The 121,896-nt window shown below is 41.2% G+C and overlaps 2 protein-coding genes across 5 annotated transcripts in view; both read left to right on the top strand.

The window, feature by feature from the left end:
- Window positions 1-2,285: 2,285 nt before the first annotated feature.
- On the top strand, window positions 2,286-90,934 carry PLCXD3 (phosphatidylinositol specific phospholipase C X domain containing 3). The gene is made up of 3 exons (XM_005508031.3): window positions 2,286-2,469; window positions 60,157-60,865; window positions 84,480-90,934. Exons 1-3 carry the CDS (start codon window positions 2,367-2,369, stop codon window positions 84,634-84,636), a joined length of 969 nt encoding a protein of 322 aa, XP_005508088.3. The 5' UTR covers window positions 2,286-2,366; the 3' UTR covers window positions 84,637-90,934.
- A 27,295-nt stretch (window positions 90,935-118,229) lies between these two features.
- The window catches only part of C6 (complement C6), a 24,072-nt gene continuing 20,405 nt past the window's right edge, over window positions 118,230-121,896 (top strand). Inside the window, exons 1-4 of one of the 4 annotated variants that reach the window (XM_013368854.3) lie at window positions 118,258-118,346; window positions 118,498-118,589; window positions 119,842-119,999; window positions 120,780-120,936. In XM_013368854.3, the coding sequence (XP_013224308.2) occupies window positions 119,842-119,999; window positions 120,780-120,936 (315 nt within the window). In that variant the 5' untranslated portion in view covers window positions 118,258-118,346; window positions 118,498-118,589. Of the gene's footprint in view, window positions 118,590-119,711; window positions 120,000-120,779; window positions 120,937-121,896 lie in introns of all 4 variants that reach the window. The other 3 variants (XM_065047614.1, XM_013368856.3, XM_013368852.3) reach the window with 3 other exon arrangements.

Here is a 121,896-nt window from a genome sequence, read left to right as displayed (position 1 = left end):
AACAGCTCCCTTTCCTATCCCACTTCCCTCCGAAGTATTTAAGCTTGTGTTGGCACAAGTTCATAGAGACTCAATGACACATTTTAAGCCTTCTGTTTTAGCAGTTAGAGTGCATTAGAAAGAAAGGCAAACCTCCTCAAACACTATTAGTATGAGACATGTTAGAGGGGACTGGTTTTTACAAAGCAGAGTATCCATGGTTTAAAAATCTAGACTGTGAAGAATCTTACTTTGGGCATTAAGAAGATAAAAGAACTGCAATTACTTGTGGAAGCGAAGGTCAGTAAGTTTCTAGTCAGCACAGAGAGGGATGTTTACAGTTTTCCACTAAAGCAGAAAGCAGTACTGAGAGACCTGGACTGACATCAGTTAGTTTAGGCATTAGTATACGTAAGAATACATTTTGAAATGACAGGAGCTTCCATGTATTGGTTTTATTTTGTTCCGAGCTACACCCAAAGTTTCAGAGACTGGAAGAGGACAACAACAATATTAAAAACATGTTTAACTTTTCAATAAGCTATATACTTCAGTTGTATTTCAGAAAAGATAGAACACATAGTGGAACGGATGAAAATTCAGCAGTGGTTTTCCAGGTAACCAGTGAAATCCATTAACAACTTTGGCACTTAAACTGATTTGATCCAATCATGCTGATAGAAACATTCTTTACTCCTTACTTGGATGCTCTTCAGAAATCTTGATTTTATTTTTTACTACAATTTCTTCCTGTCCTTTGAAGATAACGTAAAGTAACATCTTCCATCTTCAGGTCATAAGTGGGTTTTATCTTTGTATCCAAAATGTGGATATTTATTTTTTTTCCCCATGTTTACTAATACGAGGGATTTTGGAAAGGGCTGATTAGCATACTAATAGGCAGGAAGTAATGCTGCAAAAATGAAACCCATCTCACTGACTGTTTGCTTACTTCTCCCCTTTCATCTTGTACTACTTGATCCAGATTCAATATCTCCCCAAGGTCATCTGTTCACATTTCCCCAGTCATTTCCCACCTTAAGAGCTATTTCTATTGCAAAAAGTGAGTCAGCAAAATTTCCTTTATTTAGATACCTCAGAAATATTCACTCATTTTCCAATAAATTGTTATTTTATTTTGTGGGTGAAGAAAGAGCTTGTCTTCATACTTGCTCTGGAAACTTGGACAGAATGAGAAAAAAAAGTTATTAGTAATTGTTTCCTGCAACTTTATTTCCAAAGCCAAGAGTTGTAGAAGGTGTTGAGTGAGAACATAAGCTACAGGCCCACAGCTGACCCTGCTAGCGGTTCAAGGTGAACTGACAACTGAACTTGGCTTGGATGTAGCTCTCTCTAGGCGCTGTTTTTGACACATCTACCAGGTGAACTCCCACACGCATATCAACAGATCTGATAAAAAATAAACAGTCATACTGAAGTCAAAAGATCTGGCTTGTTATAACTGTTCAAGATTGCTCACAGAGCTTTATCAGTTTCATTCATTCATTGATCTGGAGGGAGCAACATAAATGTTTTGTTAATGCCAACATTTAAGATGCTTCTCCAAAGACAGCTGGGAATGAGAATGGAAGATATTACTTTGGATCATCCTCAAAGGACAATAAAAATTATTGCCAAAAATCTTCAGAGTGTTCAAGTAAGGAGGATTTTTTTTTTTTTTTTTAACGTGATAACCTATTGCAAAAGGAGAAATTTGAATCAGAGACAGACAAGCCTGACACAGGAATCAGATGCCAGACCTGCCCAGGTCTCGGTGGAGAAGGCATTTAAGCAACTACTGGCCAAGGTCAGGGAGGTTATTGCGAAGTCTCAGGGCGAGGCAGGGAAGCAGAAACCAGCCAGTGCCCCTAAACGCCATCCCGGGAGCAGGTGCCTCGTCGGCCACAGCTCAGTGGCCGTGGCCGAGCCTGGGGAGGGCTCTGCTGCCTCAACCCGCTCCAGGGAGGCGGTGATGGGGTCGAACCGGCTGGCTGGAGGGGGGCTTGCTGGCGGCTGCGAGGAGCCCATGCAGATGTGGCTCCTGCCCAGGGCCTGGCCGTGACCCTGCTCTCTCCCTCAAGTCCCCTGTGCTATTTAGGTCGGGTTCGCCCCGCCGAGCGCCCCGGGCTGTGCCGCCGGTGCTGCCGTCTGGCCCCGCCAGCACTCACCGCTGACAGGAGAGAGGGCAGCAGCAGCGGGGACCCCGGCCGCCGTACCCCGCGGGGTCTCACAGGAGCCGGCCCCGCGCCGCAGGGAGGCGGCTGGGGCAGAGCCCGGGCTCGGCGGGGCGGGGGAAGTGGCGCTGGGCGGTACCGGGCGGGCGGGGCCGGGCCAGGCGGGCTGGAGCGAGCGGCGGCGGCGGGAGAGCGGCAGGGCACGGCGGCGGCATGGCTTCGTCGCAAGGCAAGAACGAGCTGCGGTTCGCCGACTGGATGGCAGCGCTGCCCGGCAGCATCCACCGCACCCCGCTCACCAACCTGGCCATCCCAGGTAGGTGCCCCATCTCCCCTTCCCGCGGGCCGGGATGCGCCGGCGGGGCGGAGAGCGGAGCAATTAGCGCCTTTCACTTCGTGCCGCGCAGGAAGGCAGCGCGCCCGGGGCTGCGCTGCTGTGGCTCCTTTCTTGAGATACCCAGTCGTGCTCCCGTCCGCTGCCTCCCATCCGAGCGAGCGGGGCAGGTGCACGGAGGGGTGTCTGCAGGACACGGTGCTGCGGCCCCGAACTGAGACGAACTTGGAGGCGATGGCTGTCAGAGTGCACAGGCGGGATCTGTTATTTGTGTGGAAAAGCAGCTTGTTTCTATACTGCTTTATTGGCGTAACAAGCCGTTTACTGGACCTCATCTACGAGCAAAATGCCGTGTATTGCCTGTTTCCTCGTTAACGCGTGTGGCCAGCTTAGTTCTGAAGGTCTGAGCTGGGGGGTTGGGGGGGATGCGGGGCTGCCGGCTGTCGTAAGGGCAGTCAGACCGCTCCACTGTACGACTTCATTTCTTGTTGCCTTCAGAAATCATGCGATCTCAACAGAAGTGTAAATAAGATGAGAAATGGCAGGTCATGGTGCTTCGACTTATGAACTCTTTCCTGCACCTTCCACATTTCTTTTTTTGTAAGATATTAGCTATAACTGTAGACTTATGCAAAATACTACTAGAATCCAAGCCAGTAATTGGTTTGGATTGATTCATGGTTTAAGGGAGAATCTAATTTTGCAAGACCTCTTTATCAGCATCCTGTCCCCTCTGAGATGTCAAATAGGAATGAGGTTTCAGAGATACTGAAGCTGTAATGTCTCTTAAGCTCCTTATGAGAAATGTTGACTTCCTGCAAGTTTTATGGAGCAACTGCTCATTGCTACAGCAATTTTTGTAACACTAGGAAAAAATATTTTAAGATAATGTAATTGCAGCATCTGTTCAGTAGAATATGTTTTCTATAGTTTTGTTTAAGCACCTTTTAAAATGATATGTCTTCTAGTTTTTTATAGCATACACAAGCTATGTCTAGTATTTTACTTGCTACACTGGTTTTTGCCATTGATTGAATATATCTTGTATAAAATTGTACCACTTCAAGGCATAGGAATCTAGCATCTGCAACTGTTATGTCAAATAATGTTGGAGCTGTAAAAGCTTTTGGTGTTAATAACTTTTCATTAACTCACAAGTTGTGGAATGGTCTTGCAGAATATTGGCTATGTTGAGAAATGAGTCTGCAATTCAGTGGGCCGTTACAGGTTAAATGTATTGTTTTTATAGACTTTCTCAGTTTCAAGGAGATCAGGGGTGGTTCAGATGAGATACTAGAAAAAATTCTTCACGGAAAGGATTGTTGGGCGTTGGAACAGACTGCCCAGGGAAGCAGTGGAGTCACCATCCCTGGAGGTGTTTAAAAGGCATTTAGACGAGGTTCTTAGGGACATGGTTTAATGTTAAAGTTATGTTATAGTTGGACTTGATGATCCTGAAGATCTCTTACAACCAGAATGATTCTATGATCAAACTTACTTGCTTCCAGATGTAAGAAATTGCCTTTGATATGCATCACCTTTAACAGGCTTCCTTGACTGTAGTATCACGAGGCTGTTCGTGATGCATCTATCTCACTGAGATCTCTCAGTCACTTTCTCATAGCCTCTTTGTGAAGTACAGGACAGGTTTTCACAGTGGGTGAGTTTTTTTTCAGAGGTTTGGCAGTAATAATATAAACTTTCACACTTTGATAACATGTTTAAATTAAAAAAAAAACAAAAACAAAAACACCCCACAAAACCCAAAACTATCCCCCGCCCCCAACCAAACAACAAACAAAACCCAATAAACCAAGCCTACTGTGGACTGTAAGAGCTGGGTGCAGCATTGAGCAGTGGGCATGTTCTGCAGCCTGGCAGTCCAGAGACTGACCCCTTGCATTGGCAGAATGGCTTGGCTCATGAACAGCCATGCACACAGTCTTGCTTTTCATGTAATTGACAGCAAAACTTTTATGACTTGAGTGGCATAGTGTTAACACCTTTGAAATTTGCCATTCTGTTATTTTAAATTGACACAGACCTTACCAGCCCATCTCACTTTTAAAATGACCACTTTGGCAAATAGAACCATATCGGGAGGGGGGCAATATATTTCATATAAATTTGTCCATTAGGGAGCCGAACACACAGGCTGTAGGTATTGCTGCAGTTTAAAAATTATCTTTTAACAGTAAATTTATTATTATATTCAAGATACAATGTGGAAATATATAATCTTAGTACAAAGGCGAGCATGGGATTGTTTCAGTCCTTTAAGAAGAAATGACATTTGAGGCATTCATAATGTTTATTTGGAAGTTTCCTTTCACAGGACCACACTTGAACGTTAATGTTATGTGTGTGTAATAGCTATTAACATATAATCACTATTCAGGTGGTTAATACAAGGAATATGTAGAATCCAAAACCTTGTATGCCAAATTTTTATAGTTTTAATTTGTGAATTTTTAACTGTTTTAGAAAATTAACATTTATTTACTAATATATTCATAGAATTAGTGCTATATTTTTGAAATAGGGGTTTTGTTCACTTTTTTTTTTCCTTACCAAAATAAATTAACAGTACATTTTAAATTTTTTTTTAGTAAGATGTAAGCTTCCCTTGCAGCAGTAGGAATACTGATTTTGACCTTAATTCAGCAGGATAGAATTCAGTTCTGGAGCTAGAATAATGGTCCAATGCTAATGTTGAAAAAAACAAACTATTAGCTTGAAAATGTTAGAATGAATTTTCTAAATGAATGTATAATCACTTATTCAATACAGAGGATTTTCCAGTACACTAGGGGAAAAATGTTGTTTTATGAGAAATCATCAGTACGTTTCTCATTGTTTACAAGGAGTGTTTGGAAATGAGATGATGCACTGTGTGTTTGCACAGACATGTGTATAATATTTAACTGCTGCAAAGAGATGCACAAAACCCATGGTATTCTATCTTTATCATGTTTAAACAATACTGCTGAACGTATGTTATGTTCATACTATGTTTAAAAATATGTTTGATCACACTTCTTTTGGTTGTTGTTTCCTTTTTAATTGGCTAGTTGTTAAGCTTATGCAGGCACAAACTTACACTATTTATCAGCACTTATGCGTCCATAGTAAGTTCTGGGTTTTGTTTGTATTCCAGTAAATTCATTTATTCATTTCATTCTATGCAGTTCCGGCCACGTACTTTTGTTTTCCTGAGACCAGGAATCCCGTAGATGAAGCAGAGATCTTTAGTATACCTTGAGCCAGCTTTGTCAATCAGAAACTTTTCCATTTGGATTTCTTCCAAATACAAGAATAACGCATTATACCATGATGTTTTCTTCTTCCATTGTGCTGTCTGTGTTCTGTTGCACTGCAAATGGCAGTTTTTCCTCAAGTGAAGTATAACAGTAGCAAATAATAGTATACACTATTTGGAAATAACGTAATTGCTTAGCTTCCAGAAAATACCATGCATATTTAATCTTCTATTGCTATGACAATTAGAACAATGAAAGGATATATTCTTAGCATTTCAGCCCAAGGTGTATGTCTCCCAGTGCTTGTAAACTGCCTGTTATGTTAAAAGATCTGCCTGGCTGAGCTCACAACAGTCTGGCTAAGAAAAAGGTGGGGGATTGTGGATTATTTTTGTTTTTTTTGTGGGGGGGTGTCTTTTGGTAGTTGGTAAAGTGCAGTTTTATTCAACACCTGTGCCTCTTTGACCATGACAAGAAATAGGTTTTTTGCAGGTAATGCACGTTTATAGAACAGAAATCCATGTGCCCCCAAGTTGAGGCTAGAAGGTGAGATACAGAGAATCTATATGTTCTGCTGTGTTAATGCCCTCTTAATCTATGTTGAGGATATGAATCATGTGCAATGCAGTAAAATAGAAATCAGTAGGCATAATTTCCTTATGAACTGACCCACTTACTTATTGATTAACTTAATCTTACTGATAATCTGTAAATATGTATCTAGTTTTAGATCAGCGTGAGTTTTTGTACAAATAATATGTGTAATACATGTTGCTTTTTCCCCTGGTGCAAATATTCCAAGTGTCTGAGAAGTCTGTAAGAATTACTTGTGATGGAGAAAAGTATTTTCCTTCTCAAGTAACTAATCCCTCCACTAAAATTGGTGATAGCCTGAGATATGCTATATGAGCAATCCTGTTGTCGGCTAGGGATATCTGTCCTTCATATAGTGTAGATAAAATATTCTGAATGAATTTGAGACCCAAAATATCCCTTGAGTGGATAATTTTGAGATATAGGACTCTTCAGCCTTTCATTTCGTAGGAAGATTTTCTACTTTCTTTGAGCAGATGAAGCCTTTGGCCTCAGCATGTGCTCTTGCCACTGGAGGATTCACTGTGAGCAATACAATTCTAAGTGCAAACTATTTTCACAGTGATACCATATTGGTAGCCATATTTGCTTAATGTAGTTCCTTAAGACAAACGCACAGGACGTGACTGGCTTCTTTTGTTTCTCAGATGAGATATTTTTTTTTTAATTTTTTATTTGTGTTTTAACCTATGAAGTTTATCCATCAGCCAGAAAATTATTACTAGGCACAGCAGACATAAAGTTGACTCGTTTTAAATAAGAATCTGTTGGCTGGTGGATTTTTTTTTTTTTTCTTTTATGCTACAGATCTTTAGAAAGAGGGTTTGAGACTTGGAATTTGTATTTCCCACTATCCCACCTTCATAACACTTTCAAAAGAAAGAGCAAGACCTCATAGAGAATTAGTTTACAAAGAAGAGAAGGTGTGTGTCAGTGTTAAACCTGTATTAGGAGATGGGAGGTCATACATGGAGACTTGGGAAAAGCATTCATATTATTTTAGCTGGAATATTTTAGCCATTTTGTGAACTACAGCACTGCTGAGTTGACATAACAGCTCTGTTTCAAACGATATTTTAAATTCTTGGCTTCTGTTTAATACCTTGCAAATGTTCAAGTGATTACTTCTTGGATGGACACTTCTCATTCTCAGCCCCACAGGGAAATTCTTTCATACTAAAAATGGCTAGAAATACTTCCTTGTTGGTTACATAGATATATAGCATTTTGACTGTTTAAATGTTATTAGGGAGCTTCTTAATTTTGAGTTTGAGTAGCTGATAAATTGCACGTTCTTAGAGTGAAGAGTGGTTATATATGGGAAGTGCTTGGGACCTGTTTCATCCTTGGCTGTCCACCAGCGGTCAACAGAGTACCTGAGTATGACTCGGTACAAAAAAAGCTCTGCCTGGAACTGACAATGCGGGTAACTTAGAAGTAAACCTATAATGTACATTACCCACTTAGCTTTTGACATGCATATAAGGATCTGGAAGAAGTGTTTCTTTCTTTCTTTCCAGTGCACCCTGTACTCTATTTGAGTGTTTTTCTACCCAAAATAAGTACTTCATGCTTTATTTTGTGTTCAGAAAATGAATAAAGTAACTGACTTTCCTTACTTTTTTAGGATAGCTGTATTCTTCCTTATTGATGATCTGCTTTTTACATCACTTTTATTCATAAAACAGTCTCTCACTCGCCCTGCACATGATACTGTGTTATTTTCAAGCATTTAGAAATATTTCTGTGTGATGCAGTTTCCTCTGGCATTCACCATTATTTTCCCTTGCCGTGACGTGTTTCTAGCATGCACAGAATGAAGCTGTTCGGTTCGTCATACTGCCATAAAAAAACAGTTCAAGCCCTTCAGTTACTTGCCCATCTGCTACAAAAACTACCCTAAAACTGCTTTTGCTTGGTTTCCCAACAGGAGCTATTTATTCAGTCCAGCAATCTCTGTCCCCTCTGTCTCCTGCGGCTCGGTTCCAGCAGAGCTGGTTTCCTCCCTGACCTGCGTCGCATCCCATCACCACGGCAGCTGCGGCCGAGGGAACGGCTTCATCACCATCTGGAATTATTCCTCTCTTTCCACCTCATTGATTTGCTCTTTCAGTTTCATCTCTTTGCTACAAAACTTCATACAAAACTTCTTACAATCTTTAGCTTCCTGTTTGGTGTGCATTTTATGTTTGGTGACTTTCTGTGCTTCTTCCTGTAATGCAACTTGTATTGTGTCTTTTACACAAAATGATACTTGCTTTGAAGGTGCTCAGACAGACTCAACAGTGCACATAATAAAAAATGCAGATGCTAAGTAGACAGAGTTTTGGAGACTATAACTTTAAGCCCCCTAAGAGGGCTATGCGATCTCTTCTGATGCTGTGCACAGACATATGAAATAAAATTTTACCTACTTAATTAGAAACTGATTGTATGTCTTTAATAAATATTTCTCAGATTTAGTAAACAGATTTGTGTTTAACAAATTTACCCTTCAAAGAGCAGCTAGTTCCAGGGAGAATAACCTCCATACCCACCTTGTCTATTTTTCCAAAGTAGGTACAAGTTATAGATTCACAAATTATAATTTGCGAAGAGATCTGCTTGTGCAGTCCTTACAGTAAAGGCCATGGGGCACTGCAAAGAATATAATTTGGAAGAAAGATGGTTCAAAATCTAGAAAGTTTGGATTTTAATCTAAACTTCTGCAAAGTTGAATGGTTTTTCATTTGACCTACTGTAGCATACCTTAGTTTGATCTTATATTTTCCATTGTCATGAAAAGCTGTATTATATCAGCTAGTAACTATACAGAAGTACTGGGGCAAATCAATATAAGCAAGTGCAATGAAACATTTCTTTTCCCTTCTCAGGTAGCCTGCCAGAAATGGGAATCTCTAGTGATTTCCTCTGTGGGATTTCAGTGATGAATAGCTTATATACTTATTTTCATGTATTTATACTTCTGATAGAAAACTGTACTGGTACTGCATATGTTTGCACAGCTAGACCACTTGAGGTCATATTTCACATTTCTACAGAAAGGGTTCAGTTTCCTGATTGTGTGTAGATAGCCAGCACAGAAATAGTTTGTGCTAAGAAGTGGTTGGCTAATCTGGAGTTCTGATTTTTTATCTTTTTTTTCCTACCATTGACTACATGGAAGAACAGCTTAACCAGAAGAATATAAATTGCAGTCTATAATACCAGTAGTAACTCCTTCTTAAATTGTAATCTGTCCAAAATGTTTGAGGCAAGTCTGAGGATATTTTCTTGTAGAATAGTGCCTGGTAGATGGGGGTTAAATGGTGAAAGATGCTGAATGCTGCCAGCTCCCTTGGAACCTGAAGGTCCTCAGTCTTCCATCATCTCTGATCCAAGTACCCCAACAGAAACTTCACTGTGTGGTGTTCCTACTGTAGCAAAATGTCATAACCCCCTAGAAGTTGTTTTTGTGGAGGTCTGTTTTAGAAATACCTCACAGTTTTCACCATGATCTAATTTAAAGCAAATAATTTGATCAGTTTTCAGAGGCTTTGCCATCTTTTAGAACATTTCTGTTCATGTTAAATAAAGTTTAATCTTTGCTTCATCTAATCCCTTGTCTGGTTAGCTTGCATACCTAATGCTTAGGTACTTTATCGTAGTGTTTCAACCGCGAAATAAAATATTGCAGAATAGCTAGTAAAAGAAGAAGATAGGGGAGAAAAAAAAAATATTTCCTTAGTTGTGGTTCCAGGCTTTGCTCAGTTGTGTGTGACACTTTGGATGTTTCAGGTGGTTGGATATATATGGTGTGGGCTAGTGCTGTGAAGGCAAAAACCTTTCTTGGAAGTTTATTGGATTATAAATTTTGCTTGTGATTTTAAAAAAGCCAGGAAAAATGGCTCTGAACTAACCTGGCCTTTAAATAAATTTTACAGCTTTTTTCCCACCCCCCCAAAAAAACAAAACCCAGTTAGATGAACAGTATACTATGCTTTACCTTGTTGTGCCATCATCCATGATGTATTCATGTTTTGGTAGAATTATTATTTATTTATTTTTTTAATATTATTAAACATCTGGCTTGTATTTACACTTCGGCAGCCATGCAGCTTGGTTTTATAACTATGAAAGCTTGCTAAACTGGGACTTACGTGAGAATTAGAAAAATGTATGGTGTATGAGTTATGTGCAGTGCTGTGCAAACTCACAGACCCATAGAATCACAGAATGTCCTGAGTTGGAAGGGACCCACAAGGATCATTGAGTCCAACTCCTGTCCCTACACAGGACAACCCCACAGTTCACTCCATGTGCCTGAGGGTGTTGTTCAGTCTCTTCTTGAACAGTGTCAGGCTTGGGGCCATGACACCTCCCTGGGGAGCCAGTTCCAGTGCTCCACCACCCTCTGGGGGTAGAGCCTCTTCCTAATGTCCAACCTAAACCTCCCCTGGCACATCTTCCTGCCATTCCTTTGGGTTCTGTTGTTGGTCACTAAAGAGAAGAGATCAGCTCCTGTTCCTCCTCATCCCCTTGTGAGGAAGCTGTAGCTGCCATGAGGTCTCCTCTCAGTCTCCTCCAGGCTGAACAAATCCAGTGACTTGGGCCTGATGCACCTAGGACACGGGTGGCCCTCTTGGCTGCCAGGACATACTGTTTGCTCATGTTCAACTTGCCGTTGACCAGAACCGCCAGATCCTCCGTGGAGCTGCTTTCTAGCATCTCTTCCCACAGTCTGTTGACTGAGGGCCTCAAAGTGTATTAGTTTGTCATTTTTTATAGAATCATACTTGTTGAAAGAGACCCTCAGGATCATCGAGTCAAAAAATAACCTAACTCTAGCACTAAACCACAACCCTAAGAACCTTGTCTAAATGCCTTCAGGGATGATGACTCCACCACTTCCCTGGGCAGCCTGCTTCAATGCCTGACAACCCTTTCCATGAAGAATTTTTTCCTAATATCCAGTCTAAACCTCCCCTGGAACAACCTGAGGCCATTTCCTCTTGTCTTATGACTTGCTACCTGGGAGAAGAGACCAACACCCTCCATGCTTCAACCTCCTTTCAGGTAGCTGTAGACAGTGATAAGGTCTCCCCTCAGCCTCCTGTTCTCCAGGCTAAACAGCCCCAGCTCCCTTAGCCACTCCTCATCAAACTGGTGCTCCAGGCCCCTCAGCAGTTTCGTCACCCTTCTCTGCACTCTCTCTAGCACCTCAGTGTCCTTCTTATGGTGAGGGGCTCAAAAGTGAACCCAGGATTCAAGTCAATCAACAGCCCCAGGTCCTTTTCAGCCACTCTTGCCCAAACCTGTGGTACTGCCTGGGGTTGTTGTGATCCAGGTGCAGAACACAACACGTGGCCTTGTTAAACCTCATACAACTGGCCTCAGCCCAATGATCCAGTCAGTCCAGATCCCTCTGTATGGCCTTCCTGCCCCCCAGCAGATCAACACTCTGTTATCTGTAAATTTACTGAGGGTGCGCTCAATCCCCTCATCCAGATAAATGATAAAGAGATTAAACAGAGCTGGGCCCAATACTGAGCCCTGGGGAACACCACTTGTGACCGGCCACCAACTGGGTTTGGCTCTGTTCACCACAACTCTTTGGACCCGGCCCTCCAGCCAGTTCTTTATCCATCACAGAGCACACACAGCCAGAACATGAGCTTCCAGCTTCTCCAGGAGAATGCTGTGAGATACGGTGTCAAAGGCCTTACTGAAGTCTACATCCACAGCCTTTCCTTGATCTACTAGGTGGGTCACCTTTTTGCAGAAGGAGATCAGGTTGGTCAAACAGGACCTGCCTTTCAGAAACCCATGCTGACTGGGTCTGATTGCATGGGTTTCTTGTATGTGCCGTGTAGTGTCACTCAGTATGATATGCGCCATGACCTTAACTGGCACCGAGGTCAGACTGACAGGTCTGTAGCTTCCTGGATTCTCCTGCTGACCCTTCTTGTAGATGGGTGTCATGTTAGCCAGCTTCCAGTCAACTGGGACCTCCCTAGTTAGCCAGGACTGCTGGCAGATAATAGAAAGCGGCTTAGTGATCGCCTCTGCCAGCTCTCTCTGCATCCTTGGATGTATCCCATCTCACCCCATAGGCTTGTGGGTGTCCAAGAGGTGTAGCAGGTCACTAACCATTTACCCTGGGATTATTGTGTTTTCATTCTGCTTCCCAACCTCTGCTCAGGCTCAGAGGCTTGGGTACCTGGAACACAACTGTTCTGGCTATTAAAGACTGAAGCAAGGAAGGCATTTAGTACCTCAGGCTTTCCCTTATCTTTTGTCACTATGTTCCCTCCTGCATCCATCAGGGGATGGAGATTCTCCTCAGGCCTCTTTTTGTTGCTGATATATTTATAGAAACATTTATTGTCTTTAACAGTGGTAACCAGGTCAGCTCTATTTGGGCTTTGGCCATTCTAATTTTCTCCCTGCATAAACTTCACAGAATTCTTGTTTTCCTCTTGAGTAGCATGCCCCTCCTTTCAAATGTTATAAATTCTCTTTTTATTCCTAGGTTCAAGCCAAAGCTCTCTATTCAGCCTGGCTGGCCTTCTTCCATCTTGGTTCGCCTTCTGGCACATGGGGACAGCCTGCTCCTTGTGCGCCTAAGATTCCTTTCTTGAAGAGAGACCAGCCTTCCTGAATTCCTTTGTCCTTCAGTACTGTCTCCCATGAGACTCTGCCAACCAGCCTTCTAAACAGATCAGAGTCTGCCCTTCGGAAGTCCAAAGTAGCAGTTCTGCTGACCACCCTTCTAACTTCTCCAAGAACAGAAAACTCAGTCATTTCTTGATCACTATAACCAAGGTGGCCTCCAACCAACAGGTTGCCCACAAGTCCTTCTCTATTTACAAACAACAGATCCAGTGGGGCTCCTTCCCTATTAGGCTCACTAACCAGCTGTGTCAGGAACTTGTCTTCCATGCACTCCAGGAGCCTCCTAGACTGCTTCCTCTCTGTTGTGTTGTATTTCCAGCAGACATCTGGTAGGTTGAAGTCCCCCATAAGAACAAAGGCTAGTGATCAGCAGACTTCTCTCAGCTACTTGCAAGATATTTCATCTGCCTCTTCATCCCGGTTGGGTGGTCTGTAACAGACCTCCACCAGGATGTCCACCTTGTTGCCCTTCCCCTACATTCTCACCCATAGACACGCAACCTTATCATCACCCTAATTAAACTCCAGACAATCAAAATGCTCCCTAATATACATCACTACCCCGCCTCCTCTGCTTCCTTGCCTGTCCCTTCTGAAGAGTTTATAGCCAGCTTATGCAGCACTCCAGTTATGAGAGTCATCTTGCCATGTTTCTGTGATGGCAATTATATTGTAGTTTTTCTGCCTCACAATGGCTTCTCCTGTTTGTTGCCCATGCTGGGTGCATTTGTATAGATGCACTTCAGATAGACCATTGATTCCGCCACCTTTTTCTGGTGAGAAGCCATAATTCCTCTGTGGCCATCTTCAAGTGTTTCAATGGTTTCTAACACAGCAATAGCCCTTGTATTTCTCTTACTGCATGGCTCTCCATCCCCAACCTCCATTGGGATGGCAAACCAAAGGGCCTTGCTAGCACAACCCTCAAATGCTGGCATGTAACTCTTAGGTATGTTTCTGCCACATGTCGTTTCCTCCCCTCCACCCTCCAAATCTATTTTAAAGCCCTCTCAATGAGCCCTACTAACTCCTGCCCCAGGATCCTTTTCCCCTTGTGAGACAGGTGTGTTGTATTTATTGCTAGCAGGCCAGGTGCCATGTAAGCCAACCCATGATCAAAAAACCCAAAATTCTGCCAGTGACACCAGTCCCTCAGCCAGGTATTGATTTGGTGGGTCTTTCTGCATCTTTCCTTGTGGAGGGGTTTTGATAAAGATTTGTTGCTGAATTAGTCAGGCTCAAAGGAATCTCAAGGCCTCTTAGAGAAGCTGAGAACAGAATCTGCTGTGAGAGAGAGGGGCGTTCCTTAATCACCAGGGTCCTGCCATGGCGTGAATCATCGGACGTATCATCAGTGAGACTCCAGCGCATGGACGGCCCACGATACTCATTTAGCGAATCCATGCTTGGAGCGTGGACGCGTGATTAGAATATAGTTACGTATATAAGGAGACTTGTTTCTGTAATAAATGGCTTTAGCGTGATTCACATTGAATTGACTTGTTTTGCTGAGTCCTTATCTCGTTCCTACATTTCCTCATCATACCCTGCAGCTCTGGGGACAGATGAGAACACTACTTGTGCTCCTGTTCCCTTGACCATGCGTCCCAAGGCCATGAAGTCTCTCTTGATTGTCTTTAGTTTTCTTTTTTTCAGTTTCATCACTGCCTACCTTAAAAATGACTAGGGGGTAATAGTCTGAGGGTCCAACCAGGGCAGGAATTTTTTTTTTTTAATGTTTTTAACCCTGATCCCAGGGAGGCAGCAGACTTCCCTAAGAAGTGGGTCAGGCCTGCATACAGGGCCTTCTGTTCCCTTTAGAAGGGAGTCTCCTATGACCACAACCTGCCTTTTTTTCTTAGTGGGAACTGTTTTGATGGAGAGTGCTGGGTGACTCATCCTCTGTGGCACCTCCAACTTAGTTGAACCACCTCCCTCAGTGTTGTTGTTTGGTTTCATTTGCAAGGGCTCATACCTGTTTTGCAAGAGAAAAGGATTTTGCTAAATCCTTTTGTTAAAACTTTGTATTCTTCAAAAATACATGCTTAAAATTAAGTCTGGATGTTCACACCAAAGCCAAATGACATGTTTGTACATATTCTGAACCAGTGCATGACTGGAATTCTCTTCTGATGTTTCTCTCAGAGGCCTGCCATTAAAGGTTAGAAGAGAAATGGAGAAGTTTTAGTAATTTTCATTATTTGTGAAGCTGCTGTATCATCTCAAGAAAGCTGTTAGAAAACTATACTGTGTTTTCTTCTTTGTAGACAAGGGCTGGTAGTCTCCAGAAGACCGCTGATACTGGGACTGGCTTTGCTCTTAGGAGGAGAACTGGGCTGTGGAACAGTTCACTGACCCCTAGGCAGTGCTTTGGGAGAAAGGCTGTGTTCAACTGCAAAACTCACACAAGCTTTTGGTGGAGTGCTACTTTCCAGAGATGTGAGTGCCACCCAGAAGCTGCTTTTGTCAGCAGATAAGTTTGTCTAGGTGCTGATTCTAGTTACTAGCAGAGCAATCCCAGCGTTTGCTATTTTAGACTTAGTCTTATTTCTTTCTGTTGAAGCTCTTAAATTTTGCAAGACTGTTCTAATAATGTAGCTCCTGTTTACAAATAGCGTCTCAGAAGCCATACAAGTTGGTGAGGTGACCTTCCTCATATATAATACATCCACATGCATGTTCCCATCCTTTGATCTAAAAGCATGGTTCTCTTGCATTGATTCCCTCCGATTTGAAGTGTCTGATTTGACATCTCAAAATTGGCTTAGCTATTTATGATGGACATATCAGGAGATCACTTTGGAGTTACTGCAGAAGGCATCTGCCTGTTGCTTTTTGCTTTTTCATTGCTGGAAGGCAATAAGGACTACAGTGGTCATCTGTTTTACACTGCAGTAGTAGTGAATCATTACTCAAATAGCTGAGGTGAGCTTGGTATGGATAAAGGGGTTTTTGAACAGTTCCCAGTTATCCTCAGCCACAAAAGTGAAGAGAGGAATGTTGAATGGAAGTTCTCCTGGAGATCTAACTCAGGCATTATCTATATCCATCTCTGAATTCTCTCTGCACTAAAAAACGTGCTTTTTGGGAGCTGCATCATTGGATCTCCAGAACCTCATCTCAGCAGGTGTGCACTGGAATTAGCTGTGCTCATTGCCTGTGTATAATAGGCCTCATAGTATACCACAGGAGTCAGCAGTGCATTTTTTTCTTGTCAAAAAAACCCATATTTAAATTCAGGATGACTTAGGACATTTAAGTATGTGAGTCCAAGTCTGGACTTTTCTGTTTCAGGTAGTGTTTGTGGTTTGGCTTTTTAAATGCTACAACTTTCCACACAGTCAGTATAGTTCTCTCACCATCTCCAGGGCTGAAGTGGAGGCTTGACCAATGGCATAGATATCCTCAGTGTTAATGAACTGTAATCTTCACAGCATTGCTGTGTTGGAGTCCTGGCTTACCCTGCTTCTGATGCAAAATTGACAGCCTTTACGTTTTCCAGTAGGAGAGGTTTTCTTGGAAGAGTCCTATCTGGGATGGGAACAGAGAGCACACGTATTTTGACCTTCTACTCATGCTTTAGGGCTTATCTAGTAGTGCAGGCATTTGCTGTGAGAGGAAGCTGGACTTCTGCCATTAGCCAAGTGTTATTTAGTGCATGGGCCTAGTGAGTGTTTTGAGAAACATTTTCTAAGTTGACAATAAATAAGTAGAAATCAAGCCAGCTTCAGTAATTTTTGGATGTAGCTGTCTTACAGGGGAAACAAGCCAAGGGACACTGTGAAGGATTTGAATGCTGCGTGTACAGATGAATACTGTTGCTTCTAGTGTGAAAGAAGCAGGAATCCCTTTAGAAATCACATCTGGAATATGAAGAAAACTGCGATTTCTAAAGTCAGTTTTAATGAACTGCCTATCAGTGATGCAGGCTCTGCTGTTTGGAGATGATGTGAGTATGAACTGATAAAACTAGATATTGGCTTGTTTGGGAGCTTGGGGTGGTGCGTTGGTGGAGAAATGGTTTGCTTTTTTGCCATTAGGTATTTGGCCCTGTCACATCCTCCTGCTCTGCAGGCATCAGAACAAGTTAGTTGACTGGTTTGATCCACCTTAGGGTTTAGGTTTGTAGCTGTGTAGTAGTGTGCTTCTTACACCACACCATTATTAGTTTCCTTTGAGGCTGCACCCTTTACAAAAGCAGGGGTAATCTCTGTTATTGCAAAGTGACTTCAGTTTTGCAGGAAAGCCGTGTTGATACGTGGACAAATAAATGCAATGAGGATTAAAGTGAGCGAGGACTGTGTGGTGTGGGAGATGCAAGGGCAGACATCTAAGGCCAGGCTGAGAAGTGCTATACTGAAGGAGATCATAATCTCATGAAGGAGGCATAATCTCTGGCCTGTGTCAGGGAGGGTCTTAAGGATGAGGTGAGAATAAAGGGATATTCTCCCCCAACATACCCCTTTACTCTCTGGTCTGTGTATTTCTTGTGCCAAAAGGTTGCATCCAGATTGTTATATTGTATAGACGCTGGTGAAATGCTTTTGCAGAGGTATTAAAGAGAGATCTGTATCTCTTAGGCTGTAAATGATGGATTAGAGAATTTCCCTATGCCCTGTGGTTGCTGGAGAGTGCAAGGTTTCTGTGGCCATGGAGAAAGGGGACAAGGAGGTTTGTGACACTGTGGGTCAGGGATGAGAGAACTTGACTGGGACTAGAGAGGACTGAGACCAGCCTGAGCCTCTGCTTCTGGGACTGCTTAGATTTTTGTCACTGTAAGGATACTGGATAGAGCAACACAACCTGTGCTGGGGGCAGCGGCTGCAGCCTGAACACCTCCTTCCCAGACAAGCATGGACGGTGGTCTCGTTTGTGGTCCCATGGGGCCTATGAGTCTCACCTGCTGCTGCAGAGACTTAGGGGGATGGCTGGAGGATGTCCTCTTTGTTCTCCCAATCCTCAGTAGTTCCTGGCTATTTACAGTCCTTATAAATCAACTTTTCTCTGATCTAGAGGAAGAATATATCCTTCTGAATCACATGCATTGTGACACCTACCCTAGAGGAACTAACATTTGTGGTGGCCCCTTGCCAGCCCAGTCTACTTCTCAGGTAAGCCCTCAGGCAACAATAAGCCACAGGTGTAATTTTCACAACTGGAATTTATATTTCTTTGGCATTGTTTCCACAGATGTGCCACAAGAGATAAGGTTTCTTAATCTTAAAAGCATCTTTCTAAGCTGTGAATCAGCTTAAATTTTATCAAGAAGAGGGGAGGTGATAGTGTTTTGTTCACATAGGTGTTTTCATATTTTGAATGGTGTTCAAAAGCACCAACAGAGAAACTTGATGTCTTGAAAGCAACTGCCCTGAGTCAAATGAGAGGTAATGCCTTTTCCTTTCAGAATGGCTATTGTCTACAAGAGCATGCTGTTCCTGCAACACAGAAGCCAAGAAGCTAAACACAATCCCTTTTATAACCTGTTTTTCTTCAGGTGTCATTTCAACTCAGTTTTAAATGTGGGATACAGGCCAAAACTACTTTGTTAGAGAACACATAAAGCCAGTAGAAATGTGGAGACGTATTCTTCTAACATGGCAGTTGTGTTTAAAAGAAAGTGGAGAGAGGCTGGCAATCATGTCTCTCTATCTTAGAGAGTAATTTGTGAGCACTGTTTTAATCTAGATGGTAAAATAGTGTGTTTCCAAAACTCCCACCAATTTATGGACAAACCAGGGAAGACTCAGGAGAGAGGGAAGGAAATATTATGCTTGAAATAAGCTTTTTGCCTGAGTTAAGCCCAGTTCACAGTGATGTTAGGGATTTTTTTGTTTGTTTGGTTTGATTTGGGGTGTTTTATTGGATAACAAAATTCACTACCTGTGGGGAAAAATTCTGACATTAGCCTGACTGGTTCTGGTTTCCCACTGCCTTCTGCCATGTTTAAATGCAGATCTGTATGAAGTGTCTCTAAGTTGGAGCAGTGACTTTGTATTTTTATTTTGGTGCAGTATATGTTATAGAACTGAGTCTATCTTGGTTAGCTCTTGATGGATAAATTGCTTTGAGCAGCTAAAGAAAGCAATGCTGATTAGATGATGGACTTAAATATGGCCCTGTAAATACCCAATGCAACTCATTTGTCAGGAAGATGAGTACAAGCCTAGGCTGCTTTCAGTCTTTAAGTGAAACACTATAAATAGCTACAGGAAAGAAAAAATAACCAGTCTTCAAAGTGAAAAAATCAAAAGCTTTACAATTCAGCCTTACCCAGAAATTCCATTGTCTTTGATTATGACCTAAATATAAATTAGGGAACAACTAGAGAAAAGCAGTATTTGGGATTTTACCTATTGCATTTTGAAGCCAACTGACAGACACACTGTGATGACTAAGAGTACTAGATCACACCCTTAGTTTGTTATTGTAGCAAGTTAAGGAGCATGCAGAAGTGGAAGAAATAGCATGCAATCTAATATTTTTTGAGACGGTGCACTGTTGAAATACCACTAGGTAGTATTTTGGTTTTGGTCTGCATTATAATGATATGGGAGCCAGCTGGCCTTTCACAGACTTACTGCTTTTTATTGTAAAACGAAGAAAATATATGAGGCTTTGAAATGCATTAACATTTATTTATAATAATCTGTTATAATGTCTAGGCAGGAGTATTTCCAAAATAATCTAGCTTATATTCAAAGTCTTAACATATATTTTAAGATGTTCATATCATTGAAGACTGGAGAACTCTTGGGACAGGTACAGGTTATAATTTTTTGGGTGTTGTTTCCCAGTCCAAAAGTAGTGATCTGTTCCTGGAATTATTGTGGATTTGACATACACATAGAAACTGAAAATATTCTCAAAGAAAGGGCTTTAAAATATCTATGGTGTATGCGAAGTCACTTGTAGTTGTTTCAAGACAGCGGTATTGGTCTGTTTTCTGAAGCCCTGAAACACAAGTCTCTTCGTATTTCTTTTGAACACTTCTTACAAAAGACCAATCTTCTTGCTGTAGTCTCTGATCTTGCCTGGATTTTTGTGCGATGATACTAATTGCGGGACATTTTGAAAATGAGTAATTTAAATAATATGAGGAACAAGGGGAGAACAAAAAAGCAGCTGTCTGAAACATGGCATGGATTTGTGTATTAAATTAAAGGTAAAGATTTATGAATATTTTTCATGTCTGAACTGGGTGCTGAGCAGAGCAGTAGATCTGGAGGTCTTTCAGACATCACAGTGAAAATGACCAGACTGGGTGACTTCGATATTAGCCCAGCCAAAGTGCGCAGCAGACAAAGGAAGCATCTCAGTGTCAATGTGCAAAAACGCTCATGATTGGTGGTATGGCTGATCCAGGGCAGTCTTCCAATTTCTGACTTTGGCTGATGATTCCAGAGGGAGGTGTGAGTTCACATTCAGTAGAGTGAACTTAGAGCCACAGACATGCATTTAAAGCTTGTTAAAAGGAACAGTCAGGGCATTGAAAATGTGTGCATCTTGGAACCATCTCCATAGCTGCTGTACTAAAAGCAGATTGTAAAGGAGTCATATTCTGTATTATGACAGGATGTTTTCCTCATTTCATGGACCAGAAAACTTAATGTGTTGCTTAAAATGAGGGAGGCTGAGGTAGAATTAGGAAATGAACCTGAGTTTTATAGATCTTAATTTAGTGACAGCCTTTGAACCACGCTGTTTCCTAAACAGTAGTGTAGTTTAGAATTGATGTGTTCTTCTCTGACAGTGAATTACAGTGTGTTACAGCGGAGGGCAAAGAAGGTACCCAAAGCTTATCGTGACAGCAGACTTACTAGGTTTTGATGTCTTCTATGTGATAGCTGTGTGTTTTGCAGCTTGTTATACTAGTGAGGAAAAGAAACTTTTCCCACAGGAAAGCAACAAAAGTTCATTAGTCTTCAGAGGGTGTGATTGCATATAGAGCCTCTGAGGTGGTCTCTGAAGAGAAGGACCAGTCAGAGGCCAGACCAGATCATAAGTAATTGGTTGCAGCTCCCCTCAGGTTAGAGGGTGAGCACCAGGAGATGAAGTTTCTGGCCTCATCTGAAGAGCAAAAAAAGCGTTACAGCAGGTTCAGCTAAATGGGAGGTTTGCAAGGTTTGCAGAGGAAGAGATGGTTAGTTAGCAGTAAGTTCTGAGTTACATTACGGGTGGCATATGCCATCCGTCAGAGTGACATGCAAACACTGCCTTGCTGTTTTGCTGGGTGTTTCCTGGTGCCATCCGGCAGCACTTCCTCCCCTTTCAGCAGGTGAACCATAGCCAGCTGGTTTTATCTGCATCCTTCAGTCACCCATGCAGAGAACCAGAGTTTGGTTTGTTTCCTGAAGTGAAGATCATTGTTGTGGTTTAACTCAAGCTGACAACTAAGCATCACACAGCCCCTCACTTACTCACTGCCCCTGGTGGGACAGGGCAGTGAATTGGAAGAGTAAAAGTGAGAAAACTCATGGGTTGAGATAAAGACAGTTTAATAGGTAAAGCAAAAGCCATGAATGCAAGCAAAGCGAAACAGATTCATTCACTACTTCCCATGGTCAGGCAGGTGTTCAGCCATCTTCAGGAAAGCTGAGGTCCATCATGTGGAACAGTTAATTGGGAAGACAAATTCCATCACTCTGAATGTCCCCCCTTTCTTCATTTTCCTCCTGCTTGATATACTGAGCATGATGTCATATGCTATGGAATATCCCTCTGGTCAGTTGGGGTCAGCTGTCCCAGCTGTGCTTCCTCCCACCTTCTTGTGTACCCCCAGCCCCCTCACTGGTGGGGTGGTGTGAGGAGCAGAAAAGGCTGTGACTCTGTGTAAGCACTGCTCAGCAGTAACTAAAACATCCCTGTATTATCAACACTGTTTTCAGCACAAATCCAAACCATGGCCCTGCACCAGCTACTGTTTAGAAAATTAATTCTATCCCAACCAAAACCAGCATGGTTACATATTGTCATAGTCTTTAGTAAATGTTAATGGGAAGTGGGAGAAAGTTTGAGCACTCGGAAGCCTCCTCTAATACTGTCTGGAACCACGAAGGCACCCATAATTTTGTCCATTCACACAAAAAGATGCAAGAGGGAGAGAATATAGCAAGTTAAAGAGGATATATATACCCTGAGGGCTGGAGGGATGGGGACAAGCCATCTAGGTTGCTACCCTAAATCCCTGCTTGTGGATTAGGGTGTGGGTGCTGCCAGATAGTGCTGTATGTCATTGCACAGTGTTGTCTCAGAAAGAATCTAGAGCACAGCCCAGGAGTAGTTTGCTGAATGATTTGTCTTCTAAGACTTGAGGAAAAGTGAAGGAAAATGTATGCTCAGAAAGAGTGGGCATAGGTATTACACTGCTATTAAGAAAATAACTGAAATTTACACTAATAAAAACCACATTTTACTGGTAAATAGAAGGATATACTCCAGCACTTCATCAGCTGCTCACTTCCTTTGTGGTCTCTGAAAAGGCTACTTTACTACTGTTGTTTTTATGTATTTTCTGCAAATATGTATCACTGTGATATTCCTTTCTAATAATTTTTTTCCTTAGGATGTCTGTTTGAAAAGAGCTGTCTATATACCATTGCAGCCCAGGCCTTTCTTTAAAAAATGTGAAAGTGAAAGAATTTGCTGTGGAGAAATGTAAGTAAATGATAACCACTCAGGAAAAATGTTTCTGCAAGCTCCCACAGAACAGGGCTGTGTTCTGACGATTTGGTTCTGAGATCAAGCTATTTTGCAGCATTGAAATATTCCATGAGTGCCAAGCTAGGATATTTAAAGTGAAAACTGTGGATGGAAGAATATTTTTTTAGAGCTACCAAATTTAAATCAGGATATGGAATTGCTGAGGGCCTAAAATGACGTTTGCTAGTAGCTTGTGCCTGCTGTTACCTGCCACTTGCTGCTCTCCTTGACAGTGAATTATGTTGACTTTACACAAATAAGCTGATAGAAGTCGTTGGCAAAACCACAGGTTAAAACTTGTTTACTGTTGTCCTGTTGTAGTTGATACTTGTTTAAAAAAAAAATTGAAAAAGCTTGGTAGTTGTGTTTCCATCCAATCGATCTGAATGGCTTTCAGGTGAAGATAGCACTGAATTGGTAAAGTTGGGTTCTGGGCAGGGTGTTTATGCACTGCTGCAATGGTTGAGTTCTGTTTCATTTAATGTTTTTAATTAATAACCTAGGTGAGAACAAGCTTATTATGGAAATATGTGAGTAATAACAATTGGAAGAATCACATGAGGAAAACAGGAGCCCATATTGCATCATGGTGAAATGAAATTCATTTGGATAAAAATAATCTAATAGGTTTGGGCCGAAATGCAGGATTATTCAAAAGGTAGTTGTTTTTTCAGAAGAGGAATTTAAAACACAGTAATTCTGGAAGAGACCTAGAGTGTAGCAGCGGCTGTGATTTTGACATACAAGGCAGCAGGGAAAAAATTGCCACTGCAGGTTTCAGCAGCATGCTCAGAAGCGTGTAGCATAGAGATGGTATCTGGTGTGGCCACAAATGCGGTATGGTATTCATCGTTACTGGAAATACAGACAGAAATGGAAGTGAAGTGACAAAGCCCTTTGAGATAGTATGTCAGTGTGAGAAGCAGTGAAGCACCTGGGTGCAACTTTGGAAATGGAGCTGAGATTAGCATGCAGTGACAGAAACAGGAAAAATGGTATTGATAGTGGATTATTTCTTCATCATTCCAATAAAAGAAATGAGGTATGATCCTGTTGTGCTCCTTTAAACATGTATTGGAAAAACTGCTTTTCTGTAAAACAGGGAGTTACCACGTTACCAGCTGAGTGTCCTGGTGGAGCTGTGCTCCATGATCACAGTTGTCTGGTTGTCTAAGAAAAGGGTATTGCTGTATAATATGTCAGAGTAGGATTTCAAAGCCTCCAGAAGAGAAAATATTGAGGAATAGCATACTTCAGCCAAAGGCAGGAGGGGCAAGCTGGTGAGACCAGCAGAAGAGGCTGCAATCTTTGCTGCTGCTCTGCATTTCAGTCTCAGTATCCTTGGGGGTCAGTTGAAGATGATGTCCCGTAAATTATTCCATGAGCTACCCTTTTAAAGCTTTTCATGACACATTTTGTTCTGACACTAGAAATTAAGAAATCCTGAGGAGACCATTTGCTACATCACAACCATGAAGAAGGTTGATGTTAGAGACCCTGTGAGATTCATATTTTTGATGGAACTGTCTCTTCCTACAGAGTATGAAAATGTTTCTGAGGCTGATTAAAGAATATGAGCAATGTTTTTTCAGGATGGCTCTCTGGTAGGAACATAACTATCACAGCATGCTCTGGGGGTAGTCAAGAAGTGAAATATAAATGTCATTTTTACTCCATATATATTCAACTTGGAATTAAACTGTGCATTTTTACCCATGAGACTGCTAGCACAACTGATAGATTGAGAAGTGAAATCTGCTAAAGCGAGATTAGAATTCTTTACAGAAAAAACACTCCATCTCAGCACAAGGTTTCAGGGTTGCTGTAGAGTCTATTGAATTGAATTATTCTGTGGCTTGAACTGATTTCTTCCTCTGTGCTATGCAACAGCCCAACATAAATAACCATTACCTATTGTGATCTGAAAGGTCTTTAAAAAGACCTTGCTCTGAAATCCCCTAAGACTGTCATTGTCTATTTTCCAATGAATTCTGTATTATCAGAAAAAGTAACAGATGCTTTTCTTCATTAGCAGTTGACAAAAACTAACAAAAAATGAATGCTTTATTTAGAATGGAAAAACGGGCATTTTCTCATTTTATTTTTGATCAAAAAGTTTTAATTCAGTCATGACCCCATTCAGATGTATTAATTCAGTAATGGGAAGATATATCAAACCCAGAGGATTTATTTCAAACCTAAATGCTATGTTTGAAGCACCATGTGCTTGTACTGCCATCTCCCCATTGTCCTGCTCTCCAGAAGGGATTGTGTGCAGTTGTAGGGAAGAGCAAAAACAGGGGCAAACAGATCTGCTACCTCCCCTGTGTACTCTTGCAGTTTACAGCTACTAAAAATGGCCTAAAAACTTTGCTTTTATTTCACTGAAATACTTATGCATCTCTAAATCTTTTGGTAATGCTGGATTTAAAAACACATGCTTTTTCAAGAAAGTGAAAAATGTTCAGCTAGTTCTGTTCAAAAAGCCTATAAGGTCAAAGTATATCTTTATTCTATGAGTTTTTCTTAACTTCTCTTTGTGTCATTTTATAAATAGGATATTTCTTGTAAAGGATTCATTTGCAGGGAGCTGAGTGCCTCTGTACAGAATACTATACTGCACCGAAACTACGGATCTTAAGCCCCTATTTTAAACCTGTTTCAAAAATGAACAGATACCTAGTGGAAAGCTTTCCCTTCTGTGACATTGGTAATATATACACATACATTTTTTAAATACGTTACGTATTTTAGTTTTTGGTGAGTATGGATTTAGGTCAGAAGCAGGACTCGCAGGATGGAAACTCTTGACAAAGAGCCAAGGTGAGCTGGAAATACTTAAGAACTGAATTAATTTCTGCCTCCAGTGTTTTACATCTACTTTCCTTGTGGAGCTGTTGCCATTGTAGGCTCTTGTTGAACAGCCTATATCGAGTTCTAATATGATTTCTGTGTGAATCTCTGGATATTGTCCCTTAATTCCTTTGGGTGTTTCTGTTCAGTAAACCAACCATGTAAGATTACTTTCTTTGATATAATACCTTGCAGGCATTCTTTAACAATAAAACGTCTAAGCTTGGACTGATAAGTGATCACACATAAAAAATTGATGTTATCTCTTACTGATTTAAGTAATAAAAAAGATACTATGGAATGGACAACATGTTTTGTTAGTTTATGTCTAAGAAAATAATCCTTTTTCTTTTACCTGCAAGACCTGGGAAATGTGGTAGTATCACCACTTTGCAGAGGCTTCTGAGATCTCTGTCAGAAACAAAGCTATTGTCACTTCTTTATATTAAATAAATAAATAAATAAATAAATCCTGCAATAGGCAGAGGCTACTTCTGACAAAGTTATGAAAGAATATTTCACTGCAATGCCGATTTGTTGTGTCCTTCAGGAGGAATTTTACCCGAATGACTAAATGACTGGTTTACTTGTATGTGTCCTAAAGCATGAGTCTTTTTTAGTCTTTTAGGACCAAAAGTTTCAGTTTTTTGGGGGAACAGGATGCAAACAGTGGTATCTGAAAATACTCACTTAAATGATATGCAGATAATACATGGACTGACATGATATGGCTCTCCAGATCAAACAAGGAGTGATAAATGTGGCACAGTTAATCAGAGGTGTTTAATTATGGCTACAACAATTCCTCATAACCAGATTTTTTTTCCTCACTTTATGTCTTCCTTCATCTTCATTATACTTACTTAGTTGACTTATACAACAAATAGTGCAGTCCAATTTTTACTTCCGTTACACTTACTGTCTTCTGACATTATATATGAAATTTTTCATCTTCAGTCTTTTAAAAATCAAACCATTATTGTGTGGCATTGAAATTAGGTAGTTTCTTTTGTATTTTTATCATTTTTTGGCAGAAAAACTAGTGTTTAGTAGAAGCTTTACTTTGGATGTTTATTTTCCTTGCAGCAGAGTAAGATCTCAAGTATGGGCAATTTATAATGACTTTATAAAAGCTCAAATTCTAAAAACTTCAGAAAAAGCCAGAATGTTAATAAAGTACATTGTGTCTGTGATCCTGGTTCAGTAGGTTAAAAACACTTAGGATATAGCAAATTAAAAGAATGAAAAGGTGCTTCTTGAATGCAGTGACCCAGTGAACTTCTCTGAACACTCACATAACTTTTCTTAAGAGAAGTGATTGTGTATGGGAAACTAATCTGTGGGTGTTTACTCACTGCTATGTGCTATATGGACAACTCATAGGAGAACAGCTTGATGAATCTGACTGATAAACAGGGTGCAATATGCAGAGAGTATTATGTGTCGACTGGACCTACTTCTCAGGGAAATCTGCTGTGTCCCTGAGGCCCAGGTTAAAGATGTTATCAGAAAACTTCATACCCTGGTGTGGCCCTCAGATTACTATCTGTTATTGCTTTTTCACATAGGCAGTGGTGAAATTAAAGTAAGAAGTCCAAGATTGGCCAAAAGAGACTTCAGGGCCTTGGGATGATTGGTTAAGGGATCAGGAACACAACTATTTTTTTTTTTTCTCTGTCCTTCCAGTTGCAGGGAATGATGTTGGAAGAAATGGGAAGATCCACCTGATCAATACCTGTTTCCAAGACAGATGTCACCAACAGAATTTTTGAATTTTCAATTACTAGTCAGTCTATCTGATGCCAGGTTGGCTGGTGACAGACAGGGTATGCCTGTCTCAAAGGAGGAAAAGGATCTTTGCACAAGAGTTAGCAGGGCTCACTGAAAGAGCTTTAAACTAGATTTGAAGGGAAAGGGTTGAAACCAGGCTCACTAGAGATAAGCCATGGAGCAGCATGACAATGGTAGGGGGACAGTGCACTAGTCAGGTCCTTCACTCTCCTACGTCATGTCCTGAGTACACTAGAACACATTTGAAACATCTCTGTACTAATATGCGCAACAGCTTAGTCCTCCCAGTGGAGGCAGGGGATGGAGATCCATGGGGCAGCAAAGGCACAAGGTTTGTTGATGCATTAGAAACCCCAGAAGCACCTGAAAATAGTCACATAAGAATTAGATCTTCTCCCCTCCCAAAAGGGAAGCAGAATCAATAGCTGAGTTGAAGTGCATCAACGCCAGTGCACACAGCATGGGCAACAATCAGGAGGAGCTGGAAGCTGTTGGTCAGCTGGAAAATGATGGTATAGTTGAAATCACAGAAACGTGGTGAGGCCACTTGTGCAACTGGAGTGCTGCACTGGATGGCTATAAATGCTTCAGAAAGGCGAAGCAAGGAAGGAGAGGAGGTGTGATAGCCCTGCATATTAGGGAGAGTTTTGACTGTCTAGAGCTTAATGATGGTGATGATACAGCCAAGTGTTTATGAGAAAGAATCAGGGGAAAGGCCGACAAAGCATCTATCATGGTGCGAGTCTGTTATAGATCACTCAACCAGGATGAAGAGGTATGGGAAATATTCCACAGGCAGCTGGGAGAAGTCTCGAAATTGCTATCTCTTGTTCTTTTGAAGGACTTCCAGATGCCTGCTGGAAATACAATACAGCAAATAAGAAACAGTCTAGGAGGTTCCTGCAGTCTGTGGAAGACAACTTTAAAGGGGACCTCCCAGGTGGATCTGATAGAAGGAGTGAGCACATTCTCTCATTGGCTCCTTCACACAGTTGGTGAAGGAGCCAATGAGAGAATGTGCTCACTTGGTCTGTAGTTTGTGAGCAGTTAAGGACTTGTGGGTGATATGATGGTTGGAGGCTGCCTTTGGCACTGCATTCATGAAATTATGGAGTTTTCTATTTTTGGAGAAGTAAGGAGAGTTTAGGAGAACTGTGCCCTTTGACATCCAGAGGCCGGACTTTGGCTTGTTTAGGAGGCTGGTTGACAAAGTCCCTTGGAGGGCAGGGAGCAGAATGAAGCCTCAGTTATCCGAGGGGAAATAGTCAGTGACCTGCTATACCACTTAGACACACACAAGTCTATGGGACCAGATGGGATCCACCCGAGGGTTCTGAGGGAGCTCGCGGAGATGCTCACCAAACCACTTTCTATCATTCATCAGCAGTCCTGGCTAGCTGTGGAGGTCCTGGTTAACTGGAAGTTGGCAAATGTGATGCCCATCTACAGGACAGGTCGGAAGGAGGATCTGGGGAATTACAGGCCTGTCAGTCTGACCTGTCTACTGGGGAGGGTCAGGAACAGATCATCCTGAGTGCCATCACACAGCACATGAAACACAACCAAGTAATCAGGCCCACTCAGCATAGGTTTATGAAAGGCAGGTCCTGCTTGACCAACCTGATCTAGTTCTATGGCAAGGTGACCTGCTTAGTGCATGAGGGAGAGGCTGTGGATGTTGTCTACCTAGACCTCAGTAAAGCCTTTGACATTGTTTCCCACAGCATTCTCCTGGAGAAACTGGCAGCTTGTGCCTTGAATGGACATAGTTTTCACTGGCTAAAAAAACAGCTGGATGACTTGGCACAAAGAATTGCGGTGAATGAAGTGAAATCCAGTTTGTGGCTTGTCAGAAATGGTGTTCCCCAGAGCTCAGTACTGGGGCCAGTTCTGTTTAACATCTTTATGATTTGTACAAGAGGACTGAGTATGCTCTCAGTAAGTTTGCAGATGGCACCAAGGTTTGCCCAATTGTTGATCTTCTTGAAGGCAGGAAGGCCATACAGAGGGATCTGGACTGGCTGGATCGATGGGCTGAGGCCAATTGTATGAGGTTTAACATGGCTGAGTGCCGTGTCCTGCACTTGGGTCACAACAACCCCAGCAGCGCTACAGGCTTGGGGAAGAAATGACCTCAAGTTGCACCAGAGGAGGTTTAGTTTGGATATTAGGAATAATTTCTTCCTGGAAAGGGTTGTCAGGCATTGGAACAGGTGGCCCAGGGAAGTGATTGAGACACCATCCTTTGAGGTATTTAAAAGACGTGTAGATGTGGTGCTTAGGGACATGGATTAGGGGTGAAGTTGGCAGTGCTAGGCTAATGCTTGATTTTGATGATAGGGTCTTGATTGAGGGTCTTTTCCAACCAAAATGGTTCTATGATTATATGATTAGTCCCAGCCAAATTCACTATTTCAAAGCAATCTATGGACTAAGTTATATAACATGATGGGTCAACCTCTATGCTTGCAGTATGTGTAAGGACTGGAAGCATGAACAGTTGATCTACTAGATAATGAAAAAAACCTGTAAGCCACATAAATACATTGAATCTTTTCAATAGGTGATCAGTAAAAGGCAAAGATAATTTGCATTAAAACATTTTTAATTTCTTTTTTATGACACAGGCACCAGACTCCCACAAAGCAAATGATATCTGTAAATATTTTTCAGCTTCTAGGTACTTAATGTTAGGTGGTGATTTAAAGAATGCAAATTTTTTTTTGGTATTCAACATATTTAACGAGTGCATACCTGCTAGTCTGGCATTTTTGCTGGCGCTTGCTTAGGTGAGATGTGTATATGAGTTTATTCTAGTGAGAGCTGGTAAAGGTTTAAATGTGGGCCTTTTAAATGCACCTGGAATTCACCAAACTATGCACTCAAGAAATCAGAATTAGATCCATGTATGCGTTACCCGAAGCTAGCACATTTGAACCTTGTGCTTGCACATGGGCTCCCATGAGGACAGCAAGTTTTTTTATGTTTTCAAGGCAGTCTGGATGTGTCCCCATCATATGACTATGTTCGTAATGCTTGCCCCTCACTAATGCAGGGTAAAGTACTGTCTGTCTCTGTCTGAGTGTCCTGATTTCAACACATTCTTGAATTCCTGGAGAGGGCAGTGAGTAGGATAAAGATGTAACAAATGATTGCAAGGATCCATCACAGCCTTTTAAAGGTGGCTGTACATGTTTCAAGGTAACCAGTCTGCCATTCAAAGGAGTCCTGCACACTTTTTCATTCACATATATATATATGAATGAAATAGAAATACTATTAATGTGTGTGTGTATACATATATATATATAAATTCATGTTTTTTTTTCCTAACTGTTGAGCTAGGCTTTCACCTTCAGTGATCTTCTCAATTATCCTCTGTGTACAGGTCTTCAGGGTAAAGAAGTAAAAGCACAGTACGACTTTTCTGCTCAAAGTTCATCACTACTTAATTGGTACATCAGAGCTAGCAATAGTCAATGCCCTTAGCTCTGTATTGGACACCAGCTGTGCCTGTGCCACTGATTTGAGAGGTGGTTGTTAAAAGTACCTGAAAGACTAAACTCTCTTCATCAAATATTGTAACCAGCTGAACACAGGCCTTTGTAGCTAACTTACCTCCTCAAAGGTGAGGGAAAATAGTAGTATCACTTGTATCTGGACTTAAAGACTGCTCGTTTACCTTTTCTCCAGAGAGATGCTTTAGTGACTGGGGTTTCTTTCTTGAATTCTGCAAGTTAGCTCTTTGAAACACATTGTTAAAAACAGGGTCCTGGGGCAGGTTGGTCTGACCTGTCCCTCTCCCTGCTGTGCGTACTCAAAAGGGCTTGAAAATTAAAGAGCCTGGGCTTGCTCGGCAATGTACTTAAGCAAAGACCTCGTGTGCTAAAAAGAGTAGTTAGGAAACGTGTTTTTTTAAAGTCTTATTGAATTTTTACAGTTACATGATCAAATGCTTGCTAGAGACCAGCACACTGTTAGTTTTGTGAGTCAGCTACTTGTTAGACCAACCCTTCAGGCGGAAGAACCAAGGGTGTCCCTTGCAGTATCTGTGTTACTCTTCTTGCAGTGGGAACACATAGGCAAACCTGACATAAACATGAACAAGGATTAGAAAAATAATTTTTCTCTCCATTCATGGCTGCCACCAGTTATGTCACATAGCATTGTCTTTTTCTCCTTTTGCACTCTTTTTTCTGTCCATCTCTTGTCCCTATTTCAGGTTGTGTGATATCCAGGGCAGAGGATGCACACGGTTTAGCATGCTTAGGTTCCACATAGGGGTAATTTTAGTAAAACTGTAAATTCTCTAAAACAAAAAAAACCCTCAAACAAACAAATGAACTCCAAACAAACACCAAACCAACCACCCAAAACCCATACAAAACAGGATGAAGGACCACACTTGGTCTTGCATTGCCTGGTGAGCTTTTTCGGTGAGTGAGGGAGACCAGAGGTCTCAACAACTGAAAAGCTATCCTGGGCCAAATCCTGAGTTTTTTAAAGGTCTGCCTTTTTGAAGACAAGGCAAAACTTTTCCTTTCAGCTCTTTATCCTCCTTCAAAGGATAAAGAGCTAGGTTTCACATGATGCTAGACTAGACTTGGTTAATAGATATAATCATTTGGACATTCATTAATCATTGGTTTGACTCCAATATATATATGCACATGTATATGTTTGTATATATGTATATTTTTCTCTGTCTGCTCATTCAAGTGACAATTCCCTGCTGAATGCTCATAAGGGATAAAATTATAATTTATTTTTCAAGCTGCACAAGGTATATGGGACAAATCAAGTGACAGATGAACAAGGTGGAAAAGGAAAGCTTGTTTAGAAAGTTCTTATATCTTTTTAGGAAACCTTCAGAAGCTGAACAGTCATTTTGCAGAATGCACATTGTCACCATCTTCTCCAGTTCTCTGTTCCAATGTTTTCCACACATGTGACACTGGTGAACACATGGGCACCTTAAAACCGGGTGGTGCAGAAGCAGTTGAGTGCCAATACCTGTCTTGCTTTGCCAAGAACCAACATGGCAACTCCCAGAGAACATACATAAGTTGTGCATGCTCAGGTAATTTTATAGTAGTGATTGCTGAACTGTTTGACAACGAGTGTATTTGGCAAGGAAAACTATTTTTATTTGCTAGATAGTTCATACCTTTACCTCTTGTACATGGAAGTACCCCAGAAAAGTTCGGTTCAACTACCAGATCTTTGCACAGACACTCTACTGGAGTGTCTGAACATCTCTCAGGTATTTAAAAGATAAATTACAATTATTTCCTTTCTCTCTTCTTTTTTATTTATTTATTTTTTTTTCCCCTCAATACCTGTACATGATCTATCTGATTTGGCTGCAAAAAGCTTCTGGCAGGAAGCAAACCTGAAGAAGTGCGGATTGTGTTCGCGTGCGGGGTGGCTTTAATTCCCTGGTTTCTCTGCATCTGAGAGCTGCAGCCCTCGCAAGTGGCCACCAGCCGCATGCTTTGATCTTGCATGTTTGCAAGATTACACTTAAGCTCAGTAAACTTGTCCTGGGGGCACATTCCTTGTGAATAACTTGGTGTTGATACTTCCTTTTAGGTTCCAAAACTATAGGATTTAGGGCCCCAGGTTGAGTGCCGTATCTCTGCCTGGAAGACTTTTTTGTAGCTAAAGCATGCCTTTGGCAAAGCTCCATCTGTGTTTGGACAGCACTGTGAGAGTTGTCTCCTTCATGACTGACCATAAATGGCAGCTTCACACAGAAGGTTCTCTGGAACACGTATTTTACCTGTAGACTAAAGTGTGGGCCACCTGAAGCAAAGTAACAAATGTCTATATGCAAAAGCTCCTCTATGTATCCTTGGCTCTGCTGAGAATCTCCTGCACTGTAGGCAAGGTTATTATCATTCTGTTTCTATTTCTGTCCTCTTGCATAGCCTTGTCTTCTGTTCTTGTCTCTTCTGCTATAGATGATCTGCTTAATTGCATTGTCTCTTCCTGTAATTTCTTTTGAGGTTTCTTCCATTTTCCATTTACAAGTTGCGATTTTTCAAGATTTTCTTTCTCTGCTCTCTTCTCCTCACCCCTCATCCGTGTCTGCTTAATATTTGTGTTTGGTACAGTGGTTAGGAACCATTAGCAAGACAGTCATCTTTGGCCAGGAGTCATCACTGCCAAGGATCAGTAAGTACTTTCTCTGGACAGACATCAAGATATTTCTATTCGCTTCTTGAGAAAAGAGGCATGGAGTAAAAGTTAAGAGCAGTTCAGAGAGCTGCTACAGTGAGACTGAAATTTGTAAGATGATGGTGTCAGATTGCCCATATTCACCCAGTACCACAGTTTGTTTCCAGTTCTAGTGTTTTTCTCATGGGTTTGAAGGGCTTCAGAAATGGTGATGGTTGTGGACAGAGCAGTCACCTCTCCAGGGACAATATGATGATGAATATGTACCAGGCCAGAAGTCCGCAAAGGATATATGGGCTGCATTTTCAAGCCAAAATGGATGCTGTCTCTGTAACTGCATGTATCATTGGTTGGACTGAAGGAGGAGTCTCACTTAATTTCACGGTCATGCTGCATTTGAATTGAAAGTTTTACATCTGTAGACCAAAGAAAATGGATACAGGAACCTTGTTTGCCAGGATTCATTAGAAGTAAGAAAACTTTTCAAAGTGTGGAAAATAATAGTAGGATTAAACTTTCGGCGGTGAAATGGGCACTGGCTTTGAAGGCTTTAGGCAAGCTCTATACCCCTCTGTTTTTTGCGGTTAAATGATTGTCATACTCCCCAGCTTTGCTGTGATTGTTTTGTAGGATGCCCCTGGATGTGTGCTAAAGATGTTCTCTACAGAATGGAACCTAATAGGGCTTTGAAATATTGATGAATAAACAGCTAACTTTTCATTCCCTATCAGTCTGAACTAACTGGCATTTGATGTGCTTCTGTCCTAGAGACTTTCTGATTTTATATGGTTTCATGTGTCTGCACATTTAAATAAACATGGAGCTACAGGATTGTACTTTTCTGGAGACAAAGGTGTTAGGTTTAATAGAAGAAAATGGTTTTGTGTGCTTCTACTTATAGTTATGCCAATGGCCTAAATTCTGCTCTAGCATATTCTTCTACTGTCATCACATAATGATACTTCCATTGAGCTAATCCAGCCACAATGTCTTCAAGAACTCATGTGACGAATCATATATTAATTAATATTGAGCCCATCTGAAAAATTATATCCTGTAAGCACAGATATCCAACCTGTTGGTGTGCATTTTTGCATTCCTTTCTTGTGGTGGATCACTGACATGCTATGGCTTTGATCTTGAATGCCTACATTTGTGCTTGTGTGCTTGTGGCTTGGAAGACCTGAGCCAGCTAGAGTGAGGGTTGTCTCCCTTCTATCCTCATTCACGTTTTGGTTGTCTGATTGTTTTGCCTAATTAAAATTCACAAATTTCTATGTCTATAGTTGGACATATAGAATGATGGTCACAAATTCTGGTTTTCGTCAGTGGGAGAGAACTTACTAAAGTACAGTAGAAAAGAAATGTTAATCCTTGTTTTTCATAGCCAAATGTTTCATTTGAAATGGAAGAAATACAACTAACATGTTATGACCTCTTTATGCTGCCAGAATAAAGGAGCTTGATAACACCACAAGAAATAGTGGTGAAGAAGATGGAGAAATGTTTCCTTCCATCCCAGGAAAATAGGTTATTCAGTGACTGCCATTGTGATATGTGCCTGACCAGGCCAAAGCCAATGGAGTTGGTGCTCACATTGCATTCTGTTTGAGTTGGCATGGACTGCTTTTGCATAAGCAGCAGCCACTCATTAGGTGCATCCACAAGGAGAAGCTCCTAATGGTAGGTCAAAACAATATCTGCTTCACTGGTGGTTGTCCAAAAGATCAGTTCCATTTGTGCATTTTCCATGAAAGCATTCATGGAAGGCCATGTCTGCCATTCTGAGTTTAGCTGCTCCACTGCCAGTGAAGATAAACTTGGACTCTCCTGCTCTTGCCTCCTTAAAGTATTCTTTTTCCTGCAAAACTGGGGAGATGATTACTGGTATATGCACAGTAATAAAGCTTGTCAGACACAGCCAGCCAGAATTCTTCTGAATTCACATTTAATTTATTCACAGCGCAGCATGCAGCATTGCTGATGGCTGCAAGTTAATGTGCTGCACTTTAATGAGAACTGTTTGCCTCCCAGGTTTTGAGGTTTATGCTAGTTTTATTTGTCAACGTGGCCAAAGCCATAAGGAATCACAGCTCTACACTGAAAAATTTTATTTACTTAGCTGATGCTTTTGCCAGAAGAGAAATCGGTGAAGTAATTAAATAGTGCTGCTTCTATTTTAGAATGGGATTTTTTTTTTTTTTTGAGCTTGCAGTTTACAATATGTCCTTGTCAGTGTTCTGGCTCATGAGTATTACCTAGATAAAAATATTCTATTCACAATTTCTCTGTATTGTGGAATTAAATTTCCACCTGTCTCTGAAAATTGATCCTCTCTTCTCAGTTCCTTTAGAGGTGTATATTACTGGGGAGGAGGGGCAGGGAAGAACTGTAGGAACTCTGTAATATCAGATGCTAATGCAGAAATTTCAGTGCAACTGAGTTGCAATGTCTTCCATTAAACATGAGATTATATGGCTCTACTCAGGTTTTGAAATCCAGTTCGTGCCAGTTGAGTCCTTGCATTACAGCTCAGTCTTTTAACAGTGGCAGTTCCTCCTCATTAACTAATTACTGCGTCCGTAACGAAAAGAAGATGGACCCTAGTCAAGAAAAATGAGTTTGTGATGCATCACTAATGATGCCGTTTCTGTCAAGTGGTGGGAGCAGCCAGGGGTCAGGAGGCACCGGGGAGCATCACCCCCCTGCATTTCTGTCCTGTGCCAGCCCTGGCAGGTCTGACATCCCCACTCTGGGGTGGGCAGAGAGAACAGTGTATGGACACCATCTCTCTTACAGCGATTGTGCAGTCTGAGCTGCTTGGATCAATGCAAGTGTTCTCTGAGAGGTTTGCACTGGCTGATCTAAAGCCATTAAAAATATCATTTTAAGTCTCGCTTGTGCTCATGCAGGCACATTGTCTCTGTACACAAAAGGGTGCTTGGAAAGGCGCCTTTGAGATGGAGTTAACATCTTTTGTGCCTGTTAGCCTTTAATGTCTAAAACCTGTCAAAATGAAGGTCAGATTGACCTTTCACTTCACCATTGTACCGTTGCATTGTTTTCTGCAAAACTAAAGTGTGTTACACTTGCCACCTTTTGCGGCAGGAAAGCCATGTCCAGAAACCATGTAGCCCTCTTGTCAGTTTTGTGCACCATTTGTGACACAGGCTATTGTCTGTTTGGATTCAAATGCCTAAATAAAGAATTATGGGGAAATAACCGATAGCTTTATGGGAAAATGCTTTTATATACTTCAGATGAAATGTGCCTGATGTTAGTTATAATCCCCTCTTGTTTCTTCGCTGCTAACAGAAGGTTGGGGGGAGTGAAGAGGGATGGGGAGGGAGTGTATAGGAGGGGATGTGCTGCTGAACATAATTGGTTTTGGGAATAGGGACAACCGAATTTGTGTCCAGCCCTTCACTAAGAGGCTTCAGGAAAAGACACAGAGGGCCTATTTTTGGAAATACTAAACTGTGTTTGGCATTGAGTCAGGAAATGTAACCCAAAGAAAGCACAAGATTGAGCTGACCTGTGCATTTCTACAATTAAATTTAAAAGGTGTTGATTTCCAATGCTGTGCCGGTGGAAAGAAGCACATAGGCAAATGTGCTGGTATTTTGTCTATGTGTAATGCTTTTTATTTATAGGCGTCTTTCCTTTTTGTTGGACTATGAGTTGCCTGTTAATGTGTGTGTCTTCCCTGGATGCCAACAGCATATCATGTGCAGGGAAGGATTGTGAAGGTGGCTGGGGCAGAGGTGGCTTTACCTTCGAACAACTGCCACCTGTATAGCAAGACAGTTCACACAGCTTCTGGGGTTTCTTTCTCATCTTAATGATGGAGCTGTAGATCTTAGAGCAGTCTGAGATTAATAGCTATTTACTTTGCAGAGCAAAAAGTAAATTACTGCCACGAATTGCCAAGTGCCACTTCTTGTATCATTAGGAACTGGCAGCTGAATATGTTACCTGTTGATCAGGAGTTAATGGAATTAGCTTAATGATGAAACTTGGGGTTCACAAAATTATTAAAATTGTAAGAGGTTTGGGTTTTTATTAGCCTCCTGCTGTTCAAGAAATAGTCTTTTTAAGGACTTCACTCTGAATTTGTGTCCAATCTGACATTATTGTTGCTTTTATTCATGCTTTCATAGGGTTTCCAGACCAATTTGTTGCTGTGATGAGTGTTTTAATCATGTTAATGAGACCTCCCCTTTTTCCTTTTCCTCTTTTCCTTTTCCCAAATTATTTTGGCAGCATTTTAGGGTTTGCTGTAGAGTGCTTGGTTTTGTTTCACGGATGGTTTTTTAGTGTGTTGAAGCACATTTCTGGTTTTTAGATATTTCCTGTGGAGCTGCATGAAAGGGATGATTTCTCAGTGTTTGAAATTTTCTACCTAGTCCCATATGGTAGTTAAAAATGCATAATACTTTGAGGTTTGGGGGTATAGGTTTTCTGGGTATGGCATGTAAATTTGAGAACTAAATGGTAATATGGGTTTATTTTTCTTCATTTTGGGCAATCTGCATTTAGACATGAAATTCAGTACCTTCCTGTTTTGTATTAGTTTCCTTACAGCTGTGATAGTCCCAGGTATGTAGAAAAGACAATATCTTTTGAAGGACCAGCATCTATAATTGGAAAAAAATTGGATAAACCTTTAGGTATAGAAACCTTTCTCCAGGCCTGAAGTGGAAGCAGCAGACTTCAAGCTAAGTACAAAAATACAACCTGACACTAATCTAATGCTAGTGCTATCTAAGAATAAACACAGTCTGAGTAGCTCAGCCTGTGAAACATGAAAGTGTCACTGCCTGTATATCAAATGGGCTCCAGCCTGGTTTGTGCTGAGTGTATCCCAAATTATGCTTTCTCCTATACCACCAAGTACTGACCATCTGGTCACTGTTCTCATGTTGTGGAGAGAGAAACACCAAGATGGCTTGTGTAATTTTATTTTATCCCACACAGTGTTACGGGGTGATATGTTGTTTCTCCCTGCAAGATGTCTGTCTCATAGCTTTATGGAGACCATTTGGGTGGGGTTTGTGATGGTTCTGTCTGGGCTGTGTGGGGGTCTGTAACTTCTCTCCACACTGCTCGCGTAGAGCAAACACAGAAAGAGAACGATGCATTTCCCAAGGGTTCTTCTGCAGGACTTGTAACAGCAGCTCTGGTTTTGCAGGCTGTCCGTCCTTTTGTCCTTGTCCCACCTCCCTACCTGTCACATCAAACACAGCGTGTTCGCCCCTGGTCTCAGAGCCCAGCTTGCCTCATCCCAAATGATGAGTCCTGGGAGCCACGGACGGTTGGTTCTTGCCAGTGTTCTGTAGTAATTGGGCTGTTCTCTGGAACCCGAGTCAGCATTTCCTACAAGCACCATCACCTTATCTCTTATGCTTTTTTTTCTGTATTTCTGAGGGGGCAAAACACTATTTTGGAATGGGAGTCTTATTCCAGGCTTTCCCTAAAATCAAGCTCTACCATGATGTAAAAGCATGAAGCACTTAGCAAGCAGCTGATGAGCTGTGACCATTTTTTTAATGCTGTTAGTTATTATCTTAGTATTTCTTTTGGTGCTTCTCTTGTGCTTTTATTTGTACTTCATGCATTTCTTTTTATCCTTCGATGGTTAGATCCTTGCAGAGATACAGGCTGTCTGTGATGTGTCTCTGTGGAAGATTTTCCAGCTCATATCTTGAGCAAGGCAGCCATGCTTCTTGGTGAGAACTTCTTCAGGATATCCCAATACAGATGTCACTGCTATAATTGTAACTCAGTGAGAGAGAAAATAAAATGGAGACATTGCTGAATATGGTAGAGTAGATGTAAAAATTAAAAACAAACAAACAAACAAACTGAACATTTCTGGTGCCCAGTTCGAAATATTGTGGGCCTGGATTTCTAGATGTCTTGCACTCTCAACTGTTTTCTCCTCGCTCACAACACACTCCCCTTATACTTTTAACCATACTCCTTCCTCCAGACTATGTGGCCTGATGTTGGGAGTTACTGACCACCTTCAGGTCTTTCTGATGTTCTCTTGTGTGTGCTCACAGCTTACTTTCTAAATAGGGATTTAGAGCAAGGGTGCTTTAAGTTTGTTCATCCAAACAGGGATTATATACCGTTTGAGCACTGAGCTGTTCATCCATGAGACTGACTTATTTCTGGGCAACTCTTATTGCTTGGGAAATGCTGTGGTAACAAGAAAGACTTTCTGCTCTTTGCTTGTCTGCCACAGAAGAGTTTTCAGGGTCACAGTTCCAGGCTTTAAACTTCTAAATTCCGTCTAGAGGGACTTTACATTCTTTTAAGGTATCACTTTCAGCCTCACAAGACCCAAACTTGCCCATTAGTAATACAGGGATAATATTTCTCTCCCTTTTAAAGATGCATTCATTAATAAGAGAGATATATATGCTGGGATTTATCTCACCTAATTTTAGCTGCCTGAAGTGAGCTGTGTGTCTCATTCAAAGAGTGGAGAAAAAGAATCACCTCCACTAGCGATCTATCCTAACTTGTATTAGACACCTATATGTGGACGAGGTAAGTGTACACCAGAGTTCCTTCTCTTTCTCTCTCATCTCTGCAAGAATTTAGATAACTAGTACCAGTTTAGATGAGAGGCTTACTTTTAAGTGGTTACAATTGAGTGAAGACATCAGGGTGATAAACATAGACCAGCTAAGTGGATGTTCATCTGTGTGATGAAATGAAATACGCAATGTGTTGCTGCTCCTGCAAACAGCATGTGTTCAGCTGGAGTGGTTTTACTGCTAGAATTTTGTAGAGACTTCTCACAATTTTTAATGCTGAGGATTCAAATCTACCCATACTGAGGTCCTGGAAATCTTCTCTGTCTAAATATCACTGTACAGTTACTGGAGCCAAATCACAAAAACAAGTCTCCCTTCTGCTTGGTTTCAAATAGGGTGACAGCATTTTTATCAAACTGCCTCTATTAGTACTTTAATTCAGCAAACAGAGATTGCTAAGTAAGGTTCCCTTTCCAGCCAAAACGTCAATCACAACTGCATGCTTCACAGAGTACTGTACAAATTAACATTTTAACATCGCTCTTGTAGTAATTATTCTGAACATCTTTCTTTAATGACACACAAAAGAAAAGGGATGACTTGTTGCTGAGTTTTCAGACTAATTTTCTCCCTCTTTAAGTGTGGTCTGCCAACATCTCTTTCCTTTCTGGCTGTGCAGTGTTTCGCTGCTGCTCATACCCAGCTGGAAGCTCCCTATCTTAGTTATAGAGCTGCCACAATAGAGGGCAGGAAGAATCCAAACAGCCTTTGTGTATGTGAACAGGTGGCTTGAATGTTCAGAGGATCTGATGAATAGACAAACATATGATTTGACTGCTAGGGAGATGATTTGATGGCGAACAAAAGGTCACATACCAGCAAAACTGTTAACTGCTGGCATGAGGGTGGGGACTGCTGTTGCGCTCACTGCTCATTTTCCTCCTACACTAAGGGGCAGACTCTGCCTCCGTTGCAGCTCTTCTTGTTACGCAGGGTGAGCGAGCTTTTTGAGTGATGTGTCTGTGTACAACCACTAAATAGAGCATACAGCCGACATGGATGGATGTCGGCACAGATCGGTTGCCATGTGTCTCCTGTTCCTCTCTATGGATCGTTTATGTGTGGCATCATACACAAAAACGTGTGCCTGGCATCTATATTCACACTTGCCTCGTCATACTTGAATGCTTCATTTACTGTCCAGAGTGCAATGCCCTTGTGTGCCTCTTTGTTGCTGCTTGACTGGTGAAAATTAATCAGTGGCATGAAATCTGGCTTTCTCTATGCAAATAATTGAACTATCTTGTTTCTGGAGTTCTTAAAAGGAGGGTCACTTGTGGGAGAAGGAAACAGTGTTTAATTTGGACTTGTACCTCTGCACAGAGGAGTGTGTTAGTGAATATAATAAATACATGTTTTGCTTGGGAATCAGTGCAATTCAGCATTACCATTTTTTAGACAGCTGAGCACCTGGAGTGAGAACTACCTGTGCTTGAAGTGCACTCCAGCAAATAAAGAAGCCATTGTATTGCCAGTCTCTGCTCAGACAAAATAGCTTGCAATTCCAAAGATTTTCTTCTCAAGGTTTTGCGCTGATTATTCTTTTGGCTTTCATTCACCTGCACCAAGTTTGCCTTTTGTTCTTATTATTTAGGGGGAATTACAGTTCACCTAGCAGATACAGCAAATTCATAAATCTCTACACTTGATAACTGAGCTGCTTAAACCTGCCTGGAAAAATGCTCAGCTATCAACTGTAGATATCGAAGAACTGTAGAGTAATGAGATCTGAAATCTAGTAATGCCAACTGCTACACCACTGTTCTAAAGGGTAGAATTATTTAATTTCAATTTTAAATGCCTGCCTCTATGGTAGCAATGATATTGGATGTGGGCTTAAAATTGTCTGTTTCACTTGGAAGACCCTAGATGTCATTGACACCCAGCAACTGGCACACTACTGCTAGTTAGAATTTCAGTGGTCTTTAGGAACAGAAACATAGAAGCATGTGCTCGGAAGGCTCTTCAAAAGAAGTGAAGAAGATTCGTTTCTGTGTCCTTTTGAAATGTACTTAAAAAAATACTAGTCTCTGTAGCAAAGGAGTGATTTCTTGCTTTTGTCTTTAATGCACTCAATGAAGAGAGATTTAATATTTTTAGCAATTAGTTTGCATGTGCCTTTCAAAAAAAACCAGTGTACTTAATTGAAAGATGGCAATGTCATAATTTATGGTGCGAAAAGAGATCTTTTTGTTGTGTTACTGACTTCGGTAACATTAAAGCAACGACATGTTGATAAAGATGCAAAAATGCTTCATAACAAGTGATGGCAAATTTTCTAGACAGTGATTATACTGTGTAAATTAGAGCTAATTAAAGTATGTCAGCAACATAATGTACAAAATGGCTGATTGCCAGTTGCAGGAACAGATTTAGGAGCTTCCTGCAAATTTTCATTTTTGATGAATGTGTTTAGATTTCAAAACATGCCCTCTGATAAGAGGTATTTATTCTTTGTTTATATGTCAGTACCGTTGCTATGATAGTAACAGGAGATTAGACTAGGTGTTTGTCATAGGTGAGAAATAATTTGCCATACAATTATTTTGATACATTCTTCTTAAAACACTGAACATTTTCACTTGAAGTTTCACAGTTGTGAGACAGAACAAAATAAACTCTGCAAAAAGGCCTGTTTTGTTGTACATAGGATCCATCCAACCGGTGGTGGCACTACCAGGGCGGGAAGGAAGGACAGTGTCCTCCTAATGGCACCATCTGGACCACCCTGTGCCTCCAAGGATGAAATAAAGACTCTGCAGCTGCTGCCATGGCTGTGTTTGGCTTGCTGGACTGGCCTTGCCATGCCTGGCTCCCTGTGGGTTTGTGGGCTGGAGGGTCGCAATGCAGCATGGTGACTCTTGAGGGTAAGAGGGATATCCTTATGGTGTGTGACAGGCTTTAACAAGCCTGTTAAGCCATTGACTGAGAGTCTACTTGCACTAGGTCCTGCCTGAACTAAAAATTCAGCAATGCCTAGATCCTACGTGGCACTTATTACTAGGAGACTTCTAATGAGAGAGAGTATATTAATATTGTATGTTTTGCAGAAATGACAATTGAGAAATGAAGAGATTTCCACCAAAGCGCTAAATTTTTCTTCCACACCACCCTCTGGGTCACAGTTCTGTGTCAGAGGGATGGGGTGTTCTGGGAGCTTTGGATCTATGTGCTCCACAGCTTCAGTGTTGTCCCAGCAGGAGGACACTTCTGCATCCAACAGAGAGGTTAAGGCTGTTAGAAAGCTTTTTAGACAAAGTTAAATATGGACATCTAGGTCTCTGTCCAACTCGATCCACCTTTAGGTAACTGCAAATGGCTTGCTGGGCTGTTTTTTTCCCAGTACAGATTTTCCTAAAAGAAATAACAAGGACTTTATTTTTTCTTTTTTGAAAGCTCTCAGTTACTCAAAATTTGCCAAATTCCTGAATAATATATATGTCTGTAACTGGAAGAAAAAACAGAAAAAAAAAAGGCATTGTCTGATAAAGAGTTAGTTTTGACAGTCTCCTTGAAAAACAGCAATAGCAGCAACATAGAACAGTTGCCATTGTGTTTGGCTGTAGAGTGGGACTCTTGAACCAAGACACTGTCTGCCAGTGCCATTTTATTAAAGAGTGACTTAATGGTTTAAAGCAAAGGGTCTCCTTTCACACAAGGCACTCACACCATCTCACAACTGGATCAGAAATGGGCCATCTTGAGCAAGTCCTTGCAAAAGTCTTGAAATAACCAGAATGACACAGAGCTAGAGAGTGGAGGGGAAAGGGATGTTAAAGCAGTTTGATCTGTGATATTCGTGCCTGAGTAAGAAGGGCAATCTCTATGCAGAAAAGAGTGATGCAGAAATTATTAGAGAATTCAAAGGGAGCATGAAAGAATTTGTGCTGGCATCATCACTGCACTGGAAGTGTCAGCTTTACCATTATCACCAACTGTGGGACTATTGCAGATAACAATATTTTGACTTCTAAACTGAAGAAATGTCATGTTGACACCAAAACACAGTCAGTCTAGGTGGACTGCAGCCATTGCCATGATGTTCAAAGAGAAGGTAGCTTTTTTGAGCTCAAGGCTGAAAACATGCCATGTTCAGATGCTTTGAAAGGTCCTTAAAATACATTTAGTAATTTGTAAGTTTTAGTGTATCAAAGCTGTCTTTTGAAGCAGGGGGATGAAAACAGCTGAAATGAGTTAGAGAGAGGCTGAGGCTACTATCCAATTACATGTTAGGAAATTACTATGAAATGTTGTATTTATGTAGTGTTAGTATGAAACAGCTAAACTAATTATTGTTTTTAAAGACATGAGCGTATCCAGTGTAAATTAGATGTATCCTGAGCCAGGACAAAGTGCAAATCAGCTGAATGTTCATTCAGTTAATCAATAATACTGCCTGTGCTTTTTCATTCACTTCTTAATGCTAAATGGTAAACACTAACAGCCAGATCTGCAGCAGTCTAAATTGGCCTAATGGGTCATTAGAGCTTTACTGATAAATGCCAACTGGGAATCTGGTGTGGACTGCAGACTGGAAATTTAGAAAATGGAATACTGCTATTTTATAACTGTTTAATTCATTTCTTGTAGTACTATGTATTGTATAGTTGGCTTATTTGATTGCTGTATTGGATCGAACAGGAATACTGTTAGCAACAAATAATGCAAGAAGAACTTTCTATTCTGTGTGTCTTGTTGCCATTCTGTTTGCAAAACGAAATTATTAGTCTCTGGACCAGAGAGGTTGTGCCCCAGGTGATGCGACATTTTGCAGTCCTAGCTAAGAGTGGCACTTCTAATGTTTGCCTGTATTACAGAGTGGTGTGTTTTGTGTTGTGGGGTTTTTTTGTTTGTTTGGTTGGTTGGGATTTTTTTAATTTTAATTTTTATTTTTTATTTGCTCTACCAGCCAAAATAGCATCCAGGTTTTCTGCCTGTTGGTTGAGATTGTGGCATTGCTTTAGGCCCGCTGGTGTTTTGCTGTGTTTTCTTTTGCAGTCTTTCAGTACTTAAAAGGGGCCTATAGGAAAGATGCGGTCAGACTTTTTAGCAGGGCTTGTTGCGACAGGACAAGAGGTAATGGTTATAAACTAAAGGAGGGGTCATTCAGATTAAACATGAGGAGGAAACTTTTTACAATGAGGGTGGTAAGATACTGGCCCAGGTTGCCCAGAGAGGTGGTGGATGCCCTGTCCCTGGAGACATTCCAGGCCAGGCTGGATGGGGCTCTGAGCAACCTGATCTGGTTGAAGATGTCCCTGCTTATTGCAGGGGTTTGGACTAGATGACCTTTGAAGGTCCCTTCCACCTCAAACGATTCTATGATTCTTTCCTTTGTGTTCTTAGTCTTCAAGGTAAAAAATGAAACAAGTCACATGCATGGATAGGAAGATTGTTCAGAGTTATAACTGAAAGCATGAAAACCTTGGAAAAGTGTATTATTAAGCCTAATTTTTTAGGGTTTGTCCTTATTCAGAAGTCAGGTTGTGAACTTGTGGGGAAGAGGCAATGGCAGATTATCCCATACCTCTGTCTGGATCTGCTGAGGTGTAACCCCTGGCAGAAGGGGGATGCTGCCTCATCGAAGTGTAGCTGGTATGACAGTGCTTACTTGGACCACTCTGGGCTGCAAAAGTGCCCAGCTTGGACAGGTTTTATTTTTAAACCTCTCTGTTTGAAGAGAGGTGTCTTGTCTCTACATACCTCACAGTCAAGGAGTGAAAATACAGCTCATCTTTGTTTATGTTTGCATTTTTAGAAGTGACCGAATAAATGGTTTTATTAACTTGTTCTCTGCATTTGCCTTTTCCAACTGGGTGTATCTTTTCCACTACTCACCTCTATAATGCCTTTTGTCTCATTGTCTTCTAGTCTTCTTCACTCAATATGCAACCAGTCACATTTTTACCTTCTGTGCATGCTCATAGAAAGGTTAGTGGCTACATGTGACTGGAGATCTTCCATGAGAATTTGAGCAGAAAAGCATGTCACAAAAAGGTGGTGAAAGACACGAGGGCAGCACTGGCTGTGAGGAGAACTTGCTCTGACACCTGTCTCAGACTCTGTGTGCCAGCATGCTCAGAGTGTGTCATTGTGTGATGGTTCATGATGTCTTGCAGCCAGCATCTTATGAAAGCCACAATTGTCTTGAACTCTCACATGCAAAATCTTTGAGGTTATTTTCCTTGTTCTGCAGTTGGGTGTAAAAGTCAAATACTGATTATGTGAAGGAGGCAGTGAGACCTCTTAGGAAGGTTTTTTCCTCTGTAGTGCTTTCCCTGGGAGTCATGTGGTAAATCAGTGGCTACATGTAGTAAAATACAGCTGTACTACAACTGCAGACCTCTGGGCTTAAGAAGGACACCGACACCATGGAGTGGCTACGTGGTGGAGGGGTTCTGTTTGCAGCCTACTGAATGAGTCCATGTGCTTCCTCACGGTGATGCTGCTCCAGTTGCCCATTGTTTTGCACACTGTTGAGTTACAGCAAAGCAAACTGACTGCAGGGGACCCTGTGGGCTAGAGAGATACTTTATTTGTGTGTACATAACTGGTGACTTCCTTCAAGTGCTTAGGGCTGTTTTTCTGGATTTTTTGCAGGAAAAATAATTTGGCAAAGATGACATAGTGTTTTCCATTCACATGTCAAGGCCTGAGGGATAATATTTCATTACTTTCCTCTCATGAACACGAAGTCAAACATTACAGTGTCTTTGCTTATAGTTGAGGAGACCTTGCATGAGAGAGACTTATTCTAGAGCATCTCTTCTCGGGAGACATGTCTTGCATTCAGTGCAGTGGCTAAGGGAGTTATTTTGTTTGCAGCAGTCTGTCAAATGTGCCAAGCAATAAATAAAAGTAGAGCAATGTCTAATGTAGAGATTTGAGGCAACCAAAGGATAAGGAAAGGTGCAGAGCAAGGGGAGTGGTGAAAATGTAACACCCTACATGCTTTCTTTTTCTTGCCGTTCCTTTGCAGTATTTTACATCCTCTTGTTATCTCTCAGCTTTGATGTGGTCGGTCAGCTAAGTTTATATGGACAGCTTATTAAAAGTGTTTTTTTAAGAGGGAACGTATGTGAAAGCCTTTGCAAACTGATTGAGAAAAGAATCAGAGAATCCCACCTGCTTTCCCAGCTTTCTCCCACAAGAGTCAGATGAACTGCTCAAATTTGCCACGGCTTTTCAAACTCAGTGACTGAGAAAATGAAAAGGAATCTAGCCTGGATTTCTTGCATGGTAATAGAAAATTCCATCAGTATCGGCCCTAGGACAGACCATCCTGGAGTGCTGATAAACTGACTGTCAGTGCACTTAATACAGTGCTGGAGGAGTCCTTATTCTCTGTGTTGCAGGCATCCTTGCAGCAGAGTTTGGTGCTTGTACAAACAATTGAAAGATCTTGCCTTTTAAAGTTCTTGTGTAGAACCACGTCAGATGACAGTGGCTTTCTTACAGACATCTTAAAAGTAACAGAAAACCTGTTTTAAGGCATCATTCTTCCACTGGCTTTGCAATGTAATCTCATGTTATGCAGCCACACCTCCTGTTTTTCCTTTTCTTTGCCTTAAAATTATAGGTAAAGATGCAGAAAATGCTGTGCAAGTAACTTTTATCAGCTAGATCACTAGAACTCTTAAGTAGTGATGCTTAGATTTAATAGCAAATACTGCACTTTTTTTCTTTCTTGCTTGCTTGCTTTCTTTTCTTTTTTTTTTTTTTTTTTTTAAGATGGAGAAGGGAGAGCACAATGAAATAACAACTATACTGAGGTTAATACACATATCAATGTAGCCAAGACTTAAGAAAGGGCTATACTACGTATATGGCAGAGAAAAAAATGTATATCAAAGAAGAAGGGAGAGGCAAGAGATGAATGAAATGCAAAATCAAGTATCCAAATTGTTCTGTGTTCAACAAGTGACAAGAGAGAGATCTGTGTAATCAGAAACAATTATTTCAAGGGAAATGTATTTTGTTACTAAGAGTATTAAAGGATGTTTGCCATTACAATATATCAAATAAATAAAAACACAAAAAGCAGAGGTTGTCTGGTTTGATCCTATTTTAGAGTGTGAACATTGAAATACTTGTGGCTGTACATAATAAGTAGTCCTTTATGTATGCATGGAGAGGAAGAGTTATGAACAGATCAACAGCCTGGTCTCTTTTTTTTTTAAAGATTCCTCCGTTGCATACTGCCCTTCAAGGCTGTCCTGTCAACAGTAGCATTAGGATTATGAACAAGAACTATGATGGGAAGGCACTTGCTGTGTGGAGATGCCATTTTGCATGCTCAGCAGAGATGCCTGGGGTCATCACAGCTTCTCATTACTCCCAAAGCTATTGGCTCACAATTCAAGTGCTGCTGGTTGCCCCAGGAGATAGGACTCGGATGCTGATGACAAACTCAGGCAGACTGAGCTGATGGTGGAATAAAATATGCCCCAAACTATTCCTGGCACGTTAATTTTATGCTTAGAATCAGATATACCTATTGCTACTTTTTCTTTCCTGGCATGTTCACATTCTTGTATGCTAGTCCCTGAATTATGAAGAAAAATACCTAATATGGTACTTTTTAGACTAGCATTTAATTAAATGTCAGATCTGATTGAGATCTCTGGTGCATCTGAACATACAGCCATGAGCTTGAAGAGCAAAAAGAAACAAACAGCATGTAGATTTGTTTGCAGTGTTCCCAAAAAAGCAAAAACTTGGACAAATTGTCATGTGTGGAGTGCTGGTGATAGAGAGTAGCTACGGCTACGCCTGCAAGTATTTTATTTCCAAGTGATTAGATAAATAATTCGTCTTCAGATTTTATTTGGCCATAAAATACAAGGTTGTATGTGGTGGGTTTTTAATGTGATATAGAGTATTCTATTCAATCTTCATATACGCAGTCAAATTAATAAATGAGAAGGCCGTGCCAGTCTACTTGTCGCAGCGCTTGACCTGTATCATGCAAGCGATAGTGTTGTGTCCAGTCTGCTCTTGAAGTTGTAACTTTTGATGATCTTAAACTGTATGTTTTAGGTGCCTGGTCAATCCTTATGCAAAGATTCTTTTAAAAAATTGGAAGTTACTCTTGCTGTGCCAGAAATAAGAGCCAATTTACTGATTATTGTAAGTCCAAGTTGAAGCTCTTGTTCCAGGAATCCTGATGGGTTTTAGCCTGCTAGGTGAAGGGAGCCACCTTCTACTACAAGATTTCTGCTATGTATCTGTTCAGAAGCCATTGTGAAATCACCTTTACAGTTTAAGGCTTTTGCACCTTTTAAAATTTGCACTGCACTGCACAAACCTCCAAAAGTTGACAGGTTTTTTTGCATTTGGTATATGCACAGGTGGTATTACTGGCTTCCTCCTCCACCTTTTCTTCTGTGTTCAGCTGAGAGGTTTACATCACATTTGTAAAAAATATTGGGCAAGGCACACCAGCTGATCCTCTCAGTCCTCAACATGACAATTTCGACTTCTATAAAGAAAAATGTTCCCCATGCTATTTGCCTTTAGATGTCTGCAGGAAATCTGATTTACGCTCGGCAGAGCAGTGGGGTTTGGCTCTAGTGGCTGTGGAGATAGAGAGAGGTGGTGAGCAGTGCGATTGCCCAGGGCTTGCCCCACTGCTGCTGTGGCCTTGGGCGAGGTCTCCACTGAGCTGATTAAACATGAGAATTAGTGTGATCAGCTCTGCGCTGTGGCTTGATCTTGCAGCCCCTTTTCAGGTTTCCAGTGGTGTTAATCCTACATTTGTCAGAGTAAAGGCTGTTGTGTTTAGAGCCAAGATTTGATGAAACTAATAATTCACTTCATGGTGAACTTTTAGAGTAGTGTAATCTGGGGCTCTTGGAAAGCCCCTGCCATTCATGTACTGCTTCACCGTGCTGCCTTCTGTGTGCTGGCTGCACGAAGCCTGCAATAAAATATTTCTGGAGGTGGTTTGACTGGGAAGAGGTAGGAGGCTATCTACAATTAGCAGTGTCTCAGAAGACATCATAGCACCTCCTCCTACACAAATAATAACAGGAAAGTAAAGAAATTATTACATGAGAGAGGAAACATGCTCTCAGGAGGGCAGCATGTGCTAATTTTCTCTTAAATAATAGTTTCTTTAGCAGAATTGGCTTCGTGTTGTCCGTAGTTGTGAACGTGCTCACACTGGAGAGCTAGAAATACAATTACAGTTTGTTTTTTCTTATTTCTTTACTTTTCAACAGAGTATTGAGAATGTGAAATGTGGAATTAGCTGATGCAGTGTTCTAAGAGAAACAGGAGCTGGTCTTTGTGTTTGCAGGAGGGACCTGTAAGAGTCTGAATGTGGGAACTTTTATGTACACTAAATGTAGTATGCATTGAATAATAAGTAACCTAATCAGATTTTTAGCAAAACTTCCCTGTCATACTGTGATAATTGCCCGTTATCTTGGGCCTTAAAACCAAGTAAATCCTTCCCCACCTTCCAAAAGTCTGATTTTGGAAGTGGGTTCATATGGGAAAGAAGCCTGAGGCAATGACCTTGGCTCAGTCTAGTGGCCAGAAACACTTCCCCAGTGCAGGCACTTTCATAGTCCACAAGTTGTCCCTCAGAAAGCAACTTAAAATGGTGACATCTTTGGCCTGAGTCAAGCGTGGTTCGCCATGGTCATGGCGATTACTAGCAGTGTCAACAGTTGCAGGCTTCCCTTGAAGGCCATTGTAGCCATGTTCAAAAGCACAAACCAAAATGATACTCAAGAGTATTTCGTAGATAAGGAGATGCCAGAAGAGCAAGAGTAAGTAGTTACTTAAAGTCCTTTCTTGTGCATGAAAATTGTGTTTGTTTATAGGGAGGACAAAAACAGTCATTCAGGTCTGAAAGGTGGTCACTAGATATGGGATACCACCTCTAGACTACCAGATCTTCTTCCTTCCTAGAAAAGAAGCTGGTTCAGGCAGCTCTTTTTGAGCAGTCTTCAATGATTTGTAGTAATGTGTGCAAATATTTTTCTTTCTTTCACTTCTCTTTGGATGCAGGACAAGAGGGGGTTGGACCAGATGACCTACAGAGGTCTCTTCCAAAGTCAACTGATTTGTGGTTTTCTGAAGGATAAAGTGTCTGTTTTGGATTACATTGATCAAAGAGCAGTTGCTATATGCTGGGTTTTGAATGTTTTATACTTTGCCACAGGTAGCTCTAGGCTGTGTCCATTGATCCAGTAGTTGGTGCATCTGTGGTCGTCCTGTCCTGTGATCCAGCTGAGGTGGTGTGGCTGAGGAATGCAGAGTTCCACGTATAGCAGAAGCAGTTTTAGAAACCATGCCTGGCAGAAGTTGACAAAATATGAGTTTGAAGTGGTTTTTAATACAAAGTAGTTCTGCTCACCCTTGCAAGCAAACCATGTTAAAACGTTTGCATACTAATTACTGTGCACCTATCTGGTTGCTCAGATTGTCACTTTGGCACACAACTTGGCCTGCAATAACTGTCCTGATAAGCCAGCTCAATGCAGGCTCCTGATGCCATGGCCCTAGGCACAGCACCAAGGTCTGAGTTATGTTTATGTGTAATTCCAATGACTGGTCCAGGACTCGCCCGGTGATGGAGGGGAAAATGGACTTTCATCTCCTGCAGGAAATAAAGAAGTGGAGGTTATGGGGGAGGCTACCAGTTCTGAGATGCAGATGCACTCAGATGCAGACCTCAGATGCACTGAGGTCTTCAATGCAGAAAGGGGTACGGGTGGAGAAAGAGAAGAGTTTATGTGAGGCAATAGGACTGGCACAGAGGATGTGGACAGACTGGGGAATGGATATCTGATAGGTAAATTGTGGTTGTGCTCTATTTGCAGCAGAATCTGAATTTTTGCAAATTTAATAGTCATGTAACAAATGTTACTTTAATAGCTTCATTCTCTGTCACTTCTGTCACCTTTTTTGCTTACATTCTAAAACATGACCAGAATACATTTTCTCTTTTGTCACTGCTTGCCTCTTCTTGCTCTGCAGTATTTGATGACTTCAATTTATCTGGAGTTAATGTAACTCCAAAGCAATTTGGAATTCTATTCTTCTGAAAGAAGCTAAAGCAAAATGAGGCTCTTTCCTGCAGACATTTGTGCACATAATTAAAATAATTCAAATAGTTAAGCATACTTAGAATTGGGCTCTGTATTTGTATTTTATCAGTAATCTTCCATTGAAAACCGAAGTTAATTCATCCCTGTAGTTACAGTTTGAAATAATTAAAATGCTTACTTAACAGGTTAAAGATGTTGAGTTTGGAAGATTTAGTGGTCTGGGTATAAAGTTGTTTGTGTTGTAATGACCTGGAAAAAGATTTGATTTAAGAGTGGAATGATTTGTGTTCATGTAACCTCACAGACTTTTCAATTTTGTTTAATGGGCTTATTTTAAAAATGTCTTCATTTTGGTTTGTTGTTTTTTCAATAGAAACTTTATGGCTTTATATACAAAAAGCGAAATAGCTCTTCTGCTTTCACTGCTTGAGAGGGGGTGATTCAGTTTGATTTATGTATGGGCTAGCTCACCACCTACAAAATGGAGGCTTATAAAATGTTTTTTTCTCACTTTCTAATCAGTCGATTCACTTGAATAAAACACAGACATTCTTACCTATTTAAAAAGTATTCCTCTCATGTAAAGAAAAGTCAATTTTTTTTATTTTTAATGAAAATATCAATTTCCACAGTGAGACTAAGTTACAAGAATGTGCGGTCGTTTGGCTGGCCAGGAATCTGGAAAGAGCATCCGCTGCTCTGATTTTCCATTGAGAAGGTTTTCTAAGCCTTCAGAAAGCCAAAGTGTAGGTGTCATGCTGCTGGTGCTACAGGCAACCTTGCCTGAAAAGCTGGGTTGATTCATGGGCAGGGAGGGAACTGCTCATAGGTGGGGAGGTGTAGAAATCCCATGTGACTGTTGGAGGTTTATGTGGGGGAACAAGACTGTAGATGACCTTCCTTGCCATGTACCTGTACCCTTGGCTAACCACAGATGTTTGGCTGGTTGTGACCATGGAGTTTGGGTGGGTGAGACGTGGGAGCTGGCCAGCTCTGTCTCTGCAGGCTTCTTAATTCAGGCACAAAACATAGCAAAAGTTTTGGGGATTGCTTTCTCCTCCTGTATCTCTCTGGGATCAGATACATAGCCACTGGCCCTCTGGGTACAAGAATGGGTCATACGACTGCTCTTGTTTTTACTCTGATTCATTCATTTTCTGGATTTTTTAATTACCTGAGGTAGTGTCTGCCTCTCTTCCTATGCCTTTGGGTCATGGATAGCTGAGTGTATATAGGTGGCTGAGCTCTGTGATCTTCGGTTTGTGTCAGGGGTGCACAACTGGTGATGACACTAGAAGAACAGCTGATAAGGGAGGTGGTTACACGTGGGGAAGCTGAGTCACTGCATGATCTGTAATCTCTTTTTTTGCCTAGTTGTTTTTGTTTTGCTCTCCTGAGTAATCTTTTTATCAAATGAAACTTGTATAATCCAAAAGGTTTGAATGCTAAAGGTAACTGGACTTCGAAGTCTGAGTTGCACTGCTCTTCGCCATACCTCTTGACTTTCTGGGATGTCCTGTGGTTTGGATGGATAGAACAGTGCTCAACCAACTTAAAAAGGTGGAAACACAATATTGAGGTGGACCAGCTCTAGTGTTCATGACTAGGCTTTGCTATTCCTTGAAATTGCAGTGTGACATGCGAAGATTCATAGGTATTTTTCCTTGTTTGATTGATTTTTTTTTTTTTTTTAAGGCCAAATAAGTCAGAACAGATCAAATGGGACTGCAAGAACATGTGCATTGGTCTCTTGTGTACCAGAGGTCATGGAATTTGTCTTAGCTGTTGTCCACAGCATCTAAGAAATGTTTTCTGATCTGCTATCAGTCACTGTAGAGCCCTCATTGACAAGGGTGCTTTCAAGAAAGTTAGGCTGCACTGCATGTGGCATTTCAGGGATAGTCACCAGGGGATGTCATCTCCTCAGGATAGGAAGACAACAGCAGCTAAAGCTCATAACGACACCCAAAGCAGCAGTAAAAGACTCCACTTGCAACAGCTGTTGGATAACTCCCAGTGCAGAGACAAGAGGATCTTGAAATCTGTGGGAAAAGGGGAAGAGAGTAAAATATGCCAAAACATTAAAATTTGCTTCACTGTGCTTTTTCTGTGACTTGTGAATTTCCAAGGTGTGATTACTGTCAGGCAGTGCTGTTCGGTTCAGTGCCTCTGTTTTAGGTGGTTTACCAAGCTGTTGTTATGAGGGATGGCCAGAGCCAACGGTGAGGCAAGGACAGGGCACAGTGAAGTTCAGCTACGCTTGGCGGCTTTATGAATGACATATTAAAGCTTAGCCACCAAAAATAGTAGTTTAGCTATGCCTTGTTGCAAATCTCCATGGGACTGAAGAAATTCTGAACTGAAACACACTCTCCCTGAGTGACTTTTTTCAACTGTGAGCTCAATTATTTTTTAAATGGGGGTTTCAGCCCTCCAGGGAAGCCATAAATATGTCCATAGCTGAGCTGCAGTGGGTTGTATATTCCCGGTTGTCCTGTTAAGGGAATTCAGTAAAGAAAACAGAAGACCCTTCTCCCTAGTAAAAGTACTAGCAGCTGTTATCTTGCAATCTAAGTGATACTGCACATTTTACTCTCGAAGATCTGAATTATTTTGGCCACATCTAATTTCATGAAATTTTTATGTCTTGGTGGTTGAAACTGGCCACTTTTGTTCTTTGGATCATGGCTGGTGCAGACATTTTAAATGTCTCTTGATAATTACTCCTAAGGCTGAGAAACAAGAAACAAATATTTTAATTTTTTTTTTTTTAATCTTGTGGTAGGGGCGAATAAACAGACACAGGATAATTTGTGTTGGAAAGGAGCTCCAGAAGTTACCTGGTCCGCCCCCTACTCAAGGCAGAGCTACCTCCAAGTTAGATGAGGTATTGAGCCAAGCATTGAGAACCAGGCATAGAGTCTAGCCCTGCTGGGCTCCCAGTCCAGGGCTTAACTGGTCTTGTGGGGAACTTGTTTTTTCCTGATGTCCGAGTGAATAAGTTGTTTTCTGCAGTGCGCTTTCTAGGCAGTTTGTCCCCAGTTGTGCTACTGAATGGAGTTGTCTGTCCTGGGTCCATCTTTTCTTTGAACTTCTTAATGTTCCTGTCATCAAGCTGTTCTCCTGCACTGGAGTTTCTCTGAATACCAGCTTTCCCCTCAAGAGCATTAACCTCTTCCCACAAGTTGGTTTCAGCTGTAAACTTTCTGAGGGTGCTCCCTGTCATGTTGTCTGTGTCATCGATGAAGATGTTAAACAGAATTAGCTTGCAATCCACTGCAAGTTAGACTTTGAACCTTCAGTCACAACCTTCTGACCCTGATGGTTCAGGCAGTTTTTTGCGTACCTTATAATGCACTTTTGTAGTTGGTATCTTCCCAGTTAGACTGCAAGCATATGAAAGGAGACTGTGTCAAAAGCCTTGCTGAAGTAAAAGTTTGTTTTCCTCAAAGCCGGTCATTCTCTTCTAGAAGGCAATCAGGTTGGTCAGTCACAATTTGCTCTTGCTAAGTCCATGGTAGCTGTTCTCAGTCACCTTTTTACCATTCATAAGCTGGAAATGGTTTCCATGGGGACTTGCTCTGTGATCTTCCCTGGGACTGAAATTAATCCAGGCTGTCATTCCCTAGATTGCCCTGCTTTCCCATTTCAAAGATGATTGTAACTTTTGCCTCCTCCAGTCAACGTGACCTGCCAAAGGTGAGAGATGACAGCCTTACAGTGATCTTGGCCTGCACCTTCTGCATGTTCAGATGAATCCTGTCTTGTCTCAACTACTTATATGTATCTAATATTTATAAGTAATCATTAACTCAGTGACGTTTTACTAATGAGAAGCAGTTTGAAAAAGATATAGTACTAGGCAGAGAGACATGGTGTGCTTGAGAGCCGACCTTGCCAGTGAGACTAAGGCAAGGAAGACACTAAGTATTTCAGTGGTTTCCCTGTCCCATATTATGAGGTCTCCTGCCCTGTTCAGTAGTGACCCAGCATTCTCCTTGCTCCTTTTGCTGCTGCTGAATCTGCAGAGCTCTCTGTTGTGTTTCCCGTTCCCTTCTGGAACTCCAGCTAAGCTGCGCCATTCCTAACTCCCTCTGTACATTCTTTCTCTGTTCCTCCCAGGAAATCTGTCCACGCTTACACCTTCTGTACAGGGCTGTTAAAGTTTGAGTTCATTCAGGAGTTATTAATTCAGCCGAACTTGCCTCCTGCCTTACCTTTTTTTTTCTTGCACACTGTTCATGTGCTTTAGAGACATAGTTTTTCAAGTTCAACCATTTCTTCTGAGTCCCTGGGCACTTAATTCTCCCATAGGCTACCCCTTACCAATTTCCTCAACAAGCCAAGACTGCTTCTCTGAAATGCAGGATCTTTATTCTGCTATTTACCTCACTTGCTTTCCTGAGTATTTTAAATTCTTGTATCATCTCATATTCACTCTGGTGAAGGCTGTCATCAGCCTTCATGTCCCTAGCCGTATTTTCCTTAATTCATACGATGTTCAGCAGTGTGCCTTAAAGGAGTGCCTGCAGAAAAAAAAGTCTTTGATGCTCTCCAGATTGCCTGTGTCCTGCTGTTCTGCTCTCCCAGCAAACGCCTCCCTGTGAAAACAAGCCCTGTAATTATGAGGCTTCCAGTTTTTTAAATAAGGCTTTGTCCACTTTATTTTATTGACTGGGAAGTCTGTAGCATATGCACACCATGTTTACCCTTTGTTTGCCATCCCTGTGATCCTCATCCATGAGCCTTCATTGTTGACTTCTTGGATGAACAATATGTTATGTTGTTGAATCACTGAGAAAACAGTATGCGATATTTTAAGGAAGTGTTAGACACTTGGTAAACTGGTGAGAAAGTACGTTTGCACAAAAGAGTAATATCAGCTTATTCCTCCTCCCTGCATGACTTTGGACAAGCTCTATGAGCTTGCAGTGAAGTCTTGTGGAGACTGTCCAGTACATTAGGTCAATGTGTTCCTTGCCCAACTATAATAAAGATAGCTGATGTACAAGCACTGCTGGCCTCCAAAGATTGGAGGTGTCAATGCGTATAGTATTTCTGAATATACTCTGCATCCTGTCTTCATAGGACCTGAGGTCTGGTGATACAGAAAACCTGCAAGTCCACTTCCCAGTGACAAAGTAGGATTGGAATGTCCCCATGCAGAAAAGCAATGTTGGAAGGAAACCTGGTTGCTAAAAACAAGTGTATGTTTGTACAGAATTCTCTCATTACTAGGAACATAGTGATTTTCCAGCATGACTGTGGAAAAGAACATACAAAAATACTCTAGTTTGGTCTGCCCAGTGTAAGGATTTTGAATTTCCCCAATTATATCAGTAAACTGGTTAAGACAACAGGGCAGGATGAAGGCAAAAGGAAATGTGAATGTGTACATGATGAAAATAAATATTTAAATGACCTGTTCAAATTACATATGCATATAGCAAGACAAAACATTTGCTGTATTTTTCTATCAGGAGGAATCTTTACATACTCTTGAATAGATCACATCTGCTTCATTCGGTGCCAGCCAAGTCAAGACATTTTCTTTTTGTGCTGTTTAATAGGATTTCCTTGTTTGCATTAGGAAACATGAAGGTTCTTAATGTGTGGTCTTTTCTGAACCTTCCACATAGGGATCCTTATTTTTAGGATCAAATGTGTGCATGAAGACATTAATTAAGAAAAAATATTTTTCTAAACTGTCCTCCTTTTAAGCCCAGTTGTGTCTAACTGTGGTGTCTCCCCACCACTAGACTCTTATTTCTCTGTGTTTTTCATTACCAGTAGATAAAAGCTACCTGCTGACAAGTTGTTCACCTTAGTTTTCTGCTGTGAGAACTGTCCTGCCTCTCTTAACTTAGGCAGTCCAATGGCTGTAGAATAGACAATAAAGGACAAATAGTTTAATTAATCATAATACCATTTTGAGCCTACTGCTGCAATCAGTTGATCATGTTTATATAAGTACTTATTCTGACACAAAATCCTACTGAAATAAAAGGGACTTCAGCGACCAAAGTGAGAGTTTGCAAGACCCATCCCTTCCTAATATCAATAACTATGCCTTATTTTAAACAAGACTGGATTTGCTTTGATTTCTAGATTAGTGTGGGTTACATTGAGCAGAACATTTAATGTATTGCATTGATTTTCCCTGTAATACTGTTGAAACACAAGTGGCATTTGTTTTACCATTAAAATTCTGCATGCAGATCTGGTCCCCTGGGATATCAGTGTGTAACCAGATACTCAATGATCTAATCAGGTTCTGCAAGGAATATGCTATTGCTTTAACACTTAGCAGTGGAAATCTTCATCGAAATGGAAAATTTATCTAATATTTAAAGTCAAATGCAGTTCAAAGAGACAGCCATGAAAAGCAGTAGTGTGCAAAATTTTAAGACATTTCTTAGGTTAAACAAAGCCATATCCAAGCCAGAGTCTAACGTGATTTGTCATGACTCCATTTATTGTTAAAGAAGAAAATGTTATAGCTGTCACTTCAGTTTATAGGGTTTGTTCCAGTTCAGTTAAAATAACATTGCCATCAGAAATGACTGACTAGAAGGATTTCATTAGTGTGATACTTATTTGCCACTGCATGTGTGCTTTGGAAAGTAATTTTGAAAAACACCTACAAAAGCATAAAGCAGCAAGCAAGACCTGTGCTCTGAACTCATTTTGATGCTAGGATTTGGATCTCGGAGGGCCTAGTGCTACAGTCCATTTCAGAAATACAAGTCTAGCTGACCTTGAAGTAGTTCTGCAAGTGGTGTGATGTAGGCTGAGGAGCAGACCTGCTTACCCAGTTGAGTCTAACCAGCAGCATCCCCTTTGGCTGAGACAGCAGGAGTGTGGCTCTGTCTGCAGCCAGACAGTGTTTCTGTTTCAACTGCCAGATTTCACTACCAGGTATTCAGAAGGCTGGTGGTAGGCAGGGGTGATGTGCATCTCCTACAGTCAGCTCATCTCTCCATAAAGCAAGAGGACGTCCCTTACACAGTAATGATCATGTGTTCGCAGGTGTTCTTAGCTTCATCATCTGCTTTCATGTACATGCTGAGCAAAATATGTTTGGTTTTGATTTGGTTTTAGGGTGTTTTGTTGTTGTTGTTGTTTGGGTTTTTGTTTGTTTGTGTGGGGTTTTTTTGTTTGTTTTTGTTTTGGTTTGGTTTTTTTAGTGGACATAACTTCAGACAGAGAGAGTTTTATGTAGCAAATTGTTTTACATACTTGTATTCAACTGTGTTATGTTATGGAAAATGATAACTTCTGTGCATAGACATACTAAGTAGTATGTGTTGTTCTTGTCAAGAGTGTGCAGTGAAGTTTCTGTATTTTATCGGTTGAATGTATTGTTATCCTTGGCTCTGTTGTACTTACATAGCAAAGGAAAGCAAAAAAATTAAGATGTCAATTTAAAAAGGAAAACGACATTCAGTAACCTTGTTCATGACCAGATCAGACTGGAAATAAGATAAACATTGCAAAGTTTCGTGTCCTTGGTACATATTTTAGCTGTGTATAAAGGTGTGTGGGAGATGTTGGATTGGTTTGGTTAATTCTTTGATTCTGCAAACTAGACAGTGCATGATTCAGTGTGCAGGGCCAGACCCTCCTCATTGGCTTTAGGGATTTATTATGTGACTAGCTTTGCTGGAGTTACACCAGGATTGCTTTGATGTTTGAAGCCTGCTGACTTCAGTGAGCTTAATGGCATAAGTAAGAGCTAGAAGAGAGTGAGGAAGTGCACAGACAAGCAGTGTAACAGACACTACCTTTCCTTCAAGTCTCTGTGAGGTCCTGATGGGGTAAATGCTGCCAGACAAATGTAGTGTATTGAGAAAAGTCTGCTGGTGAGTGTTGGTGTAAGTCTGAAAATTACATTTGTTAAGAAAGAATCACTAATGTCTTTTAGTATGCAAATACAATATTGATTGTTTTCCTCTGTTGTGTTTTTAGGGTCTCATGACTCATTTAGCTTCTACATCGATGAAGCCTCTCCAGTTGGGCCTGAACAGCCAGAGACGGTCCAGAATTTTGTGTCTGTTTTTGGGACTGTGGCTAAGAAGCTGATGAGGAAGTGGTTGGCTACACAGACCATGAACTTCACCAGCCAGCTGGGGGCAGGTATACGGTATTTTGACCTTAGAATTTCCACCAAGCCCAGAGACCCAGACAATGAACTCTACTTTGCTCATGGTTTATTCAGTGCCAAAGTCAAGGAAGGTCTGGAAGAGATCAATGCGTTTCTCACTGACCACCCAAAAGAAGTGGTCTTCTTGGACTTCAATCACTTCTATGGAATGCAGAAATACCATCATGAAAAGCTTGTTCAAATGCTCAAAGACACGTATGGAAACAAAATGTGTCCTGCTATATTTGCCCATGAAGTCAGCCTCCAGTACCTGTGGGAAAAGGAACACCAGGTGCTGGTGTTCTACCACAGTCCAGTGGCTCTTGAGGTACCATTTCTTTGGCCAGGCCAGATGATGCCAGCTCCCTGGGCAAACACAACAGATCCAGAAAAACTCATTCAGTTCCTCCAGGCATCAATCACTGAAAGAAGAAAGAAGGGCTCCTTTTTTATATCTCAAGTAGTGCTGACGCCAAAGGCTAGTACGGTGGTGAAAGGGGTTGCTAGTGGTCTCAGAGAAACAATCACAGAAAGGTAAGTTTCTGGCAGGTAATGTGCGGACTGTGCTGAATGTGTGAGTTGGAAATGCTTTTTTTTCAAATTCCTTTTAAAGAAACTCCAGCAGATGTTTCTTCCGTGCTACTGCGGGTTAGTCAGAGCTCGAGCAGAATCCTAAAATGTTTAAAGAGAGACACACTGAAGGAGAATCTGGCACTAAAGCCTAATGAGATTTTATGGTATTAGCTTAGCCTTTTTTTTTTATTTTTCTGAATGCAGGTGTTTTTTTCTTTTTTTTTTTTTTTTTTTTTTTTCAAATATCTTTCTTACTATGAGCACTGAACGTCTTTTTACAGATTTCCTTACTGGATGTGGAGAAATCTGTCTGATTTAGGGCTGCCTAAATGTAAATTTATATAGCATATCTATATATTTCTATATATAAAAATATATATTTCTATATATTTCTAAATGTAAATTCATATAGTCCTAAAATTACATTCGGCCCTTTGAAGGCAACTGCGAGGCTGATGTGGACACAGTGAAAATGAGTGCGACACCCCTAATCTAGATCATTTAAGTTTTTATTTATGCATCAGGCTTCAGGTATTGGGTAAATAATCTTTTCATTTGGATAATCAGCAAAGCCCAACACTACAGAATTTGCATCCTTAAATATCTTTGCACACCTTAAAGATACGTGACTTTTCTCTTTGCATACAATCATACGTTATATAAAAGATATCAGGACACCATTAGAGTGAATATGCCTCCTAACACGCCTTCGGGAAAGAGACTGCAGGCTGTTGTTGAGGTTCTGTAAATGGAATGCTGTGTTGACAGGCTATTAGTTGTTATGTTACAAAAAAAGCCATCTGTGCAAGACCTGCATTATTTTTACCATTCTGACTTTGATAAATCACAGCCAATTTTCAGCTTAAAGGCATATATGTGTGACTATGCCCTTGACAAGTTGGTAGGAAACCTGAAATTTGATGCCAAGACACAGGAGCTATTTTTTTTTCCTTTTAAAAGAACAGAAGAGTTGCAGAGTGCAAACAGTTTATAATAGGGATCAATGGCCTGCTAATGTTCTGCTCTCTGCATGGATGTGTCTGTGCCAGGAAGGTCTATTGGGAACAATGTCCCCTTCTATGAGACAAATGACACGGTGCCTGTGTCATTATACCCTGCAAAGAAAATGTGCTTCATTTTTGAGAAAGTTTGAGCCATATTTATGGCAACTTTCCCAAGCAACTGTTATTTTGAAAAAAACGAGGAAAAACTTCACCTAAAATGGTAAAACACTGGCGCAGAAGGTTTTATAAGCAGTGGAATATGATTCAGAAGTTCTTGTGTGACTGCACTTGCAGCTGTTCGTATATCCTTCATGTGTTTTTTTTATAGGCTCCACTGGACTAGGGATCTCCCTTTCTGTTGAGTCTGAAGAGCACTTCTCTGAACTGAAATACTGTTTTGTTGATGGATTTTACTGTTAAAACACTCACCTTGTTTTTCAGGGATTTGTTTTCCCTGGTAAACATCTCTCTGAGTGTTCTTTAGAATACGAAGTAACACAATCAAGAAACTACCAAGGTTTTTCTTAAAACTTGCTTCATCAGTAAAATAGCCATTAGAAGTAATTTTCTTCTTCTCTGATTCATAATCTACTTCGTTGAAGCTGTTTGGAAAAATTAAAACTTCAAATGGATTCTGGATATGTTTGGCTGAGCTCTGAACAACTTGAGCCTTTGAACTCTTAGTATGCCTTTCTCTACAGCAAATTTTAAGATTATAACTAACTTGAAATATGAGTAAATAATTGGGTTGTAATACCTGGAAATGTTGTTTTTCCAAATTACAACTGAGTTCTTTCATGAGCCACAAGTATGTAATAATATCTGCTGCACAAATACTTCCTTTTTTTTTGTTTGCATAACTCTTTCAAATATTGCAAAAGAAATGGACCTATAAATCATCTCCTAAGCTAGTACTTAGTCTTCAAAGTGTGGCATCTAGTTTTGAATTTTTTATTCTTATTTTTATTACAAAAATATACTGCAGGAAGGCACAGGTTAGGAATATGTGTTAATCTACATAGAAACTGAATTTGCATATTAATTGCCCAAAATGTAAACATCAAGAATACTCAGAATTGCTCCTCATGTCATAATTATCCTGTTAAAAAATAAATAGATGAGCAATTAAAGGTTGCAGCACAGTTAGTAGAATTTAGAGAATTCTCTTCAATCTCGCTGCATTAATGTTTCAGTAAGTTAAAAGTACGTAATACACACTAAAGGAGCTGCAGCATATATTGCAGCTGTACTGTTTGCTACTTTGAGCCATCTCTTAATTATTTCTAGAAAGATTATTCTGTCCTCTTCAGAATAAATACAAAGATCAAATCCTAATATTGTGTCCAGGTAGATAACATATATGCTTTTGTTGCCGGTTGCTGCATAAATTTATACATTTTATACTATCTTCTGCTTATTAAAACATGCTGGCAAAGAGCTTGCGTTAAAAATGCAGTATCTTGCTTTTAGCAGCAGTTTTGTAACCATTCTTGGGTGTGATTTTTCCCTCACATTGAATTTGGAAAGATCTGAATGCAAATGTGGAATAATGTGAAATTTTTTAAATTCTGGTGTGTGGCACTTTTTTTCCCCTAAGTTAAATATTACACTTAAGATATGTTCCTTCGGCATTTTCAAATAAAATCTGTAGCCTTGTCTTCCCCCCCCCTAGTCTGTACAGTGGCCGTTTTCATTTACGTATTGACTCAGTTCTGAAAGTAGAACTAAGTTTAGATCCTTTCAGATCAAATAAAACATAGCAGGTTTTGATCTCTGGAATTGTTTGTTAGCCATGAGTTTACTTAAGATTTGAAGAACAGTGGCCACCTTAGACAGAAAACCTTGCTGCTCTCAGCTGCAGCATCTGTCAGAGCAGGAAACATGCAAGCAGACACTGTGCAGCAGTGCACGCTCCTTTCTGCTGCTTTGTAGCTCATGCTGTGAGACAGCACAGTGAAATAATCCTCCGTAGCCAAGGTGTCTGGTTTAATAACTTTCAATTATGGCTGCTTCTGGTGATGGAGGTCCACATGTTCAAACTGCAATAGAGCAGTCTCCTAAAGAAGGATAAGAGATGTTATTCCACAACCTGTTCCCCACAGCACAGATATGCAGAATGGGAGGGCCTTGGTAACCTTGATTAAAAAAGAAAAAAATATATACACATATATAAAATCATGCTCCTAAGACTGAATTCAGTACAAGATACACCAGAACTGTTTTTCAGTCATAATGCTTGCTCACAGGCTTTGCTGCCATCATCACAGGTAATGCTCTGTGGGACAATAATTTGAAAGAAGGAGAAATCATAAGTCATCAAGCTTTCTATCCTGCACAAATACAAAAGGAAAAGCAATTTCTCATAAGCTCTTCCTGGAACCACAGCTCACAGTTACAAAACTTTATAACACAGCTTTCATCTTCATTACTTGAATGAGAAGAATCATTTGCATGCATGCACATTATGTTTCTTGGATTTGATGAAATACTTTGAGGACTAACAATATGTTTTCAGGCTTATCGTTCTGTCATGCACAGTTTAGATGCCAAGAAATACTCTTTGATTAGCAAACTGTACATATCAAATGAATTATGTTCCCCCTGCTTATTGAATTAACTTCACAGTGAGGCAGCTGCCTTTAGTATATCTGAAAGGCAGTCATGGAACAACCTTTTGATAAGTGTAGTGCTGTTCTTCATAATAATCTAGTTTGTTTTCTCATTTGTGGTGAAATTACTAATTTTATTTCTGACACTGGAGGCAAGCATGATATTCTCTTTGTTGTCTCTGAGTCTGAATTATAATGGAGGAGAATAGAACTCCTCAGAGTATGCAAAATTCCTGTGTTACATTTTGAGAAACAGAAAATTGTGAAATTCTTGAGAAACAGAAAATAAACACATACCCAACCAATTGTCACTTGATTTCCAAATTAAACTCTAAGGATAATGTTCCCTGTAGCTCACATGTAAATAAATTCTTGCCTGCCATGGTAAATCTTACCCCTTAGCAACCAAAGCGAATTTAAAAAAAAAAAAAGAAAAAAAATAATCCTGCACATGAGAATGAACCTTTGAAGTGGAGGCAAAGCAACCAGACTATTAACAAAAGGGGTGGTAAATAGGCTATAGAAGCTGTCTGGAAAAAAGCTTTCTTTGGGTCCAGTCATAAACTAAATGGGGTCAGATTTAACTAGGGAATAGGTGAGTATTATACAAAAAATATTCCCTGAAGTTGCAAGAAGTAGGTTTTTTGAGTCAGTTACTGAGAGTACAGTCCTTCTCCAAATTGTATCTCAGCCAGCTGAATTTTTGAGAGCTCCTGTGTTTCTGGAAAAGTGGGATTTTATTATGTTTTTGATTCCTGTTTGGTACTGACTTGTGCCATTCTTAAACTATTTTATGTGAAAAAGAAAAACAACAGAAATGGCAACTGTGACAACTACGCTTTGCTAATTGCCTGGACACCCTTCCTGCTTGTAACCTTGATGTCTGCCTCCATTAGGGGTTGCAGGAGAGCACCAGGCTCTGATGAGCTGTTTTGGGTTTAGGACCAGCACAGGGGATGTGTGAGCTCTAACTGCCCAGAGGCCAGTGTGGTCCCGCACTGATGTGTATGATACAAGCACACTTGTCCCTCACTGCATTTGACTTTGGAGGTGGCTGTTTTGTTGTGTTGTGTTTTTATTGTTGTTGTGGTTTTGGTTTTTGTTTGTTTTGGTTTGTTCTGCAGAATTTGAAAGTACCATGAACAATCCAGCCAATCTGTAGTATATCTATTCTTCCTCAAACTATCCTCAATTTCTTTTCTAGTCTTTTCCACATGAGAGGCAATCTCCATATTTCCACACAGAGCAGCACAGGGAGACCTTGGTTTCATTTGAAGCATCTATCTGCCACATCAACAGGCTTGCACAATAAAACCCTGAATGTGCTGTGTATGTCCAGGCTGATTTTGCTGGCAGGTGTGTTAGTGGCATTTTATCATGGGAGCATCTGTCTGCACAAGGACTTTAGTTTAGCGTTCCCTTGGGAAGTGCTGTGTGGTTGTGTCTGATGGCTTTGGTCATGAGCCTGGAATAGTATTAAAATGCCACAAAATACAAGGGCACAGGATTTTTAATGCTTAGTTAGGGAAAAGTATGTATCTACATACATATTAGCAGCCTGTGGGATTTAGTCCAGAGAGGAAGTTTGCATGGTGATCACCAGCTCTGTGACCACCAGCATTATTGGGGGCTTGGCTTTGGTGTGTTGGTTTAGGGTAGTTGGTGTGGTATTTCCTTGTGGAGGGGGTGGGAGTGCCTCACAATCTTTTCCTCTGTTTGGCCTGCTTGTAACTTTCAAGTTAGGCAACAAAACACCTGCTTGGCAGTTACAGTATAGGCTCTGTGACTACTTGTAAAGACATTTTATGTGATCCCATCATCGCACTCTGAAATCAATCTGACCCTGCATATACAGAAAGCAGCAATTATTTTTCATCATGAAAAGGAAATGTTCATCCCTCCAGCCCCACTGCTGTGAGCTGTCACTAATGTCTACTTGTCTCAAAAATGTCATGCTTCAATCTGCATGGCTGCTGTAGTGAAATAACAAAAGGCTCATTAAGTTGGTTGGGTTTTCTTTGATCTTTCTGACATTACTTGGATCACTAAGGAGACTCTACAGCTAATAGATGCTAACAAGTGCTGAGCCTGGGGAAATGGATTTGCTGGTGCTGGGTCTGCCTAGCTGCTTTTACCTCATTGTGAAGGAAAGGATTCCTTGATGAGTTGGTCATTCTCCTCTTCATTTATAAGGTATAAAATGAGCACAGCAATTTACACAAACAAGCCTTACCAGATACACTCACAAAGTGGCTTTCGAGCTGATAATGACTTTGTGTAATACTAAGTCATTTAACACAAACTGAAGCAAATGCAAACTCATCAGGTATGACAGCATGCATGTCTCTACATTGTATGAGCACTTGCATGCTGCAAACATTGCCTTCAGGACTGTATGAGTAAGTAGATCTATAGGCACATCCTTGCCAGTTTTCAGGCAGAGAACTAGGCAGTTCTGGACTAACTAACATGCAGTCACTGTCTGTTTAGAAGTTTGAATTGTTAGTCTCCTGTAGCTGCTCTGTGGCCCAGGAGTGGTAGGAAGTGGATGGAAATGGTAAAAAAATTCATGTCAGCTCTTAAAACCCTGTTGCACATGCTGTATCATTCCTGATGGGTTTTGGCAATTCTCATCATCCTCCAAGGCCTTAGGGGGCTTTCAATTGTAATCTATAGAGAATGCATCCACACTTTCCCTTGAGAAGCCACTTGCTTATCCCAGCTTCTGCAGTGGCTGTCTCCACTTGGGTGTTAGGCTAAGGAAGCCTTAGCTGCAGAAAGCCACCAGGATCCATTGTCAGAAATTACCTTGAGCCTGCAGTTAATTTTGATAAATGATTTCCCATGCTTGCAAACTAATAGTTTTGTGGGGTGAATAAACAGTTAGGCATACAGGCTATAGCCAGGTTTGTATAAGGGCAGAGCATGCAGATGAAGCAGTAAGGAATCCTGGCACCATGGTGCCACATTTGTACCAAAGGAATGGCTGGAACAGTGGGAGTGGAAAAGGTTTTGTAAACAGGAAGGACCCAGGCGAAAGGTCTTTGTGATGTAGCGCCTTCTGCATGATGCAGAACTTGCACAGGCTTTAAAAATGCACATGTTTTCCTTCTATTAAAATAGGTAATAAAGTTTGTTCCTTATGAATGCGGTAATGTCTGTGGGATACAATGCAATTCTTTCACAAGAAGCCAAGGTAATTTTGAAAGATGCTGGTTTGACACAATATAAAGTTTATTTTGTCCCAGGCTGTAGAGTTTTTCAAAGTAGCACAGCCTATCAGAGTAAAATGTCTTTCAGTATTTGTCTTTCACACTAAGAAAAATAATTAAAAAAATGTCTTCAAGACACTGAACGATCATACAATGGGATTTGGCCTCTGGCAAGATTTTAATATTGTAGCAGTTGATCTGAGAGTTTGTGTAATTAATCAGCTGTCATCCATAATGTGTTATATCATAAAATAGTGTTAACATATGAAGGAGGCTGAGCAACTAGACTGTAGTAGGAGCCATTTTCCGACTGAAAATTTTTGTTTTCTGAGCAATAGCACTAAGGAGAAACCTTACCATCATTTATTTCCTGGTGTGGTATCGAAACCTGCCTAGCTTCATCTTTCAAACACTACTGTGACACTCTCAATTGTGCCAGCAAGCACTGTCATGTAGTAAATCAAGAACAAAATCAGATCTTGAGTGATGGGCTCCTGAATTTTGCTGCTGGAGAGCAAAGATGGACAGCCATGGGCTTTTATTCCCTTCCTACTTGGATTTACATCCTCTGAAGTCTGAAAGTGGCTTATCTCCTTTTCCAGTGTTCAATGCAGGTGTGAGGCAATGCCATAATCCAAATAATTCCTGCATATATGGTGGTGTACTATGTTGCTTGAGTAAGGGTAAAGGAGGACCCTGGGAACTACTGACTGTCAGCTTCCCCACTGTGCCTGGGAAAATCATGAAGCAGATCCTCCCAGAAGCTATGCTAAGGCACATGGAATTCAGGGAGGTGATTCAAGACAGTCAACACGGCTTCACCAAGGGCAAGTCTTGCCTGACCCACCTAGTGGCCTTCTACATTGGAGTGACTACATCAGTGGAAAAAGGAAGGGCTTCAGATGTCGTCTATCTGGACTTCTGTAAAGACTTTGACATGGTCCCCCACAACATCCTTCTCTCTAAATTGGAGAGATATGGATTTGATGGTTTTACTGTTCAGTGGATGAGGAATAATCCCAGGTAGCAGTACAGGTTAGGGACATAACTACTGGAAAGCAGCTCTGAAGAGAAGGACTTGGGAGTTCTGGTCGACACCAGGTTGACCATGAATCAGCAATGTGCCCTTCTGGCCATGAAGGCCAATGGTATCCTAGGGGGCATTAGCGAAAGTGTGACCAGCAGGTCGAGGAAGGTTATCCTCCTCCTCTACTCTGCTCTGGTGGGGTCACGTCTGGAGTACTGTGTCCAGTTCTGGGCTCCCCAGTTTAAGAAGGACAAGGAATTACTGGAGGAAGTCCAGCGGTGGGCTACAAAGGTGATCATGGGTGTGGAGCATCTTTCTTGTGAGGAGAAACTGAGAGAGCTGGGTCTGTTCAGCCTGGAGAAGAGAAGGCTGAGAGGGGATCTCATCAATGCTTATAAATATCTCAAGGGTGGATGTCAACATGATGGGACCAGACTCCTTTCAGTGGTGCGCAGTGATAGGATAAGGGGCAGCAAGCACAAACTGAAGCAAAGGAGGTTCTATCTGAATATGAAGAAAACCTTCTTTACTTTGAGGGTGCCAGAGCACTGGAACAGGCTGCCCAGAAATGTTGTCAAGTCTCCTTGGGAGACATTCAAAACCTGCCTGGACACATTCCCATGCAGTCTACTTTAGGTGGGTTGGACTAGGTGATCTCCAGAGGTCCTTTCCAACCCCAACCATTCTGTGATTCTGTGAATAGGTTGGATGGTGACATCCAGAGGGTAATGGTCAGTGGCATGATGTCTGGATTGACACCGGTGATAAGTGGTGTCCCTCAGGGGTCTGTACTGGGACCAGTACTGATTAGTATTATCATCAATGGTATATGCATTGGGATTGAGTACACCCTCAGCAAGTTTATAGATTACACCAAGCTCAGTGGTGTAGTTGACACACCTGAGATATGGGATGCCATCCAGAGGGACTTGGACAAGTCCACTTGAAGTGGACCCATGTGAACCTAAAGGGTTTCAACAAGGCCAAATGTAAGGTCCTGCACCTGAGTAAGGGCAACCCCTGGTATCAATACAGGCTGGGGGATGAAAGAATTGAGAGCAGCCCTGCTGTGAAGGACTTGAGGGTACTGGTGGATGAAACATTGGACATGAGCTGGCAATGTGCACTTGCAGCCCAGAAGGCCAGTTGTGTCCTGGGCTGCATCAGTTGTGTCCTGGGCTTCAACCTGGCCAGCAGGTTGAAGGAGGTGATTCTGCCCCTCTCCTCTGCTCTGTTGAGACCTCATCTGGAGTCCTGTGTGCAGCGCTGGAGCCCTCAGTACAGGAAAGGCACGGACCTGTTGGAGAGGACAGAGAAGGCCACAAAAAAGATCAGAGAGCTGGAACATGTCTGCTGTGAGGACAGGCTGAGAGAGTTGGGGTTGTTCAGGCTGGAGAAGGCTCCAGAAAGACCTTATTGCAGCCTTTCAGTACTTAAAATGAAACTATAGGAAAGATGGGGACAGACTTTTTAGCAGAGCCTGTTATGACAGGACAAGGCATAATAGTTTTAAACTAAAGGAGGAGAGATTCAGGCTAGACATGAGGAAGAAATTTTTTACAAATAGGGTGGTAAACACTGGCCCGGCGTTGCCCAGAGAGGTGGTAGATGCCCCATCCCTGGAGACATTCAAGGCCAGGCTGGATGGGGCTCTGAACAACCTGATCTAGTTGAAGATGTCCCTGGTAATTGCAGGGGGATTAGCCTTAAATGACCTTTGAAGGTCCTTTCCAACCCAAACTATTCTATGATTCTGTGACTTCTCTGTTATGGCATGTCTTAACCAAATACCTATCCTGGCTTCATTTCAGGGGGATTTTAGTTTATTATTGGTGCATCCGCTTGAATCCCTAGCTATATTTTTACAAGCTATACAATCCATTTTTTAATTTACCTTCTCCCTGATGGTCTTAGATGTGGTTTGTTTCATTTGTGGTATATGCAACCCTAGTTCATCAGTGTGGAGGTCTCTTTAAATAAAATATGAGATCAATTCAGAAGTTACCAGTATTACTGGAAGCATGAGACTTCTCACAATGTCTGCGTATTTTTAGTGCTTATCATAACCAGTAAGAGCTCTCCAAATCATCAAAACATTTTTGGTTTTAAAGCTAATTTGAGATCACATCAGTGGTATTTTGGTTAATATTTTATTTCCCTTTTCAAGAGTTTGGTCTACAGTTGTTCATTTTGTTCCGTGTGACCGCAAGTGCATGTTTGTGTAAATTGTTCCATCCCAGCAATTACAAACCCATTTGTTCTTTTTCCCATTGGTGCAGCTTTTTATTGAAAAAACAAATGTATTTTAAAGTCTCCTTCTTTTTTTCAGGAATGTATCTTTCAATGTTTTTCTACCAGGAGAAGTCTATTTTATCAAAATAGTTTATGTCAAAATATTTCAACTTTGTATTACTTTTAATTCTGTTTTCAGATTTCTGTTACAGTGTTAATTGCAATATTAAATCCTGTTTCTGTGTTCATAGCTTTTCATTTTTGTATTCAGAAATAGGTCTTGAACTTGATTTGATAGGAAAGGCTAACATTTTGTGCTTACTTTCTAATTTAGTTTCGGGACAGATGTGTTTAATACCCCAATGGGTGCCTGGTACTGAAGTACTCAGCCTTTACTTGTCCCTCAGTGTCACTGTTGATCAAGTGACAGTCTGCAAACAACATCATACTTTTTCTCTCATTCCCAGTGTATCTTTTAATTTTGCTTATGATTATCGGAAATTACAGTTTTGTCCACTAGCTATAGGGTGAATACCACTGGTGAAGCAAAGTAGTGGTATTATTAAAAAAAATAATTCAAGTGTGTGCATGGTAATAAACACTGCAGATTATAGTGTTCTTCAGGGAGACACTATAGTCTAGGTCATATTGTGGCACATTTCCAGGACCTTTACTTTTTTGCAGGCAAGATGAGTCAGAACTTGTTTTTAATTTTTCTCTAAGAAAGTTCAGCCTCATTATTTTGGCCAACAGTGAAATGGTTCAACTGCCCTTTTTAAAATGTAAATGATTTGACATCAAGGCAGACAGCATGATGGTAGGTGTGGTTTGGAGTCAGGGACTTGGGACCATGCGATGTGGAAGAGTCTGACTCAGCTTTAAGGCTGATCTGAATTTTGCCGTAAGTCATGTTATGTTGCTGTTGATTGCATCATCTAGACATTTTGAGACTGCTGGCTGTAAGACCGAGTTAAAAGAAAAGATGACTGCTAGCATTTGATTACAAAATCTGCCAGTAATTTCTGTTAAAAAGGATGGCTCAAAGGTCAGCAGAAATAGCTACCAGAGTGAAACAAGCAGATTTTATTCTTTCCAGTGGATTCCTTTGAACAGTGCAGTAAGTAGACTGTGCCACTGCTACCTTAATGATAGACCCTTGTGAGCTGGTGAAAAATAACTGTATTAATCCTGCCTATCTTCATGTTAAGTTCTGCCATATTCAGTGTGGAGCTTGGAAGTTATTTATTCATCCAGTGTTCAATTGTCAGAATTACTCTTGGAGCCTTCTTTGTGATATTTCTAAGTGAATACATTCAAGCAGAGAGGAGAGTGATCTGCGTAATTCTGTAGCAGAATTGCTGAGGGACTGGCAGGAGCATTGCACACATCAAAGCAAACCTATGAAGACAGTGGTTTAGAATGGAGATCAGCAAACATAATGCTCTTATCTACAAATGGCAGGGGAATGGTCTAAGGCCCCATAAGCTTTCAGGGGGTGAGACTGAAAAGCTTAACTGGAAAGAAGTGATGAATAAAGATACAGAGTTTAATGGTTAGTAGGACAAACACTAATGAGGTTTCGCTAAAGGTGGATGGCGTTGAACAATCTTCATTTGTTCTTGTAACTAATTCAATGGAAATTTTACAGGAAAATTTAAGGATTTCAGTCGTGCAGGTGGTAAAGTGTTAACTAGGATATTTTAAACCAAAATGGAATTTGGGAATTGAAAATGAAGGTGAGACTGGTTGGAAGAACCAGACTGAAGAGAAGGTAATGGTAGCATTCCTCAAAGAGCCTGATCATCTTTAATAGTTCCATAGCGGACCTTATATTTGGCCGTAGGAGACTGCTGGTGGAGTTTGCTGATAACACAAAGTAAGAGGATGCCATCATAAAAGAGGAAAGCTGAGTGGTAATACACAATGAGAACTGGATGCCTGCAGTATTTAGAAATGAGCTGGAATTCAGTGGTATAAAAGGCAAGCTTGTAATGATGAGAGCATTCTCTGCTAAGGTGAGACCTCATCAGCTGGGAAAGCCAGGCAAGGCAGATGCTGGATATCACCCATGGCTGGCTAAAGCTGAGCCATTCGTGGAAAGGACTTGGGAAACAGAGCAGTGTCTGGTGGTGATATTACTGCCCAATGTGTGAATAGGGTATCTTTTTGGATATCCTGTGGAATTCTGACCATCCTTGTTCTGGGAAGTAGATTAAAATTGAAACATATGCAGGGAGTGAGTACTAACTAGGATAATCATGGAATGAATCACTGAAGACATTGAGAGAGCTTGTCTTGTTTATCCTAGCACAATGAAGCCTGAGAGGCTATGTGATTACTGTCAATAAATATCACAGGCTAATAAACACTAGGGAGGGAAAAGAACAGTTTAGGATAAAGGCCAGTGTTGTCACAAGAGCAACAGTTATACACTGACTAAATACATTTAGGCTGGAAGTGAGAAAAGGGTTTCTTGCCATCAGTGAAGTTTTCTAACAGTCTTACAGCTGGAAAAGCAGGAGTGTGAAAGCCAGTTGCTTTTAAGAATAGCTCTATCAGCTTTTGAAAAAAGGAACAGAGATCCTTTGTTGGCAGATTTCTCCCAGATCTCCTTCTGCAGCAGGACAGCATGCCTGCTAGCCTGCCTTTTCAGAGGCAGCTGTGCATAGTCTTGTCCATGCCAGTTCCCTTGCCACTGGAGATGGGAGGACAGGACCACATGGTGTAGTGTTCCCCCAGGCTGCATGTAGTACCACTGGCAGCAGTCTGGTCTCAAGGCACGTGAGAAGCCACCACCCAGGGATGAGGAAGCAGGTGCCTTTGTAGTAGTTGCTCGTAGCCCCTCAGGTTATTGAGGAGCCAGAGATGTCTATGTTAGCTGGACAAATCCTCCTGACATGGGACCACCTTGGCAGGAAGATAGCCTGGTGAACTTGTCTCCAGGCTGTAGCCAGAACAAATATTTCTCTGCTGTGAAACAGCACTGGTTATTCCATAGTACCTCCTGAGTACTATATTTGGCATAATTATAGTTGGTATAATACAGGGTTTATCACACGAATGCTTAGGCTTTTTAATACTGGGTTGTGAGGAAAACAAGTGGAAGCTCAGGGAAGGCCGCTCCTAGTAAATGATTCGCAGCAATGCCCAGGTGGCTATTTAGGAGGATATTGCCTCTGGGATCCAGCTGATTAACAAAGCTGGTTTAGCTGTGTGAGGCCAGAGCTAGAAGCCAGAAAATATATGAAGGATAATCAACAGCTTAGTCTCCCTCTCTGGTGAGATGAAGCAGTTGTTGTGGAGGGTTGTGTGACGACCCTGGACTCCCACAGCCTGCGATCCAGCTGCCAGGCTGGGATGTTGGGGGGCAAAACCCCGGGTGGCAATGACAGCAGCACTACAATAGGGATCCTCACTGTTGGGTATCTCTGATACAGACCTTGCAAGGGAAATTGCAAAACTAGCTTGGCACATAGAGGCTCGGTGGAGAAAGAGGTGAGGGTGTTCAGTCCATGCAAAAAGGCAGTTGCTAATATAATCAAAAGAAATGACAACAGGAGGCAGAAGATGTGATGCCTCAGATGGATAGAGTTACAGCAGAAAGGAATTTTGGTGCTAAACAGAAATTTGCTGGAAAAATACGTTTGTGAACACCGTTGATACTCTTTGTGAAATTGGCTCAAATGTGATGACTAACTGTATTTGAGGAAAATATGTAAGAAAACATTTCATCTTGATATTTTCTAACTTAATGTTTTAGAAATATTGAAGTGACAGTTTTAAACTAACTTTATTTTAAAGTGACACCTGATAGAAAATTATTTAAATTTTTGAAGAAAAAATAAGAAAAGAATGCTTAAATGGCTATGTTGATCACTAACTAGACATTTAATTTTTTTAAGTAACTGGAAAACTGTATGTTCCAGTACAGTTTTGTCCCACACCATCTCATTTCCTGACTTGTTCTAGTCACAACATCATTCAAATCTGAACTGTAATTATGCCCAATTTCTATTACTTGGATGTGCAGCCTGAAGCTCTTACTATATTCTCAGCTTCTTTTTGTTGTCCAGATAGCAGCAGTGAGTGCTGAAAAATGACTATTTCCCTGTACCTTTTTTCAAAGGCAATTATTTTTGTCACAATTTTCCATTTAACCTTTGTTAGGTGAATTGTTGCATTGTAATCTACTTGATGATGTTTCGCAAATGAAGCAGATTTCTACCTTCTCTGAAGAATCATAAAGTGTTAAATTCCTAGGAATGCTGATCTCTTTACTGTGACTTTCTCTGATTCGTGTATGGCTATTTTCCTTGCATTTTTCAATGTTATATATTCAATATTAATTATTCTGAAGTAGAATATGCTAAGCAAGGTACTATGGCAAACAGCCACATGCAGTTTTATTTACTTTGGTTGTCCGTTCTCTACCACTGCAGACTCTGACTTTATCTCTCCACTTAATGCAACAAAACAATTAGAACCACTTAGAGCTATTTGTCTGAAAGAAACTGGAAATTGCTTTGCTCTGTATTCTGTAGCAAGGGATCCAAATATAGGTGAATTTTTGTTTGATTTCAAAGCATCTGCAGGAAGAAAACATTAATTTTGCAGGCTATGGTATTAGACTAAAAAAAAAAAAAATCCATATTTTACCTATTTGGGCAATTCAGATTTATTATGGTATATATTTCAGTGGAAACTGTGCAACAATGTGTGAAATTCTGTCACAGGTTATACAGTGGAGTGGTAGTACTGTCAGCCAGAAGTTTCTTAGATTAACTCTTCCTTCCGTGTAGCTGCTCTGCTTTCCCTGATAGTGATACATACCTTTCTACTAACTTTTGTAGTTACACAAAATGTTGTGGTTTGGTTTTGTTTGTTTGTGGTGTGGTGCTTTTTGGGTTTTTTGTTTGTTTGCTTGCTTGGTTGGTTGGTTGTTTTTCCTGCAGAATCATTATGCTAATTCATCTGTGTTCCAAGGTTCTGGGCAGGGCTAACACTGGTAAAAATCACTTGTTGTTTGCTCTGATAAACCCTATTTCATTGTTTTCCACACTAAATTTCAGAGTATTTCCTCAATGCACAACCTGTTGTTTTTTTTTCTTTTTGTTGTTATTTTGTTTGTTTGTTTGTTGGTTGGTTGGTTTTGTTTTTGTTTGTTTGGGTTGTTGTTTTATAATTAATTGGCTTTTAAGCTCTTTTCTTTCTCACATCATTCAAATGTTACATGCTTAAGAATCTGAGTTTTGTAATAAGAAGCTGAGCCATCAGCAGCAAGTGAAACTGTGACCTGTGGGGAGTAGCTGGGCAGCACTGTACCTGGAGTCCTCTACCAAGTTCCTCAGCAGAAGAACTCTTTGAAAGGTCCCACATGGTGGCCACACATAGTGGCAACCCTTGGAGAAAACAATGCCCTTGGCCAAGTTTGGTGGAGGAAACCTTGGCAGTGAATGATCTGGTACTGGCTACAATACACACCTGAACAAAGCAGTTCCTGCTCTGCAGCCAACTCTAACACCTGTTTTGAATTGTTTTAATCCAGTGATTCAAGTGTAATGAGTGTATGAAAAACGGTGCTGGTGGGGGGCGGGCAGTGCAGTCCCATAGATATTCCTTCAACTGGTGACTGATATTTTCTTACGGAAAGCAGAGATTTTCATTGTTTCACTGGCAGTGGAATAAATTGCTCTTCCTCTTTCCAAAGTCCATGCTTACTGTCATATCTGCAAATATATTGGCATTTCTTGAACAGTCAGATTTCTCTCTGTAACTGGGACCAGGAAAAATTGTCTCAAGCAGGTAAACATATGCAGGCACCTATGTAAATGGGTGTTCAGGCTTATCTCTGTTCAGGCCACAAAAGTTTGAACGGAATAATGTCTGAACATCACTCGGATCTCTCCTTAAGTTCTCATAGCTTAAGAGTTGCAACACTGTTATGAAAATGGGATATGTTTCTCCCCAGATGATCTGCAAAGAGATAACTGATTAAAAGAGCAGGTGATAAACTTGTCTAACTTAATCTACTGGATCGCTGAAAAAAAGCCAGGCTTTGAACACAGGCATCCTCCTGGCAGGCAGTGGTTTTCCTGTTAATCCATGGACTGCCATGTATGTGTCCGTACTGGTGTAACTACATGTGTTACAAGGCCTTCTTCAGTCATATGTAAAAGCTAAATGCCTCACTTTGTGTAGTAGCTAGTCAAGCTTTTAGCTCTGGCATTTCACACTTAAACTTCCTGCTGTGTTGACCAAGACAGTAGCCAGAATAGTAGAGTTGCCTCCTTAATACAATATTTTATAATACAAGCCCCACTGCGTCCTTTCCCATCAGTATGCATTCCTTGTGCTGTTAGTTAATGCTCTAGGTGCAATGGCTAAAACCACCAAAATCAGGGAAAAAAATTGAATGTTGAATATCAATCACCTCCAGAACTATCATGTAATACTATTAAATATTCCATTGTGGTTTGTTTGTAGAAGCATAGAAGTGTAGGTTCAATAAATTCAGCTGAAATGTTCTTTGAAGGGAGGGCAGGAAAGGCCCTTTTGAGCTCATTTCTGTCCCCCCCACCCCTTAAAAACAAACCCCAGAAAGCCAACAATAGCTCAATTGGAGAGTGAAGACATCTGGCCTGTGGTGACTCCACAGAGTACAGTGCTATGATCAATTACATTAAAATATTCATCTGACCCCAGCACAGTAGTCTGTGTTACCTGATTAGATGTGTTTCCAAACTGTATAAAGCTATTGAAGAAGACTGAATTGTAGATAAGCATTTCAGAAGAATAAATGCAGGCCTGTTGGATGTTAATATAGTTAGTTCTTGCAATGTGATGGCTTGTGGGCAGTGTAACATACATTTGGTATCTGGGGAAAGGAATTCTCACCTGTGTGCCTTCAAGATTATTAATAAAAGAAATTTCCCCAGTGTCGCCCAAATTTTTCTGGTTCTAGTCAGTCTGGCCTTTGTAGTGCCAATTTTATGATGACACTGCTGCTGCCTACCATGGATCTGAGGGGTAAGGAAGTGAATCTAAGGAATTACTTCTCAGCCTGTCCCTGACGAGCTCATGTAAACCTTTGTGTTTCACCTCATTTGTTCCCTGGCTGTGCCAATTCATAATTTTGTGAGGCCCTGGTGTAAATTTAATCTCATCAATGAACTGCGGCCATTTGGGACAGAAGGGGAGCAAAAATGGATTATTTGTTTCTGTTAATCCAGACCATTTCCATGTGCTGCTTTTAATTTTGTCCCCACAGGTCTATTAGCACAATTGAGAGAATAGTAAATTTTTATCAGTGGGCAGAAATAAATGTCTGACACATAAAAGAGGAGGACCTTTCGAATTAGTTTTGCCAGAGAAGAGAATTATGGTAGAATGGCAGACTATGAATTAGTACCTAAGTTTCATATTCTGCAGAGAAGACTATTTACTGATGAACAATAAACCTTCAGTGGAAGCAGGCTGAGGACTTGGTAAACAATCTTGAGTAGCACACCTTAATGCCATTATTTTAGGTAGCATCTATTCATGGGTACTTCAGTTTAAGTGAATGAGAATGTATAAGGATATTTATGTAGGGATACTGTGAATATAGAGGAGGGTTGTGACATATCCATCACTAGAGGCTTGTAACAACCGATTATATTGAACATTTGCCACGAGTGGTTTGTATAGTTGATCTTTGTGTAGCTGATTTTGCCCAGGATGACCTGGATGAACTTGAACAACTTTTCAAGGTCCTTCCCAGTCATGATTTTTATGATTCAGTGACACATGAGACATCCACTGCTCCCACTGGAGCGATGAATTCTCAGCATCCTTGAAAAACCAAAGTCAGCATATGCTGAATTACAGCTCCAGAATTAATCAGCATTCTTGCAAACATGGGTAAAATCGGTTGTAGGGTGGGAGGGAAGTTAAAGAGTATAGGGATTCAGGTTCAGGCTTGTGTAAGTCCATCCTCCTGCAGAGGAATGCAGTTTTTCTTTAACAGTAACACCCATTTGCAGAAGGTTGCAGGGAAGTACACTGTGTGCCTTGCTGGAGAGGGAAGAAAAGCCAAATGTCACTTTGCCCTGAGCAAGTGGACCTGTTCTTGCCGGTGTTACTGATAATGGGCACATAATGCTCGACGGCATTGCACTGTGTCAATGAGACTAGTTTCTCACTCTGGATTAGGTTGTACTGGCTCCCGGCTCTCCAGAAGAAAACTTGTTCTCTGCCTTTAGTGATCAAACTCTCATTAAACAGTGAACAGTCCTTTTGTTTTTTTGTGTTTATGAAGCTGCTTTTCTTCCTCCTTTCCTTTGAAAGCTCTGCAGAGAGGAACGGCTGTTTCTCCACGGGAGGTCCTGTCTTGGAGCACTGCTGTCATTAGTCTTCTGTCACATTGTGAGGATTTGATGACTCAGGCATAAAAAAAAATACCAACCACCCTTCTTTCTGAACTAAAATAGCCTAAGAGCAAATTTTTTAAAGCAAATTTTAATGCAATTAGTTAGGTCATATTTTCTTTCAGAAAGACCATAATGGGACTCGTAGTTTTGCTACTTGAACTGAAGCTACTTAAATGTTTAATTATTATTTTTTAAACAAAATTCAATACAATTAGAGTGCACTTAAGGTCTTTGTTAGATTAAAAACAAATCTTAAATATGCTGTACTTTTGAAAAGGGCTATGCATGTTTTGTAGTTTAGGGCAGTGTTTCTCAGCTAAGTTCTTGAATGCATTGGAAAAGCATTACTGAAAGAAGTGAAAAGCTTAAAAAGAAATCTGTGCACATTTCTGTTAATATGAGCAAACAAACAGACCAGGGAAAATAGAGGTAATAAAACAACTGTCAAAGCTGAGCTTAGATTTTACTGGACTGTAAATTAAAATCACTGTAGCAATGCTATATGAGAAGGTACACAGCTCCTCAACAAAAAAAGGCTGGAAAAAGTTATACAGGGCATGTTTGCATGTTTGATATAAGCCATCCTGATACCTAAGCTGTGCTCAAATGATTAATACCCCTACTGACCTAGTGAGGTAACACCTAGAGATAAAAGCTTTGGTCTCAGAAGAAGTATAGCCAAATAAAATATATATGCATGATGATGCATTGCACAGCATAGGTAGGTCCCTACCGTCCAGATCTCCTCTGCTGTCCCCCTTCTCATGCAGATGTTTTCATGGGTCTGAGAGCCCCCAGGAGGCTGCTTGGCATCAGGGGTGGTGGGCTGGATCTGGCCCCTGATGCCCAGGTGCAGTGGTGGTGGGTTGGGGCTGGTCCACAGTCCTTCCCAAAAGGTCCTTCTACGTGGTGTCTGGTCACATCATTTTGCTCCACCTGTTCTCTTGCTCTCCTGTGAGTGAGGGGCAGCAGTCTGGTACACCATAGTTCCCAGGCAGTGATAATAAATGATATATTGTCTATATTACCCCAGGACAAAAAATTTTTCACCAAGTTTACTGATTCCAATACATAGTCAGGCCCAGGTAATACACTGTTCACCTCCTTCACCACCAATCAAGGTCTCCAGTTCTGTGTCCTCCTCCCTACCCTGCTCTTGCGACTAGCTAGACCTCCCCTCCTGCCAGGAACATGGAAGAAGGAGTTGACTTCAGGTGCTGGTTTGTGGGGCAGTGCTTCACTGGCCTGGCAGTGTCAGATCAGGCCAGCCCTGCCTGACCCAGGTTGTTGGAGCTGCAGCAGGATGAAAACAGTGCCCCAGGTTGTGGGGCAAGAAGAGGAGACTCCTCTCTTTCTCCCCACATAGGTTTTGCTGACAAACACACCCTCTCCCCTCCTTGGCTGTAAGCTACGGCAGGCAGCACCCTTCTGGGTACGTGGATCAGCATTACTTAGTGGCTTCTGTAACCCTTAGGGAGTAGAAATGATTCCTTCTCAGAACTGGGGTTGCGGCTGTGAGGTCTGGGCTGCACAGCTGTGGGATAGAGCTGACTTCAGTGAGTTTTAAAGGGCTGAGAGTATTCTGCATCTGTCAGCTTTTCCAGCTGCCTGCCTCTTCATTTGTAGTGCATCAACGTAAGACTTTTCCTCTTGTATGCCCTTCAGAACATTTATTCATGGCACTGAAACCTCACAGCCCATTTCTGAGGCCAGCAGGACTCCTGCTCAACTCATGCAGCTTTCACTGCATCATTTACAGTGGAGGCAGCTGAGGCACAGTAGGGCTGGAAGACTTGAGTTTGCCCTCAGGAGATCTAGAGCCTGTCCTGCGCGCAATTTTAATAATGGCATTACTGTCATTGTTGTCAGCATGACACTTTTATTAGGAAAACTCATTACAGTAGCAAAATGGAGCCGTGGAGGTAGTTGCAGTATGACTACACCACAGTAGTTAGTGGTGTAACAGCAGAGATTACTTACCTTGAGTATCTACACATGCGGCTCATACTTACTTGGCTGAGCTGTCCTCAGCCCTTACAGAGCTGGGATCTGAATCATTGGTGCCAGAGCTCCAGTGAGACCCTTAAGCACAGACATTAACATCTTCCACAGGAGAGCCAGGACCTGCTAACACAGGGGCAGTGATGCTATTGAGGGTTGCAAGCTGAGAGGCTGGCACATACTCATGTGCAAAATAATTTCTTATCAACATTGCAATAATATCTATGAAGACCATGGTATGTACTGGGTTTCTGTGAGCACAGTCATGTAGGTGGCTGCCACACAGCATGGTTTGTGTTCCTCTGACTAAAACCCTTAATGAGAACAATTACTAGTTTGAGGCATGCGGTGACTGGAAATTACAAGGAAGGGTGAACAAGGTTTGTGCTGCTATCACAAAGGCACCCTGAGGAATGTTAAAGCAGGCTTATTCTAATAATTATTGTGGGGTATTTGTACTAAAACTGAGCAACATAGTTTCTTACAGCCATTGAGGTGATCTACTTTCAGGATGGCACTATGGGAAGAAAATTATCTCTATGGATTTTTTTTTTCTGTGAATTTTTATCATAAGCAGAGTTGCATAGCCTGGATCAAATATTAAATGTCAGTGGAATCTTATATTCAGGTTGTGTTTTGTTTTGTTTTGTGGGGTGGTGGTGTTTGTTTGTTTGTTGTTTGTTTTTGTTTCTTTGTTTTTTGGTTTTTGTGTGTTTGTTTTTCAGGATTGTGTTCTTTGTCTTTGCTGTGCAAATAAGCTTTTTGTTGGATAATCTGGTTCACTTTTTGACTCATTTTTGAATGCTCTCTTGTCTTCTGAAAAAAGGATTTCTGTGACTTTATCTAACAATTTGTGTATGAGCAAAGGGTTGTGAAACTGTGTCCTGTGTGAAATAGCAGTAAAATGTAAATAACCCAATTTAACTACCAAGTCTAACTGGAGATGAAATGGCAGGGCAAACTGGGTTCAAGATAGTCATGCCTCCTTTTGATTAGTGCTCTATCTGTTAAAAGGTGGCTTAGTAGGAAAAACCAGTGTTTCAGTCTATATGGCTAAATATATAGACAGAAAATTCTGTGAAGACACAATCACATCAGAACCAGCTTCAGAACAAAGAAAGGACACCAAAAGAAGTTAATTATGCCTCAAGGGGTAGTAAAATATCAAGGGTATCAACTTATGCAGAAGGAGAGAAGAAAAAATGTGTGTCTGCCTGCAATCCATCAGTTCACCTTTAAACTTGAAAATCTGAGTTTAAATAGGATGATATGAAAGACAAAGGCAACATGCTGCCATCTTAGAAGTCCAGCCTTGTGTCTTTGTCCAGTGTTCAGCAATATCTCTTGCATGTGAAGATGCAGTAGCGTTTTCAACTGCTCTGAGCTGCCTTTTATCACATTGGTAGTCCCTGCTGTTCTGCTGGGATCTGTGCTCATTCTATTTGCTTGTAGAGGTTTTCAAACAGTCGAGGCATTGACTGATATTTAACACCTGACCTGTGCCTGTTACAGTTCCACGGAGCACAACTTTTCACAATTACATAAACCTAAATCTAAAGATGCTGGCAGAGCTCTTATGTGGCAGAGTGCTTAAGCTTAGTTTTATGAGCTGGTGTGCCTACCTACGTGTGTTTCAGTCATCTTGAATCAATCAGTGAAATAAATGTGTTGCTGGCATTAAGCATGGATCTTACAGTGGATTTAAGCATATTTTCCTGAAGCAAAACCTCAGTGTTGTGCATCCTCCTGTATAATCTTAGAGGGAGCTAATTATAACTGCTTGGTTTCTTTCTGTACTAAATTGTTTTTTCAAATTACTGATTCTGGTGGCTACTGACAAGCACAATCTGTGTCTCCTAATAGATCTGTTTTCTTTAGATCTGTTTCCCTAAAGCTTTTGGGAGCAGATTTAAGTTCAGCATGTTCAGCTTGATTTAAATCACTGTCACATCAACAATTTACATGTACCCTGCCTCTGTGAAGGAGGCTGTTCAACATGCTGGCTGAGGGGGAATCACAGATTTATAGATTTTTAGAGCAAAAGGAGAACACAACATTCATCTAAACTGACTGTAGCCCTGCCCAGTCTGTAGGTTCTTCTATTTAACTCAGCATCTTGAGGTTGACCAAGAGTGTATTTTTGAATGTCATCTAGGCTTGATTTAAGGACTCCCAAGTGCTGCAGAGTTTGTCAGAGTCATTGGGAGTTTGTTTCAATGGTCAATTACCCTTACTCTGAAAAACACCCTTTCTCTGAAAAATCTGTACCTTATTTTTTGGAACTCCCTTAACTTTTGTCTTCGAAAACCAGATCTTGCTGCTTGACTTCCTAAGTAGGACTGGGGAGCTCTTCATTTTCCCATAGATATTTCTTGTGATAATTAGTTTATATTTTCATGGTGTCAAAAAAAATGGTTTATACTCACAAACTGAGTTAGGCAGACATCTTCTACACCCCAGTATTCCTATGCTAAAGGTCTGATATAGTAAAAATACGCCATCTCAGAAAAGAGTCAATATGATTGTGGTGCTTTTTGTTTCAGTTACTAACCATTGATTTGTGATTAAATATAATTCAGGGCTGGAATATTAGTACTGGGAAAGAAAGGGTATTCAGTATATGCTATACTTGTAGGAATAATGTTTGCTCCGGTGTCCCCCAGAATATTATTTTCAGTATTTCCTTGAATGTGTCAAACATGCTTTGCAAATTACTTGAGTTCTCTGTTACTTCTTTCTCTGTAAACAATTTCCATGGAGTCATATGGCTGGCTGACGCTGAAAAGATATCTGATCCACACCCTTGCCCCTAGACAAGATCAATATTTACTGTGAGCCCATAGGATCTTCCTTTCATTCTTCTCTACTGAGAAGCTGAAATGCAATTAACATATTATCTCCACAGAGAATGAAAATTATCCAAAGAAGGGTTTTCAGAAAGCCTGAGCAGTAACCTGTGTCCTTTCTCACATGGTTCCCTTAGAAACAAGTAAGATCAATGAGAGTAACTGTTGGTAAACCCTGCCTTGATGCATTTGTCTTGCTGCTTTATAAGTAATTATTGTTCCTGTCTTCCCCTTAGGGCACTTCCTGCAATGATGCAATGGGTCCGAACTCAGAAACCAGGAGAAAGTGGTGTGAATATTATCACTGCAGATTTTGTAGAACTTGGTGACTTTATCAGCACAGTCATAAAGCTCAACTATGCGCTGGATGAAGGTGAAGATGACACTACTTGATAGTACTATAATGTGTGTTGTTGTGATATTTAGAATAAAAAAAAATATATTGCATTTTAAAAGAATTATCTTGTAAAACACTGATCTTCCTATAACACGCTGAGGTGTTTAGGGCTTTAGTGGGTGGGTGTAGGGGAAATGTTTTAATCAATTATGATCATTTTTTAAATTTGTGTTTCATGTGAAGAGCAAAACTAAACATGTTTACAGTGTTTGATAAAAGAAGGCCATTTACATGTTTTCTGCGAGTTGCCAAATGCAATTCATATGTCTTCTGTGGTTATGAACTTGCTAAGAAATTCACTGCTTTCAGAGCAATGGGATGTATATTGTCCTCTGCCTGCCTACAGCAGGATTCCCAATGGTCTGAGCATTACACTGGTAGACTGAGGACGATATATCTGGCCCAAAACTTTTAAGCCACTAAACTTCATCTGTTAGGTGGCTTAAGTGATCGCATTTATCAGTGAGCTACAGGTTGAAATGCTTTCGTGAAGTAAATCCAGTCATGCTTCTAACACACACATAATCAGTGGACAGTCAACATGATGTATTACATAGCTTGCACAGAGCAGACTGAAGCTTGTTTGCTTTTCATTCTCAGAATGGGGTTTTCCAGTGTCTTTGCCCCAGGTCAAGTCAGTGGATATGTGGTGCTGGCCTAATTCTGTACTAGGAACTGCCAGTGCATATATTTCCCTGGTTCTAGCAGGAACAAAGTTAGGCCAGCCTGGAGCATGACTTCCCCCTGAAATTAATCTTCTGTAAGAGCCTGATCCAACGTCCACTGAATTTAATAGGAAAATTTCCTGTATTTAGCATGGCATAGGATCAGTAAATTGTGTGTACTGTAAGGTGGGCAGGATTTTGTCCCATAGTGGAAGCCTGCCTTCTGCAAGACTAAAACTGCTCTTAAAAAAAATAGATGCAGTCTAAGCTTCTCTTTAAGGCAGCTATGAACACAATGTTTCTCTGCTGATTGCAAGAAAATCAGTGCCAGTTCCATCAGTGAAAAATTGCTGTACTAAAGAGTGTAGTAGAGCAATTTCTAGCTAATAACAATACAGTTCTTAAATTGTTTGTGGGATATAATACTGCAGAACACAAGGCTGGAAATCTACTGAATGGCACTGTGCTAGCAGCAGAACCACTGATCATCCTACTTTTAATGAAACATATGTAAAACTCAAATACATGGAAAACTTAGTGATTTATAAAATGATAACGTTGCCACTGTATGACACCTAACTGGATTCAATGTAATCAATCATATCTACTGGGCACATTAATGCACTGGCACACAACTTTGGAAAGCAAAATATTTCATTTGTGCAGAATAATAGATGCTATAATGTCCTACAATACTGCAGGCTCTAGGGGATAAGACTATGTTAATTTTCCATTGATATGACTAGAACCTTCGGTTGAGTGAGGAGAATGGCATCATATGGTCCTTTTCTATTTTCTGTCAGAGGATAAGGAATAACATCTACCATCAGAGTTTAGAACAACAAAAATTATTTTATCAAACAGGTAAGTTACAGGGGATTGTAGGGTTTTCGTTGTTCTTAGTTTAAGAAGTGGAATAAAATGAACACTTTCTGCTATTTTGTACTGAGAGGGTGCCTTGGAAAAAGTGTGTGTGTGTACTATAAACACACATTTAAGTGTATATGTAGTTTAATTACACATTTAAGTGTATGTATATGATACAAAGACATCCATGCACACTTGCATAATGATATTTGGGTTTCTGGACTGGTCTGTTAGAAATTTGGTTGAAAAAATCTGTGCAGGTGTTATGAAGTTATGATGGGTCCTCCAGTAGCAGTTTTTGTCTGTATAGGTTAGGACTGTAAGATTCATCCCCACTGAAATCTGTGATCGAAGCCAGTTAGGTATTTTACAGCGCTAAAAGTTTACCCAAACTGTCCTCAAAATTTACCAAGAGTCACAGCCACTCTTTGCCTTGAAAAAGTGGTAGGACTCTAGTGCTTTCACCCATGACTAAGCCAGATACTGGATGGGTTGATGCACTTTGTTTCCCATTTGCACAGGCAACAAAATTCATGTAACATTGACATAAAATGAAATGTGAGCATATGGGATGTTTTTAACCCACCCTGTGTGGGTGTCCCATAAACATTAAAATGTTTGCTTATTAATTGGTGATGTGGTGTGAAATGTTATTTTATTTCTTCTGTTGAGCTGGATTTGTTTGCTTCCCGATTCTCTCTGTCATCCTTCAGCTACTTAAAATGGTCAAAAGAGTTAACCTATGTTTTTAATATAGCAAACTAGTCCGAGTACTTGGGTAGGAAAAAAAAATATTTTTAATTTTTTTTTTTTTTAAATTCTGATTGAGATTCTGTTGAATCTGAGAGCATCAACAACACCAAGGTCCTCCTGGGACCACTTGCTCAAACACACAGCAGACACACCGAGCTTTTTACTTACACAGAGATGTACTCAAAGCAAATGTTCTCTTGTATTTAAGAAAAGTGTATCTGTGTGTGCCTGTACATATGAATAAGTATAAAGCTATCTTGAGCTTGTTAGCATTGTTACGAAATGTTTGCTTAGTGTCAGTTTTATTCTAATTGTCATTTGGGTGCTGGAAAATAAAATCAAAGCAAAAAACAAAAAAATCCTCTGACAAGAAGGGTAATAGACAAATCAAATAGTTTCTCCATTAATGGGGGAAAAAAAAAAAAAAAGAAAAAAACAACAACTCAGCAAGACGTTAAATTTTGGTCAGAAAAATTATGTTTTTGTTTAGCTGTTGATCTCCTTTCTGTTGAAGAAGCACAGCACTTTATGTTAGGGACAGGTAAACAAACTTGCCTTAATTACTAAAACAAAAAAAAAGAGTGTATGGGGACATACTATCCATGCTTTTCTGGCGATTTCATCTGGAGGCCCCAAGACTTTAAGTACTGATAGGGGTGCACTCCCTGTTGATATTGTTTGGGGGATCTCACCAGAAAAGAACAAGCCAGAAAGGACTATGCAGCACAACTGGACCATTTGAGAACCCAGTTTTGCCACCCATATGCAGCTAAAACTCTCTTTGATTTCAACCAGAAATATGCCTGTGGGATTGGGTCAGGTGAGTTGTTCTGACCTGATTAGTTTGGGATGTTTCTACACATGTATTATAAATAATCTTGCATGGGAGGTTAGATGACTGTAGTCAGCCCATCAGAGGAAAAATACCTGTCTACACTGTTGATCTTCATAAGCATTATTTATTCAAACTGTCAAGCCAATTTTTTTTCTTCCTGTGCTCATTTTCTACCTCGCTATGTTCATTGTATACTCATCAAGTAGTGTAGTTTTCTAAAGTTTTTCACTTGATACTCCATCCATTCTTCTCACTCATATTCGAAAAATTGTGACTGTGCTGTACAACACATGCAGCATCTCAGCTGGTGTAAACCTGCCTGGCTCCATTTTTCAGTTTACACAAGCTGAGATCAATTTGTTCGGTACTGAGTCAAACTGCAGCGATTTGGGCCAAATAGCAGCTGGTCCCATGGTCTGATTCCTGTTTTGTGTGGAGAGGTGTAAGACAGAGTCAGATCACAGGAGCCTAGTTTGAAAATCAGTGGGTTGTTTGCATTCCTTAGCTGTTGGTACATTACTGGTTTTGTAGGTCCTGCTATTTCAAGCCATTCTTTTAAACATACACGTGTGTGTGTATATATATATATGTACGTATATGCATACATGTGTGAGAGGGAATGTATGATCCTGTATGCCGGGCTAAGTCTTTCTGTCATACTGATACAAATCTAGACCATTTCTGCTAACTTCAAAGTAGTTACTAAGCCTTTACCTGGGGATGTGAGGGAGCAGATAGTCACTGTGTAGTACGTATATGCTGTGTTGAAAAGGAAATTTAAAATTGTGGAGCTAAGCTCCACAATATCAAAAAAAGTGGAATGCCCTGAAAACACAGCTCTGTTTTTGCTGAATATAGTATATGGAGCACTAGGTATTAGCAACTAAGTAGGGTATATGGTGATTCCAAGAGGTCAGTTAACACCATTTTAATCTTCTAAACTCCTTTTCAGTGAAGTAAAAGCTAATAGTGTATATGATGTATTTGCCATATCTCAGTGGTAGCTTATGTGTTACATACAATGTTCTTCAGATTTGTATATGTTTAATCAATAATGGTGTTAAAATATGCTGTATAGTATGTGCAATGTATTGATTACAAGTATGTTGGAGTTCAGTGATCTATTTAGTTTTTACTGTGCTGCTGTTTTGTGGGTATGTGTGTGTGTGTGAGTATGGATTGTCTACAATGTACAAGGAAATAATAATCCTAAAGGAAAAGGGCAGTTATGTAACCTGCCTTAATGCATTCACATAGTACTGTTTAAATCCCGTAATTATCAGTTCTGATTTCAAACGTTACTGAGGATTGTCCATAGGGCTGACTTCCTCCCTTTTCAGCACTAAGGAGTTAAACTTGAAGTTACTTAGAGCTCACATATTGGTAAATAAAGAATAGGGTGTTTGCCTGATGGACTGCCTTGATTGTACAAGGATGCAAAGACATGGTTTCCAGTGTGATACAGATCAAATCACTTCTGTGTACACACAGCTTCTGCTGATGCAAGCGGGAATCGTGATCATGTAACTGAATGGCCTAAAATTAATCTTCTGGGATACAATCATGATAGGAGTGTAGCAATCCCCTGGCTTTGGGGAAGTGCCTGGATGCTATGCAATAATGCTCATGTCCTATGCTGGAACTTATTAATAGCTGTAAATTTACAGGAAGAGCTTTGAATTCTACTGCAGTCTAGGTTAGGCTGTAAAAATCCTTATGTAAAAATGAGAAACGTTAGAGGCTGAGCAGCCTGGCCTGGCCTGCCCATTGACATCATTCTGCTTTCAGGAGCTGTAGCAGCTTTAATTAAAAAAGCTATAATAATTTCCCCGTGGTTTGCAGGACCTAGTGCTTTATTTAGGAATCTCTACATTGCCCACAGATATCACCCCTCTACCATTCCTGCCCAGGGTCTAGCTCTCCTTCCATGTTTTCTGTCTGATTCGCCTCTGCCTGATGCCAAAGATAATTCTGAAAGACATACTGAACTCAGGAGGGTCTGCCTTGTGCCTGGCAGGTTTAACAGGAGTAGTCGGTGCTTGCCTGCCCAAGGGTATGTTTGGTGTGGGGTCAGCTTCAGTCAGACCCAGCTGAACAGTGATGGAGTAAAGGCAGAAGTCTGATTTTTGACCCTTTTCTGCTATCTTTGTCTAGTTAAAATGCAGCATCTTCCCACTCTTCTCTTTGGCATCTACTCATTGCTCTTTATCGTAACTCCTGCATACGCATCCCTTTAACTGCCAGCTGTGAGCAGCACTGCTCAAAGTGAGTGTCATTGGTTTGTCATCCTCAGTACACCATAGCAATCCACAAGTTCTTACAAGATGTTAAGTATGGGCTGAAAGATGGCAGTGTCCTACATGTGATGTCCTTGGATGGTTTATGTCCACACTCCAAGTTAGGTGCACATGTCCTCTTAGGTGAGCTTCACCTTGGCCAATGAGAATTCAGTTATAAACTTTCTCTCTCCAAATTAAAAACAGGTTGGATTATATGCCAATGAGCATCTCCTCAGATGGAGGTACACTTAGGCTTTTTTTTCTGCAGGGAGATGGCATGTACTAGTCTCTTCCCTCAGCTCTGGGTCCTACAAAAGTCAGTTTGTTTGGGAGAGATTCCTTGAGTAGCTGAAATCAGTTTTACTGTGAAGCTGGGATCCTTAAAGCAGAATCCTGGGTTTATGTGTAGTTATTATTGAAAATAAAAAAGACATGGTTTTAAAAAGAAAAAAAAAAAAGAAATATCTGGGCTTGCCAGGACAGTTGTCAAGTTTATGACTGCCTCAGTAATCAGTAACTTTAAGGTCATGTAGGTGATGATTAGGATATTATTGCCACACTGCCTCTTGATGCTGTTCAGGATCTCTGTACAGAAGCCTTATTATTCCCAATGAGCATTAATGCATTTGAATGACTTTTCTCCATTTTGGTGGTGAGGATGATTGGGTAATATTGAGACATGTGTTGTGCCCACAAAGGTTCACAGAGCTGCACCTTCTCTTTTTAGGATCTATTCAATGGTACTTTAATAAATGTTGTGTAAAAAATGCCTACAGTTCTGTATAGCAAATGTGAATTTTTATGACAAGAATGTGTATTTAATGTAATAAAAGAGTTATATAAAATCCAGTTCTTTGTATCCAGTGAAACATCTAATAAAGCTCTGGTACCTGTATTCATGTGTTATAGCTTCATTGCTGCATTCGAGACCTTACATGTAGGAGGCTTCTTAAACACAGTTTTGAGATATGGAATGTAGACGAAAGTTAGACCCAGGCTGTGCTGTTGTGTTATGGATGCATGTGGACTGCCCCATGGGGTCACCACAGCAAGATTACTGTTCCCACCTTTGAACTCCACAGGACGCTGTGATGTGTTTGTGCTGCCAGGGACACGGCAGGCTCTCGGGTGCCTCTTTCCCCCACAGCTCTCTCCAGCCCCAGTTTGCCTCAGGCACCAAAGCATATAACGCACGGTGCTGACCCTGCCATTGGTGGTATTTTGTAAGAAGGAGGGAGGTGGAAAGCAGGACTAGGCCTCTGAAATGCTGGCCTGTGCCATTGCTCCCCTGGGCCCTCTCAGGAGTGTTGTGTGCAGGTCACGTAGGCATGGTGAGGAGCACCCACCACTGATGCATACTCAGCTTTCCTGCAGGTACTGGTGGAGCACAGTAGCTGCTGCCTCAAGCCTGGCTCCGGGATGTGGCAGCCAGCAGATGAGTTTCCTCCATTATCTGCCTGGTTCTTCCTGTGGGGCTCGGGGACCAGCTCCTCAGAGGGGGATGCAGACAAGACCTGCGCCACGAGCCCTCTGCACCCAGGAGCACGGTCAGCAAGGCTGGGCTTTACAGCATCCTGCGATGCCATGTTAGAAGCTAAAAGCTTTCTGCATGGCAACAGCTGGGAGATTACAATCCACACTTTCTCTTTCTGGTGAAGCCAGAAGTGTTTTCCAGGACAGACCTTTTTTGCTCACCTCACCTACTGATTTACAGGCAAGCCCACCCCAAGTGCTCTGTTCCCACACTCTTCATGTCCCGTCACTGAGCCCACTTTGAAGTCGAGGGGCCAGGTGCAGGTTACCAGGGTTGCAGAAGAAGATGCCATGAAAGATGAGCAGTGCCAGTGTCTCCCTGTAGAAACCTGTGAATTTAATTTGCCTTCAGTGTAGAATGTCTCCCCTCCTACTCCTGCCCCGCAAGTACTGCCTTACCAACAGGAGGGTATGGGTTGCTCAGTACATGGAATGAATTTTCCTAATTGAAAAAGTGTTTCTTCTCTCTGTTGCGTTTTTGTTGTTGTTGTTTGGTTTGGTTTGGTTTGGTTTGATTTTTTCTAAACTGTTCCAATAGAAGAATCAACAGGCCAACTTTGCCCTGCTGTTACAATAGCTACTTTATTCCACATATGGGTTACCTCTGTCTTAACTAATGTAGTGGTCTGATGATACAAGAGCTGAGATGCTGATGCCATTAAGAAATCATACGTAATACTAGGTGTGACAAGTATTCAGTAAATGGTACTGATTCCAGAGAGTAACTGTGTACTAAGCCACTGTATTTGAGAGGAGGGCGGGAAAAAAAAAAAAGAGTTTAATGTGTTTTCATTGTGATGAGAAAGTTCAATCAAAATGCAACTATTCTCTTGGAAGGCCAATTTTAAATTGTTTTTATGGAAATAAGCAGTTTGTGGGCATGGGCAGAGTATAAATGATAAGTGGGACTTCCACATTTTTGGCCCAGTTTCTTGCTCCTTAGTGTCCTAGCTGCAGTTTCTGGAATTCTTCATTTATTTTTGTTTTTCGCCCAGCAACTGTGAAATTTCTGAGGAAAAAAATAATTTAATTGTAAATGTATACATTGAAATCAAAGTAACTTAAATGACTGATCTTAATGAGGTTTAAATCTTCAAGTACAAAACAGTGATTTAAATAATGAATTTTAGTCTTGTTTTCCCTTTCTTAAGTGTAGCCTTTTGTTGTCTAAAGACAAGTTAATCCTTACAGGTAACCATTAAGACCTGGTTTAGCAGCTTCGTGAGACAGCACATTACTATTGCTATGTCTTTGCTAAACAGTAGGGTAAGCTATACACATGGGTAAACAAATATCTGTTTTAACATACATTTGTGTTGATTGATATTTCACCATTTATTTTGTGAGGAAACAGAAAAAGGCATTTCTTATTTATGAAAAGATTTTTTTTGAGGTTTTTTTGTGCTTTTTCCTGAAGATTACTAGAGTGAATTAACATATATGAAATCAGCACTATGGCTAATAAAAGAACTCCCGTTAATAAAATGGACTTAAATATGTGGGATCCCAAAGAGAATCTATATGAATGCTGAAATCTATGGAAAGTCATTTACTAAATGAAAAAAGTTTTATCTAGATCTAAGGATTTGAGTAGGATTTTTAAAAAATTTTACAATTATCAGTATCTTCTTTTTTTAGGACCAAAAGGCCCAAAAAATGTCCATATACTTTTTCTTCATAGATGAGCAGTAAAGGGATGTCTTCCTGTCTTTTAAGTAATTTTTTTCAGCTTTGGAGAACCTAATGATTGAATTATAGAGAGGAAAGCTTATTGATTTTTGCTGCCAAGATCCCACATGCCAAAAAAGTCAGTCACTTCAGGAAACCTTATTCCTTGGTGCTTAGAGCTGGGGACCTCACTCGGCTTTTTATATTTGTTCATGCTTGAGTGTGAACTAAGTAGAAATTATTTTACAGTTAGAAAATTTAAGCTTTAACTTCTATCAGTTTCGATTAACAAAGCTTCCATCTCTCCTTTAAAATGATGGAAGTGATACCCGGTTTTCTTATAGTCATTAACAGCTAGCAAACTTGTGCAGAAAGGAGAGTAGCTAGAATAAAATTTGCAGCTCTTGGGAGAGCGGGAGAATTTCCCTCCTGTACTGGAGAGGAGTGTGGCGGGGGGTGGCACAAATGGCAGAAGGTCAGCTGGAAGGGACCCAAGCACAGGGATGAATTCACAGGGTGGCTCCAAACGGGATGTCCTGTGGGGCTGTTGGGGAGATTCAATAAGAAAGTGGGAAAACCTAAGAACAGGGGTCTTTGTTTACCTGAGGAGAATTACTGCCTCCGAAGGCATCAGATGGGAGGGAACTGGGTCTGTTGTTTCGTAAAATGCAACAGCAAGTGCCCTAGGTGTTTTGTTTCTCTGAGACATGAAGATGTAGACACACTGCCCAGTTGATCACACAGATTCAGGCCAGTTAATATGGCCTGAAAGACATATCTGAGCACCTTCACCTTTAAATAAGCATATTCCAGCCAGACCAAGACATGGAAATAGGAAAACATTCAGACTGAACAATGAGCAGCAAGCACAGAGGAGCTCACAGGGCTTCAGGAGTGCCATTGCTCCTTCACAGAATTCAAACTGAAAGGAAAAGAGCTTTAAAAAACTCCTGTGCTTGATTTATGTGATGCGTGTGTCCTTGCTCATTAATGCTGCATGATCTACACAGATATATTGTTTTCTTTGTTCCCATGCAGTTTGTCATCTGCATTAGCTATTGTCTGACCAAACCACCTCCTATTCCCCAAGTAGACATCATATTTCTGAAACTCAGAAACACCTTAAAATAGAACTTGAACAATTTGCAAGGAAGAATTGAAGGGCATGAACTAAGGCATATTTTAGATATGTCCAGTACCACATGGATGAAACAGCCAGTATAGATCTTACCTTGTAGTACAAAAGCCTATTATTAGCCAGTTGTCTAAGCCCTCTGGTTTTGCTTTTCTAGCAACTCAGAAAAGAATGTGAAACCCATCAGTCAGCTTGAATTCAAATCCAGGAGGAGGGTGCATTCTGTTACTGGGTGACCCCTGAATTAATTGGTTATTCTCATGAGTCCAAGCCTTGCCTGCCCCGGTGCAGATCCAGCCTGTGGACGCCCTGCTGTGGGTGAGAGTGCCAATGCCAGCCAGGGTTTAGTGCTTTCATCCATCTGTAGTGCTGTGCTCATCAACCTGACAGTCTTCTGAGCAGATGCACCAAAGGTCTTGCAAAAGTTTTTTGAGGGTTGTTTTCTTGATAACAAATAATTTTTTATTTCCCTGCAGTAATGGGAAGACTTTGGCCATGTTCATTAAAACACGTGGCACAAATACTGTGTGAACACCTTTTCCATTGTGTCATGTATCTGCTGCCCTACAAAAATCACCTCTACTCTTCCTGTAATTGTAACATTAAAAAATAGAAAGCATGAGAAGTTGGTAGAAATTAAGCATACTGGATGTACTATTGCATGCTCAAGTTTTGTAGCTCATATAGAGTCACTGCAAGTTCCCAAAGTGGGCAATGTGTTTTAATAATCCCATTGGCATTGGATTGTTTCCAGAATAAGTGCCTGATTCTGTATTTAACTGAAATTAGATATGCAGTTAGCAGTGAATACAGACAGTGAATGGCTGTAGCCTATTCTCCAGGCTATTGGGAAATGTGTGTTTGTCATCTGTTTACCTTTCAATCTTCTGACTGTTAGCATCAGCACTGTAAATAATGGAGCAACCAAATTAATTTGCTTTGGTGGTCAAAAAATAAAGTCACAGTAAGGATCATGGAAAACCAAACAGGAACAAATCAGAGCACATAGTTGTGGACTATGTTCATCCAAGCAGCATCTCCACCTCAAGTACTGAGTGCAGTTTGGTTACCCAGTGTTAAGGAGCACATGAGAAATCTGAAAAAGGCTCAGAATGGCAACAAGGGTGAGAAAAATTGCGGCTAACTTCCACCTTAGGAAAAAAACTAGGTCAGGACTCTTCAGATTGGAGAAGAGGCTGATACAAGGAGGTATGATAAATGGCTATGGGTGCATGGATGCATGGGTGCATGGAAAGAGTGGACTGCAGCCAGTGGCCCACAAGCTGGAGGCATCAGCTGAATCTTTCCGGAGGCATGTTCAGAGCACACAAATTAGAGGTTTTTCACCTACTATGTAGTTACATCAAGGAGCTCCTTGCTGAGGGATGTTGGTGTGGGTATTGGATGTTTTTACCAGCCCAAAGGGAGACTAGGCAAGTTCATAAAAAATTAATTTGTTGAGGGTTACTTAATACACAGGCAGTGAATTAATCTCAGAGAGTTCCTAAACTGCAAACAGCTGTGGCCTGGGAGGGTGCTTAGGAGCTGTTGTTTCATAACAAGAAGACAAGTTAAGACTTTCAACTGGTAAATAAAGTATAATCTTTCACACAAATCAAAATCTGATAACACTTGTCTAGTGATAAATAGGAAAAAAAGTTACTTCTTGTTCTACAGATGTGAAGGTAAACTCTGCTTGGATAGCTCATCCTTGACCACCCCACTGATTTGTTATCATAGGATCATGAAATAATTCAGGTTCATCTATTTCCATATTTAATCCTTCCTAATACTCTTGGCTTGACAGGTTTATCAGATGCCAAAAGCATTATCTTGGAGGAAAATATCTTGATATGTTTTTTTTTTTTTTCATCTATTTGATCTACATGTTTTCCTAAGACTGCCTGGCTATTCACCCAACATGCATTTGTGTAATAGGATTTTTGTGGGCTAAAGATTTGTGCATATAATTTACACCAGAGTGGAGATCCAGGAGTACTTCTTTAGCTGTAGTCACAGCTTGTCACAGGGTACCAAACCAACCTGCATACCTTGTCTCTATAGTCCAGTCTAACAAGCTGTTGTGTCTTCATGCTCAATGTTCAGCGAAATAAAGACCACAATAGCCTTTTCCAAATGAAAACCGAGCTTCCACATTGAACACTTTTGGATTATTAACTGCATAGTTATACAAATAGCTAATCCTACTCATGGACTTGCACAAAATTCAGTGTTCCAGTTAATCAAATATTTTAGAGATGCGTTTGTTGCCTGCTTGAATTACTGTTTTACTAAAGCTTGAATATGGCCAGATCAGGTGCTGTTCTGTAATACGAGGATTATTACTCTGTACATCTGTTCATGCAGACGATGTACTCTGCAAGAAAATCAGGTAATCTGTATTCTCCTTACTAGCACAGTTAAATGTGCAAGCTAAACTTGGCCGAACCTTTTTCTACATGAGCATGTTTGGTCTGCATGTAACATGGAAGGGAAGGAAAACTTTCAAAATCCAAAATGCATGCAAAATCCCACAGTACTCCCATAAGCACCAACTGTATAGTCTGAACACTGGGATATGAAGTTGCATATAGCAAAATCAGAGTTGAAAGCGAAGGAATGGTTGAGGCAATTAGCTGTCTCCTCTTCAAAATACAGCAAGGCAAAGCTGGTGTATCTTAAGGCTAGTGCAAATTAATGGGGCCTGTTATAACACACATGGCCAGCTAGTTCTGGAAGCACACTTGCTTTTTTAGTGAGGACTAAGGCTCCTTGCGTTTACTCCAGAAGAGGAGCAGGGACCACTCAGATAGCCATTATGGAGTACTTAAGATACAAGAAATTTAGCCTTTGATATCTGTTGGGAATGATTCATTAAGAGCTGCTGCCCTGGGCTAGCCTACCACTCTGTCCAGAGGAAACCACATCAGGTAGGATCTCAGCTTTCTAAGTGTGAAACAGAACAGTTCTGGTTTTATAAAACCTGGCTGCAGTTTAGCCTAATGGTGACAAATTGTTGTTTTAAAACCAGAAACAGGAGGAGATGAAAGCAAAGGCAACCCTACCCTCCCTGGAGCCAGATAAGGCCATTTGCTGGTGAATAGAGTAAACATGGCTGCTGCTGCTCTCAAATGTTTGTCATCTTCCTTCTGCTTTCTTTTTCCTAAAGCCTGGGTACTAAGTTAGGTCTTGCTAACAGGACTTGACAAACAAGAAATGTAAATCTGCAATTCATGGTGAAGCTGCTTTTCAACTTCCATGGCTGCTCTTCCTGTATGTTGAAAGTTTCAGTTGGGCAAAAGCTGCAGTGAACCAATATTTGTAAAGTGCGTTAATTTGCCTGTTATCATAACATTTAAACCAGCAAAGCTCTCAGGAGCTTTTCCCCCTGATGTTCTGTTTGTGCAGATAAGATTAGATTTTGGATTAAATAAAAACAACTTTTAAAGTAAAAAAGGGAGCTTAATTTCAAAGACCAAGGTACTGATGTGAGAACTTGTATATATGTTAGTAAAATAATTATTACCTTTTGTTGTTGTTGTTTTAATTTGCCCTTTTTCTAGACATTCAGAAAAAGCTCTTGACCTTCTATAAGAATTAAATAAATAGTTTGGAGAATTACACTGACAATTTTGTCGTAACTTTTAGTCCCATAGCGTTGTGCAGAAGAATAGAGAACTGGACCGGAATGTCTCACTCTTCAGATCAGACTAAATGCTTGACCTGCTACTGCTGCAAGGAACTCTTTTTTCCTCATTCATTCGTGACCATCGTAGACAAAAACATGATACCATTTACCAGTGGTGTTTAATACCAATATCCTGGAGCTCCTATTAGAGCTTTTGCTGCATCAATCAAATCAGGAGAGTGGAAGGAGGTGGTGGGAGTGAAATATCAGTGGTAACTTCAGGTCTTGTGTGTCTTGTGGGATTCAGTGCATGCTCAGAAATAGTTTTTTTAAATATGTAAATTGGATTTAATTGCAGGTCTGCACATGTTCTCTCCTACTTCAAAGCAAGTGTTAAATATTGTAGCATTAATGATCTGAGTGCTATTTTGACACAATGAGAATTTATGATACTGAGTTGCAAGAATTTCATCCATTTTTTTGAGAAACCATGTAAACGAGCTGAGCCAAATTGTGTTTACAAAGATTTGTCAGTAAATCTATATTTTTTTTTTCCTCTGAGAAAAACAGAAAGAGTCATTCTGCCCTCTAAACATCACACATTTGTATATGTGAACACTTATCTAACACATGTCCTCTGTCTAACACATCAACACTTGCCTCTTTGCTGTCCCATGGATGTCCATCCCCTACCTCCACTGAGATGGCACACCAAAGGACTTTGCTAGCTCACCATTCTGTAGTGCTGTGCTCATCAACCTGACAGTCTTCTGAGCAGATGCACCAAAGGTGAGACAGAGGACATCTCCCAGAGAGGAATTGTCCTGTGTTTTTATATTTTAGAAGCTTGCCTGTGGGTTTGCTTTTGTTTTCTTTGTTTTTTTTGGGGTTGTTTTCTTTTTTCAAAACTTTTTCTCCCTTTTGAAGTTTGTTTCCTGAAACATACAGTTTTTCAACACAAAATTGCTAACCTCTATCATGTTAGCCAAATACTTCTGCAGTGCAGGAGCCTTGGGCTCCAGCCCCAGGCAGGTCCCCATGAACACTACCCTGGAACTTGCCTGACATTTATACCTCTACAAAGGGAGGATAAGATACTGGAGGTCTAATTTGTTAGTTCTCCACATTCACTTGGCAGAAGTGTGAAGCTTTGTGTATGAAAGCCTCTCTGTCGATTTTGCAAGGAGTTGGCAATGGTGATGGTAAGAGGCTTCAGGTCCAGCATGTGCCCAGCTGCCCATGGGTGAGCAGAAACAGCCTTCCCAATCAGTGGAGAAGGCAATCTCTGCTATATCATGTCACAAAGGATTCCCTTTTAAACTACAATATGACTGCCAGCTTCTGTATCTTCAAGCTGTTCTTAAACAACAGCATTTTCTTCATCCATCTGACTGTTGTATCTAAGCTGTGTTAGCTGGGATCCTGTTAATTGCATTTTTATGATAGCTGGGAACAGCCGATCCATTTCTTTGCTATATCTCAAAGTTTTCCTTTAAAGGTGCAGCTGACTCTCTGTATGGGTAACAACTCCCTGATAGTTCCCAGACATGTCATAATATAAATGTCAGAATATACGCAGGGATCCGTAACACGTCCAGGTGCCTCTGTGTTGCAGCTGTGTGTCCAGATAGCAGACATAATACTTTATTTAAAACACTGTCTACAAGCTACATTTATGCCGTTTCTTTGAAGGTGATGAACTATGGAATTCTGAGTGTATTTTCATATTGATGAAAGAAAGAAAGAAAGAAAGAAGAATTTGCAGGAAATTAATGAGACATAGGACTCTGAAATCAGCTTCTTCTTCAGACAAGACCTGGGGCTTGGATAAGTCTCTGGATTTAAGGAACCAATTCTTGATTATTATGAATCTGTGTTGTCCCGTTGCAGTTACTGAAGAAGCAGATATATATACCAGCTTATTGCCTGTCTCTCCTCTATGTTTGTCTCTCCTTAATATTCAGTCACACTGAATCCAGCCCCCTGGGAATCAGAGAAACATAGAAGCATGCAATTGTTAAGGTTGGAAAAGAACTGTAAGATCATCATGTCCAACTGTTAACTGCCAGGTCCACCACTAAAACATGTCGCTAAGCACCAGATCTACATGTCTTTTAAATACCTCCAGGGATGGTGGCTCTACCACTTCCCTGGGCAGCCTGGTTAAGAAATTGTTCCTAATGTCGAATCTAAACCTCCTCTCATGCAACTTGAGGCCATTTCCTCTCACCCCATCTATTACTACTTGGGAGAAGAGACCAACACCCTCAGTGCTACAACCTCCTTTCAGGTAGCTTTAGAAAGCAATAAAAACTCCCCTCAGCTTCCTTTCTCCAGGCTGAACAGCTCCAGTTCCCTCAGCCACTCCTCATCAGACTTGTGCTTCAGATCCTTCACCAGGTCTGTTGGCCTTCCCTAAACTCTCTCCACTACCTCATCTTTCTTGTAGTGAGGGGCCCAAAACTGAGCACAGGATTCGCGGTGGGGCCTCACCAGTGCTGAGTACAGTGGCACCACCAGTTCTCTTGTCCTGCTGGCCACACTGTTTCGGATACAAACCAGGACGCTGTTGACCTTCTCGGCCACTTGGGGACACTGCGGGCTCATGTTCAGCCGGCTGTCGACCAATATCCCCAAATCCTTTTCCACCAGGCATCTTTCCAGCCACCTTTTCCTAAACCTGTAGACTTCCATGGGGTTATTGTGACTCAAGTGCAAGACCCGGCACTTGTGCTTGTTGAAGCTCAAACAACTGGCCTCAACCCATCAATCCAGCTGATCCAGATTCCTCCGCAGAGCCTTCATACCCTTGAGCAGATCAACACTTCCACCCACCTTCGTGTCATCTGCAAACGTACTAAAGGTGCATTCAATCTCCTCATCCATGTTGTGGATAAAGACACTAAACAGAACTGGCCCCAGTACTGAGCCCTGGGGAACACCACTTGTGACTGTTTGCCAACAGGATTTGACTCCATTCAACACATTATTTGGGCCCAGCCATCCAGCCAGTTCTTTATCCATCAAAGAGTACACTCATCCAGGCCATGAGCTGCCAGCTTCTCCAGGAGAATGTTGCGGGATATGGTGTCAAGGCTTTACTGAGGTCTAGGTACACAATATCCACAGACTTTCCCTCATCCATTCAGCAAGTCACCTTGTCATAGAAGGAAATCAGATTGATCAAGCAGGACCTGCCTTTCATAAACCCATGCTAACTGAGCCTGATCACTTGGCTGTGCCAAGTGATTATCTCAGGATAATTTGCTCTATAATCTTGCCCAGCACCGAGATCACACTGACAGGTCTGTAGTTCCCCAGATCCTCCTTCCAGCCCTTCTTGTAGATGGATGTCACATTTGCCAACTGCCAGTCAACTGGGATCTCCCCATTTAGCCTGGACTGCTGATGAAAGCTGGAAAGGGGCTTGGTGAGCACCTCCACCAGCTCCCTCAGTACCCTTGGGTGGATCCCATCTGGTCCCATAAACTTGTGCATGTCTAAGTGGTACAGCAGGACACTGACCATTGCTTTTTGGATTTTTGGGGCTTCATTCTGCTCACTGTCTGTGTCTTCAGGTTCAGGGGGCTGGTTACCTGGGGCACAACTGGTCTTACTATTAAAGACTGAGGTAAAGAAGTCATTTAGTACCTCAGCCTTTCCCTCATCCTCTGTTGCTATGTTTCCTTCTGCATCCAATAAAGGACAGAGATTCTCCTTAGCCCTCCTTCTGTTGCTAATCTGTTTATAAAAACATTTTTCTTTTCTTTTACAGCAGTTGCCAGATTAAGTTCTAGTAGGGCTTTGGTTCTTCTAACTTTCTCCATGCATAACCTCATGACAACCTTGTAGTCCTCCCAGGTGGCCTGCCCCTTCTTCCAAAGGTCATTTTTTTCCTGACTTCCAGCTGAAGTTCTCTGTTCACCCAAGCTTGTCTTCTTCCTCACTGACTCATCTTTTGGCACAGGGGACAGCCTGCTCCTGAGCCTTTCAGAGTTCCTTCTTGAAGAATGACCAGCCTTCTTAGACTCCTTTGTCCTTCAGAGCTACCTCCCAAGGGACTGAGTCAACCGTGTTCCTAAATGGGCCAAGTCTGCCCTCCAGAAGTCCAAGGTAACAGTTCTGCTGACTGCCCTCTTCTGTGAGAACTGAAAACTACCATTTCATGACCACTGTGCCCAAGATGGCCTCCAACAAACCCCCCACAAAGTCCTTCTCTGTTCACAAACAACAGGTGGTTTCCCTAGTTGGCTCACTGACCAGCTGTGTCAGGAACTTCTCCGCTTTACACTCCAGAAACTTCCTAGACCATTTCCTCTCTGCTGTGTTTTATTTCCAGCAGACATCTGGTAGGTTGAAGTTCTCCATGAGAACAAGGGCTAGCGATTGTGAGACTTTTCCCAGCTGCTTATAGAATATTTCTTCTACCTTTTCACCCTGGTTGGCTGATGTATAACAGGCTCCCACCAGGATAGCTGTCTTGTTGGCCTTTCCCTTGACTCTTAACTACAAACAGGCAACCCTTTCATCTCTATTGTCCATCTGTAGGAGGTCAAAGCACTCCCTAACCTACAGGGCTACCCCAGGTCCTCTGCTTCCTTTCCTATCCCCGCTGAGGAGCTTGTAGCCATCAATTGCAACACTCTAATTGTGTGAGTCACCCCATCATGTTTCTGTGATTGCAACTGCCATTGTTTTACCTCTGCAGTGGCTTCCAGCTCTTCTTGTTCGTTGTTCATGCTGTGTCCATTGGTGTAGGTGCATTTCAGCTGGGCTATTGATCCCATCATCTCTTTTGGAGAAGTCCTGATTCCTACATGAATGTTCTTGGGTGCTTCCATGGTTTCTAACACATCAACACTTGCCTCTTTGCTGTCCCATGGATCTCCATCCCCTACCTCCACTGAGATGGCACACCAAAGGACTTTGCTAGCTCACCATTCTTCTAACATTGTTGTGTTATTCTCAGGTTTATCTCTAGGAAGTCTAGTTTTATCCCTTTCCCCCTTCAAATCTAGTTTAAAGCTCTTTAAAGAGCTTTGGAATTATGAAGAGTGCAAAATATTGCCACTCAGACTGACCAGCAGTCCCATACAAAGAACCTTGTCCTGGTATTGAGGCTTTTACAGGAATTTTGGAGTTGTTAGTTGTGCTGTATGGTATTCCCAGGCACCTCTACTGGTCCTTCTGTTTTCAAACTCAGAAAGACTACCAAGACTATAGCATGGACATTTTTGCTGAGTAGGTAGACAAGACAACATCCAATTTTCAGGACAGTATCCCCTATTTCCCCATCTCCTCCCTTCCCAAAAAATGTCCTTCTGAAACCTAAATATACTGAAATTTGATAGGGTTTAGAGGATCTGGGTTGCATCAGTCTCCAGTAATTCTTTTCACACTGTTGCTCAAGGACCAAATCAGGAGAAAATGGGCTGTTGGAAAACAAACAGTGAATGTGCAATGTGGGCAGCTGTGAGGCTGTAGGGACAATTTACCTCAGTGCCACCAGCCAAACAATGAAATGTGTTTGTGTGCTACTTTGAACAATTCAAGACTTAAATCAAGATGAGTGCTTTACAGTGGCTTAGCAACCTATAAAACCCTGCATTAAGGAGCCAACCACATGTAACATGAGACGTGCTTGTTTTGTCCTGAAGTCCATAACTGTTGCTCTGTGAGTGTGCAGTATATTATTTCCAATGCCAGCCACTGTTAAGGGTCATATGGTTTGCTTTGTAAGGCTCTGCTGCTTGATTCAGCGGTGTTGTGACCTAAAAGTTATATTGTCATGAGTTATAAACCACAGTAATTCTTACTGCGACTCTGATCCATGCAGTCTCAGGTTAGGTTAGCCCGAATTTAGCACTGAATACATTAAATCATTAAATGGTAGTGTTTGCTTCTGCTTGCAAGAATTGATGGTGCAGCTGCAAATCACTCACCTGAATGAAGATACGAAGGTTCTGCTGTGGATTAATTAATACAAATCCAGTTTTCATGGTTATCCCTGAGGACTTGAAAAAGGTCAGTTGTTGCTCATGTTTGTAAATTATCAAATGAACAGTGCAATTAGGCTTGAAGTGATATTTAAAAAATTAAATCAATATTTAAGTAACACCTCTTCAGAAGTCTTGCCTTGTGCTAAGCAAAAACCAGTAAGCTAGCTATAATAAACACATACATGCACATGTACATGAGGCAACAGCTGTATTAACTAAGTCGCAATTTCTCTTGGAAGAGCATTCAGCACAAGTTCCCTGTTGCACAGCACTGTTCCCTAGTTTCACTTGTAGCTGAATGTGTCCTAAAAATCCACCATATACAGTTTCAGTTCTATTCTTCTTTATTTAATTTAGTAACCCTAAAAGCTGCCTCTGGCTCACACCATCTTTCATTTTAGTCAGATCGTGAGGATTCTAGAAATTGAAAGTCTTTAGGCACAGCTGCTATGAGACATCAGCTGGATCATGTCTAATTAGATAGTCCACACTCTGGATAATTAATTTTTTTTTTTAGGCAACAGATCCTTATTTTCCTCAACTGTTCTAATTCTTCCACAGGACCTTTATGATAATCAAAACAACAAAACCAGGTTCCTGCCAGTGAAGCTGAATCTCCCTTTACTCCTTCATAAGAAAAAAGAATCTGAGTTGATGTGGTGATACCAAAACCCTAATTTTTTAATTCAGATATCTTGTTCAAAAACAATTATAATCCCTCTATGAGCTTGATCATAAGAGAACATGGTCCTCTTTGCTACCACCTTCTTCTCCAAACTTCCAGCTCTAGTCACTGCACTAATCCCTCCTCAGCATACTCACCTGCTGTTACACTCATTGAGTCTCTGACAGTTCATCTAAGTGAAGCTTCCCACCTGACTTGCTCTTTTTTTTTTTCAATTTTAAAAAGCTCCATCCACTATGATCACGAAATACCAAAATAATTTCAAAAGCAAGAGTCCTTTACTGTTCTTACCAATGCTGTGTTTATGACCTTGCTTTAAGTTTGACCTTTTCTAATTTTTAACTGCAGGAATAGCCTGTTTATACCTAAAGATGAAGCTAACCGTGGCTGTAGAATTGTAATTGCACCATGCTGTTTCTATGCGGCTTAAAAAATTCAGGTCACTGGCCATTTTCTCACCTTTGCAAAGCAGAATTAACACTACAGTGTCAGCTGGACATTAATGACTTAAATTGCCTTTAATGAAATGAAAGATATTTTGCATGACCTTCTTGGCTCAGGTGAATAGGAGAAAAAAGAAGGCAAATCTCTGATATATGTTGCTTAATTTGTTTTTACAGGTTCCCTTGGGCTAAATTACTGCAGTGGTACAGTCAGCTTTCTTCACAAGGCCCATCATCATTAACAGTGCTGAAAAACCTCTCATTATGAGTACCTTTATAGGGTAAAGGTGGTGTTAAGCAAGTGTTCATGTAATGTACAGTGGTATGACAACTGCAATATGCTGTTGCTAAGCTAAGTGTTTAACTCATTCCAGGTTCTTTCACCAAGACTGACTTCAGATGCTGAAGTGGGAAATTGTACAGCCAAAGCTGTGATCTCGGAATATTCCTTTCATAGTCACCAGAACTCCATTCACCATCTAGTTGGCTGTGAAGCAGCTTGTGATGCCTCAGTGGGGAGGGATACATTGGCAGTCTGGAGCAGCCTGTGGCAGAGACACCATAACCAGGGCAGCCTGGAGTGCTGCCAAGCCTCTGTGCACATAGGGTGGATGAGTGGATGTAGGGATAGATGGATGGATGGATGGACGGATGGGATGAATGGAGAGAATGGGACCACTGGAGGACAGTGGCAGCAAGTAATTTCTGTAAACTGGACAAGTAAAGATGAGCATCACAGCTGGGGTGGTCGTGTACTGGCAATGCATACAGAAGCTGGGAGCCAGGGCTGTTTGTGCCCAAGCACTGAGAACAGGAGGATTTAGTGGATAAATTGTGGGTGGGAAAGAAAGCCTCAAAATGCCTGCAATTAGCAATTAGCAATGCCGGTGCACCAGGGACCTAAGTGTGATGTGTTAGTCATGGGTCATCCTTCCAGAGGTAAATCCCAGAATGCAGTGTGGGCTTGCATCTTCACCAGCTTCCTACATCAGTAGCCTTCTTGCATCCTGCATCCTTGTGGCTCACAAGTACGGAACGAAAATCCTTCTGGTACTTTTCCTCCCCTCTGCACGGCACTGTTGTCTCTCTCCAGTGTGACTTTGTGCAGCTGGCAGGGAGCAGAAAGGGAAGTTCAGGCTGCACTCAGCTGTGCTGCAATGTGTGATGAGAAGCAGAGCTGATTGTCAGCAATGTCTTTATCCAAGAAAATTAATGACTTGAATATTGTGTAGTGGATTTAGAGGTGAACAAATCTGTTTTTTTAAATAGGTGAATAAACCCCTGAGTCTAAAAATAGATGAACAAAAGGGCAAGAAAAGCAAATGACTTGGCATAATCCATAGAAAAGAAGGCAGGGGACTGGGTCTTGTAATTCGTAGTTCCTAACCTTGTGTTTGGTTGTTTGGACTATGGTTCCCTCTGCTGCCCTATCTGAAATTTCATGAATTTAATTACCTCAGTGGGAACAGGAGCAAGAAGTTAGACTGGGATTTTCAAAGACAGTTGAGGGAGTCATAGACTCACTGCTGCTTTCCAGAGTGATTTTGCTGGTTTTAAAAGGTATTTGAAAGCCAAATCTGTTACTTATAAATGTTGGCTTAGGGAATTTGAAGTTCTTTTATTCCCCTCCTGCTTGCAACGTAGGAGGTCAGAAGGATCATGTGGACCCTGGTAGAGCTGTCAGTTGGCAGTTGTATTTGTTGACCATTGCACATAGCCGCCAGGTTCTTTGACAGGTAAATATGCACATATGCTCTCTACAGTACATTTTTAAGACAATTCCAAAGCATGACAGGCAGACTTAAAACAACATCACAGTATGACCTGCTGGATCCACCTCTTGAATGCCTCAATATGTGTTAATACAGGTAAGGCTGGAGCTCATAAACTCAAATTGGGTCTCTAAGGACCTACCAACACCTTGGCCGGGGGAAGGGACAGCCTGTGACTGTGTGGACATCCCCAGTGGGGAGCCAGGGGAGAGTTGTTTTTCCCTCTTCATCAGTCTAGCTGTGCGGGCTTCCACCGACATCTGCTACAGAGGACTTAGCAGTCTGAGTAGATCATGTAGTCATAATGGATGATGCACTTTTATTCTTCTGGATATAGGAGGATTTATGGTGAAGCTCAGGAGACTAAGGTTGCCACATGCAGCTGAGCTGGGCATTGGGTCAGTCTGACAGTTTCAACACACCCTCTGAAGGAGCTCAGTGGGAAGAGTGAGAATGAGGGTGTCTGGTAGAATGACTGCCTAGGCCAGATGACATAGCTTACAATTTTTCTCCCATCTTCATGCAGGTGTTCACACACAGTTATCCTTGGATACAGAGGCACGCACATAGAACTTGCACAGCCAGCTGCACTCTGCATGCAGGTCACAAGCAGGTAAATGCACATACAGCAAGTCTGGCATGCAACTCTCCTTCAGACACACAAATGCCAGCATAAGGCATGAGAATTAGAGACCCACAGCCGAAAACCTAGCCATTAGCATGCAAAGGAGTTTCAGTATCATCAGTCCCCTGTGCTTTGTCTTACCATAAATGGATCATGAATAAAACATTCTGAGTCACGGAGAAGATCACAGCTCCAATAATTGCAGGAGAGCTATGCAAAGATGGCATGGCAACACCACTACCAACTCAGCCACTGTGGGATATGGGGAGTGACAGAGAAACAGTCATCTCGGCTCTGTTGGCAGAGCCATCTTGTGAGCCCGTCTGCCTGCCACAGAACCACATGTACTCCTGAAAAGCATCACTAGATAAATCTACAGCCACAGCTCCCAGCTCTGCTGGTGGGATGCTGGACAGGGAGTTTAGGTCCATCACAAGGCTTGAATAAAGAGCTGAGACCATAACTTGCTAATGCAACTCCTCCACTGAATTTTGGATTTCACTAGTAAATTCTGACCACAATTAGACAGAATTGCCTCACCCCAAAAACCCGTGCCTGTAAATGTTTATTCATGTTTGCAGAACTGTCATTAAAAAGGGGACAGAGCTGTATTTGAGACAAAATTCCTTTCAAAATTGTGGAAAGCTGTGGTAACTTATGACTTTCATTATGCCCATGGCAAAGATGTTACCATCCAGCAGGAACTGTGGTGTAACCTGTTGCCTCTAAAGCCTTCCTATAGGGGTAGAGACACTAATGGAATAAGATAAAGCTTATGTTTAGTCCCAGAAAAAGGAAGGCAAAGCACCATTTCCAGATTTGCCCTTTTTATGGGAATAATTTGTATAGGGTTTCCTATATGAAGACAGACCTGCTGCTTGCTCCTGTACTTGTGTTGTGGGTGACCTGTAAAACAAGCACATAAATATGCATGAACCCATCTGTCATTCCAGCTATCGCTCTGTTTAGAAAGGTCTAACCATATACTTGTTCAAGTCACTTTCTAAATTCAACCCGATTGGTAGTGTGTCATGTTTCTCGGAAGCAGCCTGTTTCAGGTCACAGAGTGTAATTAAAGGCAATTAATGTAATTACTCACAACTGTGCTACTGATAATGCTCCAGATGCCATTATGGCGCTATGCTTCCTGATACTGGCCCTTGCAGGCTGAGCCTTTAAGTTCTCTTAGTGTTGCCATTGTGGTTAAACCCAGGGGTGGAAATAGGAGAAAAGTACAATTTATTGTGCCTAACCCATCTCACTGAAAATTTCAAGTGTGCTAGGCAGAGCTCAAACCTATTTGTCTATTCTGTTTTCTATTTACTGCCTGATGAAGAACAAGAAGGAGACAAGGGTGAAGACTGCCATGGAAAATGGTCGTACCTAAAATGTTATCAAGCACTTATGTATAAAAAGTATGTTTTACAGTAGTCTGTTCTACAATTAAACATGTACTAAATGTATCAATTTCCACTAGTGAGTTTTATAATTATGGGGTAACTATTCAAAGGGACTGTAACTTTAGGCAGTAAAATCTGAAAGAGTTGAATTAGCTGTGAATTTCAAACTTTTCCTCTGGCATCCAGCCCTGTCTTTCCCTTTTGTCTCAGACACTGCCAAGTAATTTACAGTTCGAGAAAGGCTAATGGAGCTATAAACAAAGCACAGATGCCTCTCGCATTTCCTTTATTTGGCTGTGATATAAAATAGCCACTGCTTCCAAAGGAGGGCATATGCATAATTACAGAAGTGCCTCGGGTCTCCTGTTTGTATGCAGAACAGGTAGACCATGAATCATCTTTTGTCTTCAGTGGGGCTGGCTTAAGGGGCTGAAACCTACCTGAATTCACTCTCTATCCTCTGGCTTTATTTCTGTAAAGTAAGTATTGGCCTACTGGGATGATCGTTAAACTCATTAAGTCTCTAAAGAAGGATTGACTACTCTAAGCTCAGTTTTAAAAGCTGTCTTAGATAGATAGTGGGATTTCTTCGGTTCACCTCATGAGCCTGTTGGTCACTGCAAGCGCATTAAAGTTTGACATTTCCCATTTGCACTAGCATGAAACAAAAATATCTCAGCTGAGCTAAATGGTGTTGAAACTGTTTATAGCAATGCAGTCATGACAGAGTTCCTTAGCTTCAGGTCAGGGCTGCCTTGTGTTCTCCTACACCTTTCCTGAAATGAAGGTTCAGCAGTGCTGGATCCTGGGAAAAAAAGTATGGTCCTGCTGCAGCTGATGTGTCCGAGGACTGTCTGCATCCAAGGCCAGCTTCTGCCTCTGCTGCTGGGATGGGGACACAGGGTGGCCTGGGTGAGACAGAGGCTTCTGCAAGGCTGGGCTGAGCCCATTTCCCTGTTTCCTATTGGGATGGTTGCAAGCAAGGAGCGTCTTTGTCCTTGGAAAGGTGCAGTATGATTCATCCAACGCCTCCTTTGGAGAAGACTGACTGTTAGCAGGTGCTGGTAGCTGATGCTCAGCTTCACTGCAAGCAGGTGTGTTAATGGATATGTGGATATTTCAGGACATGAGTCCAAATGAGCAGAGGTAAGCTTGCCTTCACGTGCACCTTGCTGTTCATTCCCCGGTTTGCTGAATCTGGGTTTGCTACCTCAGGGACCCTCCAGGGCAAGCAGTCTTGTCAGATACAGCAGGGCTTTGTGCAAAGCTGAGGCTGATCTTCAGCTCTTTAGCAGTCAGCATTGCCCTGCAATGGAGAGTCAAAGAATCTCGGCTGTGTATGTACCAGCTAGTCAGAAGAACTTTACAGACTGACAGTGTCCATGAACACTGTTTTTGAAAATTTGTATCTCAGCTGACAAGATCCATGGTTTGATTTTTAGGTTCGCACAGAAACACCACAGGTCAAAGTACAGCAGAGTTGCAGCACAGACCTTGGGACCCCTCACAGCTCCAGGCCCTGTTCACACACCTCTGCCCCCCATCAAACGTCGGTTGAATTTTATCTCAGCTGCCCCATTTCTGCCTCCGTCCCTATTACCTTCAAACGCACAGTGCCTGAGCTGGGGCACAGTGTCCCGGGCAGTCCCAGGAGCACCAAGGAGCAGCAACCATCCCTCTGTGCATGGTCAGGAATGTCACCTTAACTGTTATTGCAATGCACAAGTGAACTGGAGTTTTCCTACTGAATTCAGTTACATCTCTTCATATTTAGAGCACATTCACTTCACTGATATGACTATTGGGAACAACAAGATATGAAATAACATGCCACTGGGGAAGGGAAAATCCTTAATCCAACAGGAACTGAGATATCATGGCAGGCTAGATGAATGCAGTTTAGTTTCTACACAATAACCATAAGAGTTTTGTAAAAGGGCTCAATGTGCCATCATCCACTGCATCAGAGCTGTGTGTAGGGCTTTGCATCTTGTATCTTTTGACAGCTATGGCATGTGCATATTTGCTTGGAGAATTTTCTTGTAGATGTAGCTCCAGCCATGGAGGAGAGTCCCTGGTGAGCAGTGACTGTAGGCTGGTCTCCAGTCAAACCTCCTCTGTTTTGAGGGTATTGGTGTGATGTATGGGAGGGCAGCTTTCCAAATTCTCACTGTCATGAGTGCACATCCTGGTTGATGGTGAAAACAAAGACTGGGAAGAGCTGCAACCTGTATGGCTTCTGAGTCACTGAATAATCAAGGGCAATCCCGTCTTCTAGTGCCAGAAGCAGAAGATGAGATGTGAAATCTAATGCTAATGATCAGTTTATTACGCACATTGGTCTGTATCCACAAAGACATTTAGGAGCTGAGGTTGTGTTAACTTGAGCCTTGCTTTCATTTAAATGTCCTGAGGGTCCTGAACATCCCTGTGGAACCTGGTTGATGTGGCACACAGCTAAGACCAGAACAGCCGTAGAGTTTCACAGCATGGTGTGACATCGTCCTTAATGTCACCTCACTCTGCACAGACGTGACAGTAATGCTGATGTTTTGTGTCCAACTCAGGCAGAAAGAGAGGCTAAGGAGGGCACACAGTTCTGCTTCTGGCAAGATGACGAGGAATGGAACACATACAGGGTGAGCTGTTAGCAACTATCTCTGGTCAGTCAGTTCTGCTGTGTAGACTGGGATATGAGCTACAGCTCTGAATTTTCTCTGTTTGCCTCTGAGTCACTGACAAACACTGTCAGGAACCCCTGATACTGATCTGCCATGGAAAAAACCCAAGTGTTTGTTTTCTCAGATAAAATGTACTTTGGATTTGACCTAGAAGGTTCATATCTGGTGGAGAAAGACTCCTTCTGTGCTGGAGTTTAGCTTTTTTAGCCATGATAAAGTTACCAATCATACAGAAACTTGGAAAAAAATAATTCATGATTTGCAGAGATGGACCGGCAGAGCTCTTGATTTATATCAATTTACAGACCTTGCCTACGGATCAAGTAAATTAAAATCTCTTGCCTCATTACTCCTGACTCATATATGTTCTCAGTGGGCTGTTTTTAAAAAATCACAATTTAAAATATTTATTTTGTCAGTGTTAAATGCATTCTGTATTTTATGTTTGTATTTTGATTTAAATATAGAAAACCCTTGTCTTTCAATACATAAAAGCTAAAAAACTTTGTCTGTTGGTGCTCCCTAGTGTTGAAGTTTGCATGCAGAAAAAATGAAGGAATTTTGCTAATGATTTGGCAATTCCACATGCTAATTGCTTTAAATTTAAGTCACTCAAAAAGCCTGTTTGGGGATATAAAGTCATCCAGAAGTATCAGTACTTGCAGGACTGTGCTTTCATGTAGCACAAAGTCTTTATGATATGAAAAATATACAGAGCACTGAAGAAAATCCTTTTTCCTTCCTAGGTTTTGTTCATTTCTCTCCTTAGCATTAATATTAGCATTAATATGCTACATAAACTTGCCTAAATAAGATTGTTTCTTGTTTCTTTTCTCATTCTGTATCAGACATAAAGCCACACACACACACACACAGAATATTTCTGCTCTCAAACCCATCCCTGGGATCTGTTTCCAGCAGCAAGGGGTGCAGTTTGCAGTAGGGTGGTCATTCCTGTGATGGGCTCCATGGCTCTCTCCCCATAAATGTGCCAGGCTGGGGACAAAGCATTGACCAAATGGACTTTGACGAGTGCCAAACTGGCATCTACCCTTGCCTCTCTCTTGGGCTGAACTTCGCCAACTTGAGAAATATCTGAGAGAAGGTGAAACCCCACAGCCATGGGCAGTGGTAGGTAAACTAAGAAGAGTGTCTTCTGCCCCTCATCTGCTGCCAGCCATGGCACAGGAGTTACTCTGAGCCTGAGCTGATAGACAAAGCCTTGCACTGGTAAATCCTCATTGTGTCAACCACATAAAGCCTTCGGATTTCTCCAGCACATGCTGGTGTTTACATCTACACAGGCAAATGAAAAAACAAAAGGAGAAGCTGGTGCAATCTATACATCCAGATCTGCTATATTATAAATACATGTATGTAATATATAAAAGCATATAAAATGTGTATATACCTTTGAAATTGCTCCCCTGTCAAACACTCAAGCCCAGCACAATAGTGTTGGCTGAGGTTCATTTGAGTGAAAGGTTGCCAAGACTGTATTACAGGAAAGGGAAGACCATAGCACCACATACACAGAGGCAGTGGGATGATTCTACCACAGGGAAACTAATCCCAGTCCAGTAAAGGACAAGGTTCACTGTGATAGTTTAGATTCTGCTGAGAAAGGGAAATTATCTCCGTACTTTGAAAGGCCCTAGAGAAAACAGCAGCGTCAGGATCACCTCTTTTTGCACAGAAGAATCACTGGCATAAGAGTAGTGATGAGGGATCCACTCAGTTCCCTTCACCTCTTCCCTGTGGCTGGATTTTGGCTGATGGTTTAAACAAACAAGGTGGTTACCAGATGATCTGATTGATGATTATAAAACTTTTTTTTTTTTTTTTATTGCAAGTACTGTTGATTATGAGGGATCCTTATTGCTTCACACTGTTCCTTTTGAAGCTTTTTCTCTCTCTTTTACTATCAGACAGGATATTATCGTCCTGCATTCAGCATTTTCAGCACCATGTTATGTCTTGTAGGAAGTTAAGACCTGCTAGCAAACTGACTGGAAGCAAATTGAAATCAGCCTGTGGAACTTGTAAAGGAAAATTTTGATTTCTAGTGTTTGTCTTATCTATGCATAATACTAAGCCTTCACTCCCAGCACAAGAAATCCCAGTACAACAGATGGCTCCTGCAGTGACAAAGAGTATTTCCAGTGGCCTGGAACAAAACCTTTTCTCCATGTATTTTCCATGACTTAGGTCAGCTTTCGAGAATTGGTTCTCTGGGAGTTTCCAAAGCCTGCTAGCAGGCAATATGCATCCTGGCTCCCTCGCTGCTGATGGGAAGAAGTTGTCTTGGTAAATATGGGGAAGTCAGCTCTGGTACAAGCCTCTGCCTCCTGAACTCCAGCTACGCTCACAGGTATTCACAATGCAGTCATCTACATCAAGGACTGATACAGCTGCAAAAATACACATATTTTCTCCCATCTTTTGTCTAGAATACCCGCTCAACTATAGGATACGAACACCTCACAGAAAGCAGGGCTGAGGCTCAGAAAATAAGGCTCGTGTTGCGTCTTCCTGGTGATGCAAATGGTTAAAGTGCTTTTCAGAGCTAAACACCCCGGACTGTGCCTGATATGGAGAAAAGGCAACTGCACATGTCTTCAGAAGCAGTGGCTGGGTTCGCTTGCTGCTGCCCCAGAGTGACCTTGGTGTTGACCACGACCACAATGAAGTCCTGAGTCCTGGGCTACTGCTGATGCACCAAATACTTCCAGCTTGTTAATCAAGGTTAAGGAGCAGCAAGAAGAAAGGGAATACTTGACTGTCCTACAAAGCAGCCCAACAGGGCAGCCTCAACTCAGTGCTTTCAAATCCCACAGCATAAAATCTGAACCCACTAACACAATCGTTGAACAGAAATTGTTTTTCTCTGCGTGTGCTGCTGTTTCACAACATCCTCTGTGCTGATACAACCCCCTCTTCCCACAGCCTCTTCCTCTGCTCATTGATCCCACATCTCCTTCAGACTAGTGATGGCAGCCAGGGAGGCAGCAGGGGCGTGGGTTTCCTGGCATGCCTGGCTGCAGGCAAGGCTGCTCACCACCGCCATGCCGTGCCGGGGCAGTGTCACCCTTGTCATCAGATGGCCCAGTGACAGACGGAGCAAATAAGATATTTTATGGTTCACTTTTCTAATTGCCACAGGATATGTCAAAACAGCTCATCATTGAAGCCACTCGGATGGTCTTCGTGCTTAAAGGTGTCTTGATTTTTTCTTTCAATATGTCTTCTTATGGGAGGCATATAGGGTGATAAAAGTTTAGAGAAGAGGAGAAATACTTCAGTGGATTATTGAATTAAGTGCAAAGTGTATTTTCCTCCAAGTCCAGCCTGATATTAAATTTTAATCTGCCACACAGGGATGATAGATTTCTCTTGTACTTTGTTTTCATGAAGATTTTGAGAGGGGGAAAAAAGTCTAGTGAATAGCATCAGTTTGTGCTCCTGAAACTCCTGACTTTGTCAGAGAGCAGATGGCTGAAGCCATATCTGCAAAGTCTGTGAGATGAGGGGTACATTTCACTAAACTCTTTCTAGTCATCATCCAAGAACTGTAGGTAGATGGTAACAGTCCACCATTGTGAACTTTATGGGGCAGGATGATTAGTCTTCCCTACCTAGGGGATCTGGAAAGCACCAGGAGATGTGACTTAAATTGAAGAGCTGTTTGACTTTTGTTTTGCTTATCTATCAGAAAACATTGTAGTGTTTTCCCCCTTCCTTTTACTCTTTCTGCTTTACAGTTCTAGAGTTCCTACCTAGAGCAGAGCTTTTGGGTGAGAACATATGCTTCTCTCAGATCAGGGTTAGAGGTTGACTTGGGAGGATAAGGTTTTTCTGATGAGGAGAAATTAAATATTGGATGAAATAGATGAGACGTGACCTTGTGAAACCCAGATAGAAATGCTACAATCTCAGGCATAATACCCATTGGATTTCTCTGCTCCCTTTAAGATAACATTTCCTCATTCTTTGAAAAATGGCCTTTTATAAATGCATTGCAGCAGAGATAAAGAATGTTATGTTTGTTTTATGGCAGAAATATACCTTGTAGAAATAGTGAAATTGGGACCATTGATATGTGCATAGACATGCCCAAAGTCTGAGTGCCATAAAATGACATGTATCTATACACTGACCTCTCTCCTGATTGCTCCCAGTTTGATTCCAGTGATAGTGCTTCGGCCTTTGGGGAATACTGCACCAGTGTTTGAGACCAGAGACTTGGTAAAGCACAGCATCACATGGGTGTGAAGCTCTACAGGACTGCCCTCCAGATGGAGAGCATCTTTTGGTGCTCATGCTTTTCTGTAGAATGATGGAGAATCTCTAGTAGGAATGGACCCATAAGGAATATCAAGTCCAACTCGCTAGTCTTTACAGGACTACCTAAAACTAACCATATTACTAGAAGCATCATCCAGATGCTCCTTGAACTCTGACAGGCTATGTCAGGCTTTCCACGTGCAACTCTGTCTCAGAAGGCACAATTGTTTGCAGGAGCCATTGCTTGCCATATTGCTGACCAAATTTTCAAGTGCTTATTTCTCTAAATAGACTTATTTGATTTCTCAGGCTTTTAAAAGGTCATGAGGAAACCTTCTGAGTAGCTGACTGTGAGGACTGAAAGTGACCATGAAATGGAGTGTCAGCACTAGATATCACATGCTATTCAGATGCCCTAACACATCCTATGTTATAAAGGAAGGATGCACATGTGCAAGTGCTGATCTCCAACCAGGGCAGAAGAGGAAGAGATCACTCTATAGACACAGCCCGTGAGAAACTGAGGAGAACAAATGCAGAGCCATCTTGCAGTGTCATGAGATGAGCTGCCACACTCGGGAAAAGCTCCTTTCTCTAGTTACTTTGGTTACATGAGCGCCATCTTTGTGATCCTGGTTCAGACCATCTGTGAGCTGACAGCCTGTTGAGGCACATCAGCAGTTGCATGCAGCTTTGTCGAAATGTGAGTTAGCCCAAGCAGTGATCTTTGCTTTCTGTGATACATCAGCCTCAGGCAACGGAGTTAAGTTCACATGAACCACCATCTAAGAATTCACCATGGATGTACTTAGACTGTCCTCAAGCCCTGACTTAAGTGTAAAGTCTACCAGTGTCAGTCTTTATCTAACATTTCCATTAACGCTGACTGTGGTGTTTGTCTGCTAGCTTGTTCTCTGATCATGAGTGGCACATACTGCTTGTAGACTGTGTGAACTGCCCTTTCCTTGTAATAGTTTTTCATGTTAAGAACAAGTGTAAAAGTAGTTTCTCAGATACATGCTTTTAGCCATTTGCATTATGCTGTTACACTGATTTGCAGCTAACAGCTGTGGTTTGTTTCTGCAAGACTGGGAGAAGACAGGCATCTCCTGTTTGAGGTCCCACTGGGTCTGGAGTGGCTGAAGGGTCTGCCCCTCAGTGAACTGTAAGTGCTGAGGGTCAGGATATGCTCTGGAAGGTGGAAGACAGTATTTTTCACTGAACTTGACAAATCCCACCCAGCAGCAACCATGGAGCCAGAGTGATGACTATTTTGATTTGTTATGACAACTTCACACAATATAATAAGGAGCTGGCAGAACATCAGTTTACTAATTGTGTCCTTGAGTTGTTTAGCAACACTTCCTTGGCCAAACTCAGAACTAAAACAAAAGAAAAGAAACAAAACAGAACCTGCAAAGGCAAGTAGAAAATGAAGCTATTCAGGAAAATCTGAGTTTCTTTTATTTTTCAAAGAAATACATGTCCTTGGGTCCCAACAAATTAGGAAATATATTTTGCAGACTCTGACATCTTAAAATGTTTCTGCCAGTCTGCTGGAGTGAATGGGGATTCAATGCAGCATTGCCCTCTGGATGAGAGGTTTGGGTTCTGTTCCAGACTTTGATTATTTTTATGGTAAACTTCTTCCTTGGTTTCTGCTTGTCATTGCTGTGTCTGTTTTGCATGGGTGTATTCTCTCGTTTTGCATTTTAATTCTTGCCCTGTCACCTCAGTCTCTGGGTGGTGCCCTTGTTGCAGGGCAGAGGCACTCCGTGGCTCTCAGCCTCTGGATGCACTTCACCGAGCATCATTGAATGCCCAGAGTTCACCATGGCAGGTAAAAGGTAAAGAGCTGTAAATAACCTCAAATGCCTTTGGATTTTCACTTTCTCTGGGAGCCCCACTTTTTCTCCCAAGAGAGGGTGCAGCACCAGGAAGGTATTTTGCCCTGGCCTGGAGTCTGTCTCCTGTTTCTTAGTGAAAGCAATAACAAATTATGAGAATGTACCAGTTTGCCAAATTCTCACTCTTCTGCCTTCAAACTGAGAGCAGAGAGGCTGTTCAACTCTACCAAGCAGCACAATGAGATTGCAGTGCATTGAACACTTATGGCCTAATGCAAATTATTCCCCTCAAATCATGCTGGGCAGCTTACATTTGTACCAAGAGTTGTCCTTCCACAATTCTCTAGAACATGTCTGTCTCAGGGTGTTGGTGGTGAGGTCGTTGAGTTCTGGATATTCCTGCCACTAGATCAGACCTGCCTTCATTAATGAGTAACCAAATCAAACAAAACCTCCAACCTTTCATTTAAGAGGCTGTAGCAACCACACCAAGGCCACACCAGTCTGCAAAGCTGACAAACTTTGCAGGCAACGGTCCTGGAGTTAATAAGGAAGCTGTTTGGTTGGTTTTAATGCACACAGGTTGCAAGACATATGGGAAAGTCATGTGTGTGTGTGATTTTTTTTTTCTTTAAATGGTTGAATTATTCTCCCATGTGCTTACATTTATATGGCTGTTGATATGCTTCTGAAGTATTGATTGGTAGGAATTTTGCTCACAGATGAGAATAAACAATGTTTTTCTATGTACAATACAGTGAAGGAATGAACAAAGTGACTGTGGGACTTCCATAGGGCTTCATCTCTTTTTCTAAACCAGCACCATTAGTGCAAAGAGCCAAGAACTCAGGTAAGGAAGAAGATGTGATACCTGATTTCCTCTTGGTTCATTGGCAAGGCTACTGATTTATCTGTGTTCTGTTTTACTGTACTTTTGGTTTTGATTATACTTAAATCTCTCTGCAAGCCTTGTTCATTGATGAGTTATTGTGTTAAAAGAGCTCTGAGTTCTCACTATGGCAGCTATGTGAAGATTTACTGCCTTTCTTTACTAAAGAAGGAAGTGATGTTTTGACTTGATGCAATTTCATTTTCTCAGCAAGGTATAAAAATCATAACAGCATATGTGGCTAAAAACCTGAAATAGAAAATGATTGCACATTGCATTTTAGACTTCACAAAATGAAATGTTTTGAGTATTGTTTTATGATAAATATTTTGCTTTTAAAACTTCATATTGGGTTTTGGCTTTTTTGAGGCAAATCAAAACGATGATGTTCTACTGTAACAGCCTATCAACTTTAGTGCTGTTTCAACCTCACAATGAGGGAGGAAAATCTTTTGCATTTTTCAGTGCATAAATAGTTTGTCTGGAAAACATTTTTCAAGTTTACTAACCATTACTATTTCCCAAAGACTGTCTATAACCTTCTGCCCCATCAAATAAATTTTGATTGACCACTGGAGTGAGAAATAGACTAGCAATTCTGTCTTCTGCTGTTGGTAGAAAATTCTGATGAGCTTTGAATAGTGATGGTTTGTGATTTAGACAGGCTCGTCAAAACTAAGTACAACAAAAAGCTGAGGGAAGGATTCACTGCAGCAAAACACTTCTGTAAAGGCGAGCTATAGGCATGTGAAATGAATTGATTACAGGCAATAGATGGTGCTGCTTATTCTTAAGGTCCTGTTTGTTGTTTTATGTGTTTTATAGGAAGAACTGTCTCATGGTTTTATTCTTATTCCTAGAAAACATTTTTGAGAATACTTCTAAGCAATGAACAGCAATAGCAGGCCTTTCTTCATCACATTCGAAATTATTTATAAGCCACTTCTTAAATGGAAATAATGCACAGTCATGATTAGTACTCCTGACAAATAAGTGGCAAAAAAAGCCATTGTGACTTCCAGTCCTTAAAGTATTCTGTAAATTATTGATAACTGTGTGTCATGCATTTCTGGCCCTTTCTAGGTACACTGTTTAGCAACTTTGTATTCTGAGCAGACTTACAGACTGTGCAAATGAGATGTCTCTCTAAGGATAAAGGCACAACTGCTAGTGATAGTTACTTGAGCTTTTGTTACGAGTCCATGTGCTGTAGATGGACACCTTCACTATGGACAAGACTATGTTAATGCAGCTGATCCTGCTGAGCCTGGACATTTGGAGCAGCGAGGGGTGTTACTGTGAACATTACCCATGGGGGTCATGGTCTGCCTGTTCACAAACCTGCAATTACGGCACACAGACCAGGCACAGGTAGGACCAAACTATCTCACTACTGTGTTTCTATTTATTCCCTGAGAAAACACCACTTCTGGGCAGGTGAAACTGTATCTGAAGCTTCAGTTTCCATTATATTCTGAGGGAAAGAAAAAAAAAAAAGTAATATCCAAGTGTTTACCAGATGAACAGATTATATTTTAATTGCAAGATTGATAATTACAAAATTATGTATATAGAGCATTATGGTGCCTCTAAACAAACCTGTATCTGCCAATACACATAAGCAAGGAGAAAACAGCCAGGTCCTAGGACAGCCTGGGCAGCAGTGTGCATGGAACACCAGCCCCATGAGCAGCCAGGGCTCAGCACCTCCTTGGGGAGCTCTGACCCGTGCAGGGCAATGCCATGGGAGGGGTGAGCTCTAGCGTGGCAAGCTTACAGCAGGTTCCTCATCCTGTGTTTAAGTTTATTACAATAAATCAACTCAAATAAAGATTCAGCAGCATCAAATTAAATATAATTTGGTGGTATAACCTAAAATTGTGAGAAATCCCTTCTTTTCTTCCTGGCTCTTTTCATGGCTATTCTCTGGGACATTTCAAGTTACATGAATCAAACAGAAGTTTCTTGCTTCGTAAATTTAAGGGATATTGGGATTTTTTCTTAAAATGAACACTCTGCATCTACCTATTATCTATCAAGTTTTTTTCATTTGATTCAAATAATTTTCTTTATCAGCATTCACCTGCAGTTACAGAACATCTACAATCTGTCTATGCTTCCTTCCTAGCATAACTTGTTTAATTTTTTTAGGCAAATAAGAATGGATGAATATTACAGCCAAAACTTCTGCAACCAGCTGTGCACAAAGCAGGAATTACGTGTATGTAACCAGCAAACATGTCCTATCAACTGTCAGCTTGGAGACTTTGGCCCTTGGTCAGAATGTGACCCATGCGTTAAAAAACAAGTAGGTAGAAAATGTATTATATGAATTAAATGCAAGAAATTCTGCCTAAGAGATTTCTTTGTTTTAGGTATTCAATTTCATTACAGTTGATCTGCCAAATGACAATTTAAGTTAGCAAGGGAAATTGGTTATGCATGATAATAGTAGAAGATGGAGAGAACAAGTTAAAACAGCAGATCAAAACAGAAAGGGGTGATTTTGTAGCATAAATCCATTCATGAGGACCTCAAAAGTCCCATTGTCACAATTAAATATGAGTTTTCCTGAAAAAAGTTGAATTAAGCTGTAGAGTTTACATGTCTGATTAAGGAAGAAATAGTCACAGAATCTTTAGCTTATCCATAGCTTTCTGTATGTTCTAAAGACAAGAAAAATAGGATCAAATAATCTGTTAAAAAGAGTTAACTAGCAAATCCTAACTAGCACTGGCTAAAAATATTCAGGTTATATCTTACACTGATGGTCAGGATCAGTTTGAAATTGCCATTAAGAAATCCAGAGTACCATTCACACAACCTTTATAGCCTGCAAAAACATCAGGTGGATGTGCTTAATATCTGTGGAAAAAAGCCCCAGGATGTGGGTTTTTCCTCTTGGGCTTGTCTGTTGACTGATGGTAGACTTGGGGGTGAGATGGCAGAGATGGAAGAAGTGAAAGGGCTAGTTCAAGTAAATTTGCCCTAAAGACTCCAAGCCCTGCCAAATGTAATGTTGTAGGGAATGGAGGGGAGCACAGATTAATTGAGGTGGTTATGTGGCTGGTGGGCCTGAGCTTTGAGTCTGACCATGATAGCAGCTCTGATTTTCTGTGCAGACACAGCCTACAGCTCTCCTCTAAATGTCCTGCTCAGCTTCAGAAATCCATGCCTGAAAACTAATCCTAGAAAATGTGTTAGATATCATAAGTATAACTTTACATACATATATAACTTTCTGATGCAAATTCAGGATGTCAAAGCT

Source organism: Columba livia, chromosome Z (genome assembly GCF_036013475.1).
Source record: "Columba livia isolate bColLiv1 breed racing homer chromosome Z, bColLiv1.pat.W.v2, whole genome shotgun sequence".
In the NCBI taxonomy this organism is placed as follows: domain Eukaryota; kingdom Metazoa; phylum Chordata; class Aves; order Columbiformes; family Columbidae; genus Columba; species Columba livia.
Note: the sequence above shows the minus strand (reverse complement) of the source record. Positions and strands in the feature narration are given on the sequence as shown.

Excerpts from the sequence above, each read along its gene's own strand:
- PLCXD3 (XM_005508031.3), top strand. The coding sequence starts at position 2,367 with ATGGCTTCGTCGCAAGGCAAGAACGAGCTGCGGTTCGCCGACTGGATG. Across the intron at positions 2,470-60,156 it reads CACCAACCTGGCCATCCCAG|GGTCTCATGACTCATTTAGC; the intron begins GTAGGTGCCCCA and ends TTGTGTTTTTAG. Across the intron at positions 60,866-84,479 it reads AGAGAAACAATCACAGAAAG|GGCACTTCCTGCAATGATGC; the intron begins GTAAGTTTCTGG and ends TCTTCCCCTTAG.